Source organism: Telmatherina bonti, assembly GCF_933228915.1.
Source record: "Telmatherina bonti genome assembly, chromosome: 11".
Taxonomy (NCBI): Eukaryota; Metazoa; Chordata; class Actinopteri; order Atheriniformes; family Telmatherinidae; genus Telmatherina; species Telmatherina bonti.
Window position 1 is genome coordinate 27,014,629 of NC_136629.1, and position 136,819 is coordinate 27,151,447.

The window sequence follows — 136,819 nt, forward strand, 5'->3', positions numbered from 1 at the left end:
TACAAAGCAATATTTATTTATTTTTATCTACTTATTTCTGCCATTGCACTTGTCACTTTGTTACTGATGGTAAAACTGTGGCACTTTATGGATGGATCCGCTCATGATGTTGTATACTGCACATTGACTGAATGTGTGTAGATAATGTTCTTTCCTTTGCTGCAGCCATAGACTGTATGGCTGCAACCCATGTCTGTAAATGGAATTGCCCCTTAGAGATAAATAAAGTTTTCTGAATTTGAATATATTTTAATTACTGCAGCATTAACCGTTAATTTTATACTTTTTCTAAAAAAAAACCAAACAAAAACAAACAAAAAAAACAACTACAAATATAGCTTTTGTTTTGTCTCGGAAAATCTATTAGTTCATGATAATAATTTAGCCAAACTTAAATTTCATTTAACATTTTGACAAGAAAAGGCCTCAATAATGCAGAGTACTTTTTTTTTTTTAAATTTATTTATACAAACTCCTGGAAGCAGCTCCCAGTTGGTATTCTGGTAACAGACACGTCATTAGAAAAAGGCTTAAAACGTTAATTTTTGCTTATAGTTAAAGTTAGCTTTATCCCATTAATTCTGAAAAAAAGAGTCAAAATGCTCCTCTATTTCAAGAAAAAAAAAAAAAAAAAAAGTGAAAACAGATTATTTTCCACGACAGCTTGTTTATTTGTGCCGGAACATCCAATAAAGAGACGTAAAAGGCTAGTAAGCCAACAACAAATATTAGCTTACATTTAAAATGTGACCTTTTAATTCTATCTCTTTTCTTTAGCTTGCATCTACAAAGTGAACTGATTTAAATTAATACTACATTTTAAAACACTTCAATTGGACATTAACCTTTCAGCATAAGAAACCTAACCCCTTCTTGTTATATATATTTACATTTAAAATAATTTTGTCTGTAGTCAAGGTTATTTAAGCTAGCTAGGTAGCATTTATATAAAAAAGGCAAGCTAAAAAGCTAAAACGGATGTTTTCAAATAAAAATAGCAATTTCCTATTTAATTATTCTTTTTTTTAAGTTTTCATTTTCAATTTTATTTTCTTTCTTGTCTGTTCTTTTCTTTTTTAGTTTTATGTATTCATTTAACAAAACAAAACAAAACAGCTAACGTAGTTACCTCTGGAGGGGGCTGTTCCTCTGGCGGCAGCTTTCAAACTCTGACGAAGAGCTGCCTGCGTTTTATTCGCCTGTCCGTTGGCTTAAAGAAGAAAAACAACAACAAAACAAAACAAAACAGAATTTCCACCCAACAGCATTTGTCTTTATAACGATAATAATGATCTAGTTGCAGTGACGGCTTTATGATCAATTGATCAAATGATCAAACTACAAATTAAATGGGGGCAAACATGTAACTTGAACAACGCAGTACATTAGGTGATCACTTGGGGGGCGCTGTTGTACAAGAAAAAGATCTGACTTCTGGCTGATTTATATGGCTTCGCTCTAAAGTAAAGCAAAATTAGTCAACAGATATAGGGCAATTATAAATTGAAACACGGGGTGTGGTTTGCAGGTAATTTATGCCCTAAATCCCCCGCCTCCCGCCTCCCCAATGCTCATTGCGTGTTTTGTGTGACCTCACCAATAAGACTGCCCTCCAGTATTCCTCTCCTCCTCACATCTCAGTTTCCTCAGAGGCTCCCTCTCCCTGCGGACTATGATGTGATTCTCTGAATAAATCTGGATTTTCTTTTCCTTCTAATATGTTGCGGGTCATTGTTCAGTCCGCCAGTGGGATCCCCAAAAAGAAACTGGGAAATCCAGATCCAATAGCAGCTATTGTCTTTAGAGGTGAGGAATCTCATTGGTATTGTTTTTCTCTTGAATTATTATCCCTCAGTAAACTGTTCTTAAAGCCTATTTTTCTCTCTTAGATTTGTTGATGTATGCTTTTTCCTTTTGCTATTAAACTGTCAGCATTGTTTTAAATAAATTTGAGGTTTGAAAAGGACTTAATTTTTTGGTAATGATTCACAAAACTACTACATCCTTATAAGGTCAGAGTAACCCAGCGTTCCCACAGAACTTTAAAAAAAAAAATAAAAAAATAGTTAGGCTTTTTGTTGTTGTTATTTTTAAAGCACAAGTTTAATAATACCATCAACAAATGTATTTTATGCTTACAGGTGAAAAGAAGAAAACCAAAGCAGTTGACAATGAGTTGAATCCCGTTTGGAATGAAGTAAGAAACGATGCTGAATTAAATGTATGAAATGATGAATCCGCTGATTAAATGAGCTCGTCTGGATTGCAGGTCCTTGAATTTGATCTGAAAGGCTCTCCTTTGGATGCATCTTCATTCATTGACGTGGTTGTAAAAGACTATGAAACAATTGGAAAAGATAAGTATGTGTATGAAATATTGTTATATTTGCCAATGCCATATTGCAATTGTGTAACTAAGTAGTGTTGAGTAATTTGTTAAAAAATGATAGAAACACAGTTAAACGATACATTTTGTGAAATTATTTCATACCTGACCCATGTCCTAGTACAACTAGTATTAGTTAGTATTGTGTCCCAGTGTTACCATAGTATATATACAAAAGCTACAATAGCATAGCTATACAAAAGTGATAATTTCATCCTAATGTTATCTTTGTGGAGGAAAAAAAAAAAGCATAAAGTAAACAAAAACCCAAAGTATAGCGGGTGGAGAAAAATCTCATCTACCTTTAATCTCCTTAGATGAGAGATTATAATCTGTGAAAGTGCTTGTTTCACTTCCAGCTGCACTAATAGTATCCAAATCCCAACTTCTATTCATGCAGATTGTGTAGATGAAAATAATTATCACAGTCGTTTCTCAATGACAGCACTTGCATGTTGAAACTGATCTCTTCAGCATAAACTGTTACCAAGTTAAGACTTGCTGCGTAAGAAGAGAAGTGCTTTGTTTCTATCATAAAAAGTGCTGCAGCTGTTTCAGGAATTTTGCCTTAAATGGAAATACAAGCCACTCTATTATAACACTCCCCTTCTCAAATCCAGACATCGATATACAATATTAGTTATTGCTCTGCTTAATTTCCTGCTTTACTGAATTTGATCCTGAAGTGGAGGTCAGAGGATTGACCAAGTAATAACATTTCCACTGAGTCACAATACAGTTTTTTCAGCGTGGTATAAGGAGGTGGGGGTGAAAGAGGAGGAGGGTTTGACTCAGTCCCACATGCACTTGAAAGATTTTCCATAATCACTTAGCTACGCATGAGAGAGGTGAATAATAGAACTGCGCTGGTTTGTTATTGGCCTATGTGTATTACTGCACTTCAGCCAGTAATGAAATTCATACGGAGTGCGATTCTGGAAACAGGTTTGGAAGTTTAGGCAAACCCTGATTGCCAACTCTGATCCAAATCTAAAAACCAGGAAAATCAGGAAAAGGAATGTGGCTCAGAGTTAAAAAAAAAAAAAAGGGGTATTTAAAGGCTCAATCAATCAAGCAGTGCTGACTGGAAAATTCTTAGAGAAAACTATTTTTAGTTGTTTTATTCTACAAACATGAGTTGAAAATTTACACGTTTGCAGTGAAAAAGTACTATTAAGGCAAGAAAACAATCCTGCTGAAGTCAACTGTGGTAGGACTGAGCCAGTTCTCGTGTTGCTTATTTGAGATGGCCTTTTCTCCTTCCTCATAAACCAGTCACAGAGCTTGTGGTACATGCCTGTGGTTCGTTTATTGTTAAGGTTTTTCAGGGTTTTTTTCCTTTCCCAAGCAGCTGGCACAGCAAACCATACTGTGTCATGCACTCAGAAATCCTGCTACTTTTGCCAAAACTGGGAATTGACTATTGGTGTCAGGATGTGATGTTTCTTGTTCTCTTTAGTTGTAGTTTCCTGTTTTATGTTGTGGTTTTCCCTGTTTTGTTCCCTCATGCCTGGTTTCCTGTTTTGCTTTCGCATTCACAGATTTTACCTGGATCCAATGAGCTGATGCATTTCACCTGAGTCTCATTTTTGTTTGTGTGTGTGTGTATATATATATATATATATATATATATATATATATATATATATGTTTGTGTATATATACATGTGTATATATGTATGTGTATATACACATATATATATAGAGACCATATATATATATATATATATATATATATATATATATATATATATATATATATATATATATATGGTCTCTGTTCCATTTGCTGGATCATTGCGTAAGTTCAGTTAGCCTCCTGTGCCCTCTGCCTTTCAGTTCCTAGATTAAAACCTCTTCTGCGTCTCTGGCTCCCGTCTCCTGCATTTGGCTCCACACCTCTACCACCACCATTTATGACAGTTGGTACATGAAATCACTGGTATGACTTTAGAAAAAGCCCATTATGGTGCAATACTTTATGATTATTAACCAAGGTTTCAAAACTTCTGCTTTCTAAACAATTCAATTCAATTCAACTTTATTTATATAGCGTCAAATCACGGCAATGCCATCTCAAGACGCTTTACAAACAGAGGGGAAAACATAATGAAGGCCAATTCATAACAGCCTATATAAGGAAACCAACAGATTGAGTTGAGTCCAACTCAATCTCCCATCCTGAGCAAGCACACTGGCAACAGTGGGAAGGAAAAAACTCCCTTTTAACAGGAAGGAAACCTCCGGCAGAACCCGGCTCAGGACAGGCAGCCATCTGCCTCTGCTGTGTGGGGGGAAGAGGACAGAAAGACAACAGACAACAGGAACTGCTACTCCCGGCCAGGGAGACCTGCTGAGACAGGAGACATACATGTTAATGATGCAACACTGTTATGGGGGGGGGTAAAAGAAAGAGATAAAGAGAAAAAGAAAGAAGCTCAGTGTATCAGGAAATGTCCCTCAGCAGTCTAAACCTATAGCAGCATAACTAAGGGATGCTAACCATCCCTAGCTATAGGACTTATCAAAAAGATAAGTCTTCAGCCTAGTCTTAAAGGTGGGGAGGGTGTCTGCTTCCCTAACACTAACTGGGAGCTTAAACAAACTGACAGTTACTGTTTATAAGAGTATTGAATTTAGGAAGTGTATTCATCACCGTACCGAAAGAGCTGTAGGTGGTTGACAGCCTTTTCTAATCCTTCTTCCAGTTTCCTCGTATGGCAAATGTTGATCATTAATTGTGGAGATCAGCTGGAGACACCATTTCTCTCATAATATTTAGCGATATTTGCCAAATAAAAATGTCATGTGATTGCTTTTCAGGCTTATTGGTACTGCCAAAATCTCATTGAAAGACTTGGCCAGTGGTCAGGTGAAGTCCCTTCCATTCAAGAATGTGCCTTTGCTCAATGAAAAGCAGCAACCTGTTGGGGTAAACACATTAAGTTAACAGCCTGATCCTTCACAAACTCTGTGCATTTATAAACTACCAGCCAAAAGTTAGGACACACTTTCCCATTGGATTTGATGGAAATGTGTCTAAACTTTTGACTGGTTCTGTATATATAATACTTTTACAATACCTTTTGTACTTTTTAAATCTGGATAAGGAATTAAATGTTTTGTTGAGCCTTTGTTTGGTATTAGACATGTAGAATATAAGTAGTAACTTAATTATTATGTATTTAAATATACACATATTTTGCATTATTTTGCAGGCAACCATTAATTTGCTCATTGGGTATGAGACACCTGCCAGCACCACAGCAAACCTTAATGATCAGTCTGGTGGTGATTTGACTCAAGTGGTTCCTGGTAAGAACACTATAGCAAACCATAAGAAAATGCCCTCTCCATTCTAGTAGTCAGCAAACTGCTTCCTGTCCTCCTCTGGTGCTCTCCAGGTCAAAAGGAGGGCAATCAAAAGATGAATAGTTGTGTCTAATATTTTATTCCTCATTAAAAAATTAGACAGATTATTGCTCTTTACTGTTAAGATATCACCACAACGCAGGTTCTTTCTGGTCAACTATAGGAGGCAGTGAGGAAGGTGATGAGGGGGATGAAAACATGGAGGAAGGAGGTCTGGCTGGAAGTCCAGGAGGCCCCACTTTGCCAAACCAACCTCGGAAACCAAGCCAAAAACCATTCTGTCTCAGCCGAAAGAGGCACAGAGCTCTGGCCAATAAGCCTCAAGATTTCCAGGTATTGTTTCAAGTTCTGATTACTCTTCCTGAAACACCACAAGCACTAATTAAGGAGGGAACTGTGACTGTTTATACCATGAGTGATAACAGGCTTTGTCAGCACCCAAGGCTGTGCCACGGAGTAGTGAATCATAATATTTATACATCGTGTCAGTCAGATATTTGCAACAACTCAGTTATTCTGGCCCGCGTCAAGTAAACATTTTCATTCACTTGGTTAGGAAGCAGATTGTTAAAGCCAGTCTGTAGAGATATATTTTCCTCATTTATTTTTCTTCATCCTCCATTTGTGTGAATATTTTCATGAAAATGTGTGTGTCTGTGTGTGTACACATATACTGACTGGTCAAATGTCTCATTAATGCTTGTAATGCCCAGATCCGTATTCGGGTTATTGAAGGTCGACAACTGCCTGGCAACAACATCAAGCCAGTGGTGAAAGTGCATGTTTGCGGACAAACCCACAGAACTAGGATTAGGAGAGGGAACAACCCATTCTTTGATGAGGTAATGAGTTTATCAAGATTAACATGCTCATCATGTGTGAAATCTATCACTTTTTCCATTTTTTCCCTTTCTCTATGCTTTTGTCTTTTTTTTTTTTTTTTTTTTTTACCCCCATACTATTCCTACAATCTCCTGAAGGAAGTATTTCTCTCTCTATCAGCAGAGGTGATATTTCAGCTTGGCAGTTGCCTTCTTTGGAAGTCAAAGCCAGTATTTTCATCTCTCTCTTGCACTTAACTCCTCTCATAAGCATTTCTCTTTCTCAACTTTTTCTAAAAAGTAAGAATCTCAGCTTAAAAGTGCCTAAGACATCGAACTTAATGTACATTTGTTGACCATGGATAAATTAGTCACTTTGTCTTTTTTTTGTCACTCAGATGTTTTACTACAATGTTAACATGCTCCCTTCAGAGCTGTTTGATGAAAGCATTAGCCTTCGAGTGAGTATCGATCACTTTGCATTATAATGCCAACAGTGTTCTTTTTTCTGTCACTTAGTCTTGTCTCTTCTTTCGAAGGTTTTTGACTCCTTCTCCCTCAGATCAGACAGTCTGATTGGAGAGTTTAAGGTATGTCCATTTGAGCAAACCTGTTAAATATGTGTAATTTATTTGTTTAGTTAATGTAATTGTACCTTTTATTATTATCATCATTAGTTGACATGTTTGAATTTATGTTTTGATACCTAGCTGGATGTTGGCTACATCTACGATGAACCTGGTCAGTTTTTCAAAGTGTAATGTAGTTTGTCATAATCTAAGTTGTCTTAATGTAGAATGTATTTATATTTTGTTTTCAACAATTTTTTATCCTTTCTCCAGGTCATGCCATAGTGAGGAAGTGGCTCCTCCTGAGTGAACTTGATAACTCCAACATGGGGGCCAGGGGATACCTTAAAGTCAGCATAATCATTGTTGGCACTGGAGATGAGCCACCGGTACGAGTACTTTCTTCCTTTCTAATTTAGGTCTGGAGAGCGAATTCTGCTAAATAAAAAGCTACAGAGCATCAAATTATAACTGGATTTCATATAAACAGAACTTTGTTGTCATTGAGCACAACAGAAATAAGTTTTATTCCTTCCAATCAGGTCATGCATACAAGAAAAGATTGTTATTCAAAAGAGCAGGATGAAGTCATTTGATTCAGTTTGAAGGACATAATGTGGGAACAGCTTAGACATAAGAAGTATGTCTTTCACAGTAAAGCCATGACACAGAAATGACACGGCTAAGCAAAGCTCAAGAATCAAGGGCAGAGTACAAACAAAGCAAACATTCTCATTGCAAGTCCAATCTTGTAGGTCCAACTCCTCTTGGTCCATATATCTGCCTCTTGGGATTGCTCTGATGTCCACTTTCCTCCAAGAATCAAGGAGTAAATGAGTACAAGTATGGTCATTTGGTTTTGTATGGTTTTAAAAGGGTCCATGGATGGGTAGATAACTACTTCATCCTCAAAATAAATGAAGTTTAGGCATCTCACCTCAGTAAATTCAGGAATTAGCGCCAAGGGGATGAATTGTTTCTGGGCCTCAGAGCATTTTTGAAACATTCCTTTTGAAAAAGTCTCATTTTACTTTTGGGGCAGACTGAGAAAAGAGAGTTACGTGAAGAATTGGATAACATTGAGAGTAATCTTTTGGTGCCAGCTGGTGTCACAATGCGATGGGCCACTCTGAGTCTTAAAGTGTATCGTGCAGAGGACATGCCTCAAAGTAAGTGATGAATACCTTCATAGATTCCTGCACATGTTACAGTAATATGCAGTCGAATTCATTCAAACGCAACCTCGTGTTTAAAAGGAACTCTGTGTTGCAGTGGATGATGCCTTTGTTCAGACTGTAAAGCAAATTTTTGGAGGCGAGGGAGATAAAAAGAACTTGGTTGATCCATATCTGGAAGTCAGCTTTGCTGGAAAGAAGGTATTGTATGTTTGATAAAAAGATGAAAAGAAATGTTTTATCTTCTCTTTTAATACCGTTCATTTCAATCATTCCATCTGTTATTTTTAGCTATGCACCAGGATAATAGAGAAAAATGCAAATCCAGAGTGGAATCAAGTCCTCAACCTCCAAGTCAAAGTAAGAAAAATGCATATAATAAAATAACACATTAACTTTAATTAAAAAGACCACAGCGCAAATTATCTCTGCCTTTATAGTTTCCATCCATGTGCGAACACATCAAGTTGACCATGTATGACTGGTAAGCTCTGATACTCACTCAAAGGCATCCTCCCATATGCCAATATCACAGACTGTATTTGACAGGCCTGTTTTCATTTGGCAGGGACCGTCTAACCAAGGATGATGCCATAGGAACTACATATTTGAACCTAAGCAAAATGTCTTATTCTGGTGGGGAGATTGAAGGTAATAATGAAATTGTCCATTTATTCTTATGAACTGCTTTAAAACTATAATTTGCAATGTAGTGTTTAATATATGACTGTTTATTTAATTTGAAACAGACACACAAGCTGATTCTCCCAACACAGTCGCTGAATGTACGTATAAAATGGTCATTTCTGTATTTTTCACATTTTGCAATAAATATATGACTGTTAAAAAGTATAACTTTTTAAACTTGTCTGATTACATTGTAATGTCAGGACAGATTGAATTGTCGATATTAGCACAGAAGCAGATTGTAAATGGTAAATGGACTTGTACTTCTATAGCGCTTTTCTAGGCATGCAGACCACTCAGAGCGCTTTACACTACTTGTCACATTCACCCTTTCATACACACACTCATACCCTGATAGGCACATTGGGGGGCAGCTTGGGGTTCAGTGTCTTGCCCTAGGACACTTCGGCCAGTTAGGGGAAGCCTGGAATCGATCCCCCAACTTTTCCAGTTGAAGGACAACTGCTCTTCCTCCTGACCTAATAGGACATATACCATTGTCTTGTGGTTTAAAGTCTAGCAACATTATATCACCATAACAACTTCAGGCTTTCTGTTTTGTTTCCCTAAATGTAAATAGAAAATTACTTCATGGCCCTGAAACTTTTATGCCAACAGAAAAAAATAGGAGAAGTTCATATGGTTTGCCCTTTTGGCCAATATAGGTATTTTTTTCTTAACTTTTTGTTATGAGACTCAGATGACAGAGTGGATATTTGAACTCATGACTATTTAAAACCCCATCTTTTTTATTCATCTTTACCTTTTATTTCATAAGCAAGGTGGGTCATAAACAGAATAACTGTGTGTTGCAGTAAGCACTGCTCCATCAGAGGTTGGTTTTCTCCCAGCTTTCGGGCCTTGCTATGTCAATCTGTATGGAAGTCCAAGAGAGTTCACTGGCCTGCCGGACCCATTTGATGAACTCAACAGTGGAAATGTATGTCTGACTGAGTTCATTTCTGAGTGTTGAACACTGCATAAACATAAAAACTTTATCTTGTTTTTTTTTTTTTATTAATATTTTATGTAAATGAGGTCTTCTGCAATATATCCTGTCCTAGGGAGAAGGAGTTGCCTACAGGGGGAGGGTTCTTGTGGAACTGTCCACTCAGTTGGATGGGAAAGCTGATAAAAATGTGGAGGACATCTCCAGTGATGACATCCTGGTAGCACAGGTAAAAACTAAATGATGTCAGCCTGTAATTACTCCAACTTTCTAGAGAGTTTCTAGATAATGATGATATAATGATATTCTCTTTACAATTTTTTGTGTTATGCATTTGGATTTAAATGAACTTTCCTACAACAAACAACTTATTTCACAAGATTAAAAAAAGCATCATAAAGAAAAAACTAAACATTTTAATAAAGAGTTTTAACAAGTGAAACAACATTCTTGCTTTAACTTCTAACACTCCCACATCTTTTTTAATTTGGTTCAGAGATTCCAGCGGAGGAGGAGGTACTCTCTGTGCGCTGTTTTCCACAGCGCATGCATGCTCCAAGAGCCAGGTGAACCAGTCCAGTTTGAGGTCAGCATTGGTAATTATGGTAATAAGCTGGATTCTACCTGCAAACCCCTGGCGTCCACAACCCAGTACAGCTTTGCTGTGTTTGATGGTACGAAACAACCAGAAAACCTCTCTAACGGCGTAGAAAACACTGCTGTCCCAGTATGACAAAACACACAATATCTAGTATAAGTACTATAATTAGTACCAATCTCCACAGGTAATCACTACTATTACCTACCCTGGGCTGACACCAAGCCTGTGGTGATCCTCACGTCATACTGGGAGGACATCGGACACCGCCTGGACGCTGTCAATGTTCTCCTATTCATTGCCGACCGATTGGTGAGACACTTTTCCATAAGTCACTGTGGCACATCAACACAATGTGCATCTAAATGTTGTGTTGCTGCTTAGGTTGGACTCCTTTTTTATTTTTACTTGGGATTCATTTCTAGGAGTCCCACCTTACTTCTTTAAAGACAGCCATCTTGGCCAAGGTGCCTGAGACACATCTGGCAGAGATCTGGCTCAAACTCATCAACCACATGATTGAGGACCTGGACAGGTAACATAAGACCAGTCCAATCCTGCACTAGAACTGTGGGCCTGTGGAGCGATGCTGAAGTGTGTCTTATCAGCAGTTATTAACTGCACGTTTGTGCTGTCAGTTCTGACACATTTACGGGGTGGCTGTTTTGGTTTAATTCTGTTGCTTTAGTTTACAGCTTCCCGCTCCGGAAGGTCAGCCAAATATTACAGCTCTGGATCTTCAGATAAAAAGTCTACGTGACGCTGCTGCGGCCAGTATCAAACAAGTGGCCATTCGCCTGAAACAAGAGGCCACGGATGTCAAGTCTACTGTCGGTGACGTTGAAGAGTGGTTGGAACGAATAAAACAGCTTGCAGAAGAGGTTCATGATGCTATTACACCAAATTAATTAGAATTTCATTTAAAAAAAAGACACGATTAAGCCTCTATCATGTATTTTAAATGTCTCCATCAGCCCCAGAACAGTATGCCAGATGTGATTATTTGGATGTTGAGAGGAGAGAAGAGGGTGGCTTATGCTCGTGTTCCAGCCAACCAGATCATGTTCTCCACCTTTAGTGAACAGGCCTGTGGGAAATACTGCGGAAAAACCCAGACCATCTTCATGCAGGTACAGAACAATCAGCCTACAATAACGGGATTCCTCTAATACAATACATGCACCTTTAAAAATATACAAATTTACACACCAATCTGTCATATATTCTTATATTTCATTTCAAATATTTCTTGCTTTGTCAGTACCCTATGGACAAAAACAAAGGTGTGAAGATCCCCGTTCAGCTGCGGGTCAACATGTGGCTTGGTCTATCTGCTCATGAGAAGAAGTTTAACAGCTTCTCAGAGGGAAACTTCAGTGTGTATGCTGAAATGGTACAGCTGTGACTCAAAACACTGAAAAAAATTATATACACCTTTTTGACTGTAAAGATAGCCCGCATAACCACACACTTGTTTTTGCACTGCAGTATGAGAACCAGGCTCAGGTGTTTGGGAAGTGGGGAACAACCGGTCTGGTTGGTCGCCACAAGTTTTCTGATGTGACTGGAAAGGTGAAACTGAAGCAAGAGCGCTTTCTGCCTCCACGTGGATGGGAATGGGAGGGAGACTGGTTTGTTGACCCCGAGCGATGGTAAGTTTAAAAACTTTTTTTTTAATCAACCACAACTGAATGCAATCACACAGACTTTTTCAGATTCTGTGTTTACACAGTGTCAAGTGCAGGCATCCTGTTATTGCTCTACAGCTGGATACAACGTTGAATTCTGTTCATACTAAGCATCTGTTTAGGGGTAATACTCAACAAGCTGTTTTTCCCGGGAAAGTACATGAAGAAGCCATAAACGCTGTGCTTAATTTATTCCAGTGAAAGATAATAAGCAATAAACCTGAAAATGTCACAGAAGTGTTGATATGTATTACTTTATTGTTTATTATATTTCAGTAGCAAGTTCTAAATATAAATTAGGCAAAATGTCACTGATGTCAGTTTCAAAACTAGAAGCACTTTGACTTTTGTCAAGGCATTGGAATTTTTTTTCCCAGTGATTGTGGGCATTTGTTTTAAAATAAGAAGCAAAATTATCCTTATTGCCACTAAAAAATTATTTTAAAAAATCCCTGAATCTATGTGGTGATTTGGATACCCTAGAAAATCTAATCATGTGTTTCTTATTCCATTTTTCATTTTTCATAAAAATGTAATAAAAATCTGGTGATTACATTTTGAATTATGTTGCTAACAGACAGACAGGCAGACATTATCAACGCCACTGACTTGGCAAAGGTAACAAAAAGAGTACCAATGCATCCTGAATATACAATCTATGATCCTACCACGCAACTTTATTGAACATAGCTATCCATTTGAGATGAGGTTACATTGCAGCGTCTCTCACACACACTCTCCAAAATCTCTCCAGACTTCTCTACTTTTGTTGCACCTGTAACCTTTTAATTTTTGTAAAAGAAAAAAAGGTGTAATTGTAGATAAACAGCAATTTGTTATTGTTGGTACAACTAGTGAGGTTTTATTCTATATGTGAACATAAACAGCTAATGGTACAAAGCTCAGCACAAAACCTTAGAATGACCACAATTACAGGATATGGATAGGAATTCATGCACCAGCCAGTTTGGAATTTGTGCACCAGCCAGTTTTTTGGTTTAAGGAAGTCTCCTTCCCTCCCTTTGTCTCCCTCTGAAGTGCATAAATTCTCCCATCACGGCTCATGTAAATAATCTTTGTGATACATTTCTTCCTGAGCTGCCACAATCTGTTTATCGTAGCTTTGCATAGCTTGTGTCTGAGTCACAGAGTTGCTCATTAACTTACTGTTGCATTATTCAGTCTGTTGACAGAAGCAGATGCAGGCCACACCGAGTTCACTGATGAAGTTTTTCAGATTGAAACACGGTTTCCTGGTGGGGAGTGGAAGTCTGCAGCAGAGCCCTTCACAGACGTAGTAAGATTAAGTCGTCTCAATCACACTGAAAATCCCACATATATGTCTTTTTGGAAGACTAGTGAAACACTAGATTGATAAGAGGACGAAGCCTTCTCATATCATTGGCATCCTCTGGTCTTCATTGCATACAACTGGTGAATCAGTTTGTGGTTGTCTTTTGTCTATTTTGTGACCTTTAGGAAGGTGACCAGATTTGTTTATGCTATGATATATAGCTTTCCTTAAGAGTTCTTCTAGGGTTTATGACTTCAGACTGAGTGCTCAACCTGAGCAACAGCCCCACATATTCATCAGACTGCTCTTCCTAATATACCTTTATAAATAATAGAGATTAGTCATTGATCAATAGCACCTCTTCCCATAATTTTTAAGCATTTTTAAAAAAAAAAATCTGTCAGCTTGCTGATTCATTATTTCTCATAGCAATATGATCATTCTCAATGATGAACTTTTAGATTTTCAGTTTAAAAGATGCAGAACCCACTTACCACTTGTTTTCTAACTCACCTATGAGCACCAATGTGTGTTGTGTAGAATGGAGAAAAAGCTCCAAGTCCAGGAGAGTTTGAATGTCCTCCTGGATGGACCTGGGAGGATGACTGGAGCTTTGACAGCAACAGAGCTGTAGACGAGAGGGGTAATGTGAACATACAAATAAAATTCTCTCCCTCATAGGAAATTCCTCTTTTTTCTTGATCTATCCTAACTTTAGTCTAACTATGTCTGTTTGTCTTTTCACAATAGGTTGGGAATATGGTGTCATAATCCCCCCTGATGATAAACCCAAATCATGGGTCGCAGCAGAGAAGATGTACCATGTCCACCGCAGGAAGAGACTCATAAGACCAAGGAGAAGGATATCTGACAAAGTGACTGCCGTTGAGGTGAGAAAGAGATTCATAAGAAAGAAAACATGAGCACAAGTTTTCTCTTTAGTTCTTATTATTTTTTTTTCTTTTTTAGAGAAGAGAACCAGGGGAAGGATGGGAATACGCTTCCCTGATTGGCTGGAAGTTTCACAGAAAGGAGCGCTCCTCCGACACATTCCGCCGCCGTCGCTGGAGACGGAAGATGGTCCCATCGGACTGCATTGGGTCCTCTGCCATCTTCAGACTGGAGGGAGCTTTAGTGGGTGTTGCTAAACTGTTCTAACTGATATTGCTAAATATGTGCCAAACAAAGGAATCGTCATAGCAACATGAGCTTCTTTATGCCTTCTGACTCACATCCTCTCTTTATTTTCTGATATGTGCCTGTTCCTGTCAGTGGTTGAGAAATTACCCAGGAAGTTTATTTCAGCTTCAAAGTTTGCTCAGATTTCTCAAAAAAATGTGCATTTTAGTTCTTTGGCTTGTGATTTTCCAACAGGGAGTTGATGTTGATGAGAAGGCCAGTAAAACGGATGCAGCCAAACTATTTGGTGCCAACACACCCACTGTTTCCTGCCACTTTAACCGTAAGTCGCTGGGTCAGATAAAATTCATTCCTGGATACTGATACAAATGAAAGGCTCTTTAAACACTTCCTGATTAAGCATAAGGAAAGATAACATGGATATCATCAAGTCTGTAAATACCCGTGCGTGTGCATGCTATTTTAGATTCAGTTTTCCATGTTGATGAAAAATCTTCTCCCTTCAGGTTCTTGTATGTACCACCTGAGAGTGTACATTTATCAAGCGAGAAATCTCTGTGCAATGGACAAAGACAGCTTCTCAGGTAAAACAATCTCACCACAAGCTGGCTAAATCCAAGGAGCATGAAGTGAATTAACTGAAGCGATTTGTGATGCATGATTGAACCGAACTAAATGAGGCACTGATGCCCTGGTTTCCTGCAGATCCCTATGTCCACGTGTCATTTCTGCACATGAGTAAAACCACAGAAGTCATGAGAACCACACTGAACCCCACATGGGACCAGACTCTCATTTTTGAGGATATTGAAATCTATGGAGAGTCTCAGACTATTGCCTGCAACCCACCTGATGTTGTCTTAGAGCTGTATGACAGTGATCAAGTGGTATGTTATGCATTTATTCAACCAATTTTCTGATAGAAGTACATGATAATGCAAAAACTGAATGAAAGGAAAATATGGTAATCAGAAGCCATGGCGGATCGATGGTCATCAAGTCTGTGGCATCATTCTCTTATTTAGGGTAAAGATGAACCCATGGGTCGCTGCACATGTCCTCCTGTGGTAAAGCTAAACCCCAGAGTGGCTGTCAGTACAAAACTGCTGTGGTACCCAGTCACCAAAAAGGGTCGCAGTGCCGGGGAGGTGCTGATGGCTGCTGAGCTCCTACTAAAAGATAAGGTACAAATAAAGTAATCACTAAAATGTGATGCAATATAATGGATTTTAACTTTATGAAGCTGAATAGTGTTGGTTACTTTTGGTCTACAGATTAATGATGGTGATATGCCTCTGGTGCCTCCTCGACGAGGGGAGAAACTATACATGGTTCCTCAGGGAATCAGGCCGGTAGTGCAACTAACTGCGATTGAGGTACGCTATGAGGTCATTCAGCTCATCTGCCAGCCCTTCAAACTTTCTTTTCTCTTAACATGCTGAAACATGACCAACCCAACCCAAGACCAAAATATGCTTGTGTTTCTTACCCATAACAACTTTGTTAACTCTTTGCTTCACTCATGGTTACCAGGCTGGCCTCTTAACCTGCCCATGGTAGTGTTCTTCAGATATATTAATTATCTGATCTAACTTCAGATCTTGACTTGGGGCTTGAGGAACATGAAGACTTTCCAGTTGGCCACAGTGACCTCCCCAAGTCTGATAGTGGAATGTGGTGGTGAGATTGTTCAAACTGCTGTGATCAAAAACTTCAAAAAGAATCCAAACTTCCCTGGATCTGTGCTGCTCCTCAAAGTGGTATGAACCTCAAACTGTTTTATAAATTTGTTATTAATGATGATAAAAAATAAATGGCAGGGAAAGAGAGGTCTCAGTGGTGGAAAAATCTCAAATGAAGGTGGGCCAGGACTAAATATACATATTTACACCTGAAAGATGAAATTTTTTTTGCACATCAAACTGATTTTTCAATGATAATTTTCTCCGATTTTTCTTTCTTAATTTCTTTGTTGCATAATTGTCCCGCATCTGTCTACCTAGCTTCTTCCAAAAGAGGAAATGTACACTCCTCCCATCGTGCTGAAGGTAATCGACCACAGACCTTTTGGCAGAAAACCTGTGGTGGGCCAGTGCACCATCGACTGTCTGGAGAAGTTTCGCTGTGACCCGTTTCGTGTTAACAGTGACGTTTGCATGTCTGCCAGAGGTATCCACAGCACCTGCGTTGTCACTCAAAGGTTTATACATTCTCAACTATATACAGTCAAGATTTACTGTCATTCTCCATTAATTTAACAGTTGCAATGATAGCTTCTGCCCAGGAAGATGTTGTCATAGACATTGATGACAGAACCATCATAAAGACTGAGGTGATAAGAAAAAATAATTTCAAGAGTGCTTTTATTTATTTTCAAGTTTTAAAAAAATTGCTAATGAGTCTTTGTTTGCCCTCCACTTTGCAGCTTGAAGCAGAAAAGGTGAGAATTTTTCCTTTCACAGTCTACTAATATGCATCATCCCTTGGATGACTAACTTCACCATCATGTTGTGTAGGAGGAGGAGGCAGTAGACTGGTGGAGTAAGTTCTATGCGTCTATTGGAGACCAAGAAAAATGTGGGCCTTACCTAAAAAAGGGATACGATACCTTACAGGTGACATGATGCACAGACCGCAGGACAATGAGAGCTGAATTTATCAGTCTTTATTTGTGTTTTACAAACTAAATTATATAATTTCTCTGCTTTTAGGTTTACAACTCTGAACTGGAGGAGGTCCAAGAATTTCACGGTCTAACTGATTTCTGCAGCACTTTTAAGCTTCAGCGAGGAAAGACAGAAGATGAGGAGGACGATCCCTCAGTGGTGGGAGAGTTTAAGGTGAATAAGTGTGACTGTAACTCATTCAGACATTCGGCTGTTGAAACAGCAGCTGCCGCTGTGGATGCCTGACTACTTTCCTAGCCTCAGTTTGCCCTCTGGTGGAGAAGGATTTCACTTGAATTTAATGAACAGTTTACCAAATACAAGAGGTACAGAGTTTAGCTCTTGGAATATGGGTTCAAAGAGTACTCTATATTGACTGTAGCTTGTTTCACCATTGTCATCAATAATTACAATATTTGAGATTATGATGATCAGTTAGTAAATTGTATTTAGTTTTATTTGTGACAAATTAATCACATAATTGGTTAATTAATAAACAATTTGAAAATATTACAAAATAATTAATATTTCAATTACTTATTAACAAATGTCCAGAATAATGAATAAAATCTTGTACAGTAATGTGTTTCATATCGATATTAGAATATTAAAAATTTGATATACAGAATACATATATCCTACACATAAGAAATAATAATAAGAAAAAAAAAACATTGTAGCATCTTATTTATCAACTTTAGTAACAATTTAAATCTCCATTGTTATCCACATTTTGATAAGCCTATGCAATATTATCTATTCAGAGTTGCATCAATTTTTTCCTGATATTTTGTGTTGTTGATGGAAGAGTTTGACAGTTTTCTTAGTTACATCCCAGAGATTTCCATAGCTGGTTTTAAGAAGATGACCTCTTTAAACATTTTTTTTTGGTTGTTTAGGGCTCATTCAAGATTTATCCACTCTCTGATGACCCAGAGGTGCCAGCTCCACCTCGCCAGTTCAGAGAACTTCCTGAGAGTGGACCACAGGAGTGCCTGGTCAGAATACATGTGGTGCGGTGCATTGACCTGCAGCCTAAAGATACTAATGGAATGGTATGTTTCATATAAAGCTGCAAGTAGTCAGTCTCACTGGTTTGCTGATAATAAACTCCCTTCCAAATGTGACTTACAAGAGGCCAGTTTTGAAATGAAAATTCTTTCACTTAATTGCTCTTCCTGATCATTTCAGTGTGATCCATACATTAAGGTTGCACTTGGGAGGAAGACATTGGATGATCGAGATAACTACAGACCAAACACCCTAAATCCAGAGTTTGGAAGGTGACAAATGGATTTTTATTTGTTCTTTTTATATATATATATATATATATATATATATATATATATATATATATATATATATATATATATATATATATATATATAAAAATCTATAAGAATATGAAGCATCAGAGATATTTCATGATGTCTCCTTGGTTAATTCCCAGGATGTTTGAGCTGTCCTGCTTTCTGCCTCAAGACAAGGATCTGAAGATTGCTGTGTATGACTATGACTTACTGAGCAGAGATGAAAAAGTGGGTGAGACAGTCATCGATTTGGAGAACAGACTCCTGTCTCGTTTCAGGTCAAGCTGTGGCCTCCCCCAGACTTACTCTGTGTAAGTATGTGTGCATGCACGCTACGAGTCAAAAGTTTGGACACACTTTCCTGTTTAATCAAATTGAAAAATTGTGTCCAGACTTTGATGTATAGCCTCCATTGGTTCCATTTTCTTGCAGGTCAGGGATAAATCAGTGGAGAGATCAGCTGAAGCCTTCTCAGATCCTCCAGAATGTGGCCAAAGTGCAGGGTGACCCTCCTCCACACATAGAGGGAGATGGCTGCTCACTGACTTTCTCAGGAAAACTATATAACCTACAAGATTTTGGTACTACTATATATTTGATTCTCATTCATCTCATGTTTCCTGATTTAGATTTTGTCTTGCTACTGCTGGATATGATCTCAGTTGATTTTTCACTTCAGTAGAATATTAACCCCTTTTCCTGTGACAATTGAGATCTGCTGTGTTTTACAGAGGCAAACACTTTGATCCACCCACATTTAGGCCCAGCCAGAGAAAGGCTGGCCCTGCATGTACTCAGGCACCAGGGCTTGGTACCAGAACATGTGGAAACCAGAACGCTCTACAGCTCCCACCAACCAAATCTGTCTCAGGTTAAACAAAATAAAGAAAAACACTGATTCTACTTTTATTTAAAGGTAAAATATCAGTAACATGTGAATAACGTTGTTTATAAACATTATCCTTTTCCACAAATGCAGGGGCGAATTCAGATGTGGGTAGACATTTTCCCCAAGAGGCATGGTTTGCCTGGGCCCCCGTGTGATATCACTCCACGCAAAGCCAAGAAGTAAGAAACTAGTCACAAATTAATGTTCTAAAAGCCTTCTGAAATGTATCGGGTGAAAAAAGTTAATGATACCTTTGCTACAGGTATTTCTTGCGGGCCATCATTTGGAACACAACCGATGTCATTCTGGATGAGACAAGCATCACTGGAGAAAACATGAGTGACATCTATGTTAAAGGGTACATGACAGAAACTTGCCTTATTATTTAACAATGACTTCTGTACTTGCTAATAAAACAAACCTTTTGCATAATTGGAATTTTAAGTTGGATGCCAGGAATGGAGGAGGACAAGCAGAAGACTGATGTCCACTATAGGTCCCTGGATGGAGATGGAAATTTCAACTGGAGGTTCATCTTTGGGTTTGAATACCTGCCTGCTGAACAGTTGTGTGTTGTCTCAAGGAAAGTGAGTGAGGTCAAGGATCAGGAACAAAACATTAACTGATGGCTGTTGAAGCAAGAGTTTTTGTTGTTGTTTTTGTTGTTTTTCTTTGTGATGATGTGCTCTGGGGTAATAATCATGATTTCTATCATCTTGCAGGAGCATTTTTGGAATCTAGACAAAACGGAATTCAGGATTCCTCCTAAACTGATAATCCAGATATGGGACAATGACAAATTCTCACTGGATGACTACTTAGGTAAAGTGGTGTTCAGTGTGGTCTAACATACGCCATAGTCAGGCGATGAGAAAGCCTTAAAAGACAGGATATGGTAATGCATTCAAAAATATTTATCTTCTAGTAATATTTCTGTTATAGGATCTGTTGAACTGGATCTACTCAATCTGGTCCCCCCTGCCAAGACCCCAGAAAAGTGCAGCTTGAAAATGCTGCCAGGGATGATGGGATCTGTTTCCTCGAAGAAACCACTGGCCAACTCACTGTTCTCCCAGAAGTCTGTGCGAGGCTGGTGGCCATGTGCAATTGAACAGGATGGAAAACAAGCCCTGGGTGTATGTTTGTGGATGTCCTGAAAGCATAGTTCTCATTATATCTTTTTCCTTAAATACTATTACAAATGTTTTTGTTGCTTTACAGGGGAAAGTAGAGATGACACTAGAAATAGTGGAAGAGAAGGAGATGGAGGAAAGACCTGCTGGTAAAGGCAGAGATGAGCCCAACATGAATCCTAAACTGGACTCACCCAAGTAAGAATATTACTTTAAAAAAATTAAACAAAAGCAAAAAAATAAGAATTTTTTTTATGACTTTTAATGATGCATTCATTGCTGATTGTGTTCAACAGCCGACCTGACACATCATTCTTCTGGTTTACAAATCCTTGCAAGACTATGAAATTCATAGTGTGGCGCAGATTCAGGTGGATTTTTATTGGAGTGATTCTTCTTCTACTGGTGTTCCTGTTTTTGGGGATCTTGTTCTACTCCTTACCTGTAAGACTTCTTATTATTTTTATTTGATCTAAAATGTCTATAAGAAAGTTTAGTTCATCAAAACTGTGAGCATAGCAAATGAAATTTAAAACGGTTTTAAGTTTAATTTGCTGTTGTTGTCAAAGCAATTAGCTTATAAAGATATTTCAACTCAGCAACTAAGAAATCTTTTCTTTCTATCAACAGAATTACATCTCAATGAAGATTGTAAAGCCTTTCTCCTAAGATGGGGGCAGAGAAACTCTTCCTTCCTGCAGCAGTATCTAGTCTTGCACACAGTTGTCTCTCAAAAATATGCCAAACTTTGGTTTCTTATTTTACTGCCAGAACTACTTCTACTGTTTGCCTTGAACACATTTAAATGATTTCTTTTATGATCAAGTAAAAATTATGTAATGAATACATTTGTATACATTTTTTTTTATGAACAATCTGATTTTTGTTGTGAATTTAATGACAATGTTATGTTCTGTTAAAACTATACTTAGACTTTCTTTGCACTGAATTAAAAACATTGAGTAAAATTTACCATTCTATTTTAGTTGCACGAGCACAAGGTACATTAACAAAAGTTTTGTACATCAGCATGAACTTATTTTTATGTATATTTTATTTTCTGTAACAGTTTCTATAAATTTGTAACTGAATAACTGAAATTTAATTGAATAATGCATAAGAAATAAAGGGAGAAAAATCACTGTGTTTCTTAATATAAACTTGAAACATCTTGTAATGATCATCTATTTTCTGTTTACCCATTTTAATCCAAGCATCTACACATTACACGTATCAGATCTTGGTCTTTTAGGAAATTGGACTGAAAACATTTTTAAAAAAATCTGCTTTAAATGTTATGTCAATAGTTTGGACACACTTTGCCATTCGATTTAATGAGAAAGTGTGTCCAAACGTTTGACTGGTAGAGTAGTGAAGAGTTACAAAATCCTCCGCCTAAACCGTGAGCTATAATGAACTAAACTAGTTCGGGGGTTTTAAATAAAAAAATAAACCCCGAAGTACTTCACGACGGTAAATTGCTTTTTGACTAGGTTGCTAGGATACCAAACTAAGAGCCCGCCCATTTCCGGAAGAAAACAGGATTTGATTGGTCTCAGTTCCTCCGCTGACAAGGTGCCGCAATAAAGAAGTGAAAGTCCACTAGTAATCATAACGACAACATTTTGGGTGGTACGGTTTGTGTATATAGAAAAATAAAAATAGCTTTGTAACGCATTGCCGTCTGACACATGACTGAAAAAGGGACATGCTTGTAAGTGAAAACGTCTTTCGTTGTTTAATCGTGGCTGCATCGCTAGCTTGATCAGGGTGTATTCCGTTCGCGCTGCACACATTGCAAATAAAAGCTAACATTTACATTTTGAAGCCAGTAAAATCTTAGCCCACTTATATGAAAAGTGCTCTGTGAGATTCATTGACGTCTAGGCACTGAAACAGCCAACTCCTTCATATATACACACAGTACTACAAATACTTAATGAGCTACTTGTACCTTGAAGATAATATTAAAACAATACATATCAGGCTGCTTATTTAGCTAGCTCGTTGTAGCTTGGTCAAACCTATTGCACGCAGCTCTTTTCGATTAAACTGAAACTGATTTGTACAGGAAAGAAACTACTTATTCTCTACACTGCATTAACCTACATAATGTGGAAAACGTGTCTCTTCGTCTTAAACATTTTTTTATTTTTAAAATGGTGGTTGGGTGAACTTCATGACAGTATTTGGTATGCTATATTAAAACTAAACTTAGAAGAAGTGTTTCGCCGTGTTTGTTGGCTTAAGTTTCACAGATCGTCCTTTGAAAAACAGTGTTGATACTCTCTTGTTTTGTGTATGAAATTCCTCTGCCAACTCCTCAGTGTATTATTGTATATTTTTTAAACAGTTGCATTGGATGAATCATTTATGACCTACCAGAGATGGATGAAGTGATGGACTCTCAGACAAGGTAATGTGCAAATTAATTGAGTTCCAATTTTGGACCAAAGGTAGACACACGATTGAGCCTTGTATATTTTTTCTTAATGACATTCTTATTATGGATGCCGTCTTAATCAGTCAAATATGCTCATATGAGATAATAGGAATAAATTTGTTTTGGCTATTCTGCTAACAGAATAGCTGAATTGTTATCATTAAAGAGATGTTATCTCTTATGTTTATTCTTTTACTTTTATTATTATTGTCGATTAAAATGATGTGTGTGAATGATGATGTGTCTATTTGTTTTACTTGTTTTAACATATGTAAAGCCCTTTGAGCTGCTTCTTGTATGAAAGGTGCGATACAAATAAACTTTGATTTGATTTGATCTGCTCTCTTTTGTGTTGCAGTTTCACTGTTGAGGTCAGTCCTGAAGATGCAAAGAACATTGTTCAACAAATGGAAAAGGAAAATGATCTCTTTAGTGCACCACAAATGTCCGACCATGCAAGAGACTGTGTACTGACAGAGAACACACACGATGGTCCAGCCTCTCAAAATTCACCAGACTGTGGGTCTCCAGGTGAAGTGGAAAAGTCTGTTCTTGTAGGTGGCAGAAGTAACTTGCCTCAAACACAAGGCTCTAATGGGCAAAAGAGGCCCAGCTCGCCTGGTCACCATCCAGTTAAAACAACCTATGTCACTGCACATAACACCAATTCAAAACTTACACTTTGTCTTAGTAATAGTCCCAGGAAGGTTGCAAGTACACCAAGTGATGTGGAGATGCTGAGCCCTGACAGTCCAGTCTGTAAAACCATGGCGACGAACAACTTTGCTGAGAAGGATGATGAAAGTGCTTGTGCAGAAGATGGTGGTTTTGCAAAAGCCCAGTTAATGGAGTCTCAGGAGCTTGTCAAAGACTCTGAGTCTGGAAGTTCAGCCAAAGAAAAAGTCCCACCAGTTGCCCTAGTCACTGAAAATCCCGACATAGTGGAGTGCAGTGGATCATCTAACATGGGCCCCAACTTAATTGAAAGTCAGTCGGATGCAGTTTTGCAGAGGTACTTGTAAACATTTTACCTCTCTTTTATACATTTTTCTGAGAGTGATATTGCTTTTGTGTATTTGCTCTATAATACTTGCAATGTTCTTTAACTGCTGTGCATTTGTTCCGTTCAGTGTTTCACTGGCATTGCATAACACTGAAAGAAGATGGCTAGGGGTATCCGTGGAAGAACTCAACAGATTACCCCAGTGTGCGCCCCCTCTGTCTCACCTAAAAGCAACGCCCAATCACACTGTCACTGTCAGGGTGAGTCAGCGACCACTTTTTGTTTTGTGGAGCTTTGTATGTGGTTAAAAATAGACTCCCGTTTTAACAAAAATGTGCATGCAAATGTGCACTGGATATACAGTTGGCATTTTAATTGGACACCAGGAGATGTAAAAAGCTCTTTAGATAGAGATAGCGTGAATGAGATAAAGGGAGATGGGAGTGTGTCAAGTGAAGCCATCCTCTGTGATCCCCTGAGGGCCTCTTGTCACTAAAGGTCTTATCAGACTGTCCTCCATTACTAGTTCCACAGGAACATTGTCAGTGTTGCTGTGTGGCTACAACAAGCGCTTACCACCAACTTGTCTCTGCCACCCAGACTAGTCTCTCTTCATCACTAAATCACAAGAATGATTTTAAAAGTGCAATTAATACTGTATTTTAGTAAAATAATATTTAAAAGGAGGATTTTATCTGTTTGGTTGTCTTACCATACTATACAATTTCTAAGGCACTTTAAAAGGAACTTAACAGCTGACCAAAGTATTGTACAATAACAGTCAGAAAAAAGCCTAAAAATAGCACAAATGCAGAACAAGTATTAAAATGCAAATACAGATAATATAGAACAACAAAAGACATATAAATTACTACAGAGAAGCTAAGAAATGTAAAATAACACAATTACATATAAAGTGCAAAAGATTAAGACAAGGATGACAGCTTACACTTGTCTGAAAGCCAAGGAGGAGTCTTTCTAACCTGTGCTCTATTATTCCTTGGCTTAGGAGATGAAAATCAAAGGGCTCTGTCTCTCGATTTATGAAATATTTTTGGGGCAGCTCATCTAAGAGCATGTGACAGCACATAAGGATGAAGTCATTCAGATAAAAAAAAAGGGGGGGGCAAGACCATTAAGAGATTAATGAAGGGACGTTAAAACAGGAGTTATTTGCTCTCGTTTGCTTTGACCAGCTAAAAGTTGCGCAGCAGAATTTTGTACCAGCTGTATGCACAAAATGGAAGCATAGTTAATTCAAATAAAGCAGAGTTACAATAATCCAGACATGAGGTACTACAAGCTTGGATTACCATATTTAGGTAGCATGTACACAAAAGGGCCTTGCTTTTTTAGTCACATCAGCTGAAAGAAACAAAACGTAAACACAGTGTTGATTTAGGAGTTGAGTTTTAGGCTGGGGTCAATTTTCACATCTAAATTCTTGATGCTGGATTTTAATATTCACTTTCCTTGTCCTAAACCAGTAAATTGAGGCGTATGCAACAATCTGTTTGACACTGTAACATGCATTTCTTGAGTGAGTTGCACACACATATACATGTATGCCGAACTACAAAACATTTCAGAAGAATTTAGAGATATAGACAAATTTTTTGAATTGGATAATAGGGTAATAAAAAATTTGTTTGATCTCCACTACTGTAAAAACAACAAATTTTTTCTTTTGCCTTTGTAATTTTCTGTTGCAGACGGATCTCCTCAGAGAAGAAGAAATCCCTGTCCCATACCCGACCAAGTTCAAAGATGCATGGGATGATGTGTCAGTGAAGATGCCTTGCTCTGAGAAGAACCTGTTTCCTATGGAGGCAGAGGTATACTAACAGTAGGCTTGCATTTCAGCCACACCACATGTCATACAAAAGCATGCCATTACACTTTACTAATGTAAACCTTGGCAAACCATAATAATAAAATGCTTGCTGTTTTTCTAATGTTATGAAGGATGGAGGTGGCGTCCAAAGTCGATGGGACCTGATCCAGTCTGCCTTACAAAGAGGGTTCAAAAGTAGCCTGGATGTGAGGGTAAAATGGCTTTGCTTGTCTAAACCTATTAAAATAACTTTCCTATTTATCTTTCCAGACAAAGGGTTTTTTTTTTATGTTCAACCGGAAATCTCCCTCTTTTTATGTTCTTTTGAGTTTTGTATTTCGCCAGGGCTACGTATTCAGTTTTGTGTTCAAAGAGAGAAACCAGACATTGAAATCTGAATTTTTCATCCAGTTTAACATTTTCACATAGACACAACTATGGGGCTAAAACACTGGCAGCTCACTGATACTGAAGAGAAAATTTGGCTTTGAAAAAATTTAAACTTGGACTTAAAACAAAGTTATCGCCTTAGAATCACGAGTAGCGAAGAGAAGCTGACATTAAACAAAGTTGCAATAAAGCATGATACTTAGAGAATAACTCAGTTTAAAATCAAACATGTTCATACTGAGATTAATTATGTGTTTGCATTGTTTATGTATGGTGATGAAAACCCCACCCCCTCCCCCACCCCCTGCCCTTGATATTCTTCATTCAATAACATAGAGTGGGTTTGAGGGGCCAGGTTACAACACCACCGTCATCCAGACAATTGCTGCAGCCACTTACACTTACACCCCAAGTATGTCTCTTTTTTGCAGTATAACTAGACTAAGTTCAACCAGGTTTAGTTTTAATAGTTTAATACAGTAAATTGGTTTTGCAGAGATGTGCTGGAGAAAGCTAAATTTAGCCACTGCGTTTTAGCATTCTAACCTATAATTAAATCTCTGGTTTTGAGATTAATTTTGGTCCCTATTGAGTTAAAGGCCAGAGCTATTGCTGCTGTACATGGGGAAAAAAATTCTGCTGTAATGCGGTGTGAGGTTAAATATTTATGAGCTGGGCAATTCACAAGCACATACCACTGATATGCTTACAGATCCGGTCACACACTGGCTGAACTCAGTTTTCTACAGCACGCTTATGCCAAACCAACATATTGTTTAAAACTGAACATACTTATTAACTTGGTCCAGTTACACAGCAAAATGGAGATATACCAGCAGCACCTGAACTGGAAGTATGCAGAGTCCCAGTGGATGTGTTGTTATAACTCTTGAGACCATAAGTCGTAGAGAGAGGGGCAAAACGAAGAGGAGCTTACCTAAGCCTTGTTCCTCAAACAAGCCCGTCCATGCCAGAACAGTGACACAGAGTTGAAACTAAGAATCACAACACTGAAAGAAAACTGTCTCCATAAAAAAAAAACAAAAAACCTGTGGACAAAATAATTTTGCTTTTTTAAATTAAATGCATTTTCTTAATATCTGTATTTTATTTTTTAGTTGAACATTTATTGGAAGCAGTACATTTTTTCAGTACCTGTGATTCAATACCAAAGGTTTTGTTTTAAGTTTGTTTTATTTTTTTTCAAAGCTTAGTTTTTTTTCCAACATTAATATGAGCTTTTTAGCTGTTATCCCCATGCAAAACTTATTCCATAAACAGCCACGTGGTGGCAGGGTTTACAACATTTAATTTTTAGGTGATGTAGAAAACTCTAATCTGTAAATGTCTGGCTAATATTTTTTTTACATTAAATTTTGTTTTCATTCAACACAGATTCCATATTATTTAGCTTTTAAACTCCACACTTTACTTTTCAGGATGCAATACTGAGGTATAACACTGCCCATGCAAAGAAATGGGACTTCACTGCCCTGAATCTTCTTTGTACAGAGGTAAGATACTCAGAAATTGATTGTTACCTGATTTGTGTGGATATATGTTGATAAAGCAGGAGCATTAAAGTTATGTCTTTGAATACTATTGCTAATATTATAGTACTGGTATTTTGTGCTCAACACTGACTTATTACAAAGAATTCACCATGTGCCATGCTTTAGATAGAAAACATCCTTACATAAAATTGCAAACATTTTATTTATTTGTATGAGTCAAGAGATTTGAGATAGTACTTGCATTAATAAAAACCTCACAATTTTTTTTAATTTTAGGGATTTCTGAATAAAGATAGAAGATAAAACTGATTAATACTATAATTCCCTGCTTTTCTTCATTTGGAGGCAAGCTCACTGCTGTGCATCATCCCCTCATGGTACCTGAGAGTCTCACAGGAGCACTATACAGTTAGGACAGATGAGCACAGAGCATAACAGAAACAGCTGTTGCAGGTGAACCAGGGGAATGTCTCACATTATTTCTGTCTCTTTCCGTCTTCCTTTTAGCACTTCTTATCCTGTGTTCAGACAGTCAGGGACCTTAATTGCATCCCTGTTGTTAGATAAATTTCTTCCCATGCGGGACAATTGTTCACCATCAGGAAATTTTACTTTCTCAACTGTTTGCAGAATTTAGGATTTCTAAGTAACACTTAAACTCTTTTCAATAAATTCTTTCTGGTTAAGTATGTCCTTTCTAGTGATTTAAACAAAATGATTAATTGTAATGTTGCCTTACAAATAAATGAATATGATACCTGTGATAGAGGATATTGGAGCCTAATGTTCATCCCCCCTCATCAGGTAGATTACTCAGCTAGATTCAGACCATTAAAATATTTTTTGTCCTTTTCTGCAGAATAATTTCTCAGAGTAAGGCAGGGAGCTCTGTAGATCAATAGCAGTTGAAGGTTTTTATAGCTTCATCCAATTTAATTAAAAGCTTCCATTAAATCTGCAAGGATGGAGAGTAAAGCCAGGAAGACAGTAGCTCTTCCAGGTTTACATTTTGTTAATAACTCGCAATTTTTGGCCACCAGTCTGAGCAAATGGGTCTGCTCCTGTTTCTTTCTTTTATTTGTTTGGGGTTTTTTTTCTTTCCTTTTTTTTTTTTGGTAACTTTTTATTTGTAAACATTTTCATTTATGAAAAACAAAACACTAAAGAGGTCAGGGGGTATCTAATACAATAATTGGCACGTACAAAAAAAATGTTCACATAAGATTAACCCTTTTTTTTTTGTTTTAGGTACTGTCATAGTTCAGACATTTTCTCCAGCGTCTTGTTCCTAGGTCTTGTTGAAGGTGCAAAGTATAAGTCATGAGTTCCATAACTTTAATGTTTTCAACGATGGAAATAAAGAGTCTCATTGTGGGAGGCTGTTTCTTTAGCCAGCATTTTGTGATAGCCTTCTTTGCTGATGTAGACAGGATTTTGAGGAGATACATATCATCTGTAGTCAGCTCATCTGGACTACATCCAAGATATAGTAGTGTGAAAGAGCAGCTGACGTTATAACCTAGCACTTTGGAGATTACATTTGTCACCTCTGCCCAGAAGGGTTGAATAACTGGACATAACCAAAATATATGCCCGTGGTCCGCTGCTGTTTCGCCACATTCCCTCCAACAGTGTGCAGAGCCCATACTAAACTTAGATTTTTGTTTAGGTGTAATAAAAAAGCGAATAAGTGTTTTCCAACAAAAAATCCTCCACGTGTTGGAGTTGGTGGATGAAAACGGAATCTCCCAAGCCCCCGTCCACATGTCCTCTGTAATTGCAGTATGCATTTCTTTTTCCCATTTTTGCTTTATGTAAGTTGTTGAATCTGTTGTGTTTTTTTGTTTTTTTTCTTTCCTGATGAGGCGTTTTATATAGCAGAATGCTGTCAATATGTGAACCAATGGCAATTAAGATGTATCCATGTAGAAAGTACACCACAGATATAGACTATCTCTCTAAATTTAATCTTGGTTGTTAAATCTAACAAATAACTCTCGGAATCTCTGTATTTTATATTTATTTCTCTGAAATCTGCTTCAGATTTTGCAGATAACTTATATAGGATGTGATGAATTACAGTATCTTGTTTGAGGATTTCTGATTTAACTGTATGTTGTTTCCTTTTTGTGCTTTCACAACAACCCATTATGTCCATTGAACTTTGGTAACTTGCAGCTTTATGAGCCACCTCTATAAGTAAGTTCTCAAGCACTGGTAAACACTGTGGTAAAACATGGGAGCAGTTGTAAACAAACGGCTTTCACCATGTTTCAGCACCATGAAAAAAGGAGGCAAGTTTTTCTGTCTGAGTTAGCTTTTGCATTAGATCTGGTTATATTGCTGAATGCTATTTGTGTTGTTTAGTGACAAACACATGTTACACTGTTAAATGGGCGTTTGCCATTTTGAACCACCAGTCTGTTATTATTTTTACAACTAAATGCCTGCATATGCGATGTCAAATGAACATTGGTAAATTATAGTATCTAATCCTTTCATGTGAACATGAGGCTTATAGTACTTATTTGTAAAATGTAACTATATTCAATCGATACTGATTATTCCCAGCGTGTACAGGCCTTGCACATCTGCAGGATAAATGAGCATTATGAGCAACATCTGAGCAGAAATGATTAACAGCTGTCATTCTGCAGCAGACAAAGTCATTTATCTTTTGTGGTGAGCTTAATGTAGTGAACATTCTCATGATCTGCCATTTCAACTGGTCTGTGACAAAGATGTTGATGAATATTAACTGAGGTTAATACAATCTTAGATTTTAAACTTGTTTCCTTGTAAATGACTCCATAAGCAGGATATAGATATATTAGAATTCTAAAGCCCAGACAGGCATGTTCACCACTCCATCCACGACCACACAAGATGTAGAAGATGTTTGATTGCTGGATTTCCAGAGGAAGTCCTAGTTCTGCTGAGTGAGCCTTTAATGTTTGTGTAACTCAGCCATACAGTCAGAGAACTGCATAGAGGGAGGAGACAGCAACTGGAAGTAATCAATATGCTCTTAACTGGTGGTTGTATGTTCCTTGCAGAGAGGCTACAGGCCAAAAGTGATCTAAAGTATAGAAATGACATAACTAAAAGGTCTTTGTAGGATAATGTGGTGTGGAACCAAAATTTTGCTTTTAATGTTGAGAAATAAAGCTGACTAAGGTGGATTTTTTTTTTTTCATATCAGAATACTTATATGAAAAAACAAAACAAAACATTGTTTTAGTTGAGTGTGAATTGTAAATTCTGTACTCCAGTTAAGACCATGTAATTGAATCTTGAGTGACATTTTGCTGCCCAAGGGTAATTGTGAGGAAGGTACATTGCCTCTGTGCAAATGTCGAGTGGAGAAAAAAAAAAAGACTCAAACAAATTGGAGCTTGGCCTTAAATGGTCTTAGTGTCTCTCCAGCGAATGAAACTGTCACTGTGTCACTTTCTGATGAATGTCTGAGGGCTGAGTGGGATGGCAGTCCAAGAATAAGTAGAGCTGCTGCTCCACAAGCACATGCATATTCAGCAGTAGTAAAACACACATTCTAATGCTCTCACTTCCTGATGTCTCTCTTGCCATGATATGAAAATGGTAATAAAACATAAGTTTGACAGGAAATACTTTGTGGGGAAAAAAAGCTTGGATGACCTCTATATTAAACTCTGAAAGGAAGAATTTGGAGTTAGAGGTGCCAGAAAATTAAACCTACTTTTATCCAGACTAAATGGAATATGAATTAATAATAGACCATTTTCCTGTCCAATGCGAGATATAAATTGTCCTGATGGGCTTCTGTTTGTCATATTTATTGATGTGAAATGTTTAGTTTGAGTTTGCAGTGTAACTGTGTGTGACCAGCTGCTGTAGCGGTGAAAAAACAGGGGCATCATCTCTATGCCCTCATCCCTGCTGCATCACCAGCTACCATCTATTAGTCCCTCAGGAGCACTTTATGATGTCTGCCAGCTCATTACTTCTGACAGCATTTAGTCCGACCTGCTCTGCAGCCGTATAAATGCCCCTGACCAAATCAGCTGAGGAAGACTCCCCGTTGAAAATCAAACCAACCTGCCACTCTCCCCACAATTGGTTATTTGCATTTGCTCCAGAAGGTCCATTTAATCAGCACAAGCTACCCTGCTTACCTTGATAGAATAAGCCAAGTGATTCATGACAGTGACATTCGAAGCCAATACACTCATAAATGATTGCGTTGTAAATCTGGGTGTATGATGGAATAACTGGATGTTTATTTTAGAGGGGAATTGCAGATGGATGCTGAGGTAAGCTACAGCCTGAAGTATGGCTACCTCGGTCATGGCGGGCGCCTTTCCAGATTGATGGTGGTTTCCCCCTGAAATGGGTTCTGTGAAGTGAGCTATTTGGCAGCATCCCTTTTTCTTTCTTTTGTCTTTTTATTTTTTTTTTTATATGAGGAATCGCGTTATTGCAACAATATAGTTTTTCTAACGTCACAATAACATGTGATTGGTTGTGTGGGAGGTCATTGTGTAGATATTGGTTACTAGTATTCGGTTATGCCACAAATCCTTAATCAAACTGTTATTAGATCATTTAATCCTTTTCATTAAATAGCAGGCACTTGCTCAGATCTGTTATCTAGAATTATGCATAATTCAGGTTATAAAGGAATTTACATGACATGTTTTTAACATACTATTGCAAATACTAAAGATTTGATGTCAGATATTGTGCAGACAAAGTAAGTCCAGTGTGTTTCATTTTCTCTTTAAACTAAATAAAGGGACGCCTTTTTACACATTGGTTAGTAATATCAGTAGTGTTGGAACTCAATTACAATTTGTTACTTTGACAGTAGGCTGTCAGCGTCTCATAGATAAGCCATTAATGAAAAACCTTAGCTTTTGTGTTTTCCCTCTTTTTTTTCAGTATCTTGAGCATTGTGAGGTACAACACCTCTTTGAGCAAATACTGCCTGAGATGGTCAACTTGGCGCTCAGCGCTCCTCGCCACTGCACAATGGTATGTTTTCATAGTTTTTTCTAGCACTGCTTATTTTCTTTTTTGTGAGTTTGCTAAAACCTTTTAACTTAAAGGGGCTCTAGTCTGCTGTTTTCAATCTTCTGAGCTTTCTACAGTGTTATAGTGTTTAATACTCATCAGACTACTGCACTACTTGTTTTTTTATTTTTTTATTTTATCACCTAAACGCACCTGTTTGAGCTTTCAAGCACTCTCTATGTTCAGTTTCCATGGCGATCGAAATTATTGGTTTAGAGTTTTTTTTCTCTATATGAAATTTTATTGATGTCCTGGGAAAGGGACTCAGTGATTGGTCATCTTCTCTAGGTTGTGCACGTTCACAAGAAGAAAGCCACACTCACACGTCACTGCTCACTATAACTACTCCTAGAAGTCGACCAATCAGAAGCAGCCTGCAGGCTAGGGTGGAGCTTCATCGTTTGCTTGTTTCTGACTGATCTGAGAGGATCAACAGAAAATGAAGGGGTTTGAGGAAAATGCTTGATTATTTCTTGCCTTTCTGTACTTGCATTTTAAAATAAATTAGACTTACATGTGCAGAATAGAGCCACTTTAACCATGAGTACTGCTGCTGTCACTGAGCTCCTCTGTCCCAAAAAAAGAAAAAGTTTAAGTTTGTTATTGACTCTTTTTGTCTGAAATGTCTCTTAGAGGCATCTTTAATCTGCTCCTTCATTCCAAGAGCATCAGTTTGTAAAAAATAAAATCAAGTATAAGTAATATGGAAGGTGCAACCACTTTAACTAAAGGTCTAGAAGACAACTCACACCTGAAAGGAAATGATTTGGATGTCCAGACCTACCACAAGGATTGATGCCTGCTAGAGACTGGAAGCTACTGAAACACAGGGCCACGCGTTTTGCCACCCTGCAAGCTTGGGCTAAAAAAGTTTTAAGAGTTAAGGTAAAATTATTATAAGTAGGAATGCAAGATATATTTTCGGCCAATATCCAATATTTTACAACTGATTTGGCTGCTGCACCGTTATTGTGCAGATAATATTTTGTATATCCAATTTAACACACACACACACAAACATCTGACCTGGGAATGTACACAGAAATATTGTAAAGTATATGGCATTGGTGGAGAGGCTAGGCAGTAGATTAGATGGTAGATGCTGCTCTGGATCAACTCATTAGGCACAACTGGAAGATAATGAGGGCCCTCTATCCATATCAAGAACTGCTTCATTAGAAATGAGGACTGAGGGAGGTGAGGTCCATGTCATATCCTGACATCCATTTCACGTGTTATGCTTGTGCAGCCAAGGAAACTCCACTTACTTTTTAAATTTGGTGCTTTAAGCCTGGACAGGATGGGAATGTTAAAATCCCACACCCAGCATTTCTCATCTGGAGCAGTCGATTTTGGAGAACCAGGTTTGACATGAGTCCCATTATACTCCAAAGAAGACTCTCTGTTACTCACATTAAATGGAGCTGGTCCATGTTACAGATATTCTAAATGTCATCTCCATTTGTCATTGTTTTCATCCTCTGTCATCAGTTATGGCAGCACAACAATTACAAGATTTGTATTTTTGTAATCACATTATCCATCCCAGTGTTTTCAGATAAATTTAATTAACTGAATTTAACTCCCACACTGGGAAGGGCAGGAAAACCTCTTTGCTAGCTTATAGAAAAATGAAAAGGAACTGGTTTAGAATATCATCCAGGGTCAAGTTGAACGAAATGACAAATCTGGGACATAGTTCACCTTCGAAAAGTGTTGCATGTATGCATTTTTTTTTTTTTTTTTTTTGTGTATTAAGTGTGAAGGCTAATGTTTATGTGTGTGTCATTAGAGTTTGTATTGATCTGCCAACTGGGCAGCCTTGAGAGGCTCTTTAGCCCTAATCAGTGAAGATGGATGGGCCCCGCATGTCTGCCTAAGTGAACCTGAAGGAGAGCAAGAAAAACTGGGACCTTAATTACTACCTCCCATTTACCTAATGGAACCCTCCTTGCTAAATTGCTAAACTAATTTCTACCCTCATCAGCTTTCCACCCTGCATTGTTAGCATCTATCTCTGTTTTTGTCTGAAACATTCTCTTTTCTTTTCCTCCTCTGATGCCTTACGTTTATCTTCTATATTTTTGTTCTGATTATAATTTTTGTTTTGTTCTAGCCGATTCCTTTACTCAAGTCACGGACAAACCACTCCCTGACTTTGTCTCAGGAGCAAATAGCCTGTCTTTTGGCCAACGCCTTCTTCTGCACATTCCCACGACGTAACTCTCGCAAGTCAGAGTACTGCAATTATCCTGAGATCAACTTCTACAGGTAAATGCACACTAGCCTGGGAGGAACACAGGAAGCCACCAAATGCATAATTTTGCACGGGGTAATTGTGGGTCCTTTTTTTTTTTTCTTTTCTTTTCTTTTTGCATTTTATTCAAAAGATGAAATCATTGTTAAATCTTTATAAGCCGTCACTTAAAATGGAAGATGGAGATCTTGTTTCCCAGTTTAAGCTGTCTGCTCTGGTTTTGTTTGTTGTGTCCACAGACATGACATCATAGACACTGAAAAATTATAAGTACTTTTAGCAATCAGTATTATTGTCTTCTTCAGTGTGGTAGATTTTTATGAATGAATTTATGTTTTGGACAGGCCGTCTTCACTGATCCTGCCATTTAAAGTAAACTGTTTTCCATCAGGGGGCACTACTGCCTTGGAAACCCTTAATAGAGAAATCCCTGTGTTTTACTCAGCTTGATCCTTTGTTTTTATAGGCCACAAAGTTTGTTTAGAATATAGATTTTTATTTCAGCCTGGATGCAGTGATTGATAACACAATGAACAGATTGACTTTGGCTAATAAGAGTGATAGTATTTCATTAGTTTTTGTCAAAGTTATGATTTTATAGCGTGTGCTGTAAGTGCTTCGGTCACAAGACAGACTTGGGGATGGGAGTGTGGGCAGAGAATGTTTCTCCATGTTTCTGTAATACCCTCTACAAGGTGTGGGAGGGAGATCAAAGTAGGAGGGTTAAATTGGTGTTCTCTGTTTCTACCTACCTGAAGTCAGTGGCCTGTTGCGAAAGCCTGGGATGACTAATTGAAACAAATTGTTCTGATGTTGTGTTTTCAAGTACACACTTCTTTGCTGGTGTCTGGTTTTTCATGATCGTGAGGGATCCCTTTATTTTGAAAAGAGGGATTGATGCACATGTATAGTCAGATGTGGATGGTAGGGGAAGCTGTGTGTTGCAGGTGAATCTACCGGGGAGTGTCGTTTGGTAATCATCTTTACCTTGTCCTTGGAGTCTTTTAGCAAGTTTCAGAATTTTTAGGCTTTTTCTTAAAAATGTGTATTGACCTCATTCATCTGGAAATATAGTTTTAGATCACTGAAAAAAGACCTTTGCAAAATCTCATTGGTTAAATAATGATCCATATTACCGTGTTCACATGTTTAGTTTTCAGATTGTCTTTTAATAATCTTTATGTACATGCAAACAGAAGCTATATTATCACAAATTTATTAGGTTTTGTATCTTTTGTTTATTTTCTGCTTACTGTATTCATGAAATGTTGCTCCAACAATACTAAAGATTTGCAAAATAGTCCTATAATTCGAAAATTCTGAAGCTTCGTTTTGACCTCAAAGTTGGAAATATTTAACTTTTTTTTGCCAAGATAGGCTGAATATTGAAATTTTGTTAATTGGTGAAGTTGGTAACAGACTTTACTATCTTCATTACTGTATTTTTTCTGCATTTCCAGTAAAAGTCGTATTATAACTCATGCATTGTCCAGACATCACGTCAATTCAATTTTTCTCCATTCCTTGGCATGCTGCCTCCTCATTACCGACAGTAAAGTGCAGTGTAATACCTATTGTTGTTTGCTGTACTTGACTTGTTGGTTGAGCTGTACTTGACAATGAAAATACACTTATTTTGTAACATGATAATAATCATACATTTTATTTCTTGTCGTCTTTCTAAACCCAAGGTCGCCAAACAAAAGAGAAAAACAAATAACAAACATTAAAAACGTTCAGTGAAGACAAACAAAACAGATAGTAAGAAGGGTTAGAGCGAGTTGTCCAGTTTAAACAGATGAGTTTTAAGTTGCGATTTAAATAATGAGAGACTGTCAACGTTCATAAATATATTTCTTTAGTAATTAATTTTTATTACATTTGTCATCTGCAAAGGCCATTGCTGTTGTTTCCCACTATACGCTAGCATTTTCTGTCTCTTGGCGGTGAGCATAGTATTTTTTTTTCACAAATATCTAAGTGAGTGTTTATGCTATTTTTTCCACACTCTTCCCTTGAATTAAAATTTTTGGAAAATTGGCATCAACAGCATGCCATCTGAATGAGTGCTGTAATAGTGTAAGCATTGATTCAGTTAGTATCAGCATTTCTGCCAAAAGCAAAATCCAGGAAAGAGCAAGAGGGGTGGAGGGGGAAGCTGTGGTATTTCTGAGAAGATGAAATAAGACAAGACAACCACTGCAGTCTAAAATGGGCCCTGGATCGTTACCGGTCCTCCTCCTTTCTCTGTGTAATTGAGGGAGTGTCCGTCACTTTGCTTATCGGCTACAGTAGTGCTCTGTCTTGGGCAAGCAGAGCAGCAAGCAATCTGGTGATTGCTGTTTTGGCAGAACTGTCAAGGTTTGTCCTCTGTTAAGTGATGGATGAATTCAGGGGGCAGCAAAGAAAGCTGCATGCTTACTACTTCAGCTTGTGTTTTCTGCTGTTTGAGTAGAAAACGATCACGATCTTGTTTAACAGTTTGGTCAACAGGAAAAGCTCAGTACTGCGAAATGAATTATTTTCTTCTTAATTTTATGAGTCATTAAGAGATGCTCAGTTTCCTTTGTAAGAAGAGGTTTTTATTGGCAGGTATCATAATAGGTATCAGTCTCAGAAAAATATAAACTTTATGTTGTAAATGAGGCTAGAATTAATAAGAACCAACTACATGATATGACTTTTATTAAAGGAAAATTAAGACTGATTTTGTGTTTTTCGCATCCTTCATCGTTAAAATTAAAGTTATACTATGATGCATCCAGAGATTTTTGTAACAAATGATGTCTAATTCCTTTCTGTTAAAAACATGAGTAGAATTAATTGCTGTTGTTTTGCGACAAGGAATAAATGTTAACTTTCATCCTTATCCACTTGTGTTTGACTAAGACTATCATGAGCTTGTTGTCCTCCAGCATCCTTCGTATTAAACTGGCACCACGAGGGTAAAAGATGTGTTGGGTTGGGGGAGTTTACAGAACACTGGTAAAGCCCTTTGTAAGGAATTTAAAATCAGGGAAAAAAAGTGCACTTGTCATGTAGGAAATATAATTAATAGATTAACATCTTTTTCAATCACAAAAGAGCTTTCAGTGCACTAAATCTTTCATTTCAGTGGGTTCCTCAAGTTTCGCTTTGTTACTGAAAGCCATGGCAGAAAACATGAATGCTCGACTGTAATTAGTCATTAGCTGAGGTCCCTTTTAATGAAAGGAGGGCAGCAGCATGGGGTTGACTTAAGCTGTCCATCCAGCACTCTCTCCTTCTTCTTCTACCCTAGTTTTAACAGCAACTTTAAGGAACTGAGACAGAGCCTCGGGCAACGCCATTGTAAAGACTGTAGGTAGATGGAAGACACATCATGCCAGTTAGAAAGCTTGACCTCACTCATCTTGCTGTTGCATGGTTGTTCAGTGAGTTATAGATGAAAACCAAGTGAAACATTGATGTCACTATTTACCCTGAAAAACTGTGGGTTTTTATTAAATGTCATATATTTATTCTGAATTACATGTTTTCTTTTAAAGAGGTTGCAGAAACTGGGCTATGCAGTATAGTAGGATCAAATATAGCCTATTTGTAAATTTAATTTGCAAAATGCTTTTGTTTCAGGTTGTTTGAAGGTTCTTCTCCAAGGAAAATTGAGAAATTAAAAACACTTCTATGTTACTTCAGGAGAGTCACTCAAACCAGTAAGCCCTGACAGTTTCCCAGATTATGTTTTCTAGCCTTTTTCCTTAAATGCTCTCTGTGCTGTCATTTGATTAAAGTTTCTGTTTTATTTTTTTAAGAACCCAAGGGTCTTGTTACATTCACAAGACAAACACTTACTTCTCCACCAGACTGGGAAAGGTAATGATCAGCTCTTTATTTCTCTTAGTGGACTCTCAGTGTATTAAGAAATAAAACAGTAGCAGCATTGAACTACTGAAGAGCTCCTTATGAATTATAATTAAAAATTCAATAAAAAAATTTAGGAAAGAGCAGAGGCTGAAGTTATTTTTTTTTAGTCCATAGGAAAAGTGATTAATCCCAGCAATGACTCAAAGTAACCTATATATTTATTTATTTTTTAATAACATCTAAACTTCTTTCAATTCTCACTTCAAGACCATGTTTTGAAATATTTATAGGTTTTTAGGTAAATGAATGGGTTAGCCTTATGACATTTTTATGCAAATGTATTCTTTACATCACTTTATATGGTAAAACTACTGACTTCAGATCAGACTTGAAAGCAGTTCTGTTCAGTTCATTACAGATATGTTTAAAGACCCTGCATATGAAGTTTTTTTTTAATGTGCCATGTCATTCTTTGCACTCTGATTGCCATATCTTATTTACATCTTATGTCAAGATCCCAGACACAGTTGACACGCCTACATATTACCTGTCAGGGGAAGATTGAGGACGATGGTTATGGCATGTTGCAGGTAAGAATTCCTTTATGGTTTTTGAACCAATTACAAAGTAAGAATTTTGCTTAATAAATGTCCCTTGGGCACTAGTTTATCTGTTATTAAAATGTTTTTATTCAGTCTTAGTTTAACTGTCTTCATGTATATGACACTTCTGGGGATAAAAAACAAATCCTTTTGAGTTAAGAAAAAAATCACTAAAATATCAGCAAAAAGTTAAAAGTTTGTGGAAATAGTCATTAGACAAATATGACTAAATTCAGTTGAGATGGGTAAAGCTGATATTGAATGGATAAGTCAGACAAAAACCACGTGACCTATGAACGAATACAGAGCTTTTATCAGAACTCCTTTAGGAGTAGATAATAGTCTTGTTCTAAAAAACACAGTTACGGCTGTCTTCTGTGTCTCTTTCAGCAGGATTTTTTTTATTGAAGTTTTTTGGGGTTGTTTTCTATTATTTGGAAAATCACATTATCTTATTGAGCCCTCATCTTCTGCAGTCGTAGTTGGAAATTCATGTCACCAGCTGCTTACCTCAACAAACCAATTCTTATTAACTAACAAAATGTTTACTTGGCAGTTTGTTTTGTTTTTTTTTCAAATCTGGCTTAAATGTATTAAGCAGAAAACCGTGATGCACTGAATAATCATTTCATTTGAATTCTAACGCCACAAGCTTGAGCCCCTCTTTTCTATAAATAAATAAAAAAAATAAAAAAAATAAAAAAAACAAACAAAAGACAATTGCCTTCCAGCATTAAAATTTTAAGTGCACTGGTAAAGTTCCCTGGATTCCCTGGATTAAATGACTTGCATTTGTGACTTGTATTTATTTTCTCTAGCTGTGATTGTACTTTCCTATAGGCTATAATACAGGTGCAGCTCACTTTTTCTTTACAGAAACTCATTTACAAAGTGAAACATATCTAATAGAAGCTCAGAAGAAGAAATGAGATTGATACAGTTCATCCATGTGGAAGACAACTGGTAGCTGAATTTAGGAACTGCTGAGAGGGCTGACATCTGTGGTCCAGCAAAAAATAATAAACTAGTCTAATTATCCCTGGCAGTTGTGCTCATGAAAATCTGTTGTCCGACAGCCTGCAGGTTACTGTGTAACACGTCTCGTTATGTTGCTGTCGTTACATGCTTGTCCCCTGGGAGGTAGTGGTAGTTACAAGAGCAGTTTTGAATACATTGTAACCTGCAGAATGTCAAAAGTAAACATGCTACTTTTTAGAAATGGGAAAGGATGTAATCACTATGTTATGGTGGTCTTACATGTAAAAAACAAAACAAAAACAAAACTCAATTAAAAATGCTGCTTTTGGTTAAAAACAACAAAACATGCGCATCTGTTTGTGCCTGTTTTACACTTGTTGCTTTGCTTACAGCTAACAAACGCTTAAAGGTTAAAAACCTCTCTATCACTGTTCCTTTTTCCTTTCAGAAGCAGATTTTAGAAGCAGATAGTTTAGATTGTATGTACATATCCGCTTAAGTAATTGGTTATATATCTATGAGGTTTCATCCACTCCATCCTCTCAACCTCATCTGTGTTGCTGGGTGACTGGTGGGGTCTCTCCCCCCGCTTTCCAACTTCAGTTGACAGCTTATGTATACACATGAGTAGCTCAGAGTGGCAAGGGTGGAGGAGAGGACCCTTGGGTGGGTGATGAGAGAGAAGAGGGTATATGAAGAAAAAGATGACAAGGGTGAGCTATTTTGCTCTGGTGACCCAGTGGGCTAAGGGGACCTACAGGGGGATTGACGGCTAACTCAGCAGGCCGGACACTGGGAGTGTGTTTAGCTCCGAAAGGGCAGAATGGGCTGTCATCCTGTCAGGAGGTGAGATTGAAGTGTGTAGGATAAGGCTGGGGCTGAGGTGAGAAAGGTGTGGAATTGGGTGACTGCTTAGAAAACATGCACACAACCACATTGGAACCCACTCACTGTCATAGATTGACGTAGCTGTGGGCCACTGAGCAGAGCCTTCACCCCTGACAGGATGTTAAAGTATCAGCATTGTGATAGGATAGGCTGTTCTTTTATCCATGCCACAAAAACAAGGACCGGACTTACAGGACATGAAGGTCTGGTATAACACCCAATGTTACCTGAAACTGCGGTCTCAGAAGTGTAAACAACAGGCTATAATTTTGATAGTGTTTGATTGGATTTTTTAAAATTAATTTATTAATGCTACTGTAATGAGTAACTTCAAGACTGTGATTAACAAGAGAGTATAGCTATACTTGGGTCTATTGTACAGTATTTTTTAAAAGTGAAATGTAGAGCCGATTTTGTTTGTTTACCATTGTATCTTTGAGTTTAAACAAATTCAAACATTTTTAAAAGACCTAAGTTTTCAGATAAAGTTATTGTATTTGTTAGTAGATAATAAATTGGACAAGTTATGCCCGTTGTATGTTACTACAGAAAGAGTACAGGCATCACCAGTCATATATCATGTGCAAAAGAATTTGTGTCAATCTGTCGGCATGGGATTTTATAAGTCATGTAAAAGTACATGTCATTTCAGTGAAATATTGATAATTCTGATGTTTTTAGAAAAAATAACAGGCTCATAAGACTTTATTTGGGCTGATTATTAAACTGTTAGAATGCAGTATGGAAAGGTTAAAAAATTAGTGTGTTAGTGGCAAAAGAGGAAAAGTTAAGATCAGGAAAGATTGGTGCCATGTTGTGGACATGAAATTCCATTTCAAATTTCATGGGTTTGTCTCAAGTTTAGTTAAAATAAAAGGAGTGCTGCAGAATGACATTCTGATGCTCATAGTTCTACCTCTGTCTGATAATAATCCTAGCATTTCTGTTTAGGATTTGATAAATTATCTATTACAATACTAATTTGTTGAATAAAGTTACATCACATGGAATGCTGATCACGTACACGTTAAATTATTATTGAATTTCTTGGTGTTTGAACTGTGTTAGGATTTCATGTATTTACTGTAATTTCCTGATTTGGCCATTTGCAAGCAAGAAGAAATGCAATGATTGTTTGAGTATTAAAGATCCACAGTGGATAACAAATGATGAGGCACTTTTAGGTTTTTTTTTTTTTTTTTTTAAGGCAAGGCAGGTTTATTTGTATAACACCTTTCATGTACCAGAAAATTCAAAGTTCTTTACATAAAATGTTAAAACTTTATTTCAGATTGACATGATTACTTAAATCCATTCTCCTAACTGAAACAAGTTAGATGTGTTTGTGTATTGTAGAGAAAAGGGTGTTTAAAGCCAACTTCTGTGGAAATATACTCGGGGCTTGAAGAAGAAATCCTGAGGTGAAAAAAAGAAGACATTCTGTTTGCGTGCTCATTGCCATTATTTCTGACTATGACTTTAAGTTTAAAGTTTAGACTCTAATTGATTTGTTTGTGTTGATTTGAATTAAATGGCCTTACATTTTGTGAATCAAACCAAGTATAAGTAAGTGAAAAATTGAAAGCTGTGAGGGTGTGGACATAAGAAAGCCTTCTTTTTTTTCTTCTCCTTTTTTTTCCCCACCAGGTGGACTTTGCAAACCGCTTTGTTGGTGGTGGAGTTACAGGACATGGATTGGTCCAGGAAGAGATCAGGTTTATCATCAACCCTGAACTCATTGTCTCTCGCCTATTTACGGAAGCTTTGGAACACAACGAATGCCTCATCATCACAGGTGTGTAGTCTCACCGTCTTTCTTCATTGCGAGAAGATCTGTGGCTAAGATGATGTAAACCATAACAGCTACACCTCAGGAGCAAGCAGGGCTTGGGTCTTAAGACCCATTTATGCTCTATGCTGGAGAGGCAGGTTAATTTATTTCCTGTATCGGTTTACCATATAATACGGTCCATTTTAAGCAGTTTAGCTCTCCATCACTTCACTTTACAGTTTTAAAATGGAGCGATACCACAGGAAAATGTGGGAATTGAGTTGTATACTGTAGCTGAAATGCAACCAGTGAAAGGAACAAACCAGAGAAGAAGCAGTGGAACAGGAAGAAGACAGTGCAAAAAACCATTTCTGACAGCTTCAAGCATCTTTATAAAGATGTTATATAAAAAAAAAAAAACAAGAACAACCCAACTTTATAGTGGCACATTACTGCTGTCAACATGGGAAATGTGGAAATGAACTCTGATCTCAGCACTGCCACTAGCGGATGAACTGACGTAACAACTTAAACGATGTATGGAAGTATGAGGGCAGCGATGTATGATAACATTTATAACAGATGTCCTCATTTAGGTACATGAGGAAGTATAAGTGGGACTTTAGCATGTGCTGCTTGAAAATTTGCTTCTTTCTCTTTTTTTTTTTTTTTCCTGATATGCATGTCACTCTTCTGTAATTTGCCTCATCTGCAATGAGTTGTAACGAAAAAAATGCTTTTCCACCTAGTAATTTGTGCATCTTATCTTTCCTCCTGTGTGATAGATCTAAGCAGACCTTCCACCACACCAATAATAAATATATAAATAATAAATAAATAAATTTTGTATTTCTGAAACAAATATCTGCACAAGTTTTAGTATACAAATTAGTTTGCCATTTACAGAGAGGGTTTTCTTTTGTTTTATTGACAGCCTTGAATGTGTTTTACTTAATTTTACATTTCGGTGTATATAGACGTATTTGCATTTTGTATGTATATAAAGGCACATATGTGTAACTTTTAATTTTGCAAGGCAGTGTAAACTGTGTATACTTATTGTGTAAAAGTTGAATTGTTGAAAATTAGCCTTGGCTAAAATGCAGTATGTGCCATCATTCATGTAGCATACTTGTCCCTAACAAATAAAAATAAAATAAAATAAACAAAATACATTTTCACAGCTTATTATGCTGGATCTGGCTGATTGGGAGAAAACATGGCTCAAATAAGACAGCTATCAGTGGAAACAATGGCATATATCAAAAAACTTATTTAGGATGGTAACCCGGCAGAATGTTGCAAAATATTACTTTTATTCCTTGTCTACTCTATCTAAAAATATATTTGAGCTAATCCAACATAATTAGAAGTTGGTAAAAATATACAGGCTGGCAAAAAAAGTCAAAACATAAGGACAAAAAATGCAAAGCAAGTACAAAAGAAAAACATGAAAACAAATTGGCACAAACAGTGTCAATCTCTGGGACTGAAGAGTAAGAAATCGGCTGATGGAAATGGACTTTACACACAGAAAAGCTAAATGTAAGCATCATACACAGCTAAACAAACAGAAAAAATGGACTGTGGAGAACTACATCTGCCAAGTCTGAGGTCATGTATTTGGTGGCATTGGTTTGGCCGTCTGTTAGCAAAATAATTCAAAAGTTGATGTTGATGAAATTTTAGGAAATCTCAGAAGTAGTTTTGGGAACAAGTGATTTTATTTAGGATGTTATCCGGATCACCACCTGAATCCAGGAATTTTGAAAGGATTCTTCGTGATTGGGAGACAGGGATAGGGGTTGTATACATAGACCTTGAAGTTATCTAAGCCTAAAATCAGACTGCATTGCTAGTGACAAAATACCATTCATACTATGGTATTTAAAGGATTAAACAGAATGTGATCTGACAGAGCTTACAAAACAATGATCACATCTTTCAGATATTTATTGGTCTTGGGCATTTAGGTTCACTTTAACTTTGGAGGACTTCTGCTACACATATCTTGAGTCTCATATGTCATTCTAGTTTTACCTCCAACTCAGTCAGGCTACACATGTGAGTTATTTTCTCTTGTTCATTGTTCCTTGGCTCAATTATAATTTTTTTTCTGCCATGTACTTCCCTCTAGTCTAAGGGTAGATTCATTGCTTTGATTCATTTGAGTGTTTAGTCAATCTTTCTTTTACCCAAAACAGAATTTCTCTGTTTTTCAAACTCCAGCTTGCCCCAGTGTAATGCCTTCTTATCTCCTTCATACTGTACAGGCCACCAATTTCCCTACATCACAGTTCACCCATCACTGGTTACTATAATGAACACATATGGGAAAAGACCAGGCAGGCATAGGCATTCGGTAGCCTCTATGTATTTATTAACAACAATCATAAAATAAATTAATTGGGCATAATGTAATTAAATAATCATCTTCATTTATCTTTTATTTTTGTTTTTTCCCTTTTTTTACCATGAACACGTGCTTCATCTAAACTTTTAAATACTACTTTATTTAATGAATTAGGGCCATTGCACACCTACTCTGAATATTTAATGGGGACGTTCATATAAGTGACAAAATTTCATTTAGTAATTTTGCAAGTTTTATTTTTTTCTAACTGGGGTAGATTTTTTTTGTTAATTTTCACATCTGACAGATAAACAGTCAACCAATCAGAGAAGGCGTGTTGACAGCATTACCAGAGCCGGTCTCGAGATATGCACAATCTCATCTTACTGTCTTATTTTTTTCTGCATCTTCAAGCTATGAGGGGGCCACAAATTGGCCCTCTGACATCCTAAAAGGACGTCCCAAGGCAGCCATGATTCAGCTTCAGCTTATGGACTAAACAGCAGAACTCCCTAAATTCCCATCTCTTGTGGAATAGGATGTATACAGCTCTTTTTTTGTGTCAACGACAGCACAATATTGTCACTTAATATTAAATCTTCATAATAAATTTTTCAGTTTTGCTTTGTACGTGGTATGCAGACAAAAATTTTGATATTTCACCTCCAAATGATTCACAATTTTTAATTTTTTTTTCCATCACTGTTTGTGTATAAAGTTCTTTAGACAGTTGTTTCATGTTCACATCGTATTTGCTTTATTTATCTAGTTGGCAAAACACATTTTTTACAACCCCCGATCCTATTTAGTTGAATGAATCTCAATGAGATAAGATTTATAATTTGACAAAAAAAACACTTTTATCCTATTTGATAAACATTGACAAAAATTTTTTTTTTTTTTAAACATGGATATTGTTAAACTAAACCTTAATTAGAGTGTTTTTTATCTAGTGAAACCTTGTTTGAACATCCAACAAAAGACTAATTGTAAAAAAAAAAAAAGGATTTTTTTGTGACACACTTTCATTGTGCTTGTTGCTTACAGGCCGAGCGTGAACACCTGGGTACAGAAAAGTAACTAAGATGCTCTGGTTCTTTCCTTGGGGATATAACACACATGTTGTAAAAATCGACCTCCGTCTCAGCGTAGTCTTTATATGTGGCGCCATGTTGTCTTCTCTAAAACTCTATGAAGTGACCTTCATTGGTTAATCACCGTCCTCCTCTTTCCTCCCGTCATTCGCCTCCTCCTCTTCTCCACTTAACATTATTACATTTGGACAGAAAATAATTTATAGCCCAACTAAGGTCACTGTTGCACTAATGGAATGGGGCTGTTGCGCCACAGATTCATTAAACCTTCCGAATATTCGTTGCACGTATGCAGTGTTTCCTCTCAAAGTCTTGTCGTGGTTTTTAGACTCTTTATTAGTCTCTTTTGTTCTCTTGATTTCCAGCCAAGTTTGTCATCTATCTTTATCTTGAGATGTCTCCTGATAAGTCTTCATGTGCATTTAAAGCTTAAACTTAGCATTACTAGTAAGATAAAGCGCAAATATAAATGTAAATGGGGGTTTTAGATTGGAACGTAGAGATCCCCGATGTAATCTAGTGATGGAAGCCTGAATGGCAGGATGCCGTCATGGAAATTTGCCAGGCTAAATTGGTTTAAGGTGAAGGAGGAGGAGGTCAGCTCCATAGATGGATTAAGTGATACGCGTACCCCGTTCTTTGACGTTAGGAGTCGCTAGTGTTATATAAAGTACTTTGTGACTTCCTGGAATTGCAATGGTACGAACAGTAATTGGTCCTTTTATTAATCCAGCAAAGGCTTTATTTTAATTTTTGAAAACAAAATAATAAATTTTTGGGAACAAAATAAGAGAAGTTGTAGCATTTAGTACATTCAAAAATATCTAATGAAATGAGCCCATCGTGCTTTTACTTTTTTGGTGTATATACAGTATATACAGTTCACTTCAGCTTTATTTATATGGTGCAAATTAAGAAATGAATCATCTCCAGGTGCTTCTACAGACCTAATCAGTGGAAGGCTATTCATTGTAAGATTGAGTAAAACTGTCTTTATTTACTTCATCTTTACATTTACAATTCATTACTTTTATCTGTCCTGTATTTTTGGTTTGTCATATTCACACAGTAATGCTATTACAGCTAGGCTACTTATTGTATAACCCAGGGGTCCTCAAGTCCAATCCTCGAGAGCTACCATCCTGCAGGTTTTATTATTTCCCTTCTGGAACACACCTGACCCTAATCAATGGCTCATTAACAGGCAGTTGCAGAAGATGATAACATGTTGTTGGGAAGCCTTTTCCTTTGAGTCAAGCGCTGTACCAGGAACACTAAAATCTGGAGGATGGTAGCTCTCAAGGACCAGAGTTGGAGACCCCTGGGATAACCTCTTAGACTTGCCCCCACCTTCTCAAAGCGACCTGCAGGAAACTCTGTGTGTTTAGGAATGCTGTCTTTTAAGAATCATTAAGTAAGGGGCTGTTCAAAGTACCAGTGAAGGATAATAATTTCCTTTAACTTCTAACTATGCAAAGCTGATCTGGTCGAGTAGCAAGAAAAGAACATCCATTCATTCATTCAATCATTCATTATCCAAACCGCTTAATCCAATGAAGGGTTGCGTGGAAGCTGCAGCCTATCCCAGCACTCTTTAGGCGAAAGGCAGGTACACCCTGGACAGCTCGCCAGTCCATGGCAAGGCCACAAAAAGACAAACAAGAAAAGAACAAATGGCTTGAAATTAGAACAGTTAATGACCTTTGGGATTACATGGTAAAACACTGAGAAACTTGCTTAATGTGAAAAATATCAACAAATACATTATTATAATGTGACCAATTACTTTGTATTATTGGTGTGCAGTCTCAAGATATGTCTTCAGTATCATTTAATCTTAGAAAAGTGTTAACAGGTCTTATGATTTGCAGCTTGATTTTTCTGGTGCAATACCAGTATAGAGGATTCATGCTGTACATTTAACCAGTATTTTTTTTAAAGAAAGAAACAGCAATACTTTCATTTCTACCTACCCTTTATCCCCCACCTTGCTTGGTGGCATATTTTAATCCATCAGTGTATAATGTGCTGCTCAAACCTATGTTTAATTCTTTCTCTCTGTCTAAACACTTGCCACAAACGTACAATATATTTAAGCCTCATCATTTCTTGAGCAGAGCTACATTTGGTGGCGTTTCCATGACCATGACCCTGATCTCATGCTACTAGATGTTTTTAAATAAAGCTAGTCTTTTGTCTGTTAACACTGGCGTATTTCGTATTTCATAAATATTTTTCTAATATTACTAAGGTTTTGTCATTTTGTTCAGACTATGTCTTCTCAGTGTGACTGAAAGCTTTTAATTTTAAACCACAAAGAAGATTAGTTATTAAATCAGTGGGGTTTATTTATGACAATCCAATACAGGCTGATACTCAGTATTCACATGGGGAGCATGGAAAGCACTAAATCTGATTTAGGAAATAAGGCATGCAACAGATTTAGGCCTGCTGTGTGCTCCAACTGCTGAGCGCTGAATAACTTAATTTTCTCCTCGGCTGTGCCTCTCTTGTCTTACAGGAGCAGAACAGTACAGCAAATATGCTGGCTATGCTGAGAGTTACAAATGGGAGGGCAGCTACAAAGATGAGACACCCAGGTACAGTTTTTAATTTTTAAGGATTATTTAAAACTGGTGTTTAAAAAAAAAAAAAAAAAAAAAAAAAGGATTAAATCATCTGTATTACTTTTTTTTAAATCCAGGGATGACTGGCAGAGACGGTGTACAGAAATCGTTGCCATTGATGCTCTTAAGTACAGGCACTTTCTGGAGCAGTTTCTTCCTGAGAAAATTACCAGAGAACTCAACAAGGTGAGAGGAAAAACAAGCGTATTGCATAAGGAAGTATAATTCTCAGTTAAATGCTTGGTTAAAGGAGGCTCAAATACTTAGAAGTACTGTGTAGTTTTCAGAAGTTATTAAGTTAATAGTTATTCTTGACATGAGAAATATTTCACTGCTTTGATGGAATTTGTTGGTCGGGACCTGGTCACCATTGCCAAAGACGTGTTACACAGCCGCACTGAGCCAATAAGATGAAGACAGCAGTTTACACAGCAGTAATTGTTTTAGATTTTTTTTGCAACTGAGTGCTTAAGAAACCCTCAATTGAAGTGATTATCATTTAGCTTTAGACCTCACTGTTGTGCTTTTGCTCACAATTGTGCTGAAATAAAACATAAAATTGTAAACTTTTCTTCCTTTTACTCCCTTTACTGCATTCATCTCAGGCATATTGCGGATTCCATCGGAATAATGCTAAAACCAAGCACCTCTCTGCAGTGGCAACGGGCAACTGGGGCTGTGGCGCTTTTGGAGGAGACACGCGGCTCAAAGGTAGCATTGGCCGATTACAAAGCACTTGTATGTCAGATAAGCTGTTCAGGGCCGGAGTCTGTGGCGTTTATTATTAAGAGCCATTTTTCCCACCTGTCCAACAGTTTGGAGCTGCAATACTGTTTAACTCTTAAAAATAACTTAACTGTAAACAAAACTGCTAGCATTTTAATGCTTCGTATGTGTCCTGGTGACAGAGTGCAAAATCTGAACACTTTCAGAGTTCCTAAATCGACACAACAGCGCTGTCTTCGCAATGCAGTCTACATCCCGCGATCCACAAATCATCAAGTGTGCTGTCGCTGAATCAGTTTTCTCTGCTGCAATGTTTGTTGTCATTTTAACGGTCCTCTTATGGAAAGGATTTGTGGAGAAACGCATATTTCTGAAAAACTTCATCATGGTATTTTCAGTTAGAGAATAGATGCTCCAATATTTTAATTAATAACTCTTTCATGTTTTTCTCCATTAGCAGTCTCACTACTGTATCTTCTTAGCTGGCACAACAGATGTTGAATATGAAGATTTGATCACCTTATTATTCTTTGCATTGTTCAGCTTTCCACAGCAATTCTAAAATGTTTTTTTTTCTCATTTTCAGCTCAGTACTTTTTCAGCAAATGTGTTTGTCAACATTACTATAGTCTGTACCTTTCTAAAGGCTCATAGAGCCCCCCCCCCCCCCCCCCCCCCCCCCAAAAAAAAAAACCAACTAGTTGAAAGTAAAAAAAATGACTGAACTCTTAAGAAGCAGGTAAATATCTGTAGCTTGGACTGGATCAGCTGTTCATCTGCATTGTTTGTCTGAGTCATAAAGGCTTCTTCTGCTAACTGAAGGAGTCCCACAGTTACTGTAATGCAGAGAGAATGTGTGGCGTCTCCAATCCTTTTAGTTAATTAGTAGCTCCCCCAGGGTGTCACTCTCTCGTTCCTTGCCATCCCTTATTGATCAGCTAGCACACATTTATGTTTTCCATTAAAACAGTGATTGATTACAGGAGTGAGACACTATAAATCCTGTCTGATGTATTTCTCTGTGGGCTTACACAACATCACTCTTCATAAGTAGGGACCGCTCACTGTCTCCTTGCGTACAACAGACTACATATTTTGGCCTGTTGTTTCAAGAGTCATTGAAGGCTTTAACATTATTCACATGTTTGGGGTAAAAAGTATGATTTCCTAAAAAAAACAAAACAAATGAAAAACATTCCCTGACACATATGATTTGTGTATGTTTCAGAAAGATCACTGTTTAAATGTTTGTGCAATGTTCACAAGTTTTTGTGAAGTTAGATTTAAAACCAAAGCTCTTCATTTCCTCTGCAGTATGCTATGAATAGACCCACTGGAATCCCTGAAGATATTAGCTTCTGAAATTTGCATAGCTTGTATTTTTAATGTGTCTTACATTAAAGTCTGACATGAGGTAAGGTAGTGATACAAAACTGTTGTATTCTTGTTGAGATTATAGACATACTGGCAATAATTTGTTTTCTGTGTTCATTAATCAGGAATCTATAACCATTCTCTTAAATATTTAAAAGGCTTAAGACCTCATTTGCAAAGGCTCAAAAACGGAGTATTATGGATGAGGCTGTTATAATAATGGTCTATTATTTACAGTCAAGATGCAAAGTATTCCTGTCACTCATGCTTTTCTGCTAGAGGCCATGCCTTATTTGGTTTGGTGACCAATTAGTTAGTTTGCTTTGCATTTTAGTGGTCAGTTACACCTACGATGTTAAATTGTTGGCTAATTTCCCATAAGCACATTCCATTTTGTTTTTCAGCATTGATTCAGTTAATGGCAGCAGCAGAAGCTGGCAGAGACGTGGCATACTTCACATTTGGAGATGTTCAGCTTATGAGAGATGTACACGAAATGCACTTTTTCATCTCTGAAAGACGCGTCACCGTTGGTAAGATGCTAAGCAGTTATTTGTAATATTTTGAATGCAAGAGTTCAACTTTTGACATGGTTAATGGTTTTTTTTTTTTTTTTTTTTTTTTTTTTTTGAGGGGGTGGGTTGGGGTTGGTTTCATTATTATTTAATCTTTTGAGCTTCACTGATTATAAATAAATAATTCAGAATATCTTAAGAGATAAAGGTAAATTAATTAATTTTGTGTAATTGTTACTGTTGAGAAGTCCAAAACTTAAACCTTAAACTGGTTTTATCTATAGTAATATTGGGTTGCAGGGTCTTTAACCACCTTTAACCTCTTCAAAGTGGTGGTAGTCTGTCCATTGCTGTATTGTATGCCTTTTCTAGATAAGGAATAACAAATGCCTCGACAGATAATTGTTTCACTGCCAGTTTTGATATTTTACTTTTTGCTTCTCGTCTTTGTTGTTAAAAATGTACATTGGATTGTTGTCTTGCTAAAATGCCCGGGACCATCACCTGAAACCCAGATTTCTGACACAGTGTAACACATTTGCTCTGTTTAGCTTATTTCACAGTTCTACTAATAACTTGAATTATGCCACTACTTAGAGCCAATGAAGCAGCTCCACAGGATGATGAAACATCTGCTGTTTTATCGTAGTAAGAATGTAAAAAGGAAAAAAAAAAAAACACAAAAAACTTTTGTAACATCATGCCAAAAAGACAGGTTTATGTGTACCAACTCTGTGCAGTAGATACTCTCTCTACATAAGGAATGGAAATGGTTATATTATATAGCCTCTGAAAGGACAGAAATGTAGCTATTACTGCACAAAGTTTGTCCTTGTTGGCATCACTACACGGTCAGCATGTATATAAATAACAGAGCGCAAGTTATTCCACCTTATGGACCATCACTTGCTCCTCAGTCCATCCATTCAGCCCGAGCTGCAGAGTGGATTACTGCCTGAACTGACCCAAGCCTCGCTTCTCCCCTCCCCCTCTTTTCATTTTTCTTCTGCTGACATTTATTGAAGCCTTTCAGAGAATTTCCCCTCTAGCCATCCATTTCCTAAAGTGGAGCTAAAGAAGGGGGAAAAAAAAAGCAAGAAAAAGCTCGAGGCATGTGTGTGTGTATGTGATTTATAAATGAGTTCAAACAGTCATTTCATTTTTCTTTCTTTTTTTTTTTCTGCTACGGTTTCTGTCTCTCTTTTATTCTTAGACTCTTAACCTGTTTGTACTTTTTGTCTTTTTCTCTCCAATGCTTTTCCCGTCCTTCATATATCTTCTTCCCTTGACCCCTGCACTACTGTCTCCTCCTACTGACATCCCTCTTTTTTCATCCCAGGGCAGCTGTACAGCCTTCTGAACCACTACTTCAACGAGGTCTGCAAGAACTGCCAAACAACCCGACCCGACGTCAGTCTTTACAGTTTCATCCACAAAAAAGTTTCTTCTGCTTCAACCCCCAAAACCTCAGATCCTGCTAACAATTCTGCGATGCCACCTCAGAAATCAGACCCTCATTAAAAAAGGAGGACTGTGATTTAACCCACTCTCCGTTCCACTGTTTCTATAGAGGGAACTCCAGGTTCACAAACTTCAGTGTGCTCTCAGTCTTACAATCACTTTTCTCAAACACACACACTCCCTTTATGTTTGTGATGCCCAACACACAAACTACCTAAACACAGTTTTGCCTTTATCTCTGGTGGTAACATAGGAGCCTCGTAGTACGAGACTTATAGCAATAGTAAATCCTGGTTGCTGTTAGAGGCCTTTCTTTAGTCTAAATGTGATGTAGAACTCTTTCTTTTTTTTTCTTTTAGACACTAATTACAAATATTGCCAAATATTCATTATATGCATGTTTATGAACATTTTTCACTATTGATAATCCAAGACACGACATGATCTTCTGATTGCCTTGTCTTTCACTGCGTTTGGTTGTTTTCTGTGTGTTATCTTCTGTTTACATCACCTGGGCTGTAGTGAGCTCCCTGAATGCAGAGAGATGAGATGCCATACTGTAGTCTATGCATGGGTAACATTTATTTATCAAGTATTCTGCAAATATATGCTGCTCTTTTATATCCTTTATGATGTTATGGTTCAACATACAGGTTGTCCTCAAGGGGTATTTTAATGAGTCAAAACATTAATCAACTCTGAGAATTGTCTCAGATGGAAAACACAGGAAATCCAGTCACTGTCATTTTAGATTATTAATTATATTCTGAATAACCTCATCATTTTGAATTATCAGTGCTAAGCACAGTATTGATACTGTCTATATAGACGGATTGGGGAGCAGATCAAGAATTGCACGGGAATCATTATTTTTGTTAAGGTTTTTACTCTATTTACTTCAAGGATGTAGCTGTTTTATTATTTACTGTGTCTTCTGACTGTGTGAGTGTTACATCCCCTACTCTGCTAGGGGAAATGGGCAGCAACAATAAAGACTAAATCAAATGGTTTGAAGAAAAGGTTTATTATCTAAACCAAACAACATCACATACAAAGCAACTCTCCAGGTCAGAAGTAGTTCACGCTACAAAACACCAACACACCTTCCATAAAAACTAAGTCCACTACAAGGACTATTTTACATGCAGCTTCAAAAAACAAACCAAGTGGCAAGCTGTTCTACACAACCACAGTTTCCCTGAATGTTTATCAGCAGCCTGGTTGTAAAGTGGAGCTCCAGCTGGATGAAGATGAGTGGGCCAATCACAGACGAGGCATTCCAATCCAACAAGTCACAGGCAGGTGATGGCGCAGCTAGGTGTGTGCTGAGGTGCCAGTGAGCCAAATAGAACAAAGTTCTGAAGCCGTAACAATGAGTTTTATTGAATGTTGGATTCTAGACTAGAATAAATACTAAATGTATTTCATAGTACTATACTTTATGGTTTTTGTTTGTAATGTTTTTATAATTTCCTAATTAAAGCATATCCTGTATTAAAAACTATCTGATCAGATTGATGAAGTTTACCAACTAAACCTAAATGATCTGTAAATTCCAGGTCAAATAAAATGTGGACTAGATGTTTTTATGTTGTATATTCTCCTAGTTCATTGCAACACTGAAATGACCTGGAAAAGAAATGTTAAATATTAATTTAATGTGTAATTTTTCTAATCAGTGTAGATGAGTTAAAAAAAAAAAAAAAAAAAAAAAAAGATTTTTTTCTGTTCTCTATTGCATTTGGCAATAAGATCATTTCTGTTTAACATGTTTGGGACGGTGTCTCTCTGCTGCTAATTTATCACGTCTTTTTTTATTTTTTTATTTTATGAAATCATGAATTATTTAATTACCTTGAAATGTGATTGATTTTTTGCGATTACACGTACACCTAGGGCTTTTAGAAAAATTTAATTCTGGCTTCAAACATGCTTTATTAGATGAATTAGGGCTTCTAAATAACCTTGTGACGTGGACTTCCATAAATGGCACGTAGGCTTGACAGGAGTAAGTGGATTACACATTATCTGCGGCTCCTGCTCTCTGTGCTGAGCTCTGCCTACCAGACAAGCTATGGACTGCACAAAGTCAAATGTGTTTTAGTAGACCCTTCCAACTGAGCCCTGCTTACCTGGAAGTAAAGTTTTAGGTTAACCAGCTAAACTGAAGATTTAGTTGGACACTGTTCATTCAATAAATGTTCCAGGCATATCTCACAAATGAAAAACCATGGTCTGCCAGCATGTAAGGTCCATTGAAACATTCGTTTAACGTCTTCATATATCTTTATTATCAATCAAAACAAGAAATAAAAATCAGAAATGGGCAAATACTGCCCCCATATAGTTGTTTCACAAAATACGATGAATTTGTCAAACAGCTTGTTAAGATTTATCCTACACAGTGAAACCATTCAACACCATGCCTTCTGCTACAGTACCCAGCAGCACCTTTCTTTTTGTGGTACAACACTATTAATAAAACGCCATTAAACAGCTGATATTCGCTCAATCTCTGTCAGGCGGCAAAGTCACCATAACAAAGTGGCATTTCAGTTCATAATTGCATGACCCCTGTATTCCCCAGGTCAGCTGGATAGCAGTGGCTAACACGAAACTTGTGCAAATGCAAATAAAAGCCTCCAGGGCACATTGAGTCTTATTCTTTCTTGTATTAGTCAGAAAATATGCTTGTTGCTTCACTACATGAAAAAAAAAAAAAAAAAAAAGATATAATATATATTGAAGCTGTGATTAGTGATACTCTGATATTCAGAGCTACACTGTTCTGTGACTTGTGCCAACTCAGGTCCCCCCCCCCCCCCCCCTCTCTGTGATGCTTGTTTTGATTGATAATTCTGCTCCTTGTGTCTGCAAGTATGAATAATGAAAATCTAGATGATGATGAGGAGAGTAGGGTTAGAAAGGGGGAAGGAAAGAGGGAGGAGGGAAGGCCAATTATCTTATTGTTCAACCCACTCAAGGTAGAGGCCCATCAATCTGAAATCACTTGCTCAAATGACTCATGTTCAGCCTCTATAAAAGTTTAATTGGCTTATATAATTAACACTGAAGGCAAAGACATGTGATGTGTCTTCAGTGGAAAACGACCCGTCTGCTCAGAAGTGTGTGTACGGGCACACAAATAGGAACATAAATGTTATTGGGTGATATAAAAAGAAATGGGAAACAGAAGGATGGGGTGTCTCATTTATTCACATCTGGATTAACATGAGGGTGTTTCAATCCAACTCAGTTCATTCATTAAAAAACAACTTTCGGGTTCAGTTAAAGCTTTTTGGCTGTGACCCTGTTATCAATGCCGGATTATCCAATGGGCACAGGCCCAGGGGCCCACCTGGGCCCCACATGTGCCCACGTAAGGAAAACACCAGCAGTTTGGATGTAAAGCAAAATGTACATAAAAGCCAGATAGTTACATCACAGTATCCAGTGTGTTGCTAGTGGTACCACTGGCTAAGAGATGTTAGAAATGTTTTTTTCACAGTGTATCATTCACAACTTTCACAATGTTGCGGTGGGGAAAGGGGCCCTGGGACACTCTGTGCCCAGGGGCCTGTGCACTTTTAATCCGGCCCTGCCTGGTGCCATCTGCACTGTGGGGTGGATGCAGCGAGTTTCTCCCTGCACAAAGGAAGCCACCACCTGACTCGCAGGGGGGCGTGTCAAACCACGTCTCCAGATGAGTCTGTGTTCACCTCCCTTGTCACCTGTCCCGTTTGCACCTCTCGGCCATGACAGCTAAGCCGAAGAGCGATTCAGTCTAAGGTAAATGTACTTTTCAGAAATAAAGCCTTAGCTACCTCATGAAGCACCGCTCTTCGGCCATTGTAGCGGCACTTCTGCAATGTCAGAGACGAAGGGAGATTATGGGGATTTATGTTGACGTTGTGGGATTAGAGGTCCAGAGGAAAAGCGATGTAGGATGAAAAAAAAAAAAAAAGCAAGCTGTTTTGGCACTGATGTCGGCGCAGTAATCTGAGGGAGCCTGTAAACATCGTGCAGGAAAAGGTGAGGAAAGTTGCAGCAGAGGTTAGGGTTATAAAACTGTAACTGTGGCACTGTCACAGGATTACGCGCAAAATGAGCGCACAGACTACGCCGAAAGAGACGCATATTGGTGGGAAGCTGCGAGGTTAAATATAGTCGGCTATTATCAGCGCAAACACGGTCTGAAATATATCAATGCGGTCATTTTTACGTCATAAATGTCGGGTGAGCGCACAGTTCAACCAGTTTAGTTTGTCTCCATCTTAGTGAGGACATTTCAAAAACAAAAACTGAGGAAAAATGTGTGATGTCAGGATGTATGTGTGTTGATTTTCTTTCCAATCTCTTTCGCTGTGTTATTTCCAGCCATGAGCCAGTTTCGGGTGATAGCGGGTGTTCTCAGGGGTGGGTGTGTTGGTCGGAGTCAGTTGCAGCGTGGCTATGGTGGGGGCCTCTGCAGGCACAGGGCTGATTCTACGAGGGGCTGCTCCTCCAAGGCGAAGCCCCTTCTCCCAGCTGTGGCCAGTAACTCCAACTATATTGACGAGATGTACTTGGCCTGGCTGGAGGACCATAAAAACGTCCATGAGGTAACTGTGCAAAAGAACATAAAGCATTTCTTCAATAAAAAGCAGCAAAACGCACTGCTGATGATTTTGTGATTAAGTTACATTTACCTCCAAGTGTTGGCTTAAAAATATAGTTTAGTATCTCTGACTAGAGGGGATTTCATGAATTATGATATGTATATTAAAAAAAAAAAAGTTATTAATAGTTAAGTTGCCTGGAGGAAAATATGCTTTAACTGCAGTGTCCCGGATTCCTGTCCAGCAGTTCTTTATCTTATCTAAGACTCAGGAAGCAGCAGGGACACATCTTTATATGTTTCATCCTTCCTCTGGGTTCTAGTCCTGGGATGGATATTTCCGAAACGTCCAGGTGTCCAGTCCATCTGTTGAGGCAGGCAAAAGACGGCCTTCCGCTCTGCTGCAGGGCCGTGTGTTGTCCCACACACCGGACCTGACCCAGAAAGTGGTGGAGGACCACCTGGCTGTGCACTCTCTCATTAGAGCCTACCAGGTATCCCACCTTCACCTATCTCACCTGTGAAGAACACACACATATACACACAGGTTAGGTATTTAATTTACTTATATGTATTAATGAAAAGACACATTCAAACCTTTAAGCTGTGTTTGTCAGCAGAATTAAAATACCCCCCTTTCTGGAGCCACATGTAACTATTTGTATCTGCATTTATCCCCTAAAATCCACTTGCCAAAACCGATGCAGCTGGCACGAAAGCTGTTTATAATGTGTGTCCTTGTATAAAAAGGAATATACAATTTGTTTGTCACTGCAAGAGGTTATGCAAATTGCAAGATTAGCTCTACCCACTTACCCTGACTGCTTTCTGAAAATGGAAATATCAAAGAGACTACTTAAACAAAGCAGGTGGTAACATTTCCCCTCGACCCTAAATTAATTCACAGAACTATCTGAGGGATTTATTAAATTCCGTCTTTTGGCAACGGCATCTTTTTTTTTCTTTTATTCCCAGCCTGTCGCAGTCCTGGATGAAATATGTGTGTGTGCATCGACATGAAAGCTCACATAAGACTGTCTGTTTTTATGAAGGTTGACCTGTTAAAACAACACGCAGCTCATTTTTTATGTTGATGCGCAGCTTCCTGATTGAATCCAAACAGCTTCTTTTCTTCTCCTCTTTCATATGTGTGTTTTGCATATAGATTCGTGGTCACCATGTTGCCCAGTTAGACCCATTGGGAATCCTTGAAGCTGATCTGGACTCCTTTGTTCCCTCTGACTTGATCACCACAATTGATAAACTGGGTGAGATTTCTCCTTTTAGTTGTCTGATGCACATCTTACATCACAGCTGACAAACATTTTACATGTGAAAAGAGAACAGCTTTTTTCGTGTTGCTGGCGTCATCAATAGAGTCACAATCAGAAGAGCTTTACTAATAAATTCACGCCTTCAACCTCTCTTTTAGGGTCTCAGTCCGGAGGATTACTAGTCGTGGTGGGCGGATTATTTCAAACGCCTTAATATTATATAATTTATTTTAATTTGCTCATGACTTGTTCTTTATTTAAGTGTTTTTTTTTCCTGTTACTGCACACACAAATATACATGTTATACACGCATCTTTGAGTTGCATAACACTCCAGACTTACCAGTGGAAGTGGTATTTCATTGCAAAGCATCCCATCAAATTCCCCACCAAGTGCATCTACGGGTTGGTCAGCCTAATGCTGTCATTAATCTCAGGCCCAGCTCTTGTCATTCTCCATTTCATTTAGCAGGCTGAGGGTTGGAGGATGCGAGATGGCCACAGAAAGCGATCGAAGTCTACAGTAATAGCGAGCGGAGTGGAGAGAGGGAGGCATTGTTCCTGTTGGCTGCTGTTATCAGTGATCAGTGTGTGTCAGGACATAGCATTGCATTATGTATTGTCACTAGGGTTATAGCTTCCTAATGAAAGCTAATGACAGCCTCAGCGGTTCCTTATTTGGTCAACTGATGGTACATGAGGTCTATTCTTGGCCTTATTTGTCTTCTCCCTGTTCTTAATATGATTTGCACCTGTCTCCTCTGATGTAGTCCATGATCTTGAGCATCACCAGCTCTCTCAGGTGGGTTTTTGCTGGAGCACAAACCAACCTGCATGTGAATTTACTTTGAAACAGGCTTTATTTTCTTTACTCAGGATTTATTTAATCATTGCTTAGTGTCATCAAACACATTAACTCAAATTAAGCTTCTGAATTTTAGAAGTGAATTTATTGCAGCCAATGCTGTTTGGAGGCGTTTTCGAGCTGCTAATGATTCGTTATCCCAATGTTAATTAATCTTTCACCTATTATAATTTGATAAATCAGTTAATCATTTAGTCAGTCCACTTTGAACACTTGTCAGAAGTTAAACAAGGCTAAAGGGGATATCGTAAGATTACTAGTTTTGCTGGGCTAACAGTCCAAAACTCAAACATATATCAGTCAAACCCTATCAAACCCACGGATGGGAAAAGTTAATAACATCGATTATCTGATCACGATGCTTGGCTTTCATATTAACCCTCACCATCAATCTCGACATCTGTTCCCTCACCATGGTTACAGTGCTCATGGTCGAGGCAACTTCGTAATCCTCTCATCATCTCAAAATGTATTCAAGAGTGACTTAAAGAACATTACAAAGAACCCAGGTGAGTGACCTGGTCAACAAACTTTCGGGGTGTAAATCTTATCAAGTGTTCACAGAATGAGCTGGAACACTCCTGATCATCAGAGGTCCTCACCCTGCAACAAGCAAGAGCCAAAGAATCTGTTGAATTTTTTGGGCTTACTAATGACCTGAAGTTTTTTCTGGATTTAGTTTAGATCATAAACTGATCCTGACTGAAGGGAGGTCTTCACGCCATGGTTGTCTCTGCTTAAAAACAAGACAAACAAATAACAAAACTAGTTTAATTGATCTTTAGTGAAAATGCTCAAATTTTCAAGGAACTATTGAATTATCTGCACACTGTAATGATACTGATTTCTTCCACGTCAATGACAAAAGACAAAGAAATTAAATAGCAAGTGATGCAACTAGCAATAAGAAGTGATTTTCAGTTATAGGATGAGTTGTCATGTTGCAGGTTTCTATGGGCTTGATGAGTCTGACTTGGATAGAAGCTTCCAGCTGCCCCCCACCACCTTCATCGGAGGACAAGACATTACTCTTCCGCTTAGAGAAATCATACGGCGACTAGAGGTAATCTGTTTGTGCTTGTTTCCATGCATGCATTGCACTCTGTAGAAACACATTTAATTGTCTCTTTTTCAGACATCATACTGCGGTCACATCGGGGTTGAGTTTATGTTCATAAACAACGTGGATCAGTGTCAGTGGATTCGTCAGAAGTTTGAGACCCCTGGGATCTTGCATTTCACTAATGATGAGAAGAGGACTCTGCTTGCCCGCCTGATCAGATCCACACGGTCAGCATGAGTAAACATCTGCTGATTTATACCTTGTTGAAAGTGTAATACGTCACTTTTAGTTATACCTCCCATCAGAGACTGGCTTAATGTAAATAAAACTCCTGCACACATGCTTTTAGAAATTAGCACACTCTTTACCCTGTGAGTTTTTTTTCATCCGTGATGAATGATCTGAATCATTGAAGGTTCCTGGAAGGGATTTGTTGCTATTCTGTGCTTTTATTTCTTACTGCATTGTCTTGTATAACTAAGCATATTCAATAACAACTGTTGGCAATGGAATAAATTAGCCAAATGTATATTCTCTCATCAATCACTGTATTGTTGAAATATATTTCATCGTGTTATTAAATGTTTTTTTTTTTTATTGTTATGTGTAGCAAAACTATCCGTGTATCTGTGGGCTGTTATTATTTCCAGATTTGAGGATTTCTTGGCCAGAAAGTGGTCATCAGAAAAACGTTTCGGTCTGGAGGGCTGTGAAGTTCTCATCCCTGCTCTTAAAACCATCATTGACACATCAAGCGCTGCTGGCATCGACAGTGTAATCATGGGGATGCCTCATAGGTAATATACACCAGATTTTTTTTTCCCTTACTCTCACTTATGTTTGTCAACTTCTTCCTTTTTTACCCTATCTGATGTAGACTTTGTGATCTTTATTTCCAGGGGTCGGCTTAATGTCTTGGCCAATGTAATCCGTAAGGACCTTGACCAGATCTTCTGTCAGTTTGACCCTAAATTAGAAGCTGCTGATGAGGTCAGATAAATTTGTGGGTTTTACCTACATCTACAAGCAGTCCTTTATTAAATCTGCATTTTAAAATGTGTAGGGTTCAGGTGATGTTAAATACCACCTTGGGATGTACCATGAGCGGATCAACCGTAAAACAGATAAGAACATCACTTTGTCGCTCATGGCGAATCCGTCCCACCTGGAGGCGGTGGATCCAGTGGTTCAGGGGAAGACCAAAGCCGAACAGTTCTACAGAGGAGATGCTCAGGGAAAGAAGGTAACCTTTAGTGTATTAGTTAACATGTTTGAAAACATCGTTGTTCCTTAAAAATGTCATGTACAGAGATTTCAGGAGCCCACTGTATTTGTTCCAATGCAGAGTACCCCCCCCCCCCCCCCCCCCCCCCCCCCCCCCCAAGCATCACTTTTAGGGTTGCAGGGTTACATAAGTTGGTAATGCAACACCTATGTTCCTATTTGTGTGCCCATGGACACACTTCTTGGGTCATTTTTCCTTTAACGATAAGTCACATGTTATCATAGGACAAGTCACCATCATAATGTCGAAGATCTCAGTTATATTTGCAATTATATGTGCTTTATTGTGTTGTAATGGATAACAAGCAGTCTGCAGGTGTGTGAGTAGTCCCCTCAGTGTAAGATGTTAAATGGACTTTGAAAAGTGCTTTTTTTAAAAAAATTTATTTATTTGAATTTGCACTTTAAAAGAAACAGTAGAACATTCATATAGGAGAAAAAGTAAGAGGAAAGGTTCAAATGATGGACAGTACGCGTAAAATATTATAAATTACAGTGCTGGGGATGTTGGAAACCCTATAAAGGCTTATTGAGAACCTCACCATAATCTAAATATAAGAATAAATTAAGTAATTAATTAAACCAGATAAAGGAAATACATACAATGAAGCATAAACCCCCCCAAAAATAAACAAGCGTTAAATGCAAAAATATTACAAATAAAATAAATATAACAGTAGAGCACAATTTAACATGATCCCACTGCAAATAGATGTTCTTTCAAATTCTTTTTGAAAACTAATGAAGAAGGTGATATGTCTAACAAAGTAATGTATTTATTCCATAAATGGACGTCTCTGAATTTAATGGAAAACAGACTGAAGAAGCTTAGATTGCCTGGTAATTCTGGAATGAATATTTGAATTATGTTGGAAGCACTGTTGGAATTGATAAGGAAGTGTGTGACCCAAATACTGGACTTTGTAGAGAAAAATACATGTTTCTACAATGTTTATATTATAAACTGTCAAGATGTTCAGCTTAGTAAATCGAACACCAGGCCTATCAGTATGGTTGGAACTAGTGGCTATTCTGATGAAACGTTTCTGAATTAAATAGAGTTTATATAGGTACGTGGGATAGGTGCTCGGCCTGACAATGTTGCAGTGCAGAAGGTATGGACATATAAGACTATAATATAATGTTAATAAGCCAGATCTATTAAGGTATTTGTAAATTTTTCTGATAATTCCCAGATTTTTGGACTTTTGTTTTAGATATAAAATCGATATGTTTTTTCCAAGAGCACTTTTCATCAACATATACCCCCAACAAGTGGAGTATACTCTGTATTTCTATTCCATCATTGAATAATTTAGCATATTCAAATTTAATCATCTTGACTACTCCAAGTGCTTAACACTACATGTTACGTTTACCTATTCACATGCATATAGCACTTCTACAGTTTTTTCTTTAATATACTAAGTGCCTTTTTTTTTTTTAGCACATTTAAACCCCAAATAGACACATCGGGAGGCAACATGAGGTTCATTGTTTTGCTCAAGGACACTTTGGCATGTAGTCAGGAGAATTTTGGAATCAAGCTGCAAACTTTCAGGTTGACAGACGACTGCTCTTCCTCCTGAGCCACAGCCGTCCCAGTAAGAAGTTTGTACTTACTGGTTACTCTCTATTAACTGACTGAGCAGCAGTGACAAGTTTGGAATGTGAAAGTCTTCTCCAAAACATGTAAGATTCTTCGACCCAGTGAGTGTGTCATGTCATTTTCAAGGTGATGTCCATCTTAATGCATGGTGATGCTGCTTTTGCTGGACAAGGGGTTGTATATGAGACCTTCCACCTGAGTGAGCTCCCGTCGTATACCACACATGGTACAATCCATGTGGTGGTTAACAACCAGGTACTACAGAGTTGTTATTCTTTTTCATATTTTTTTTAAATTTTACTGTGTAAAGTCCAAGCATACTATAACAGAAATGACGCTTTTGTTCTACCTATGAAGAGATATTTGAACACATTTTAGTTCAGTATGTGAATCAAAGCTCTCTGTGAAATATGTTTTTTATTGATGCTCCTCAGATTGGCTTTACTACAGATCCTCGAGTAGCCCGCTCATCTCCTTACCCGACCGATGTGGCTCGGGTTGTCAACGCACCCATCTTCCATGTGAATGCTGATGATCCTGAGGCTGTAATGTATGTTTGCCGGGTGGCTGCTGAGTGGAAGACCACCTTCAACAAGGATGTCGTCATTGACCTGGTCAGTCAGTTGCTGAAATATATGAACTAATTTACATCTGCATACTTTGGCGAAGACCTTCTCTTTGTAAGCTGTGCATTTTTACAGGTTTGTTACAGACGTTTTGGCCATAATGAAATGGATGAGCCCATGTTCACCCAGCCCCTGATGTATAAACAGATCCGCCGGCAGGAGCATGTACTGAAAAAGTATTCTGACAAGCTGATTGCAGAAAGAGCAGTGACACTGCAGGAATTTGAGGTTTGTAATCTAATACAGTTTTCTCTTGTTAAATATACGGTAAAGTGCATGCTGCTACTGTATACTGCTTTATGTGGCATATTGCTATCTGCAGGGTTACTTACATTAAATCATACTATGACATTACTCCAGCCTTCAAGCAAATATGTTGTGCCAGCACTGCTGTGTTTGAGTTTCAATTTGCAGCCTCACCTCAATCACTTAGCCTCACAGTCTCTCACTGAAAGTATATATTGTGTGGTGAGGCTGAAATATGCTTCAGATTTTGCAGCCGTTCAATGGAATTGCTGAGGTTTGTCATCCAAAACAGTAACTTTGACCATAACATCCATTTTGATTTTTTTTTTATCATGCCACATGGAAGAAAAATACTGCAGTGCCAGTCTCTGGCTTTTGATGGACATTATTTTCTATTGTAGCCTGCTGCTTGGATTCGTATAAAAACCCCATTTATTATGTAGCAAAGGCAGAACCATAACTGCTGCTGGAGACGTTTCTCCTCCTCTAATATGTATTTTTTATTCTTTTTCAGAATCTTTCACTGCTCTAACAATTTAAAAGTTACTTGTTATACTTTGGCATTCTTCATGGACTTTATTCTAAAATGTGTTTGCAGGAAGAAGTTGCCAAATATGACAAGATATGTGAAGAGGCATACACCAGCTCCAAGGATGAAAAGATCTCACACATTCGACACTGGCTTGACTCTCCTTGGCCAGGTTCATCGTCTCATTCCTATAAAAATAAGGAAACACAAGAACAAAATGTAATGCTGTCCAATGTGTTTTGTTGCCTTTCTACTTTTAATTGTCTGCCTTTTCTTTTACTCTCTCTTTAGATTTTTTCACAGCAGAGGGGGAGCCAAAAAGCATGAGCTGCCCACCAACAGGACTGGATGAAGAGGTTTTGCAGCACATTGGCCAGACGGCCAGCTCGGTTCCGCTGGAAGATTTTAAGATCCACCCTGGTGAGTTGTTGTGCCATAGAGCAGAGCACTGAGTCCGAGCCGTCAGTCATCCTATCAAGGCAGCACTCTTTGATGTTGTTATATCATGCAAGAAGTATCCACATTTGTTTAATTTTTGGACATTTTTCTATGCAACTGAATTAATCTTCAAAACCCTTCTGGTCAAGAAGCAAGGCTTTGGTCAGCTGGGCTGGCTCATAACAGCAGAACCTATGTCAACATAATGTGTTTTTAAAATACTTTCCCTTTCCTTGTTTGTGTCCTCCAGGTGTGTCTCGCATCCTACGTGGTCGAGCTGAGCTGGTAAAGAATCGGCAGATGGACTGGGCTCTGGGAGAGTACGTGGCCTTTGGCTCCCTTCTCAAAGAAGGCATACATGTCCGACTCAGTGGGCAAGATGTTGAAAGAGGAACCTTTAGGTGAGTCTTTGTGAATCGAAGAATGTTCTTTACATTAATGTTTGATTTCATTGTTTACTCGATGTTTATATGTGTTCTTATTTTTATTTTATTTTATTGATAAAGCTTTTATTTAAACAACAACAACAAAAAACAAAAAGATCTCCATCCCAACTCAAACATCCACCCATGAATCAGTGCTGAGAGATGATCAAATTATTCCTGCTTCTGTGTTGCACTTCACCATGCGATTCATCCACATAATCTTTCCAAGAAAGCCTGGTATATCAAGAATAGAAGGATACAAAGACTGAAAAACAGTGAAAGGAAATATAAAAAAACCAAAAACAAGACAAATCACTAGGTGGACAATTAGACTTGGTCCAAATATGGCAACAATGGATTCCAACAATATTTCCATTTACAGTGACATTTCCCATCATACATTCACAAAATTTCTTCAAAAGAATAACTGCCACTGCAATCCTTTCTAAAAACCTGTAGGTGTATTACATTTCCCGTGTGATTGGTTTCTTCAGTTGCAGCACACCAGCACTTCTATGGTTATATGTAAGAAGCCTAAAAGACCCCTCAGACCCCCTCACAAAGCCTATTTAGGTGTGCAGTGGAGATCAAGATGTAGTTTTGACTGAGTTTCTTACCATCTCTAAGGGAGCCATACAGCCTGCAGAGGAAACTCTGCAGCCACTTGTATTTGTGTTCTTGTTCTTTCACACACTCCCAACAGCTTGTGACGAAAAGCAGAAACACGAATAGACCAGTAAGTTTAGAGTTTTTCCCTTTAGACTCAACTTTTTCTTCACCACTACAGCATGATGCAGACCGCACGAGTTTGGGGTACAATATATAGACTTCTACACATATGGATGCTGTGTGTTGACTCGCTGACATCACAGTGATGTGTTCATCATACATTAGATTGATATTTCTTTAAACTTATATGGAACATTTTTGTTAGTTATGTGGCTCGGCCTGTTATCTCTCTGCTCTGTGAAGTGAATGATGACTGGAGATCATCTTGCAATGAGATCATACCAGCTGCAACACCTGCATCTGCTGTATTGTTATGTTGTTGACAAAAACTGAGAGACAGTCAGATGGAGATATAAACACCTGCCAAAGAAATCTGCAGCAGCAGGTTAACAGCATATTTTTAGCGTGACACACAGATTGACAGAGAGAGGTAATAACACAACTGTTTAAAACTAATAATATGTACTTTTTTTTTTATTAAAGTGAAGCAGATTTAATTGTTTTTAAGAGAATATTCTATTTAGATGTGACTGCGTAGCTTGTGTTTACATAAAACATTGGTACACTGGTGCATATTCAACATAATATAAGGTCTAATACTTCGCATGATGAGACATGGACATGTGGATCAGACCTGCTGTATACAGTCTGTTATATATGAATCTCTAATAAATAATTTCCCTAAAACACCTGCAACACCTGCCACTCAGCTCAATGGCAGATCTTGAGGTGATCGTGTCCAAAATGTCTTCATTTAAAATGAAATTGTTTGCAATTTCAGTGTCTGTATACAACCAGAACTGAGGGGCAACAACAGTCTCTTAAACATATTGAATTAAGTAACAAAGGGTGTGTGGAGAATGGCATTGTGAGTCTGACAGACAGAAGACATCAGCGCAGTCTCTAGGGAGCTGCAAAGCCCACATGGTGTTGTCATGGTATGGAGGGAACGAGTGACACATGAACAAAACCAGCCCCCCTTTTACTGTGCCTGTCTCATCTGTCCCCTATCATTTCTCTAGCAGCCCATCTTCACTGACAACAGCCAACCCCCCAGTTTACAGCGACATACATCACACTAACTAACCAGAGGCTACAGGGCTTTTCCTCTTGCCTTACATTTACTGTTGACATGTACCTCTCCACTTCAGCATTTCCTTTCTGCAGGGTGATTTACCCTGCAGAAAAAATGACAAGATCTCTGTATCACCTGTTGTTTTGTCAAATCCTCTTTGTTTACTTTCTTTTTCTTCACATTTCAGTTGCACTGTGCCCTTGCTACTTTATCAAATTGTGTTTTTTTTTCTTCCTTCTACCTATACTTCTTTCATCCCCCATCACTCTGCTTCCCTTCATAGCTCTCAGGAGCTGAGCATATTGGCATGTTACAGTTGAGTGGGCCTGCTTGTGTTTCTGTGATGTACGCAACTGCATGGACTAATGGATTCAGTCGTCGTATTTGGAAAGGGTGCATGTGCTGCACCGTCCACCCCTTTTCCAGACTAATGGGGCCCCCAGGCAGAGGAAGTGTGTGCGTGTGTGTTTTATTTCTATAATTTTTTTGTTTGCTATATAATCCTAAAGATAAATAAGAGGCAGGGACACGGTTTGGAGGGTAATTGTCTTCGAATCGTGTGCAAGTTTATTGCAGAAGCTAATTTGTGTGTTACCTCAAATAATGAGTTTATTTCATGGAAGTATTTCTTAGAGAGAAAGTGGGAAACCTGCATATTTTGACAAAGGATGAAACATTATGTGCTCTCATTACTCCACAATCATAGATTTTATTTTTCAAAAGGCTCATATTATGTCTTGATAGGTGAAATTAGTCAGTTTCAAGTTAATAAGTTTGGTTATTTCCTGCAGTTCTGTTGCCTGTTACATAATCTGCAGCAGTGTGTGTTTGAATATGTGCATGTGTGTAGATGTCATTGAAGTAATATGAAAGAGCTTTAAGTGATTGTCTGATCGGGTTGGTTTTGAAGCCTGATTCTGTCCTAGAAGCGAGCACTGGCAGAGCTTGTTACTGCTTGGCTCTTTGCTCCCATCAAGTCTTGTTGAACCTCAGACTGACTGAAGATCATGAAAGAGGAGAGTGCTCTTTTAGTAGTGCCTTTTTGGGTGGAAATGAAGTGCAGCGTGCAGATGCAGGACTGGTAAATAAGCCCTTCTTTTCATACTTAAGCTTTAGAAAACCTTTTGTTTCGAGCACCACTGATAATACAGCTTTAACTGCAGACAGTATTTTGTGGTTGTATCATTCTGCACTTAAACTGCATTTAAACCTTTATCAAACTTAATTAAAAATCCTTTATATGACTGGCAGTTTATTTTGTTCCCAAAATAGATATTCATTTATTCTGAAATCTACACATAATTTTCCTTTTAAAAATCAAACATAGCACAAATATAATACAAAAAAAAATTCTATTTCAACATGTATTTAGACATTTCACATGAAATGTTTTTGAAGCACCAGTATAGCATGCAGTGCTATACTGGTGCTATTACTTTCCTTTGCATGATCCTCCCACCCTGGCAAACTTGTCTTTTGAAGGTTTCTGTCCCTCTTAGTGGAAACACTCAAATTCCCCTACCTAAAATCGTCCCCAGAAATTAGTCATCTTGACAAAAAAATGGAGCAAAGCAAAAGTACCAAGAAGAACTTTGGCGAACTATTGCTGTAGAATATTTAAAGAAATGTGCATGAAAGCTTGTCTAGAAGCTTCCAAGACTTAATATTTAATTGGACGTGATCCCCAGATGATTTATTCCGATAACTTTGTTGGTAATGTTAGCATCCATTCATTTCATTCATTCATTTTCTGAACCGCTTAATCCAATTCAGGGTCGCTTGGAAGCTATCCCAGCTGGCTTTGGGCAACAGGCAGGGTACACCCTGGACAGCTCACCAGTCCATTGCAGGGCCACACAGAGATGAACAACCATTCACACTCACTCCTATGGGCAATTTAGAGTAACCAATTAACCTAACTTTGGATGGTGGGAGGAAGCTGGAGTACCCAGAGAGAACCCACACATACACAGGGAGAACATGCAAAGGCCACTGACCAAAACCCCTCCCCAGCCAAGGATTGAACCAGTGACCTTCTTGCTGTGAGGCCACAGTGCTAACCACTGTACCACTGTGCAGCCTATGTTAGCATCCTAACATGGTAAATAATGAAGAAAAACTGGAAAATCATATAACTCACTCATAACTGTGCTGTTCTAGAAAAATAGAACTTACAAAGGGAGCGACATGACCAAAATGTTGTTTCTTTACCTTATTCACGGTCTTCAGTTTTTTCTTCTGATAATTTGCAGTCACCGTCACCATGTTCTTCATGATCAAGAGGTAGACAAACGTATCTGTGTTCCCATGAATCACCTGTGGGCGAACCAGGCTCCTTACACTGTCTGCAACAGCTCTTTGTCAGAGTATGGAGTTCTAGGTAAGACTGAAGCTCCTGTGACTGAACACCGTGATGTTGTACAGTCTTTATTTTTGCTTTTCTGTACAATGATGTCTGCAATTTCAGGCTTTGAGCTTGGCTTTGCCATGGCCAATCCAAATGCTTTGATTCTGTGGGAGGCTCAATTTGGAGACTTTCACAACACAGCCCAGTGTATCATTGACCAGTTCATAAGCTCGGGCCAGGCCAAGTGGGTTCGCAACAATGGCATTGTCCTACTGCTGCCCCATGGAATGGAAGGAATGGTGAGAAATGAAAACCAGACCGGCTTTTCATCATTTAAATGTGTCATAGATTTTTAGAAATGAACTTGGAGACAGTTGGATGATACTTTTTTTTTTCTTTTCTCAGGGTCCAGAGCATTCATCAGCTCGGCCTGAGCGCTTCCTCCAAATGAGCAAAGATGATCCAGATCACTTTCCTGTATGTCTCAAATGGTTACCAAGATGTTTCTTTTCTGATTTATGTCTAATAAGTTCTAAGCCATAACAGAGCATAGTCCCTGGTGTACGACAATGAACACCCAGCAGCATCCTGGCATATTGACTTTATTGATGTCGTGACCACTTAAGTGATAGTTTCAATGATAATTGCCAATTTATGTCGAGCTGAAAAGCCTCTTCATTACAGTAAGTGATCAGCCCTAACTCATGTTCCCAAGGGTCAGTTGTTATGTGAGAACATTCGGGGAAGGAAACCGCTGTGGGTTTCCTTAGCAGAAGCTCACCACATCAGGCCATCAAATGGACCATTGATTAGACTATTAGTGGGTGAATGTTAGGGGATTACCATTCTCAGTCCTGTGTGTGTGCAAGAGATACAGTTCATTGATGCATCAACTGTATGTGTTAAATCATGAAAGAAAAAATCAGTTCTGCAGCTAGCACACTCTTAAGTAGCTGAAATGTCTGTTAACGTTTCTAAATCTTCCCCTTTCTTATTTTTGAAAGGACTTCATCGGGGATTTTGAAGTCCAGCAGCTTTACGACTCTAACTGGATTGTGGTCAACTGCTCCACGCCTGCTAACTATAGTCATGTGCTCAGACGACAGATTCAGCTGCCGTTCAGGAAACCGGTAAGGTAAAACATTGATTGATTGATTCAGCAAACTCCATGTCTGTGTTTGGCTTTGCTCCTGTCATGTAATAATTGTTTCATGTAAAAGTTGGCATTAATTACACATCAAAGCTTGATTGGGCTATATTTCAATAGGCAACCATACTCAAGTGGTATTTTCAAAGCCATATAACCATCTACTTTTGTTGTGCTTAAATATTAGTTTCCACTGATAATCTTGAAAGGCTCTAAAATGTGTAAAAACTCACATCAAGCCTTACAAACTGTGTTTTTATCATGATAGACACTGTGTTTTATAAGTTCAGGTGAAATACTATATAACAACCATGATTCAAAAAGTATCTGTATTCAGACTCGAGTTACACAATATGGTGTTTATGTTCCTAATTGGCACTTCAAACCTCTCAAGTATAACTAGTTTGAATAGAAAGTTTTCAAGTGTGACACATTTGGGGTTTTCTTCTTAGATGCACAGCTCTATTTCAGTCTTTCACAGTTCTTTTTCTAAATCCTTAACTGATCCCTTGTTGCACATAAATGCAATGCTTTGCCAAGCATGAGAAAATTACTCCTGAGCAAATTAGTGATTGTGCCAAGAGGGAATAATGTGTTTTTATTTATTTTTTTTTAGTCATTCTTTTTTTTTCTGTGAAAATCGCTGAAATTTTAGGCCTAGTTGACTGAACACAAAGGGTTTTATTTATTTAATTGTGGAAGAAATGTTTTGTTTTCTTGGTACTGATTGGGACTGCTATATGTTGCCAGCAAATTGGCATGAAAAGAGATAAAAGTATTATCTCTGGAGTTTTTTTATGCATGTGTAACATATATACGGATGACAGAATCAATCTGTTGTTTGTCACTGACAAAAAGTTTTCTTCCTTTTTCTTTTTTTTTTTTTTTTTTTTTTAATCATTGTCAAAAAGCTAGTTATTTTCACTCCAAAATCTCTGCTGAGGCACCCAGATGCAAGGTCAAGTTTTGATGACTTCAACAAAGGTGCAGTTTTACTTTATCTCCTGTTAACTGTGACATACCACTGCAATGAGAGAACTGACTTTTGTTAACGTTACTTTAAATGTCTGTAGGTACTAAATTCAAGAGGTTGATTCCTGATGAAGGCCTTGCAAGTCAAAGCCCTGGACAAGTGAAGAGGCTCATCTTCTGCACAGGAAAAGTTTACTATGAACTGGCTAAAGAGAGGAAACAGCTAAATTTGGAGAAAGATGTTGCCATCATCAGACTAGAACAGGTTTTTTTTTTTTTAATTATGTCTTCTGTTTAAACATGTAATTTATGTATTTTTCATGGGAGAAATGCTGTTTTATCTTTCCCGATATCATGCCTCCCCAATAGATCTCTCCATTCCCATTTGACCTGGTCAGAGAAGAAGCAGAGAAATACACCAACGCTGAGCTGGTCTGGTGTCAGGAGGAGCATAAGAACATGGGCTACTATGATTATGTGCGACCGCGGTTCCTCACAGTCGTGGCCAACAGAAAGTCCATTTGGTAAGTCTATATCTAGAGCCAGGGGAAGGATTTCAGCATTGCATACTGGTCACAAACGTTTATTGTTTGTCTTGAGGTATGTGGGACGGGATCCTGCAGCTGCACCTGCGACGGGAAACAAGTCCACTCACCTGAATGAGCTGAAGAGGTTCATGGATACGGCTTTCAACCTGAGCGCCTTCCAAGGAAGGGACATATAAGATATGGCTGAAGATGATTTTAAATTATCTCTTGTGCATCTCTTGGTGTAATAGAATAACAACAATCACACACATAACAAAACATATATATACATACATATATATATATATATATATATATATATATATATATATATATATATATATATATATATATATACACATATATATATATATATATATATATACACATATATATACATATATAAAATATAAACATGCACATGTGTTGATTTATATTTGGAATGCGAGTAGTGACACTTTTATAAGTGTATAAAAGGAATGAAAACTGCTGAAACTGAGCACATCAGTAGGTTTAGTACCTCTATTTTCTTGGGCTACCTTTGCCGTTACAGAGGAGTGTATTTATTGTCACACTTCACTTCACTAGCAGACATGAGCCAGCTGGCAAAGAGACTTTCAGCCACATTTTCTGCTTAGGACATACGGCTCAGCTTCCTCTGTGGAAGCTCAGGTACACAAACACATGCACACAAACGCATCACAGCCTTGGATGCTGTGAGAACCACGCTGATGCTCAGTTGTCACATTAAAATCCCCCAGGTATTAACAGAGTTGATTGTCGTTACCACTGTGTTTAGAGAGGCCCATAGGATTATATTTCCTGTTGAGCCATACTGTAGTTTTTCTTATAGCTGGGAGATTTAACCAGAAGTGCACGATCATAATAATATATGTTTAGTGACTTAAAGCTTTACATATGGCAGCTTATTACTGAAATAGCCACATCTCTGTAGGGAAACATCTGCACAGCTGTGATGTGCACCAGACCAGGAAATGATCAAAATATACAATAAAATATACATGACTTCAATAGTTTGCTTTTTTGTGGCAATTATTTTTTACTTCATTGTGAATCCAATGTCTGTGGTTTAATATAACACACATACAAGTCAAATATTGATGAGCTGATCTACTTAATAGAAAGTAATATGTACTATTTATTATTACAGTATGTGTAATAGCCTGCAAGAATACAGAGACATTTCTTTGCCATTAATAATCTATTTCAGTTTGGTTAATATTCAGAAGTGTACAAACAGGAGAATACTGAACAAGAACGGCCTGCAAAGAAAAAGCTTCTGTTAAAAAAGGAGGTTTGCTACTTATCTATAGTTTGTAAAAGATAAAATGGACGAGCCAGTTGACTGCTGGGGAAATATATTAACAAAATAAAATCTTAAGGTTTGTTTTGAAATTGTAAAGAAACCATTTGATGCCACATTATCGATGAAACATAGTGGAAGTTATAATAGTTCAGTCTCATCATCAGAAAAAAAATATAAGGACATGCTGTTTGTTCACTAAGTTGGATTTAAATGTTGAATTGTAGGTATTGCACCAAAAAATCCTTTTGCACAAATTTGCCTTCCTAAAGAAAAAACTGTTTTATTAAAGTTAATCTTCTGTAATGGGCAGTTTAAATCATGACGTTATCCAAAAAAACTTTATGGAAGCAAAGAGAGAAGTTATTCCTTAACCGCCGAGATAAAGATGTTCTGTACAAAATGGACCAAAATTCCTGTTTAGGACAGGTTTTATGTTGTCATTACAGAAGAGGGTGACACTGAAAACCAGTAAATGTATATAATTTCTTTATGACAGATTCTGGCTCAGGTTCTTTTACCTGTACGTTATTCTTCTCTATCTTTTACAGAGATAAAATCTGAACAAGTTTTATGATGATAAAAAGATAAATTGACTAAAAAAAAAAAAAGAGTCCACCATGAGGTTTCTTTTTATTTCTCCACCAAGCTTATGTTTTCAGCAGCTTCTGTTTGTTGGTCTCTTTGCAACATAACTTAAAAAGTTGTGGACGGATTTTGAATACATTTTCAGGAAATGTCAGAAATGGAATAAGAAAAACATGATGACATTTTTCAGCTGATGTGGATCACTGTCTGAATCCAGGGATTTTTAAAAAGATTCTTTACTATTGAGAGAAAAAGATAAATTTTCCTTTACAGAAAAATTAAGGCACAACTTCTAACTCACTAGACAATTTACAGAATAACCTGCCCCCCCCCCCCCCCCCCCCCCCCCCCCCCCCAAAAAGGGAAAAAAGATGACATTATGGTAGATGTTGAATACATTAAGCACTTAAAGGTTCAAATGACTATTTTGTTGGTTAGTCCATTGACTTTAAAGGCTGAAATCTCTTGTATTTCTAAGATCTTTTTGGTGCTGCTGACCGCTGACCTATGGATAGGGCACAATTAGAAGCTTATAGTCTGAGCCACTTATTAGTGTACAGCATTTAGCCAGGAGATAAAATCTTATCTTTATCAAATAGTGTTTAAGATTTAATCCAAAACATTACTATTAAAATAATCCATCCATCCATCCTTCCATCCATCCATCCATCCATTCTTACTTTATGGATCCAGGTCCAGTCATCTTTATACAACCTGAGCAGGCAATGATAATCTGATAATCTGACACCTTTGCAGGTGTAAGGGTTATTATTATTTATTGATTATTTATTGATGTAGGTGTATTGCTCTTAAGAATAAAACTCATCTGCTGAAGTTTTTTTATTTTTTATTTTTATTTTTATTTTTTTAAATAATTTGAACTTTTTATTCACATTGTACTGCTATTTTGGGAGCCTGAATACACAACCAGGTACCAAAATGAATAAATTAGCTTTACTTCAATATTTTGAAACAGATTTCTTTTTTTTAAATAGCTACTTAGTAGGCAATACCTTGTGTAGCCAATAAGTTTATGTCCATGTGCTGTGTGGCTTAGTGAGGTCAGTGAGCTATTTGATAGTTACATGAAGGGGTTGGGAACGCTCTCCACTGCACTTTTTTAAAATGAAGTAAATATACACAGACACACAAAACATTTCTCTGTAAACAACCATATAATCTTAAACCCTCATCTGATTTGTCTTTAAATCTCCAGTAATCTCTTATAACTACAATATTTTGACAATTATAAACACAATGATCACCTTTGGTTTACAAGAGACATGTAGTAATTGTTACACCCTGTTACATACATTTTACCATACAAAAATAAAGCGCTTAAATAATATATTTTGATCATGAATACAATTTTAATTAACATTCTTAAATAAAAAAGTATCCTTTTAAAATCTTACACACTTAAACATTAGTTTTTATGTACACAAGCACAGTGCGAGTCCCAGTATGTGGAATAGACCACAGAATAAGTAGATTGGTGAAGGATTTTTTTTAACAAAGTTTTTGTACTACTTCACATACTGTACAATTAATCGTTTCCAGACAACATAGAAGATTGTAGTTTTACAGTCTTTTAAAACTTATTTATTAGCAGCATGCATCTTAGACTGGCAGACTCATAACTAAACTTATCTCAAGCACTGCTTATCCTGCAGTGAGTACTTTCTTTTCTTTGGCTGGTGAGTCTCACTTTTGTGCAAAATAATAATAAAAAGCTTGTTAAATTCTTTTCAACTTACAGAAACCATATTGAGAGATTTTTAATTTGCAGTGGCCAGTTTTTGCAAGAATATCCTTAAATTTTCTCTGTAATAAACAAATCTCTAATTATTCTCCAAACTGATTAGATTATCACCATACATTTGACAGTACTTTATACATCGATGCACCCTGACATAACGTTTTGGATCACAGTTACAGTGAGTTTTGTGATTGACTCAGGAAGAATAAACTACTGCAGCACAAAACAGATATTGAAACACTACCATTAATATCACTGACAGCTTCCTATGATTTACTTCCATTCTGTTCTGAAGTCTGGGTTTGGGCTTCAGGGTTATTCTGGTCTGGACTCTTCACCAGAACCTGTGGCAGAGTTTGCTGACTCTTGCTTTGGTCAGATGGTCTCTGCTGAATTTTGTCCTGCTTGTTTGCTTCCATCTCTGTGTGCTTCTTTACGGTCTGACCCTTTCTTTGCATAGCTGGATCAGAGTTGTAGTTACATTTATTGCACAAATCCTTCATGTCCAGGAGTCCCTGCACCAAGCACTTTACGAATTCTGCAGAACATGTCTGTGGGCTTTCTCGGAAACTGGAAACAGAGAAGATGATGTGGTCTGACTGAGGGTTGTAGCACGCGCCATATCCATTTGGAACTACTGGTCCGTAGCAGCAGAACATCTCAACAGTAGTCGGGACCTGGGGAACAAATGTATTACAGCTCACCGATCTTGGGTTATGATGAGACTATTGAGGTAAGGATGACGCTAAACACTGTTCTCTATCAGTTACATAAACAAATATTTCACATTATATGTATGTATTTTTAGTGAATAATTATACAATCCAGCCCAATATCTTGACATTTCTATTGACAGTTTTTTTCTTATTTGCCAAAGCCAACATTCATCAAGCTGGCACATATTTGAATACACATATATTTTCAACATACTAAACTGACTAAAAGTCACCTGACTTGTTGAGAGGATGAACTGATTACTGATGAGATAGGCATCATCTTTAAAGATTTCTGGCTTCTCCATCTTCATTTCGAGCGCAATCTCACGCAGTCCGAGTAGATGATTGTCTATTGCCATTCCTGTAATTGCCTAAAAAAAAAAACAAAAAAAACACAAGGAAAGTTATAGTTTTCATTTGACAGGTGAACATTCTTATGGAAATCTGGAAGTAGAGAAGAGTTACCAGAACTGTATACTTTGTCTGTGCAGTAATGGCATTTCTTAACATCTCCATCTTCTCCATATCCTGCAGAGGTCACAGACTGACAGTCAATGCTGGCTAATTAAATCCCTTGATTTTCAGTTAACATAGCTTTGATGATGGTTTGACAGTAATACAAACTGGAGTGAAAAAGCCATTATTGAGCTTTATTCTGATTTGCATTTAATTTAACAGCATCCGAATTATAACAGCTTACACTTGTGCTAAGTTTTGCATCAGTCATTGCTCTGACAAAGGCCAGGGCTTCAGGTGTGGCTGAGCGGATGTTGTCTACTCTCCCTTGCTGGAAACGACGTATAGAAGCACTCTCATAGGTCGACACCGGTCGACCATGACATCTGCAGTAACACAGTTAAAGAAGGCCATGATGTCTGGGAAAGTGTGACATAAACATGAGAAGATTCATCACTTTGTCTCACCGGTAGAAGGCCAGCTGTAGAGCAACCTGGATGTAGGCATCTGGACTCATTTTCTGCTTCTTGATGAATTCCTTCCCGTATTCATAAAACTTGTGGACATTCATGTCAAGATTTCGCACCAGTCTGAAAAAGTATTGATACATTTAGCCATACATGCAAAGCAATTGCTTATTTCTAAAGACTATGGGACTTTGAGAAAGAACAGACCTCTGGAGTTTGTCAGCTGAGGAGGCGATGAGTTTGTGTATCTCTGGAGTACATTTCCAACGGAGTCTGCGAGGCGCTGGCAGCTCGCTCACACTTGCAGCCCTGACTAGCTTTGATGGGCTGCCAATCCTGGCATCACATGGGAACATAGCATACACTGTAACAGTCGTTTGAAGACATCAGATTTATGACATATCAACAAACGTCATACATCCTATTTTTTTTTCTTACATGTATTTCAGGAGGTACTCTGTGCACTGCACAAGAACGATTCCTTCAAACGGGGAGTGTTCACACACAACTCCACAGCAACCATTTGCTCCTACAACAAACTGACAAAGAAACACTGACTTGATGGACTTAATAATTTGTTTACCCCACTGTGAACAAATTATCCAGAAAAAGAAGCCATTTGAGACAAGCTATAAATAAACTTGAAAAGCATTTGGAGAGAGCAGACCGTCTATAGCAGCTCATTTCCACCACCTTTGTTGAAGTCCAACATTTATTTTATAAGTATACTGTATTAGATTCTTAGATACAATGGTAATAAATCCACATGTTTTGTGGTATTTATTGCATGTTTATGTTTTAAATTGATCTCTTGCACTGATGAAAATCCCAGAGATCCCATGTTTTTTCCCGTTCTGGATCGTAGTAGGTAGAATTTTCCTTGGCAGAGGTAATGAGTTAATGTGAATGCTCTATCAAAACAACTCTATCAAAGTAAATGGTAATGACATTTTGAAATCTACAGGCATGATGTCCACTGGAAATGTCACCTCTCCATTTGAATTTATTTAAATGTTAAACGGAAATAGCTTTGTTCAATTGCATCCAGCAGGCACAAATTTGTCAGTGATGTAATTTTCTTCTACGGACTTTCCTTTGTACGAAAGTAATCCTCTAAATCATCTATTATTAATCTAATTTCTTTCATCTTATAGTGGGAAAATCATTTCTTGTTTTTATTAATTACTAAATGACACAACAAAGTAAACCTCTGTCACACAGTGAGGAAAATATGGATGAGACAAACTGAGCTCACTGACCTGCATCGGCTTATCATACCAGCGGTTGCCTCCATTCTTGGTCACTCCTCCTCCGTGCAGCATCAAAGTAGCACGTGTGGTGTCACTAAGCTCAGCACCACTTGCATCATCCAGACAGAGCAGACACATACAACGCTCAATCATGTCTAGGGAGTCCCTGTTGGTTGACTCTGTTGGGAAAAAAAATCTGTCAGTTAGCATGGAAACACTGAGAACTACTTATCTTTTGTAGAAAGCAGAATTTCTTTACTAAATGAACCTTTCATTAGTATGCTGCGGGACTCAGCCCACTCTGTCCGTCCATCTGAAGTGAGAAGACCTATATGGGGTAGACTCTCATCCTCACTGTCGGCCATCTTGACTATCTTCTCCAGCTGAGTGAGCAGATCTCTTTCATTCAGCCGACGGAAGTTGATCACCACATCCAGAACAAAGAACTGAACAGAGGTTCAGATTGGACATCTTTTTTCAAAGTACTTGTCCCTTTTGATATTGCTAAAACAGTATAAATTGCTGATAACTTTCCTGACAAAATGGACACATGCTGCAGCTTGAGGGACTTTGAATGTCTAGTTTCTTATTCCATTTTTATAGCCTAGCATGAGGAAGATGTGTAATTTCTCTGCAGATTGACACACAGCTCGAACGTATCAAAGTCATCAAAAAATGTCTTTACCTATTAGTTGAATGAGTATGGAAATTACAGGGAATGGAGCATTAGTAATAACAAAAAGTTGGGATTATTTAGTTAATTTTCCATCTCCATGACAACATGCTTCGTCTGTCAGTGAAGACCCAGAAGAATAAGGGTATAAATCACAAACTTAACCAATGAGTAACTCATGATTAACTAATGCATTTATTAGTTCAGGATCTGTTATGAATTCCTGATGCTCATCTCATGCATTCATCAACATGTTGACAGATTAGATAAAAAAGTAGAATTTAGTTTCATGCCACTGAGTTTTTTTCTTTGAAATGGAAATTGAAAGAAATTCTACATGCTCAAAACTCAAAGTCATTCATGTTAGGATTTTTGTCTGAGTTACAGTTTCAAAAATAAGTAAAACAAAAATGTAGCTCTATCTTTCTTTCTTTCTTATAAGAACAGCTGTTTTTGGCGCTCTTTATTAGTTGTACTCATGAATTTGTCTGGGGAAATGCAAGGTTTGGTCTCTTGCCCAAAGACACTTTGACATGTGGATAGAAGAAGCTTGGAATTGAACCACTGACACTCGGCTGCCGCAGCTGGATCAATGTGAACTTCTTTGAGTTTGTTTTACATAAAAAAACATCGACCGCATGGAACTAAATTATATATATTGATCTAAAGTGGTAACTGATGAACGTAAAAGTTAACAGTAAACTAATATTCATCAGTTGACCATCTATTAAATGTGAGTCACATGAATCCATATTCAGATAATCATTAGTTCATGATGAGCAACAAGAATTCATAACAGATCCTGCAATAATTATTGCACTACATAATGAGGAGTTATGCATTAGTTAAGTATATGATTTTTACCATAATTGTGAAATGTTGCCAAAGTAGTTACTTGTATTGATCAAACTGTCATGTGATTTTTCTTTTTGTTTGTTTTGTTTTTAGTAGTATTCCAAGTCTAACCTGGTTTTTACAAGCCACAATTATGTGCTCAGGTTCTGGCATCACACTGCTCTCCTGAGCCACTAGTGTGTCCCTCTCAGGTCCCGGTAGTCTGTAAGATGTGAATAGACGGTAATACTGCTCCATGCAGAGTGGGGTCCCAGCCAACTGGCCCCTAGCATAGTCCACAGGTAGGGCACGGCTACACACAGACACACACACACACAGCTTTGTCAGTTATTTGAACATTTTCCAGGTGACAGTGATTTAAAAGTGACCTCTAAAATTGCATGTTAACTTACCCATCAAGAAGGGTCTTGTACTCCAAAACGCCTGAAATTAAGTGAGCAGCAAACCTAGAAAGAACACTTTATTATCTAAAACTTAAAACAAAAACACACAAACTGTAAGTCATTCATTCATTTAGTTGGTTCACTTCATTTCTGACTTGTTTGGCTGAACTTTACATTCTTTATACCCTGGTTGCCTGACCTGGATTTGCTGCCCTCCAGAGGTTCTCAGTAATGATCTGATTTTCACTGTTTGTAGCAAGAGAATGATAAATGTCCTTTAACTAATCAAAAATGGACTCAATCAAACTGTAATTTATTGATCTTCATACTGTAGTATCCAGAAATATGGGAACTTTGAATGAGAAAACCAGCATGCTTCCACCAGATAACAGTATTGCTGTCTTATTAGTGGATTTTCTGTCAATGACTAACTTGAACTCTAAAACACACTTATCTTACATAAATCCCTTATAATTAGTTTTGGTTGGTGATCGCATTGTTTAAATGAACTTTAAGTTAAGAGAGTAGTTGAACCAGATTAATATTTATCCACACTACTGCTGCTTGTGTTCTCACAAAGACCAGAAAAGGAACATATCACTGGCTTTCCGGGCAAAGAACTGATTTTTTTTCAAAATTTGCTACAATGTACAAGTCTGATCTGAGTCCAAAATATATATCTGATCTGCTAAAACCATAAAAACTAAAATCATCTGGGTCAAGTTTTCGCTCCATCATGAGAGGCTAAACGACAGAGAGAGCACAATTGTGGAGTTTATATGCTTCTAAAATCTGAAACAAACTATCAGAAAACCTGACGTCAGCTCTGCATTTGACTCATCTGTATGGGTGTACAGGGAGCAGTGAGCTGCATGTTCTGGTGACAGGGAAGCAGTTTGTTCATAGAACCACAGGGGTTTATCGTGTTGGCTTTTTGGGGCTTGTACCTGACTTCTTTAAACTTAAGCCCACCTCTGTAAACTGCTGTAAGGCTTTATATTTTACAAAACAACTGTTTGAGTTGTTCTGTATGTGAAATGTGCTATACAACTAAACCCGCTTTGCTAAATTAAATACATTTCTTTTAGTTGTAATAAGTTTCTGTAAGTTTATCAAAATTAATTTATTAAGTTACTAAAACTTGACAGTCAAACTTGTTCAAGAAATTTAGTACAGATTGTGCAAAGACCATAAAGCTACACATCTAGCAGGAATTTAATCTTTTACTTTTTACTAATTTAAGCAGTTTATTTAAGTTAGTTCAGCCGTTCTCTAATGTGTCTCCCTGTATTTCATACCTTAAAGAGTCAATGGGAGCCCTGAAGTTCTGCTGGGGAAACACCATTGCAGGACTGGAGTTGACGGGTAGAGCCAGTCTGTTATTTAGATACATGTCATTCAGCCAGTACTCATACACCTGCATAATCCAGAGATGAACACATTTATCATGATTTAGACATTGAAAATATCCAGATGTGAATACAACTCAATATTAATACCGAAAACTTGGTGTGCTTAACTTTAAGATGTATAAGTTGCTCAAATGAAATGCAGTAATATTTGTTTAGGTGGATAATGTTAATAAAAGTGGCCCTGGGATGGACTGGCGAGCTGTGCAGGGTGTACCCTGCCTTTCGCCCAAAGACTGCTGGGATAGGGTCCAGTTTCCCCATGACCCTTCATTGGATTAAGCGGTTAGGATAAGGAATGAATGAATGAATGAATGAATTTTAATGAAAGTTGGTTTGAAAGATGACTAAAAGTTCAGTTATGTTGTATGTGCACATGAACTTTCGATTTTTCCTTAAACGTCTCAAACCTGCCAGTTTGATGTGTAAATGCACATTTACATCCAGACCTTTGAAGAAAATAAACAGATTAGATCCTGTTTTATCAAGTTTTACTCACCCAGTTTGCTGTGCTTTCCCTTCTCTCCACAAGTTTGCTCTGTAGAAGCTCCCCGACTCCTCCAGGGCTTCCAAACTGTTTCACAATGTTTTGGGTCTTGTTGAATTGTTCTTCGGTGAGCAGGTGCTGCATGCACCTCAGGTACATGTCCAGTGTAACTTTAAGGTCGGGCAGCGGCAGCTTCGGCAGACCCTTCAGTGTGTGGGGAAACACTTTGACTTAGATCACAATTCTACATCTTTGATGCCTCAGGATGTAAAAATTGATGTACTATGTATGGTTACATAACACATCAGTAAGATTATTACATAAAGTAATTCAGCACAAAATGTCACTTTTTACTCTTCAATTGAGTTTAATGTCCCAATTCAGTAAAATCTCATAGTTTCCATTTAAGCTCTTCACTGGTTAGTTTGGTTTCTTAATCTTATTTATATACTTTCCATAATTGCAAAACCTGATTTTCCTTGTAGAGGATCCAAAGAATATAGAGTATAAAGAAGATATTTACAACTCCATCTCCCAAATCTGTGGAAGGCTCTTGGTCCAGAACTGGCATGGTTATGCAGCAGAAGAGTTGTCAAGCAGGTTGATTCTTGAGATAAACTGTGAAATTATTTGGAGTTTAGTCAATGCAATCAGTAGCAAGCTTTCAAATAAATTGCACTTGGCCATCACATGGTAATAAAGGCAACAAATTAGCTTGATAACTTAGTTACTGTAAAGAACTAATCAGGGATTAATTGTTCAATAATGATTACTTACCCTTTGCTTTCATCATAAAATGTTATTAAATGGCTATGATCAATTAATATTTACTTAATTTTCAATTAATAATTAAAATAAATGGCAAATGAATCGGGGAATAATTGCTAATTATTATCTTTACAAATAGGAGGACCAGTCAGAACCGAGTGTGATGGAGGAGAGTTGTTGCGGCCCGATGTTCCACAAGAAATCAAGTGGCATAAGAAGAAGATTATTTTTAAATGATGAAATCCTTACCTAATACTAATAAATAGGTAATGATTAATGAATTTTTTCTTAATAATTAGTTAGGATGAACAGGGACAGCTCAGTTACCGTATTTTTCATTAATCAAGGAGTATGTCCCTGATCATTTTTAACACTGGCCTATGTAGCAAGTAATGATGGCATACCAAAGAACAGATTAAAATATTGTGCATCAATGAATTACTTGGTTGTGATTGGTTCACACATGAGAGGCATCACATATCAGCAACCAGATAGAAACACACTAAAAAGTAGCATCATACATTTTTCTGACGCACATTTGGTATACAAGCACACACGGAGTGACTGATAAGAACTGGAATTAGGTGTGTGTCTTCACCTCAAAACGTTTGACACAAACCCACAAAAACACGCCCAGGACGATGTACACAGGTTTATTCAATTGTTTTACACGAAAAAACACAAATTGTTGAAGACCAATTCTCTGACAAAATCAGGAGGGTAACATGAGCGCAGTGTTCAGATCAGTAAAGCTCTTTTTTCCTTCCATGTATTGCATCTCTTGCAGGCGGTAAAAAATAGAGTTTATTCAGCCTGGTTTTAGATTAAACAATAACAAGCACACTTGATTACAATGGAAAACCTCTTCGAAGGTTCCTCATCCATTCCAAACCATGCAAATGCTCACAGATGGCGGCCCTTTTGGCCCATTTCTGGAATAAAAATCGCTTTAAATGGAAGTGACAAAAATGGTAAGCAAGTGAATCATTAATGCTGGATAAAGCATTATTACTGATATTTATGATTTTTTTCTTTAATTAAATCTAGCTGTCCTGAGAGCAGTATAAGGCAGAGAGGTTACTTTCTGTGGAATAACTGCAGATATCTGCGCCTGAGATGAAGTGCTGTTTAATTAGGACTCCCCAAAATATGACCTTCAGAGGAACCAAAAACAAGGTGACAGCGTTCGTCAATATCTGCAGTTTGGGTTGTTTGCTTTATTCTAAAGCACATTTTGGAAACTATATTTCTTAATCCAAATGGTTGAACAGCTAGCATCCACTTAGCTGTCATAAAACCAAGAAAACATAGTAACATTAGTCTGCTGGTATGAATATTGATCCAAAACCTAACAGAGTGCAGTCAGGAGAACAGTAGTGTTGTCGTGTTCATACCTGTCGTATAAAGACTTGAGACGATTGTTTTGAGTGGATTGAAAGACAAGAAATACTGGAAATGGCAAGGCAGAAACACGAAAATGTTGCTTGAATGGAAGTGAGAGGCTAAAGGCAAGAAGAAGGATGCAAATTGGTCACCGATGGCTTCAGGAGGAATCGCAAGGCGAGTCGTCGAAAGTCACTCTCGTCATCCTGCATGGTTTTCTTGATGCGGAGAAGCACAGTGGTGAGCCACTGTGCTTCCACTCACTCATCTTACAAAATCGGTGTAAGCTCATTCTGTTCTTCATATACATCTAGAAGTTTCTGTTTACAAATTGGAAATATTATATTACAAAAACATACTGCTGTGCAGAAGAAGGAAGAATTATTTATACAAAAAAAGGAAAGAAAAAGCATCACGACACTTTCATCAGCTTGCACTCTCTTGAGCCTGAAAAGGCCGGAAACATTTCTTCCTACTTCTGCACAGCAAGCGGGACGACAACAGGGTGAATATTAAAGCATCAGCTTGAGTTACAGCAGCTACAGAAGACACGAGTCATATTTCACCTTTGTGTTAAACATATCTACACAGAAGTGACAGAGTGCTGCTTTGAAGAAGTGGTCCTTGGCGCTGTACTTTGGAAGCGTGCTGTCCATTGCATAGGTTCCAACCTAAAACCAGACACTACAGGTTAGGTTTTCTTGACCATAACGAACCCTGATGTTAAATGTGGTGTGTGAAAAAAGCATCACCTCACCTGTTCATAGATCTTGATAGCTTTTTGGTACTGCTCCAGCTGAGCTGCAAGTGTCTTTCAGAAGGCACTTGTTTGCGGAACTAAAAAGGGAGAAAACAGACGTTTCTCAGCCGACATAATAAATTAAAGGGATACTGTGTAACTTTTGTGTAACTAAACATCAGCCTAATGTAAATAACAATGAATGATTTCTGGGATCAGTACACAGTGTTGATGTGTGCTGGCGCTCCAAGGAGGCTGCCCTCCTCAAAAACCAGACATTAATGGATCCGTCTCTTATTGGATCATGTGACCTGGAGCGCTTTGCATTACGATATAAACAGAGGGGTCTACGTTGTGCTACGTTTTCCTCCTCTTCCAACTAAAGTTTGTCATGGCTGAATGAAGTAAGAAGGTGAAAACATTGTCAGAGGGTCCAGAAAGAGACCCTCTGGAGATCACTCCAGAGGAAAGACACAAGTCGACTTCGGCAAAGACTTGGCTGGTTTGAGTCTCATGAAAGAACAATGTGGATGCAAAACGTATTCTCTGTTCGCCTCGGCAGTATCAGACCAGTAAGTTAGCTCTTTGCCTGTTGTGCAAATGTTGCAGTAAGCTAATCGGCTACAGACCAAAGCTAACCTGACTCCCTAAAACCTTTCGCACAGGTTCGGCTGGTTTGTGTGTAATAAATGCAGTACCTCTAATTCATGTAAATATCAAAAGAACAATTAGCAACTTATCTGGTTTAGTTTTATGGTTTTCATACACTGTTCAAAAGGAAACAGTACTGCTGTAATGTCTCATAAGTTAAGCGCTAATGCTGATGTTACTGACACAACCTACTGCCAAAGTTGCTGCCTCATTTGATGCCCAATACTTGTAGGTTTTTTTATACTTTATTTTTATTGGAGTCATTATTTATTTTCCAAAAGAAAAACTATACAAAAAGAACACAAGTAGACAAACTGTGGTTTAAGAGAGGTAAATAAATCCAATAAAAAGCACAGACAAATGTTACAGTTTAAAGGAGCTGTCACCGATTTGATAATGAAGCCACTCAAACCTGAAAAACCGTCATCTCTGATTCATCCACAACACCCAAATTCTACTTCTACAATAAACTAAAGAAAAAACATATTCTCTCCCAAAAGCAGAGGGAAAGAAAAGAAAGAAGGTACAATAATTCTTTCAAGTATTGCCCCTGTCTCTTAAATATATTTTCCATTTTTCCCAAAAGGTATTACCCTTTTCTTTTTGGATTCTCAAGTTAAAAGTCAAGCATTCCATATTATAAATATTATTGACTATGGCCATATACTGTTTTATAGTAGGTGGGTCTTTGCTAAGCCAGTGCTTAGTTATAGCTTTTTTGTTTGCTGTCATAAAGATTTTTAAAAAGTATTTATCAGCTGTGGACAACTTTTGATTTATGTTTTCTAGATAAAAGGATACACATGTAAATTTTATGTCAAAATAAAGAACATTTTAATCATCTGATGTACACCTTCCCAAAAAGAGTTAAGAACAAGGCATCCCCAAAAAGTGCGGTCTGCAGGGCAGTGCCCACAATCTTGCCTGCATATGGCTGGTTGACCAGTCTGTCTGAAGTTTAATTTAATTTAAGGGTTAAAACTTATAGTTTTGTGCAAAACTTATACTTCTAGTATGACAGTTACCTGGTGGATTCTTCATCTTTATAATAATCCGCTGCCTACTCATAATGAGCAATGGCCTGAAACAGAGATGACTTTCAGCTGAATACGATACGACAATCAAACAAAACATTGAAACAAAAACAAAACAAAGTTTTTATTTTTATATCTGACCTTGTTGATGTCAACCAGCTCGATCTCGTAAATCTCAGCAATGCTGATGTGGTGTTTGGCTGCAATGGTGAAATGTCCCCAAAAAGAATAAATAAAGAAAAATTAAAAAAAAAAAAAAAAAAAAAAAAAAAAAATCAAATCAAAACATAACGCTTCATGAAATCTATTAGAATACGTCAGAAACACAAAATAAAATAAACTCACTATATCCATGTATATCTCGATAGCTCGGTTTAGGCAGTTTATGGCCTCTGTTGAGATAAAGTGCGTATTGATGTCAACCAAATCAAAACAATTAATAATGATTATAATTACAAAAAAAATTGAAGAAAGGTTAATGAGAGTAAACTTGGAGAGCCAGCGTGTTCAAGGTGAGATTATTTTTTTTTTATCCCTAACACTGTTCACAAGGCATGCTTAAAAATACAAAAATTCCTTGCACACACTAGGTAACATATTTTCACCACCACAATTAGCCAGTTTCACTGGAAACTGAAGCCATTAACTGTTTGTCTGCCAATCTTACACTTCATGTAACGTTTGAGTTATCGTGTATTTTTCATGTTTGACGAGTAAATTAGAACTGAAGCAAAACATTTACACAGTAAAATTCAAGCCAAGCAAAGATTAAAATCTCTTTTCTGCAAAGGAACAAAATTCACGGCGGTACAGATGCAGATCTTTGTTTGGTGGAATTCAAATAATTGCTAGTTCCTGATTTCAGATTTCTATCTAACAGCACTGTGAAAGGAAACATTGCTGCAACTGACCCAGAATTAAAGTGATACTGGATCTTTCAGGCTGAGGATTTTTTTCTTAGACAGTTGAGGAAGTTTTCTGAACAGCATTTCCTTGATTAGGAAAGGTACCCTTTCCTCTCCAAACTGAGAGCATGATGACCGCAATTAACACTGAAACAGCAACTGTATGACAGAAAGAAGCACTGCATGGACAGTATGAATGATTGAGATGATCACCAGTCAAGAATTTATGGATGGAACTGTAACATAAAACAACTTTACAAAAAACTATATATTGTTTCTTTTTCTGATGAGAAATATAAGTACCAAGGAGACTGATATTGGGACTGTTTCCCACGTTAAAGCTGTGACTGTTTTTTTTTTGTTTTTTTTTTTTTGTTAATGAAAAAAAAGTCCCAACCTGGTACGTCCTGTTTATCTGAGTCTGTTGTCACTGCTCTAAACAATGAAAAAACTGCTTCTTGCATTTAGTGGGTTTAACAAATGTTCTTACAGTCCAATGAAGTTTAAGTAGCTCGTCTCCTCCCACAAATATTCTGTGAATGTCAACTAAAAATTAATCGTTTCAAAAGAAAGTACATGTGGAATCAGGCAGAGTTGGTCTAAGGGGTTTTTGTCAGATGGTGCCATGTTTTATAATCAGTGATGGTTGAGGTGTTTAATTAGAAACTACTTTTGTACATTATTTCTGACTCATTGTACTGTCTAAAGAGGGATACATGTACATAACAGGCTTTATTAGGAACGCAGTTGCTTAAAATATAGGAGACGGTATGAGAGATGCAAACAGATGATAACGGATTAAACAAGTTGTTTTAATTTGCCACTTAACGACACTGATGAGTTCAATTTGACTGTTTAAGAATCAGATCATTTTAATTGATCCAATTATCATAAAAAGAAAACTAGTAAGTGGTGGATTATAAGACTTTTAGGACTATAATGTCCTCAACTCTTAAGATTTCTAACTATTTATTATTAATTTTCATTGAGTCTAAAACATATCTCATCCAATAACTTGATTAACTGATAGAATAAACAAAAGGAAACAAAATTGCAGCCCTGAAACTAACTGAGCAAAAATCAAAGCGTGTTCAAATAGCAAAAATTATTTCGATTTATGGTTAGCAGGGTTTTTATTTGTTTCCTCTTCCTGTAACCATGAAAGACAATATTCTACATGTAACATGAGATGACACAGTAGACTCTAAAACAGGTACTATCAGCAGCTAAACACACCCTCTCGTGTTGAGAAAGAGTACCTTGTCTATCTGCTTTATTGAAGGCGTTTCCTGCATCTATGAGGTTAGTCTCTGGATCATGTTTGCTCTGCGCTTGCAGGTGAAGATGAGTGGCTTGGGAGAGAGCATTTCCGCCTGCTAGAAAGAAGAAGTTGCATGTTAAAGGCGTGAAAGCATTTCCAAACACAAATGTGTAAACTGAGGAAATCCCTGCAGTCTTACCACACCAATTTTTGACCATTGTACATGTTGGCTGCCCCTACACACATGTCACAGGCTTCTTACAACTTGGAGGAACTCCTGTATCAGAGCACACAGAAATAGTTCAACACCACCTGTTAGTGTTGACAAATATCACATTTTGCTACGGTATCTTTACATGGCCATGAAATTAAATATATATACAAAGTTTTTTATTTTACTATTAACCTATTGTCATGTTAATAGTAACACATGACTCTGTCATATTGGAAACGTTTAATTGAGGTATTCATTGGCTATTCTAGATAAATGATTCATGACATAACATTTATCTGAATCCCAATTATATGAACAGTTACATTTTTCCAAGTACTATGTCATTTGTACTTGTGGTCAGTTTTATTGGTTTCTGAAGGGTGACCATCTTAACCGATTCACAAATCTGTGCCGCTTTGCCAATAGAAGGCGCTCCAACGGTGACACAAGTACCAAGTACATATATATCTATATATATCTATCTCTCTCTCTCTCTCTATACATATATATATATGTATACTGTTTAGCTAGTACTGTCAAGCTTTGGGCCAACTATGTGGAAGGTGACTAGCTAGCTGATGGGAGAGAAAAACATCACGTAACAGCACTACAGTTAAAACTGCTTTGTTAATCTTCAAACTACATCTATTTTATACAGATGCAGAGTTATCTCTTGTACGGCAACTCCTGAATACGTCTGGAAACAGTGAAGTGGAATATTATGTTGTTATTTCTGGCAAGAAACGGGCAATAAGTTGCATTGCTGTAACTGCTGCATTGTCTGGACCAGATACAACAGAGCCCTGCTGTACTGGATGAAGAAAAGGTTGTAAACTAACAAGACATGTAGTTGTTGGACACTTGGTACTTGTGTCACTGTTGGAGTGCCTTCTATTGGCAAAGTCATTCACTGCATATATATATATATATATATATATATATATATATATATATATATATATATATATATATATATATATATATATATATATATATATATATATATATATATATATATATATATATATGCACTGTTCCGAAAAGTAAAGGGAACACTAAATAACATGTTGTAGATCTGAATGAATGAAATATTTTTTATTAAATACTTTGTTCTTTCCATAGCTGAATGTGCTGACAACAATTTCACACACAACTTATCAATGAAAATCAAACGTCTCAACCCATGGAGGTCTGGATTTGGAGTTATACTCAAAACTAAAGTGGAAAAACACACTACAGGCTGATCCAACTTTGATGTAATGTCCTTTAAACAAGTCAAAATGAGGCTAGGTAGTGTGTGGCCTCCGCGTGCCTGTATGACCTCCCTACAATGCCTGGTCATGCTCCTGATGAGGCGGCGGATGTTCTCCTGAGGGATCTCCTCCCAGACCTGGAGTAAATCATCCACCAACTCCTGGACCAGGGGTGTCATACTCAAATTCACAGAGGGCCAGAATTAAAAAGAGGAACAAAGTAGAGGGTCGAAAGTGACAAAAGTGATGGATATTATTTATGTTTTTATTTTACTTTGAGATACAGTACTGTCTTAAACATTTTCATATATTAGATAATAGCCTGTTTTGCTTGAAGATTGAACCCAGAAGAGGTTTTTAAAAAAGAAAAAAGAAAAAAAGAAATAGATATCAGGCATATATATCTGGAACTTTATATTCTTTTTATTTGTAACCTAAATCTGTCAATCACAAGCCATCAAGGCCAACACCTAAAAAAGAAAAAAAAAGATCTCTTTCAACTCTGAACAGACTATACTTTTCAGTAAATAAAATCACATTTATCCAGTTTAGTTTGCTTCCATTTACTCTGATGATGCACATGGGTCCAATCCAGAAACTTGGCATCGCTTTTTACATGCATGTGCATCAATTTGTGGAGTTAGGCTCTGAGCTGAGGAAATCCTCAGAACAGAATGAAGGTGTTCATCAGTGAGACGACTCCTGTGTTTTGTTCATCTTCATCAAAGAAAACAGTTGCTCACACAGATATGTGCTGCCGAACATAGAGAGCATTTGTGCAACTTGGGCACGGAGTTGGGGCAGCGTGTCGGGGGGATAAGGTGGAAATTGTGCAGCACCGACAGTCATACTTTGACTTGAGCGTGTCATTACATTGTAGCTCAGTAAGCTCCATTTGGAGGTTGGTTGGTACACTTTTCATGTCAACCGCAAACGGGTTGCTAAAAAGTTCAAATCTATATTTTTTGGCTTCAAAGTTGGCAAATTGTCGGATGAATTCAGCGCTAAGTAGATTGAGATTTTCAGCAAACGGATTGAGATTTTCAGCAAACGGATGATCCAGACCATCATTGTGCTTGCTTAAATTCTGGACAAGACACACACACACACACACACACACAAAAAGAATGTGAACTACTACACAGTCTGCACACTTTGACGTGCGCAGAGCCTGAATGTTGACACAGCCCTGATACTGATTTATAAAGGAAACAGGCAGAACATGCGCGCTGCTTCATAAATCTGGAAGTTTTTGCACTGCAATACTTGTTTTCCCTACATACACCACCTGTAGTTATTATTGATATGGTCTATTTTATAAATGAACTCCCAGATCCAGGACGTTAGTCAAACTGTACAGTTTTGCTCCAGTAGAGGCCTGTTACATATCATTGTTTTTCTTTTATGTAGAAAAACTAACTTTGTGGTCAATAAAACAACTAACACAGCAGCTTCTTTTCATATCACCATTTATCCAGCGGTTAAGTGCCAAAATAACATTTGTCCAGTTCAATTCAATTCAATTTGTTCTCACAGAACAGTATAGTAACACAACCAGGGACTCCCTTACAGCTAGCAGCTAACTGTGTGTAAATTTCTATGGTAAATTCCAACTTACCGGTAGCAACGTTGCTAACTCTTCTTCAGAGTTCAGACCGTTGTTTCCACGTAGCTGTCTCCAGCGTGTGAAGATGACACCAAAATCTTTCTAGTTTTGACACACATCTTGTCATAGTGTCTTGAAACTCCTTTTTTATTCTTTTTACCAGAAGCAGCAAGTTTCTCTGCAAGCTCAGCTCCTCCACAGAAAATCAGTTGAAATGCGATAGCGCAACCCCCCTTCGGCGGCATGAACGCCCCCCCTTCCCCTTGCCAGCTCCCGACGAAGGCAGGAATCGCTTCTGAGCTATAACCCAGAGCCGTTCTTCAATAAATTGGGTTATACTCACTCTACAGGTGGAAAAATGTACTAGAGGTTTTACGGCCCGTAAAACATTGAATAAGGGTCTTTGTGATTAATTAAAGTTGAAATTTAAAAACGCATCAAAAATGGACAGACTAAAACTTACATGTTTCAAAAAGTTTCTAATTCTGAATGAGGTCATTTTTTTTTAGTTAATTTATGTTTAAAATATTAAAAATCTTACATACTCTGCCTTTAAGAGGTGCCACACTGAGAAAATATGTCAAAGTTCCATGGTGGGATTTCAATGTAAAAGTTTTTGCTAGTTCAACCTAGTTTCCTTCTAATTATGTGGATTTTTTTTTTTACCTTGAACAATTAAAATGTAATTTAGTTAGAAATTAGGATATTTTATTTACATTTATAAAATTAACACACTTACATATGGTACATTATGTCACAAACTGGTTGACCAGTTCTCAGCTGTACAACTTTTTCTCCATCATTGATACACCACACAACTCTAGAGGCGCCTGAGCATTTCTCAGTCCTGGTCCTTGAAGGCTGCCATCTGGTTTTCCAATTGTCCCTGCAGGGAAACACCTAACTCAGACTCAGACAAGCTCAGCACATGTCTGCTAAATACACATTAATTTGAAAGAAGTGTGTTTTTTGCAGGGACTGCTGGAAAATCTGCAGCAGACCGGCATCAAGGACCAGAATTAAGGATCACTGTGTACAGCATGAAGAGAAATGGCGAGAATACAGCCCCCTGTGGTGCTCCTGTGCTGATTACTACCGTCTCAGACACACAAGCTTTTATACTGAAAAACTGTCGTCCATTTAACAAATCAGATAACTGCCTGAAAATGCTGCCTCTTTTTACACAGCAATAGGGCGAATAATGTTAAACCCACTGAAAGACTCCAAGAGCATAATTCAGACTGGCTGCTTTGTCCAGAAGAGAAAGCTGAAGCAGATAGATGATGGCATCCTCAACACCAAGCCCTGCCAAAACCACATGCAGGGAATTCTTCATTGTTAAACATGTAAAGAAGCAAACTTTTGAAGTACATAATCTAATCCTGAATTTTTTGCTTTATTGTTATCCTGTCATGAACCACACTTAACCTTGGGACTGATTTTCCAGAAATTATGTAGAACTGTTATAAACGTTTATATTAATGTTGACATAGTAAGTAGGTTTTTATCTACTCAAAATTTAACAAATGTATCTTATTTATCTGTTGGGGTGATGCACCAAAGGGGATCAGTAAAACAGGAATTGGTAAATAAGGATTCGGTACCTTTCAAGTAGTCAGTATTAATTTTCACTTTACTTTAGGGCACACAAAAAATATTACTAATGTGAAGTACAGGAAAACTACTGGTTGACCAGATTACAAAACAAATGCAAACGGAAATAGAAAAAGGAAGTTCCAGATTTGTTGCTGGTCTCCAGTTAGTTCATATGACGCATTCTCCAGGACAGAAATAAGCATCATTGATTCCCAGGTAAACCAATCATGACCACGTGATTCATTGATACACAGTGTGTTAATAAGAAACTCATCATTACTTAATACCCGGTCCTGTATTATGAATGATCAGGGGCATTATTGACAAGCAATAAGTAATTGAGCAGTCCCTGGTTCATTTATCACTCATTTAATATGTAAGCAATCATTAAAAAAACATTGATCAATCATTACCTATTGGATCTGATGAGTTCATAATTTTCAGTGATTGATTAGCCATTTCATAGAATCTCCAGAGGAATGTAAAGATGAGGTTGTCATTAATAAACATTCATGATTTGCTCTGTAGAAGCTATCTAATTAAGCTTATCTGTGTCCCTAACTGTAAAGTGTTACTAAAAATCCAAACACCTTTACAGGTTTTTTATAGATTTTTTCACCTGATAATAAAGACATTAAAAAATTGTGATGGTAAATGTTAATTAAAGCTAATTAAAACAAACCAGGGCAAAAATAAATAACCTTGTACTCACAACACAGCAAAGAAAATACGTCCCAGTTGATCTTCTGGTTCAAGCAAGAAGCTTGGCTTGGTCCATCTTTACTTTGGTCAGTTTCTTTGAGAACTTCTTCACATTTTTCCTTCTTCCATCTTTTATCATTTGGATCTTCCTTCAGTCCCCTGCGCACAGCATGAGCAAGACTCCCCTCGCTTCAAGAGAGATGCTGAGAGGGTACCTCAGCATCCTAGCAGCAGCAAGCTCCTCCCAGAAGTCCTGCTATTCGTCGAGAAGTTTATTTGGCATCTCAGTTGTACGGTCCACCTTATTTACACTCTGACGGAGCGCCACAGATACGCACACACTGTGCAAGACAACAGTGACGAAGGAGTTTGCACAGATACATTGTTTTGGTTATTAACTTTCAACACTATTCTAGAGCAATCTTGGCGCACATGGACTACTTCTGCGTCAGTTTTACTTGGCTCTGGGTGATTAATATTATTTTGGACACATAAATGCGTCTCCAAATTCTTAATTATTCACTCTACATTAATCATAGGGGAATTCATAAAATTGTTCATATATTTTGGCCCCAACTAAATTTTTATTTGAAGAATTAATATAAAATTTAAGAGACATGATAATCTTTTTTTTTTTTTTTTAAAGAATAATATTCATAAAAATGCATCCATTTGATCTTTAATATTCTATTTTATTTTTTAAGTTAATGTGTGTCCAGAGGCAGAATGCATTAGTCTACTGCCACCAGTTTAGGATCCACTGTATAATAAGGAAACTTTCCTTTTAAAAAAAATACACTTTGTGAGGAAATAATAAATAATCATGTACCAAAATAAAGAATTTAATTAAATACCAAAAGAAATTAAGACAATAAACGAGTTGACATTATACTGATTTAATTATTTACATGTAATTACATGTCTGTACAGTCACAGATCTTATTATATTCAGGCTTTGCATTCCAGAAGCATATTATGAAAATAAATAGAATAAACAATCAACAAGACGTATATTCCAATTAGATTAAACCTTTCTTAAACAGTCGTGTAACACACAATTTTGCATATTTAATTTACCAGCGAAATAAATAGATTACAATAAAATACTCTTACACTGCAATCGTTCTTTTTTTCCCTTTTGTTTAAAAAATGCATTTACACAATATTCCCTGAAGACGTCATGAGTCAGCATCTGATACAGAGACAAATAGGCTACTAATGACCATTTCTTTTATAATTCTCTCACAAAGCGCACAAGCCTGAAATCACTCGACTTGACAAAACCTTTAGGAATCGTCACGACAAGCAGAAAATAACTGACATTGCTACACAATCAAAATGGTGATATGCCGCTGATTGAATTGGACAGGATACACACACCTCTACATGGGCACTTAAAAAGTTTTACACTCATTTAAAGGTATTTTACGCGTACTCTCCTCCTGATGACTCCTCCGAGTACGACCGCTGAGCAAAAGTCTCAATGCCATTCTCGTCGATCGTTGTACATAAGCCCTTTCTCTTCTTCTCTCTTTGCTCCATCTTAATTGTATCGTACAGTCCCGTGGGGCCATCCTCCAGTAGCATGTTTCGCTCAGAGAAAGAAGGCTTCATTTGTGTCACGTTCTTCAGCAGAAGGAGCGCCGGTGCGTAAAGCATGTTGGCGAGCCCCATGCCCAAGTTAAGCTGAACGAAGCCAAGGTCGTGCACTATCTGTCCCGCGACTACAGGCCCCATGGCATAAGCCAAACAGTAAGAAATGTCTGCAATGGCATACACACTGCCATACACTGACACGTGGCGCACATCCACGAGGAAACCCAGAGTCGGGAGGAGCGCTGTGTCCACGAAGGCGATGCCAAAGCAGATGCCACAGAGCGGAATCATGAGCTGTCCAAAGTTTTTACAGGCTGGCACTGTGCATGAACTCGCACCTATGAACACCATACCTATTGCCCCGTAGAACCACTGCAGATGAGGGTATTTTGCGGCTAATTTCACAGTGAGATATACACCTAAGACGTGAGGAAAAAATGCGGGGAACCATGTCATGCCGATCTCCCACTCGTTGGAATGCATGTTTTCCTCCATCCACTTGGCGATAGTGGGCTCAAGGAAGGCAAGAGGGATGTTACAGATGGTAAGAGCTCCAGCTACCACAGCAATATATGGATCTATCATCAGTTTGTAAATAGGGGTGCCCACTGGCATGTTTTCTCTTTCTCTGTTGGAGAAGGGTTTCAGCACAGTCAGACACAACACACCATCAGCGAGACAAACGCAGGCTAGAATAAGAAAGGGCACCCGCTTTCCGGCGAACTCATAGAGGACCCCTCCAAAAGGGGGTGCCACGAGGCTCCCAAAGGAAATGAAAGCCAAAGCAATACCAAGTGCTTTGCTTCTCTCTGTCTCCTCCGTGAACTTGTCAGCAATCAGCGCGATCCCCGAAGTGTCCGCGAAAGCTGAGCCGAGGCCCTGTATGCTGCGCGCCAGGAATAGAGTCGCGTAGTTTTCAGCAAAAGCAAAAGTAAGGGTGGAGAGAAACATGATGTTGAGTCCGATGAAAAGTGGGATATCATATCCTACCCTGTCTATAAACGTGCCGCTCAGTGGGTTCACCAGGAGCTGCAGGATGGCCTTAGAGGCAAAAAGAACGCCTATTTGTAGGTCGAAGTTTCCCTTAGTTATGTGCGTGGTGCTGTTCGTGGAGTGGGAGTGCGGCGCGTCCGCATCCGCTGCTTTCTGCAGCTCTGCAAGATAGTCGGGTATAATTGGCACAATTACCATGTAAAGCATGTTGTCTAGTAGAAGTGCTATACATACTATTACTAGAATGACCCGTTTTTGCCGTTCTGGGTCTTGAATGACGTTGCCCAGTTGTTTAGTTCTTTCACCCATCTGGGACAATTTGGAGGCGGCAGATTGTGCCATATTGGTGGCTTGTCCCTCTGTGATTCCCTCCGACTCCATGATTTTCTTTGTTTCTTTCTAAAATTCTTGTCTTCTGAAAAAAAAAATCAACTCCCACAGACTACAGAGTTGCGTCTGCGTGGCACATATGTTCTGTCTGTACTTGTTGTCTTATGAGCAACGGGAGCCCTGATTAACTAGATAACTTTCCGCTGTTTTACCTCTTCTCTTTCCCCTGCGCTGTCCGTCATCGCACGCGCTTTTCCACTTTCGAGACTTGGACTCGTTTTATCCCCGTTCTCCCTTGTTGCCTCATTGTCTCATATCCCGTCACTGGGGTGACGTGCTGGTCCCAGACAGCGCAGTCACAGGTTGGGGATTCACCTTCAGCTCACAGTGCCACGGCTCCATCAGCGCGCGCTCACCGTTTGAGGTCCGTTTGCTGCGCCCTCGCGGCTCCCAGACGCACCCAGCTGTCTCCAGCCACCTGTAACGCTGTGAGCGAAGTCATCATTTCACATCAGCCCGTCTGGTTTTTGTCGGCCGTGAAAGGAATACACACTTCAGTTTGCTGACTCCCAAAGGTACCCCCCCCCCCCCCCCCCCCCCTCCCCCTCCCATCTTCAGCGATGGCTGTGACGCACAGCATCTTCTGCTCGCCAGCAGATTTTTATGCTAATTAAACACAAAATCCACGCTGCTGTCCAGTCAGTTGCATCAGAGTGGAGCAGAATGTGCCTTGTACAAGTTTATCTTATACTTTATAAGCCTTCTGAATTGTTATGGTAATATCTGTGAAGGTTTTTAATATAATGCAACACCCTTTTTTAAACCCAGCGTGGAATGAAACACTCTAGAAAACCATTAATAGCTGAAGTTATGCATCCTTTCAACGTTTTTAACTAAATGTGTTGTATATTGTTTCAGCACCAGTGGACAGTTCCGCAAAGAATGCAATTTAATTCTTAATTCTTTCCACGCTTTTAAAAGGTGGTTTTTTTTTTTTTTTTTTTTTTTTTTTTTAAAGTACGGGCTGGAAATGGAAAGTAACCAACATGCGTACATGACAGGAATGGTCTCTGAAAGACTGCGTATTTGATTCTGTAGTAAAAATAAAGGAGAACGTTTTTCCTCTCTCTTTTTTTTTTTGTAAAGAACCACATACACAAATGTTCAGAATTCATAAGAGAACTGACAGGTTGGTATTTTTTTAATTGATATATTCAAGCTGTGGAGCTTAAAGTTTTAGGTGCTTTTCTCTCAAACTTTATTTTTTGCAACTGGCCGAATTTCTACGCCTAGAGCAGGCCTACCATAAAATGACTTCGTTATCCTGAGTAAAAGCTGTCTTTTTTTAAAATTTTTTTTTTTTTTTTTTTTTACAAAGATCACATCGGTATTGCTTTGAGCAGACGGATGATGAGTGTGTCCATTACCCGCACAGAGTTGCGGGGCGATGCAGCCAGCTGTCAGGAGTCAGCTGGGGTTTAAAAGAAAGCTGGACACTGCCATCTAGCGGCCCTGAAACACCTCTGCAGTCATCTGTGTTTTGACTTTATGTTTGAATCTACAAATATGAAGGCAGACTAATAAAATACTGTTTTAAATGTTGAACATTTTCTTTAATCAGCTCTAACATTGGAGTCAGATATCTTATAGGCTATTGGATGTTTTAAGAAAAATGCATGTGTTAAAATCCCATTTTTTGAAACATTACACTGAAAACAGTTTCAGGTACTATTTCTGTCAAATATTGGCAGATTATTTTCTACAACTGGCCCTTTTTTAATTTTCTTTTTTTTTTTTTTTTTTTTAGAATATATTCAGTGTGAGATGAATTACTAATACCTGAAACATGAGGCAAGGCAGTGTTGACATCTAGTGGAGGACAAATGTATTAGTAAAAGACTTGCTGGAATCCAAACTAACTCCACTCTGTTTCCTGAACAGTTCATCCTACATCAGTCATAACATTATGAAGCCCTGCCCAATATTGAGTTTTTTCTTAATGTCACTCAAATAGCACAGTTGTGTCAATGTTTCAGAAAGAACATGTGAGGTTTTAATAACTTTATTTGTAAGAGGTTTTAATGATCAGCGTATATTTGAAAGTGATTTTCTGAAACAATAAGGAAAGGAAACATTGTTATGCCTAAGTATAATATCAATTTAAGGAAGTCTTTCCATTAGCATATACACTGTTAAAAAAAAATAAAGGGAACACTTAAACAACACAATGTAACTCCAAGTCAACCACACTTCTATGAAATCGAACTGTCCACTTAGGAAGCAACACTTATTGAAAATCAATTTCGCATGCTGTTGTGCAAATGGAATAGACAACAGGTGAAAATTATAGGCAATTGGCAAAACGCACCCAATAAAGGAGTGGTTCTGCAGGTGGTGACCTCAGACCACTTCTCAGTTCCGATGCTTTCTGACTGATGGTTTGGTCACTTTTGAATGCTGGCGGTGCTTTCACTCTAGTGGTAGCATGAGACTGAGTCTACAACCCACAAAAGTGGCTCAGGTAGTGCAGCTCATCCAGGATGGCACATCAATGCGAGCTGGGGCAAGAAGATTTGCTGTGTCTGTCAGCGTAGTGTCCAGAGCATGGAGGTGCTACCAGGAGACAGGCCAGTACATCAGGAGATGTGGAGGAGGCTGTGGGAGGGCAACAACCGAGCAGCAGGATCGCTACCTCCTTCTTTGTCCGAGAAGGAACAGGAGGACCACTGCCAGAGCCCTGCAAAATTAACTCCATCAGGCCACACATGTGCATGTGTCTGCTCAAACAGTCAGAAACAGACTCCATGAGGTTGGTGTGAGGGCCCGACGTCCACAGGTGGGGGTTGTGCTTACAGTCCAACACCTTGCAGGACGTTTGGCATTATCCAGAGAACACCGAGATTGGCAAATTCCCCTCTGGTGCCCTGTGCTCTTCACAGATGAAAGCAGATTCACACTGAGCACATGTGACAGACGTGAGTCTGGAGTCTGGAGACGCCGTGGAGAACATTCTGCTGCCTGCAACATCCTCCAGCATGACTGGTTTGGCAGTGGGTCAGTAATAGTGTGGGGTGGCATTTCTGTGGAGGGCCACACAGCCCTCCATGTGCTCGCCAGAGGTAGTCTGACTGTCATTAGGTACCGAGATGAGATCCTCAGACCCCTTGTGGGACCATATGCTGGTGCGGTTGGCCCTGGGTTCCTCCTAATGCAAGAAAATGCTAGACCTCATGTGGCTGGGGGGTGTAAGCAGTTCCTGCAACATGAAGGCATTGACGTTATGGACTGGCCCGCCCGTTCCCCAGACCTGAATCCAATTCAGCACATCTGGGACGTCATGTCTCGCTCCATCCACCAACGCCAAGTTGCTCCACGGACTGTCCAGGAGTTGGCGGATGCTTTCGTCCAGGTCTGGGAGGAGATCCCTCAAGAAAACATCCTTGTTGTAGGCGTTGTAGGGAGGTCATACAGACACGCGGAGGCCACACACACTACTGAGCCTCATTTTGATTTGTTTAAAGGACATTACGTCAAAGTTGGATCAGCTTGTAGTGTGTTTTTCCACTTTAATTCTGAGTATAACACCAAATCCAGACCTCCATGGGTTGATACATTTGATTTTCATTGATAATTTTTGTGTGATTTTGTTGTCAGCACATTTAACTATGGAAAGAACAAAGTATTTGATAAAAATATTTCATTCATTCAGATCTACAATGTGTTACTTTATTGTTCCCTTTATTTTTTGAGCAGTGTATTTTTGTTTTGAGTTTTCAGTGAAGGATTGTGTTAAGATTTTTTTTTTATGTTGTGCCTTTGTTCAACCAGCAGATGTCTCTACACGTCTTCACATGATAACGCCATAATTCAGAAAAAAACATCTCTTTTTCGTTGAGTATTTTGACTGTTTTTTTTATTACTTGTCACAGAAAAACAACAATCCATTCTTTTTACTGCTTGTAGTGTGTATGTTTTTAGAGATGACTGATTATTCAATCCAAGTCATTCACCTGATGATCCAAACAGTTGAGGAGCAACCTTCACCTGGAAATATTGAATCACAACTGTCTCATCAAAGCAAAACAATTTACAAAAAAACTGCAAAGAAAAACAAATACAGGAGAAAAGCTGTGTAATTTTACAATCAACTGAAAACCTCTGTAATATGAAATGTTAATAGTTTTATTTAAAAAAAAAAAAAAAACCATACTTGTATAATACTTTATTATCTTAGACCATTAATAATTTATACATTTTTCTAAAAAGAAAATGAAAATATATAATGACTAAATGAAACATAGTTAAGATGAAGTTATCATATCATATTAGGAGTGTGTGGCATTGTACATTATTGTCCCTTTTGCATTTTCTCCCATCTGGAGGAAAGTTTGGAACAACTACGAGTCATGAAGACATAAAAAGACCGAGTGCAGTTAAAATACATGGCTACAGGATGTTTCATCCTGAAAATACTAAAGGCATGTGCTAAACCTTACTAAATGTAATTCTGAAAAAACTATGAGAGGTATCTTATCTAGTTCTAATAAAAAGGAGGAGTTTGCAGAGAAAAATGTTTTTAATAGAACAGATGTGAACCCCGGATAGGAAGTCAAACCTTCTGTTAAAAGGTTTGAGGAGTAGTGTTGTTTTTAATATTCATCAGGTATGAAGTATACATGTACAGATACATGATAGTGTTGCGATTTAGTGTTGAATTCAGTGAAACAACAACCAAAAAAACGTTTCCAATACCTTTCAGTGAAATGAAGACTTGTTTTCCCCAGGACTTTATGTGACGTAGACATACAAAACCCAGCTAATAAGCCCTGGAGTCTAACCAAAAAGCAGCTCAAAATGTTTCTGCTTTATTTTTAGACCAAATATTACATCACATTAGAGTGAGAGCAGCTCTGATAAGCACATTTATTTTCCTCAGTTAACATACTGTGGCAGGAAAGCTTATGCAGTTATGAAGGCTGGAACTCTGCTTTGGCTTCTGGTTCACCCGAGAGGTCGATGCAGTGGTTAATCTCTCTCTCTCTTTCTCTCTTTTGCTCACACATACAAACAATCCTAACCACACTGCCCACTGACACTGGACAAAGTACAGACAGACAAAGCATAGAAAGGTATATAGTTTAATACACACTATGACTGGTTTATGGTGGAGCCAGCACTCTCCTTACTGGAGTGGCTGACAAATATTTTTTCTTTCTCTCTGCAATTTTTTCTCTGATCTGATTTGAAACTAGCTCAGGAGATTCAAGATAACCATGTAATCTTGAGCTTTTGCCAAAGTATTAATTTCTAGCATCCAGACAAAATCCAAAGCTTCTGCAGCCAAATGCACACAGCATAAGCATCAAATATAAGCAGAGGACCAAACGAATGTTAGAGTTTTTAATGGACTACAATCTGTAAATATAAAACCTCAGGGTATAGGGAGCAATGCACTGAAGTCGAGTGACCTTTCATGAGCAAATTACTTTCTCTTTAGATCATCACAATGCATTAGAGTGACTTTAAACCTAAACATGTGTCAGTGCTCACCAATCTAAAATGAGGACTTTCAATCAATAGATGTGTTTATGTAATTGTGTTGCATGAAACCTCAATGCTGCATGTGCACTGCATTTGAAAAGAAACATTGACTGAGAGCATAATCTATGTATCTGAGTGGATTAAAAGCAGCATCATCACCATGTGTGAAATCCATTCATTTAATCAAAGCATATCTGCTGCTAATGCTGACTAGGGACTTTCATAATTGATTAAAGAAAAAAATGCATGTTCACATCCCCCTCCACCAGCATAAACACAATACCACCTCTAGTTTCAGTGAGTCAGTAGAAAAGATGACCATAAAAATTTTTAGATGTATCTGAAAGCGTTTTTTAGTCACTGGAATTACCTGAATGTTGTTATTGTAAGAGAAGGAAAAGAATCATGCACTGCTCGAGCATGTTGTTTCTGACTTAATGACAGTCTAAATGTCAAACATGTGAAGCAAGAAACATTTTTTTTCCCAGTCTATACTGGTCCCAGCGTATGCTTCCATGGTTTAAAATGGTGATTTCTAAAGAGCAGTGATGCACAGACCCACTTTAATCCAGATTACACTCAAACACTAATCCAGTAAAAACACAGTTTTCTTTTGAAGCAGTATGCTTCTCTAATATGTAACATGTTAGGTGAGTATTGTTTTAATGCTGAATGTGAATTTAGGTATGATATGTATGTTTTTTTCATGCAAAACACACTGGATATAAAGTGGGATTTCTCAAACTCATTGAACTGATTGGAAGAGCAGCTGTGCTCAGCATTATCATTGATTGTCCTGCGGCTGCTCAGCAAGAGAGAGCACATTGCTGTGTGTCTGTGTGTGTCTGTGTGTGTGTGTGTGTTGTCTTATTGTGTCAGGGTTATATAATCGGCTTCACATCAGACAGTCAGGATCATTAAAAGAGAGTGTAGTTGACCTGAGGCAGCAAACTGACATTTCACCCTGTTTTTTTTTTTTTTTTTTTTGTGTGTGTGTGTGTGTGTGTGTGTGTTTGTGTATGCCTGGTTGACCTGGCCTGCAGGTCAGTCACAAGGTCTGAGAATCAAATTAAGATTTTACCAAAGAGGGTGATGGAAGAATAAACAGTCATTAAATTAATGGTGTAGTTTAGGATTCTGTCATGAATCATTTTGCTAAAAAGGGATCATTACAGAAGAAGAATAAAAAAATAATACAATTTTGGAAAACTGACTAATTTGGACTTTAGTTTGGATGTAATATCTTTTCCCTGCTGTAGTTCTTTGGGTCTTTGAATTTCATCTTGTAGCAGACATAAGTAACATGTCGGTTAACATGCAAATCACACACTTTCATTATACAGTACTAGGTCCCATTTCTCAAACAACACTAGGCGTGTTTTTATGTTGATGTCAGTATTTGCTTTTGTGTGCTCAACTACAGCCTTTCAGCTAACTTATAGCAACAATTTTCAGTTTGTCTCAAGTACATTGTTGTGTTTGTGTCATGGTAAACAAGTAGAAATCATACAATGGAGAAAAAAGCAAGGCACCAGTAGGGATAAGATAAGGGCTGTAGACTTCATGTTTAATTAATGCTGGCTGTTCTTAAATGGAAATTTTTACTGGTTTAAATGGATATTGGTCATTTTTTCCTTCTTTATTTCTTTTTGACTTGGTGTTGTGTAGTAATATTGACATACCTGCAATAGACAGCAGGTATGCTGCTTTCAGTTCTGTAACTCATGAAGTGATTTTAATGGAAAAGATGTTGAAATGTCAGTACACTGAAAAATACTTAAGCCAGCACATGGAAAAGACATGACGATTTTACCATATTTTGCACAGAGTATGCTCCCACACCTTTTCTGACCTAATGATGTTCACGGTTACCAGAGCTGATTAGTACATATTAGGAAATAAGAGGTTGGCGGATGCTGGTAAACTCTTGACTGTCATGCTAGAAATCTCTGTTTTAAATCCTGTTCAGGACAATCTTTTCCACAACCCTTTCACTTCTATACTTGTGCAAATATTGGCTTTTTTACATGGATCCAACCTTCTAATTGTTACAATTACGGGTTGATTAGAGTTACTTTTTAAAAAAAAAAATACATTGTTAGGGTTGCAATTACACATAGTCACAGACTGCACAGTTAAAGGTGGAGTATTTAAGATTTTCAATATTTAAAAAAAAATTAACTAATAAAATAACTACAATCATAATTAGATAGTTTTTTGAACATGTAGGTTCCAGTCTGTCCATATTTGATGCGTTATTAAATTACAAGTTTAATTAATGACAAATGACAAAAAGCACTTTTTTTTTTTACTGGTAGGCAAACATTTAAGAAGGGTCTCTGTCATTAATTAAACTTGTAATTTAATAACACATCAAATGTGGACAGACTGGAACCTACATGTTTTAAAAAACTATTTAATTATGATTGTAGTTATTTTTTTAGTTAATTTATTTAGAAAATATTGAAAATCTTACATACTCCACCTTTAAAGCGTCCCAGTCCTGTTTAAAACTCAGATGTCAAATTTTGTGCATATAAGCAATAAGCAACATGCATGCAGTTGATTGTAGTAACTCATTTATTTGATCAGCTGAGAAAACAGTGACAAAGTGAAAAACTCCGTGATCCAGTGTGAAATCCACCAGCATTTGCCTGAACTACCATAAAATCTTTGTGGTTTGAGAACTCCAAATCATCTGTCCCTGTTCTGAGTAGGTGCTACTAGTTAGCTCTGAATTCCTCTTGTGCTTCAAAAATAATAGCTTTCTCAATGTCCTTTAAGCCTCCATCTGAAGTTGTTGAACCATATCTAGCATATAGTTGCTTTGTTCACAACTTGTTGGCATGATTTTTTTTTCTTAATTGCGGACAAATTTAATGTAAATTCAGTTGTATTTTTGAAACAGAAACTGTTAAAGGTTGATTCACCTCAAATGCTTCACCAAGATCAGCCTCATCCATTCGTTTCATATTCTCACATAATCTAATTCAGAGTTACAGCAAAATAAATGAATTGCTGCAAATCAATGTCTTGTCAACAACTGTCATATTTTTCCTTCAGTCATTAAAATATCTGTTTTCTTCCTCTTTCTGCTTTTTTATTTGATCATTAGCAGCTGACACATATCTTAACATACCTTCAGCTCAGCAGCTGTGAGAGCAGTCACATAATAGATTCAGGTTCTGACATAATTCATTGATCCCTCTGGGAGAAGGTTTTGTTGTACAGCCATATTAGAGATACAAAAGTAATAATGTTTATATAAATATTCTACATATAAAATGACATGATGGAAATAAAAAAAAAGAAGATGGCAAATTATAATGCTGGATTAACACTACAAAAATTACATGTGCATAGTAACTAGTAGTAATTACTTCCAAATAAATTGCTCTGCAAATAATTATTGTACCCCAGCCCATTTTTTCTGTTTTAACGAAAAAAATAACAATATCATAAGATGCAGTCAACAGAAATCACATGATGTGGAGCTTTTTAATGATGAGGGCAGAGGTGGAGGGTGACTGCTTAGTGAAGTGCTCATTCATGTAACTTCTCTGTCTTTCTCGAACAGTCCTCACTCTTTTTGATTCCCTCTTTCTGCTGCACTTGCGCTCGTATTGCTCTGTAATCCTCTCAAAAAGCCCATATGAAAACTTCATTGGTTGACCAGAGATAATCCTCAGTGAACTCTAAGTACCTGAATATGTTTGATTGTAATAGATGGAAAGCGGATAAAAAAAAAGAAAAAAGGAAAGGCTGCCCGTGCCCTCCTGCCAGACATTTGGATTCAGAATATGACATAATCCAGCAGCCATTTGATGTAAAACATTAAACCAGCGAGATTTTAATGATTACTCTGTTGACATCATCTATTAGCCACTGATAATCCTTTTAAAAATATCTGATTGTGTTGTTGCAAAACAAGCACTTTTTAAAGTCTAATGATGTAATCTAGGAGAGCTATGAGTTTCTATTTAAACACATAAGATATTGTTTTCTACTAGATGATACGTGTTACAAGCTTTTTTATTTTTTGCTGAATCAGTGATGCTCTGCTAATTTGTTCCTGGACCAGTTTGCAGTAAAAACAGCCTGGCTGTAAAATCTTATTCCTCCTTACTGAATTTAGTTTTCAAATGATTTCTTGCACAATGTTCTTTGAATCCCTAAAGTTCAAGTTTCTTCTGATCATGGCCTGCAGGAAGTGGGGTCAAACAAACCCTTTCCCCTCCATCTGTCAACTCAATATGCCTGTCAGGGTGTGGGGCCTTCGGTGCACACGTCACCAAAGTTCTGGTGGAGTTTGTGCATTGATTACAAGATGTACAATCTGTACACTACACATACATGTAAGAAAATGGTTTCATGTATATTTTTGCATCATCTGAAAAGTTTAATCCATAGGGTTTTCATATGGATTACAATGAATTGACTGGAAAAAAAAATGAGAAAGTTGCTGATAACACAGGGCCTGGGTTTGCCCCAAATGACATGTGTCATTAGTAAATAATTATGCAATGGCTTGCTCTGCTGACAGACTGTTGTCAATTAATCTGCTTAGAAACTCCAACTGGAGGCAGGGGGTGTTTCAACATCTGGGTGTTATCTTAGCGCTCTGGGTGAACACACACATAATTGATATCACACTTACACATTTCTGCTGGCAAAGGATCTAAGTACACAATACAGTCCATAAATAAAGAAGTTAAAATAATGCATTCAAAGTATCGTCATCTACAGAAAGTGCCAGAACAGCTTATTGTGTAACGGCACTATTCTGATAGAGTTTATTGCTAGATTTTGTACTATAGTGTAGTTAAAACACACTCTTGGATACCAACATTGATCACATTTTGTTTTGATCATCTGAATTCTCAAAGTAGCTAAGAATATTTATAAAGCAGCACAAATCTGAAAAAAAATCACTTGAGTAATACCCAAAATTGGGCTGAATTACAACACTTGAGTATAAATAACCATATTTACGGCAGACTGTTGTCACAGTCAGTTATTCATGGTAGTTAATATTAGATTAGCATCACTTTCTGCACATAATTAAAAAGAAAACAAACAAACAAACAAACAAAAAAAAAAAAAACTCCCAATGACATAAAGTTTAAACATTTGAAGCACTTTATTAATTGCTCATAAAACTGCTGGCATTTGGAGGATCACTCTCTTTAAATTAAAAATATTCAACCAACACAAGATCAATTCTTACTGCATTCTACAGGGACCAATAACAACATAAAACCCACTTCATATATAATTACATCGGACAGATTGGAATCCTCGTTGCCTGCCTGCTGACCAACAGAAGCCCAGATATTTAACACTGAGTGAAGATTTCATGGGACTTAAAACAATTAACCCATTTACATGGGAGAGTCAGGGGGTGGATGGGTCTGCTTGTGCTGTTGAGGATTTGCATTGTGTGATGTAACACACGTGTCCAACTCAAAGCAGAAATAAGATCTGTTATAACACCAGCAGCTCTTGTAATGGTGTCGTTTGATTAAGATAAGAAGTAGAAAAAAAAACAGCCTTCCTCATGTCTTATACATGGTTAACATTCCTTCTCATACACCAAAAGAGTGAACTTCCTGGTTTCTGAAACCTACGGTAAGAATTGTGATTATATAATAACCAAATAATTATGGTGCATTGTTTAATATTGTATTTAGATAAATACATGTGAAAAGAAATGCAATTTCTAAACTAATGTTTGTGAGCAAAATCACACATGAAGAACCATAATGTTTGCATTGCTCCATGATATGCAAAACCTAAACAGGCTATTTAGATGGAATCTACATCACAGCCATCGAGGGAATATCAAAACACGAAGGAATGGCCATTATGTGTTATTTAATCTAGGAATATACCAGTTAATTAAATTAACAATAATTGATTGTGTTCTCTTATTTGGCTTCATAGTTACACCAACTCCTGTCTTTATGTTTTGAATGCTGAGCTGAGAAGCATGTCCTCTTAATCTACAACCACAGACTAATCTCTAACTTGAGGGTTTTGTACTGAAGAATGGTCCTCTTGTTTAGAGGATTATTGCAGTTTTTCACTGAATGCGAAGCACACTCAGAGAGCATCATGGGCCATCAGTGAGATGTGTGCGCTGTCATATCTCAGTGACAGTGACAAAAATCTATAAGCAATGCCTTATTTCTTGTTTTTTACGTCTAATGTCATACTTTAACATGTTTAGCTGAATAAAAATATTTCAGGGGACTTAGCCTTCAGTCAAAGGCAACTTCTCCGAAAAATAAACGCCGAAGTTCCAGTTAATGAAGGTATTTTTTCACTAACTGTGTGTAATGAAAATGAAATACAGACAGCTGCCTCATAGCATATACTGGGAAGTTGGCCAAAGGACCTTATTTTATTATCTTACCTTAACTGCTAAAAAAATTGTGAGTGATGTTTAAGATAAACTGTTAAATACTGATATTTTTATAGTATGCAGTCATTTTCTTTGGCGCTCCACTTGCATGTTTTGTTCGACTTTTGTAAGGCTTTTGCTTTGAAGCCTTTTGTAAGGGCAATGTGGAGGAAAGTTGTTTACAACAATAAATTCTAAGATTGAGCTAAAAATGAACGTCATTCCTTATTTAATAGAGTAAATTACATTAAAGCAGAAAGTAAAACAAATTGCGTGTTAGTTACAGACACAAGCACCACTAGCTGGTTTTACTGGATGAGAAAATGGGATGTTGTCGGTCGTCTATTTAGTCCAAATGTTCATCATTAAAATGACAGGTTATTTCCAAATACTGGTTTGTAGCATCCCAGTTCTTTTAAAACACAGCTTCAGAGACAATGGGGAACAAAATCCAGGACAGGACAATAATTATCACTGCTTGAGACAGACCACGTGCACAGACGCTCACAGACAGAAACATCAAGGACAGTGAGTGGTTGTGATGATTGCATGCTCCGTTTATTTGGACTTATTCTCAATTTGAGGCACATCAATCTTTTCCCCAGTGAGAAGCTGCCAAATGCCTCCTCTGTAGTTCTCATTTCCCAAAGCGTACAGGAGGGGATTGAAGGTAGGGGAGGTCTTAGCCAAGATTGGAGCAATCTGTGAGGACAGGCCCAAAAAGGATGTCAAACATTTTAAAAAATTGGATTGTTTACTTTTTATACAACTATACAGAAGTTTCATTTATCCTAACAACTTAAGTTTTTGCTGAATAATTACAGTATTGGTCAAGAAAAATAAAATAAAGGATAAGGGTTTGCATCTGTTGGAAAGCACCAAAGACGGACAATTCTTTGAATTCTACAAATCTAGACTATTAGTATTTAAGATTACATATAGTTCACTGCATATAGTTCATATATTAAATATGCAACAGACAGCTGCACAAAAAATAGATACACAGACAGTGATTGAGATAGTCGAAAGGGGATCTGTGGGAATGCATGCATAACTTGTTCTTACCATCCTGAGCTTAGGTGAAACAAGGTTAGCATTTTCCACCGCAGCATAGAAAGCCAAGATGCCATAGGGGCCCCAGCAGAACAGCAGAGTCTTCAGAGGAGTGTTTGGGTTGAACTGCAGAGGGGAAATGACAGAGCAAAGTCAGGGGAGGAAGAAAATGTGGGAAAACAAAGGATCAGAGGAAGAATGATTTGTTAGCTGTCAACCACGAGGAAAGGAGACTAAAATGCCTTTTGTCATGAGGTTTTCAGCTTGGAGTAAAATCACATGGCTGGAATAATGTCTGGGAGAACAAGAGTGTGTGTTTAGTTGTTAAGCCAGGACATAGAAAACAGTGAGAGAATGGTGTGGCGGCTTGTTGTAACCCAAATGCCAAAGTAAAGATCATTCTACAGAGTGACATTTCCCCAATTAAAGCTGAATTTTTGCTCTTTTTTTGTGTTTGTTTGTTTGTCACTAACTTAATGACTGTTATTCAAGAAATACTCACGGCAGCAATCATCCCTGCATTTTTACACCAAAGGTTTGTTACAGTCCTTCAATCCTAACTATCTGAAACATGCTCGACCACAGAATTCATGGAAGTTCAGAGAGTTCAAATCTGGCCATGCAGAAAGAGTTTGCACCGGCTATCCCACTGATGAAAATATTGAACCACAAATATAAGAGGAATAGGGGGAAGCTCATCACTTCATGGACAAGACACATGATTCTTTTCTCCTGATGTTTCAGTCATATGGAGAGAGTGTGTGTAAAGCTCTTTGATGGTTGCGTTGTTGCATTGTTCTGACGTCTCAGCTCTGTGCACTTTGTGTTTGTAATGAGAGTGTCTCCAGCCAACTCAGATGACTGTAAGTAATGGGCTTATGTAACATAACATGGGGCCACCTGATTCAATCACCAGCAGAACTGCAGCGCTAAACCTTATGTCTGCAGATAGATTGTTCTCGTCAACACACACCAGCTAGTGCGTGCCTGCATTCTTAACCGAAGCACTCGATCTTCTCACTGTGACAGTGACCTATATACGCTGCACTCTGCATGCTCCTTATTCGCCGCCTGCTCTGTTACTCTGAACAAGGGCACGTGAGGTAGTTGTACTTTTGCAGAATCCCTCTGATTTCCTCCAGTGGATAACTTCAAAGTAGGAAGAATCACTACCTTAACTGCATATTTGTGGGGATTTATGCACCAGGTGTCACTGTCACGTTACATAATAATGTCAGTTTCCTGTATGTCAAATACATAAATGCACCATGCATTTAGATCGATGCATGCCTTTTGCTGCTATGCTGATACTAAAGTCTCAGGAATTTTTTTTTAATGGAATTCTTTCTTATTTCTAATAATGCTACTGGAGTATCTATACTTTTTTAAAATTAAATTCCTTACCCTGGGGTTTCCAGTCTTCTTGAATTTTTGTGCAATGGACTGGTAAGAGGACATGACAACAAACACCTGAATGCCCATGTTGAAAATGCTCATCGGGATCAAGTAGGACACATAGTTCCTTTGGAGGGAGGGAAGCAGAGAGAGGGGTGTGAAACTAGATCTCAGTCAGGAACAAAAGATACAAAGAAAATCTATATTTATCTTGACTGCATAATGAGGATTGTGAGCATGTACTGTACCTGTCTCCTTTACTGTAGTCCAGTGTGCAGCATGTCCTGAGGGGCTCGTAGTCGTACTCGCCCCAGCCAACGAGGGGCATGGCCGCCCAGAAGGCAGTGAAGAGCCAGACAAACACAGCCAACGTGATGGCACTGCTCCACTGGAGTTTTGTCCCTGGCAAGAATACATTAAATTTTTTTATTTTTTTTTAACACACCCCCAACAAGCACGTTGTCTTATACATTACTGTAAAGGCCACACTATGGATCAGGCAACACTTTCAATCAAGAGTAAATTAATGTTAATCATGTCACTTCAAGCTGATGCATAGCTTTCAGATAAGCATTTTTTTTCCTTTTTTTTTTTTTTTTGCTACAGATGATGCTTGAAGAGGGCTGTAAGGGGGTGTTTCTTCTTTCCTAATATCAAACTAATAAAAAAAAGAGTCATTTTATGAGTATTCAGGCTTCTTAGATGTATCCTTCAGTTACTATGTAACAGCTGATTCCTTTTCATCATGGTGTTGCAAACAATGTGTGACAAATGTAAATGTTGACCAGCTGCCCTCTTCAGGTCATGTGTGACCATATATGCTCCATGGAGGGGGGGTGAGCATGGTTTAATCACTGTCAGTATTTCAAGGTTAGGCACTTACTGGTGCAGTACTGGTGATATCTGTCCCAAGCGATGGCTGCTATAAAGTGAATGCTGGCGAGAGCTGTCATGAACCCCTGAAAACCATGAGTCTGGCATCCGTCTGAGCCATAAGGCCAGTACCTGGAGGCAGAAGATGTGTGAATAAATCAGCTTCTTCTGGAACAGCAGGATGTACCAAACCATTTTATGTGCATGAGGGAACATTGGTAAAAAATGGTCATGTTTCAAAGCTAAGAATAACTGTTTGAGAAAATATGCTTGTTCTGACAGTGCGGAGACAGCTCCCCCACCTCACCCTTCAGTTTATATCATTATCTAGCTCCAGACAAAGAGTGAAAAACGACTGAAAAGCCAAGACCTTAATTTGCATTATGAAAGCTGTGATTACATCACTCACCTCAGAAAACTGGAAAAAGCTGCGACGGTGGCGTTCATGGAGATTCCGATATCAGCCATCGCTAAACTGAACACTAGGAAATTGCTGGGAGTCCTCAGCTCTCTCACTTTGACGAAAGCAACGATTGTCACTGCATTTAGAAAGAAGCCCAGCAGACCTTCGGCGGAACAAAAACAGCATATTATGCTCCGGTCGGCAGGACTGGGGATGAGTGCGCACAGCGGCGCTTCTTCAGGACACAAGCATTCAAAACAGTGCAAAAAAAAAAAAAAAAAAAAAACCCAACAAAACACGCTCTTTTACGGACCGCAGTTACCTCCTTGTTTACAAGCTCTGATCGGAGATGAATGTACTACTTTAACAGACAGAATATCAAATGCTTTTCTGGCACTTCATGACAGGATCAGTAACCGGGTGGTGACAAGTCCTGTCATAGGTTAATGCCGCACACGGCAGGCACAGCCCTCGTAGTATCTGGCTGAATTCCAAGGCAAAACACTCACCCTCCACCAGCAGACAAGATCCCAGTGTGAACACATCGAACTCGGAGAAGCCCTCCGGTAAAGGGTACGACGAGACCATCCTGACGCCGATTTGGCACCAACAAACACAAAATGTCACAGACTTTTCACTCCTCACAGTCCGTTCGTTTACGATGCGCCTCAATGTGACTGCACAGAGCCCGCTTTTAAAGGGGCATTTCACGTGAAAAGCGTGCAGTTTATTATGTAAAGCCCCCCCCCCCCCCCCCCCCCCCCTCTCTCTCTCTGACGCCCCAATCCGCGCAGGAATGTCTTAATGAACATAACCACACAAACCGTAACCCTTAATGCGCATTTGCCCGCCGCAACAATAAAGCCCCTCAGTTAGTTACACAACAAGCCTTTTGTGTTTTGGTGTCCTGACGAGAATGCAGTCGCTGCTGATGAGACTGCGCGGTGGATACAGCCCGCGTCGCTTTAAGGAAGCACAACAGGTGTCTGCAAGGATGCTGCCTCCTGTCAGTCACAGCAACACCTCCATCTAATAAGAAAACAAGGCCTCAAGCCATAACACCTAAAATCCTCTTTGCCACTCAGGATATAAATAGCGCCATTAGCATTTCAGAAGAATTTAGCCAAATGTGCATTGATTCAAGGTTGCTTTCTTAGGCTATGATAGTGTTTTTAATCTTTTTTGAGCCAAGGCACACTTATTTTTCACTGAAAAATCACAAGGCACACCACAAACCAAAATGTTTTTTTTTTTTGTTGTTTTTTTTTTTAAAGTCCATATTACCAATATTAAGTCCATCTTGTCAAAGCCTCTTGGATAGAAATCAGATAAACACAAGAAGAAGAAATTTTATTATCTTTCAGGGGGGCCTGTTTGGAAGAACACAGAGTTGCTTTTTAGACCAATTAGGTGAAAGTGGGTAGTTTCTCAGGGCACACCTGATAATTTCTCACGACACACTAGTGTGCCACTAGTGTGCCACGGCACAGTGGTTGAAAAACACTGGGCTCTAACCTTAAAAAGAAAATAAGAGGTTAGGATTATATTTTGGTTAAAAGGACAAACTACTCGTCCCAGATTTCAGCCTTGTGTGCTCAAAGTTTTTACTGCAAAATCTCTGCTTGTCCTAAAATGCACAAATCATGACCACACGCCAACTCACACTTGTGAATTATTGTAAATACTTTACATGGGACATGTTTTCTGTCTTTTTAAATCCCTTTGTCTCATTAGGCAGGATCCTTGGAAAGTGAACTTTGTTCAGCCTTTGTTCTACTGGTATCTTTTTGTGCAGAGTCAAACTTCTGAGTGACACATTGACCTTTAGAGATTAAAGCATCCGTGGATAACACAGATTGTGCTTTAGGACTTGAAGACCTTGAGACAGTCAACATCAATATAAGTCCCACTAAATCCTGCCATCATTCCCAGTCTTCAGTGGACTGGTCATATTTCAGCTGTAAAAAGCATTTGCAGCTTTTCATGTCATTGGTGTGATGTGGAAACAAGTATGACATTGTGTGTTTCTCAGGATTATATGATCAGAAAGGGCTCAATCACACGGCAGTGCAAACAACAGTGATCCCCTTTTTCTTTTTTTAAATTATAGGTCACTTGGGCGACTTTATGAAAAACAAAGAAGTGATTCAAGTTAGGTCCTTTTATATTAATGGCAGTCTGCTTCCATGGCAAGTGAAATATTAGTATGAATTCATATGAATCTGTGCAGCGTTAAATATCCTAAGTGGCACACATGAGACTGAGCATGATTGACTGGCAGCATGATAATAAGGGAACCTGTTATAATTAGGTCACATGTTACTGTTTATTTCATTCTCAAGCTCAGTGTTAGTTTTGTTTCATAAAACAAAATCAAAAAGCCTCCATCGCTTAAGGGGATAATCTCACTTTCTAACTATTCTCCTGACCCAAATCAAATAGTTTTCCAGACAAAAAGCAGGTTTGGTGCCTACGCCTGATCAAATAGGAACTGTGAATGAAGCCAAAAAAATCAATCAATAGTAGCCAAACCTGAGACACAGAGTAAAAAGTCTTACAGTTTATCCCACCACTACAGTTCTATGGTCCCAATCAAGCATCATAAGCTGCTCGGGCTGCTGCTGTTTCCTTTGACAGTGTGGTATAGCATGCGGTTCTGAAAACTTAAAACAACACTCTACTGATATCTGTATTTCTGTCTGTAGCACTCATCTCTGGAGTTTTCTCAGATAAAATAATTGTTTTCCTAAATTTGTTTTTGTGCTTTTCTTCATTAACTCTTTCTACTGAAGGTGTTTGTACAATAAGCAAACTCAAGTGTAAAATATGCGGCAGTAACTTGTGCTTTAGCCTGTGAGATTACAAAAGCATTAGAGTCCTACTTATTCTAAACTTACTTCATCACATTATGGGACTTTTTGCAGTTTTTGAATGACGCTACAGTCTGAATATAAGAAAGCCCTTCTTGGCTTCAGTAAATGAGATTAACTTTCATGTGTCATAGAATTTTTTAAGTTTCTCCTTAAAGAAACATTCTCAACATGTTTAGAGCCTCAGTGCAGACCTGCACAACTCTATATTATAGTGGCTGTGGGTAAAAGGGATTTTAGTAAGTGGTTCAAGATCCATGTAAACATATTAGATTTGTGTTGAGGTGTTGGGCTATCAATACCAGCACTGTCTCAATGCACGTAGGAGTCAAATTTAATGAAGAAATAGAACACTCTTTTACTGTTTTGCAAACGCTTTTGGTGTTTTGATGGGGTGAACAGCACAAATTCTCACACATGTGTTCAAGTAGGTGTAGAGCTTGGGTCAGGTGCAAATAATAATCAGTTATAATGAGTGGAAAAATCTTACACTGGTCTTTAGTTGCAGTGTGACTTGAAGGTAAATGAAACAAATATTAGATCTGACTGTAAGCGGTCAGAAAATTATTGTAAGATATGTAAGATAGATAGATAGATAGACAGATAGATAGATAGATAGATAGATAGATAGATAGATAGATAGATAGATAGATAGATAGATAGATAGATAGATAGATAGATAGATAGATAAATAGATAGATAGCTTTTATTGTCATAAATTAGTACAACAAAATTTAAAGCAACTCATTAAAATATACTCAGTGACGCACACTAAAAACACATAAAAAATAAATGAGGACAGAGGTCAAAAAGATGAAAGTCACGATGAGATGTGTTGTTTATGATGTTCCTGGCCCTGCCGAGGCAGCGTGAGGCATGGACAAGGCTGCCTCCATGCACAGGCTTACCTGGGCTGAAGTCCAGGGGCCCATGAAATTTAGGGGCCAATCATTTTTGGGGCTAAATTACCTAAAATGTCCAATTGTTATGTAACTTGTAAGTTCTCCTGTCAATCAACGCCTTATGCAAATTTGAAACTGCTGATTGATCCAAATGAACCTGCTGCCTCCATGCCAAATTGATCTGTTGTTATAATTATTATTTATTCATTTATTACTGTATTCATTCATTCAATACAACTAAATTAAAAAAAAAAACTCAGTGTAAAATGAGACATAATTTTCTGTACTGATACATTTGAAGGATAGGACAGAGCCTACAGATCTTCTCCGTACAGGGGCCCAACAGTAAGTAAAGGCAGCTCTGGGAATGGATGTCAGATAGAGAGAGCAGCAGGCAGCCGATGATCTTTTGTAGTCCCTTATTCCTGACAATCCTTTGTAGTTTCTCTTGGAAACCTTCCTGCATGTAATAAACTCTCCTATCTGCTGAAGACAGAGGTACTAACTCTGTACAGGCCCTGTGTTGGCTGCACAGCGGTGCGATGATTGGCCCTGTTGCCTCTCTGCAACAAGGTTCTTGCTGGCCTTTTGTGTGGAGTATGAATGGCATCATTTAGCTTTTTCTGTTTGCAAATTCAACAAAAATGTTGCACCTCAGATTAAGCATTTATGAGTGCTAAAACGGCCATTTTTAATATAATTTGGTTGTTGAAACAATGACATTTTTATTTAATGGGTTTTTGTTGTTTAATAAATTTCATTTTGAATTTGAATGCACAAGAAAGTAGTTTTTTTTTCTAAGCCTGCTAGTAAATTGTTCCAAGTGTGAGGACTGTTTATTTAACTACTTTTCAATCTTTGCTGAGAAAACATATTTACCCAAGATGAACGTCTTTCGGATGCGTAACTGTTATTTTCTGCTCTCAGTAAAAGTAATGTCAGAGTGAAAGTTGTGACAGATTTCACTCTGATGAGCTCATTCACCTGAAATATAAGTGCAACAAACAGCAGCTCCTGTGACTGTGTCTTATCACTGAACAAAACTTTCTCACTCCAAACGGATAAACTGCTTGATATCAATAAATGTAGACCTGTCTGCAAATATACGCCAATGCTGCTGTTCCAACTCAGCTTGCCAAATCCAAAAAGATTAGCTTTCTCTTTTACAGACTTAGTTATGCAAAACTTCCTGTTTGTATGGTTAAAACTGCATGTAGAGTCAGAGAGATTGTGTATTTGTTCACCCTTTGACCTGCTTTCCGGTTTGTGTAGCCTATATAATGAAGTCCTGAGGAAATCACAGTAAGGGGCAGATGTCAGGTAATACTTATAGCAATTACACTGCGAAACAAAATCCTTACAATAGGAGGTATTTCCCTCGTAGTATGGGAATGTGGCCAAAAACTTTACTTAGGTGAATTTAAAAGTTAATCTCTTTCTCAAATGATGTACTGTACTTTTATTTTCCCTCCATTTTTCACAATTCTTTCCTGTTCACCTGCATCTGTAAACCATGCATTGGTTGAATAGAATGAATGAAATCTGGTGGAAATATAATAAACTCTGGTGATTAAGTACAAAACTGCTAAGAATGTTTTAGATTTTATACTCAAGGCCTGGCTGATTTTCTCCCTGTTATTTTGCTGAAATTTTTAGTGGTGGAGTCAAATTCATTATTTTACTTGAAAAGGTAAAAATATTTAAAAGGATTTTGAGCTCTGAAAGTTTATATTTGCTAAAATGTATAATTTTGTATTTCTTAAGTTTCCATATGTCACTGTGAAGCTGCTAATCAGTCAGATTGAAGCCAGAGACTTAGAAGCAACATAGTTTTTTGACCTTGTGATTCTGTCTAACTGGTCTAAAGTTGTTAAAAACAAAGTACCTTTGCATTGAGAATATAATCTTTGTGTTAAGTTTAAATCAAGACTGAAAGCTTAGCTTTTGCTCTGAAGAGCTTTATGATGAAGAAATGTTTATAAAACATCTGGAATGTGTACAGGCCCTTTAGGCTGAGCCACAGACGATGATTTAGGGGCCACCTTGTGGTACACCAGTGCTGTTCTCTTACAGATTAAGAGTCACGGCAGGGCTGAAATGAACATGCAACATTTGAAAGAATGAACGAAAGAGAAAGAGAGGGAGAGGGATTGAGAGAGAGAAAGAAGGGGTGGGGGGGGGGGGGGGGGGGGGGGGGTGGCGGCAGGCAGGCAGGCAGGCATCACAGTGGATTATGACCATTTCGGAAGTGTTTTTCTGTGATAATAAATAGGCACGTCTCTGCTCAGCCTATCGGATTCCAGGATGCAATACGCATCTAAATGAAACGAACGCCAGTCCTTTCACTAATCCTTGTCTATCCTTTTTTATCTCGGGACTCATAGCAGTCTGATCATTATGGGACAGCGAAGCGGTGGGACAAAACCATGCGGATTCGTATCTTGTAAATGAGAAAAAACAAGTAAGCCTGTCAGACGTCAGCGGCCGCAGACTGGGCGCATGTAGGCGAGCTGCGTATGCGTAAAAGTGGGCCAAAATGTTCTTCGTCCTGCTCCTGGGGCTCTGCGTGGCCACAGGTGAACTTTTCTCTCGTGTAAGCTCATGCCCTTCACAGTGCAGCTGTTTTTACCACAACCTAAGTGATGGATCAAAGGCCAGGTAAGGAGAATGTCCCTAAAGAAATCATTTATATCGAAAGTTTATCACCTTTGTTTTGGTTCGTACGCACGGGAGCATCGTTTTACACGATCCGGTCTTCTCACACGGAGACAGATGTGTGTATAGAGGTGAGCACGTGTACAAACGATAATTCAGCAAGTGAATGTCGAGCCAAATTTATTTAATGTAGGATTATCTCTCAAAGGCACTTTCAGCCTTCCCATCTGCTTTTTATGTGTTTGGATGAGCTGGAAAATGTTAATATTATCCATTGCACGTGTGCTTGTGTTTAAAACCTAAATTTTGGTGTCTTATTGAGAACATTCCACCCTGATTTTGTTACAAACCATTTAAGCTTTATTGTAAAAGCTCTGATAAAACTTGCTCATTGTATTTGTGATGATTCCCAAGGTGAACTTCACGTGTCCCTCTTTCAGGAGCGTGATATGCAATGATCCCGAGATAACGCTTGTGCCTGTGGGGTTCCCAGTTGACACATCCAAGTTGCGGATTGAGAAGACGTCCATCCAGCTGATACCAAGCGAAGCCTTTAACTACCTCTCCAGCTTGGAATTCTTGTGGATGTCCTTTAACACTTTATCCGCCTTGAGCCCAGACAGTTTCCGGGGACTGTTCAACCTGGAAGAGCTTCGTCTGGACGGGAATGCTCTCACCGCCTTTCCCTGGGAGTCTCTCATGGATATGCCCAGTCTCAGACTTCTGGATTTGCACAACAACCAGCTAACCTCGCTGCCCGCGGAAGCCACCACTTACATAAAAAATCTAACCTACCTGGATCTGTCCAGCAACAGTTTGCTGACTCTGCCGACAGAGGTGTTGTCTACCTGGCTGGCTGCTAAACCCACACAAGGGCCAGAGAGCTCCAAGATGATACTTGGTAAAGGACAGTGCACATCATGTTAAGCCATCATTTATGACATCTCAGGCGCACTGACGTTGCAGTGCTGTTGCTGACTGATTTCATAGACAGTTTTTAGAGAAAATGTTAAGCAAGGTATCATCAGATGACCACTACTCTGATTAGTGTTTAGAAATTGATTGAAAAATGGTATGTGTGCAAACACAGTATAAGACGAAAGTGACATGTAGATGTCCCTATTTTAGCATTGATAGGCAGTGTGACTTCATAAAATAAATATTTTATAATAAAATAACAGACCTGCTTTAAAACATACAATTTTCTTTAGAAACACTAAAAAAAAAACAAACTATAAATCATATTGTTAAAAATGTCTAAATGAAGTTTAAAAGAAAAACATAACAAATTCAAATAACATAGTTTGTATTCAGGTCCTATGGGAAAAGTAAGTATTATTTGAAAAAAAAAAAAAAAACCCATTAAAATTAAAACTTTTCTGCAGGCTTTTGCATAACCTAGATATTTCTCTTTGTTAAAATAGAAAACATTACTATGCATGAAGCTGTACTTCAAAGCTGTTCAAAAAATATGAGAAACAGTAGTGTATGGCAAGTTTATTTGTATAGATAATTTAACAACATTGTCATACAAAGTGCTCTACGGTGACATTAAAACGTTAGAAAATGAGAAGAATAATTTAAAATTGAAAATAAAGGGTGAAAGCAGGAGTCAATAACATTTGATGAAAACACCTGTTTTATTGTTTTAACAGTCGTTTCACCCAAGAAGAAGAGGATGAACTTCTTCTACAATCATCTCCACCACCACCATCACCACCACCTTCACCATCATCATCATCATCATCATCATCATCATTGCCATAATCATGGCCATGATGTAGTTTATGAATTAAATATCAATCCTCTTACAGGATTAACATCATAACATCCACACCAGCCATCTGTAGGCTTGTCTTTCACTTTGCACACAGCTGGACACTTGACTTCCTTTTATCCTTACTTGTACCCTCATCCTCAGGTCTCCATGACAACCCCTGGGTGTGTGACTGTCGGCTCTATGACCTGGTCCAGTTCCAGAAGACTCCTACTTTTTCTGTGGCATTCATCGACACAAGGCTCCGTTGTTCAGCTCCGGAGAGCCTGTCAGGAGTCTTGTTCAGTGATGCAGAGCTCAGGCAGTGTCAGCTCCCACGCATCCACACAGCTGTGGCACGAGTTCGTAGTGCGGTTGGAAACAATGTTCTGCTCCGCTGCGGGACTATTGGAGTCCCTATACCAGACCTGACATGGCGCAGGGCAGATGGACGACCCCTAAACGGAACAGGTGAGCAAGCAGTTGTCACTGTGTGCTGTTCATAAGATAAGATGATTTTGTTCTCTCTGTTGTCTTGCCGTTAATTAAACAGAGAGCTACAACTAGAGTTAGTAAGTCTGTAAGTCTGACTGACAGTTGTGGCCGTCACAGAGAGTTATGCAACACTGATGATGATCAATGCAATAACGTGTAATCCTCTGCTTGGTTTCTATTTGCACATTTCTAAACAAGGATGTTTTTTGGATGCAAAATCATGTTCTGATGTTTTTTTTTTTTTTTCATATTTTTGCTTTCAATTATTGTGTAACAACTGTTTTCCTCTCTCTCTGCCATCACAGTGCAGCAGGAGACCTCTGAGGAGGGAATTACCTGGTCCATCCTCAGTGTTCCAGCTGTGTCCTTTCATGATTCAGGGAAATTCATCTGCAAAGCCTCTAACTATGCGGGGAATGCTGAGGCTGTCATTTCTCTGATCGTCTCTAACTCACCAAAACTAGAGGAGAACCAAACCATGAGTGAAAGGAAGGCCAAAATCAAGAAACCAAACCAAATGGGCAAAGCCGCTTACCAGGAAAAACTGGTAGCCAGATATGTAGTTGCAACCTCTGCCCCTTCACTCTCGCCCAGCATGGACCCTGGCCTCATACCTGGTTTAGGTTCTGACCCTGGACTAGCCAGTTACAGCACAAGTGACAGAGCTACCCAAGGATCTGTCACCTCCTCCAACCCAGATGCCCTACTGGATCTGGAGAAGACAAATCTAAGCAACCTGGCAGCGAACACCTCCTCCCTACAGCAGGACCCAGACAGAGTGGTCCGGTCGGTGAAGGTGGTGGGGGACACAGACAATACAATCTCTTTGAACTGGAGAGCCCCTAAAGCCAAGAACACAACAGCCTTTAGTGTGCTGTATGCAGTGTTTGGAGAGAGAGACATGAGAAAGATCAACGTTGGAGCAGGACAAAATCGTGTAACCATTGATGGGTTAGTGCCCAGGACCAAGTACATTGCCTGTGTATGCGTGAGGGGGCTGATCCCCAAGAAGGAACAGTGTGTAATATTTTCCACTGATGAAGCAGCTAGTGCTACTGGCACCCAGAAACTGATTAATGTGATTGTGATTACTGTGGCCTGCATCATTGCTGTCCCACTCACTGTCATTGTATGCTGTGGGGCGTTAAAGAGACGTATCCAAAAGTACTGGGGAAAGAAATCAAAGGACATCCAAGATTCATATGTGACCTTTGAAACACTGTCCCCCGGCACAAAGGCCAAAGGGCTCGAGGGTGAGTATCTTAACAGACAGAACCCAGAAGAGTCCAACAGGCTGCTGTCAGCCCGCTCCAGCCTGGACTCTGAGGCCACAGCGAAGATAGAGGGACAGCCTAACGAGTACTTCTGCTGACGTCATGCTCCAGCTCCGGCTCCGGCTCCGGCTCCACGTCATTTTCCTCGCGCTCACCCACATCCACGCTACATTCCAAATCCCAATGCTCATTCATATTCCCATCACCGTGCACATATCCACCACCACCCTCATCCATACCCCCATCACCACCCATACTCACATCCTACGCAACATCCTGACGTCAGTCCCCCTCCCACGCGCTCCCATTCGCCCACACAATGGGATTCCCCCCCACCTGTCCCTCCTCGCTGGATAATGCCACCAACTCCACCGCCGCAGAGAGCCAATTTCTATCAAAGGACATTTGCACGCTGCACTATAATGGAAATATCAGTTTAAAGAAATTGGTTAGTTCTAGAAAATGTCCTCCTTTCACGGGTAGAAACTCATTGGACTGTTGTACACACACCCATCCGTTATTAGTAAGACTTGCTTTGATGTGTAAAATAATGTTTTTATCACTAAGCCTGTAAGAAAAAAAAAAACACTGTCAAATCACAACAAACACTGTAAATTAATATCTAATCTCACTTGCATGACCCAGCGAAGAAACCTTTTCAACCCAATCTGACTTAAAGGGAACTCAGTGGTAGATACTCCATTGTTTATATCAAATATGTATGTGTATGACTTGTAAATATTTATTGGATGATGTACACTTACATATACAGTTAATTCTGTGCCTCTGTATATATCTGTCATATGTTCACAGAGAAGATATACACATAGGCATGGTTCAAGACTGGTGAATGGAGAGAAGCTGGAGCTGGAGAGAAGTACAGAAAGGACTGAACTATGACGCAATGTAAATAGGGTGGAAATGAGGCAAAATGAAATGTTAAATGATTTATATTCCCAGCAATGATAAACATATTGAAATTTATGTACCCATTTTATGCCACTTAGAGGCATCATCACCTGCATTTAATGTAGACTTGATCATTCTAACCACGTATTTGAGTATGTCTAAATAAACTTTTATATAAATTTATCTAGTACATCATGCTGTGTGTTCTTACAAATGTAACTCACCTCACCACATTAGCACAGTAGTTTGAGTCCATCCATCAGTATACCTATTTATTTCCCCTCACAGATTAATTTTCAAGTGATTTAATTTAATAAGAAACTGTTGTCTATTGTCTTTTAAGCTCTTTATATAGCTATACATACATACATACACACACACACACACACACACACACACACACACACACACACATATATATATATATATATATATATATATATTTATATATATATATATATATATATATATATATATATATATATATATATATATATGTATATATACATATATATATATATATATGTATATATACTTATATGTATATATATGTATATACATGTTTTTTTTTTCGTTTTTTTTTTCTTTACAAAAAATAAGTATTGTTTCTTATCCTGAGGATACAACAGAATTAACAGATGACTTTCAATTTGAAGTCCATAAATCATTGTTTTTTTCCCAACCATTTACTGAGTTATTTTTTCATATTAACACAGAAATTCAAATCAAAATGAAAATAACCAAGAGGAATGAACTAAATGTGAATGTGATAAAAAGGCAAGTCTGCTCTTAAAGCTGAACAGAGATTTCTGAAACTGAAAACCTCATTAGCCTGAATGGCTACAGTGTTACAGTAAATGCTGATCAAATATTTTAGATTAAAAACACCTGAGGCGCAGGGTCTATGGTAGATTTTTATCTTGTGTCACAGTAAAGTGTGAATCATGGGAGTCATTCCCAAGAATTAGATGTCGCTGTTCCTGCACAGAATGTCACAGGATTAAGCTTAATAGGCTTCTGTCGTCTGCCCAGCTGGACATGTCTTGAACACGAATCTCACCCCTTAAACTAAGGAATTTCCTCGGACTATGGACATAATTTGTTACCTGCTAGTTGTAATTGTGGTAAACACTCAGTCTTTAGCGAGTTATGCTCAATGTTTACCAGGGTGCAGCTGTTTAGATGACCGTCATGGAAGGTAAGACTTACGTTTTATGTTGTCCAAGCTTGAGCGGGGGATTGAGATTTTCAGCTTGTTTACCTGTGTTGATTGGGGGTATTAGTTTTAGTTTCATGTTTGCCAATCTAATTTTAAGATACTAACATACTCATCAAGGATACGACAGATGTGATGATATTTTGCAATATCTTACATACTTATGTCTTGAATCTTAGATCGCTTATTTGTATGGAGGAAAGCGCATTTGGAGCCATACCACAGAACCTTCCACATGATATGACCAAAATCCGTATAGAAAAGTCTCACTTCACTGAGATTCCCAAAGGAGCTTTCAAAAACACGCGATCTTTGGAGAACTTGTGGTTGAACTTCAACGATATCACAGTGATAAACTCGAAAGGTTTGGAGGGCTTGAGGAACTTGACGGAGCTCCGCCTGCAAGGAAACAAGCTGCGTTCAGTACCATGGACAGCGTTCGAGGACACACCGGCCCTCAAGATCCTGGACCTAAAGCACAATCAGCTGGACGTGCTGCCGGAACATGCCTTAAAGTTTTTGCCAGGTCTGACATACTTAGATTTATCCTTCAACCAGCTCACGGTAATATCGAAGGAGGTCTTTCAAAGCTGGCCTCTTTACCAAAATCTGCAGAGCACGCCGGAGCGGGAGGCGACTGCGTCCGGGCCGAACGTCGTTCTAGCGCTACACGACAACGCCTGGCTCTGCGACTGCCGCCTGAAGGGCTTCGTGGAGTTCATAATGTCATTAAGCCCCCCGATCATTCTGATGAACTCCTACTTGACCTGCTCAGGGCCGGACTTTAAGGCGGGAAAGTTCTTCCACGAGATAGAACTGCAGGCATGCATGAAGCCTGTTGTCAGCACCCCGTCAGCAAACATGAGCCTTCCTCAGGGCTCGAACCTGACCCTGCGCTGCATCGCCAAAGCGAGGCCAGACCCTGCCGTGTGGTGGACATATGGTCTGAAGATAATAAGAGGATTTCGTGGTAAGAGTGTGCTGTCCGTGGTGCGTCATGCAGCAGCTCTGACGATAAATTGTGATGAATTAAACACTTTGAAAAGTTTAATCACAGGCTTCTGTAAAGCCCAATCTAAACTAGGACAGTTAAATTGGGATATTAGCTGCACCACAGCATCCCTGGTTGCTAGGGCAGCTGGTCATCGTGCAGGACAGTTCACCTGGTTCCAGGTCACTATGTCATTAAGCAGGTGTCCTTTTGCTGGATCTCCAGCTACAGAGCATGTCCTAAAGAAAACAAACAAAATACCAACTGTAATACCATCATAAACTAATATGAATTTTTATTTGTGTTCCTCACAATTATTGCACCATGATCTTATTCTAAAAAGATGAGAAATTTAAAAAAATCCATATTAGAATTCTCTCTAGGAACTGGTCAACTAAATTCAAAGCAATCTTATTTATTCTTTTACTGCCCTATAACTAACATGAAGGTCTAAACTGATTGGACCTTTAAGAAGTTTTACTTTAATAAAACAGAAGTAAATGAAGACAGCATATTCATGTTTTAATATTGACCTTTTAATATTAATATTAAATCAGTTTTAAATAAAACATATTATCAGTAACAAGCAAATGGGCTTAACTATTATTCAGAAGAAAAAAAAAAGGTTATAATTTCAGATTCCTTTAGTGTTTATTAAGCTAATGGGAGACAAACTATTTCCTACCATTACTTGATTTTGTCATTGGAAGCAAAGTTTCAAAGATTGTAGTTCTGCTTTGTCACTTGTGACAATTTGTTGATAAATTTTATGTTTTAGTTTTCAGACAAAATTAATTCTACTTTCTGTGTCTGGTAACAAATATGTGACATTCACTGTTTATTTTTGTGATATTTGTGACACGAGAAAATCTGAAGAAAAGAAAAAAGATTAGCTAAAATTGCTATGCTGCTGCTATGGGTGTAAATGTACCAGATTTTGTGTTGTAACTTTTCGGTGTATGTTGTCAGGCTACTTTGTATTTTAAAAGTAATAATATTTTAATAATTTACACTAATACAATTATTATGAAATGCATCACTTCAGAGATGCTTAAAATGTAGACCTTAATTTCATCAGTTGTGCAGGAAGTACAGCCATTTAATTTATTTTGTTTCGTTTTTGCATAGCTCCTCCATTTTCACATTTTTAAAACCTATTTCATATTTGGCTGATGACTATCTTAATGGTCAATTATTATTATAATATGTAATAAATTAGAGTTACTTTCTGAGTAAGACTTGTGAAATAACACTGTTTGCCCTTGTTATCCTCCCAGAATCTCAGGAAAGAGTTGCTGAGGATACTATCAGATCCCTCCTGGTGATCCCCTCTCTCCAAGTATCTGATCGTGGTGTCTACACCTGCACTGCAGTCAACTTCATAGGAAACTCCTCAGTCAGTATCCTCCTAGAAGTCCACTCTTCTGACAGCTCCCAATCATCCCACCTCCCAGGCTTCCCAGCTGGATCTGGTCCTGCCAATGAAAATGTTTTCATTGACATCCGTATTGCCAAACAGACAGTACGTGGTATCTCTATTGAGTGGTTCGCTGCCCTAGACCATCCCTCCGAGTCATGGTTCACCATCCACTTTGGTCGAGCAGATGCGGAAAAAAAAGAAACAATCTACATTGGACCTGGGATTAACTCTTACTCCATTTCTGATTTGATGCCTGCTACCAAATATGAAATCTGTGTGACCCTAAAGAACCAGGCACCACATCCAGGCCAGTGCATCATGTTTGTGACAGGGAGCGACATTACTGAGATGGAGCAGAGGGAGAAGCTCATTCATATAGTGGTGATCGTTTTAGCCATGGTGTTAGCGGTTCCAATAGGTATGTATGCCTGTACCACTGACACGAGATGCACCCGTCTGGAAGTTATCATGGAATCCTGGAAGAACCGACAGAGAGAAAGCAATTCATCTGAGGGGGAGCGTGAGAGGCAGGGCAACTTTGACAGTCTGCAGGCCGCCAGCGATGAAGGCCTTGTCAATAAAGGTTCAAGTGAAGACAGGAAGGTGAGGAGGAGGTCAGATGACAGAATGCATAAGAACAAAGCCGATAACAGCAGAATCACAGCTGAACTGTACTGACTTGTGTAAAATGACCACAGGTAACACAACACTCACTTTGAAACAGAAACTGTCTCATTTAGAAACAAGTATTTCTGGAAAATGCAGTAGACTTAAAGCTGGGGTAGGTAATGTTGGGGAGAAAGCAAGATGTGAAGTAGCACCGTGTCTTGGCTCCTCCCCCTCTGGTTTTGCTCCTTGGATCCAAGGCTTTTATCTTACCTCCACCAAGGAGGATATGTTTCTACCGGCGTTTATCTGTTTGTGTTCAAGATAACTCAAAAAGTTATGGACGGATTCTAATGACATTTTCTGGGGTTGTTGGAAATGTGAAAAGGAAGAACTGATTTATTTTCTGTAGTGATTTCTGTTTTTAAAATTCATTGTGCTCGCCGAGCGCTTTTCTAGTTTGCAGCTTTTTTCACCAATTATTTATTTGTTCTCGGCTGTTTAGCGCGAGGAGGCAAATAAACCGAGCAAATCCTTCCTGCATTTTCTCAGCCATGAAGAAGCTTTTGAAATATAAGAAATTAACACTTCAATTCGGCCCGAACGTTTTGATTGGTCAGAGTTTTTACAGAATAACAATAAACTGAGGGGTCTAACTATATTTTTTATTGTTCATGATTACAAAATATACAGACTACCATCAGAACGAGCAACCACTTCACCCAGGGTAAAAATAAAATATTTCTGAGCAAGATTTCCTACCCCAGCTTTAAACAGCTACTTCATGATGCTTTTTTTCAATACTGCTATAGGCCTGTAGTTTAAAAGTTTGTGTATAATTTTGCATAAATGTCAGCTTAAACTTAATCCATTTTGTTTGTGCAACTGAAAAAGATAGAGAGAACAAAAATAGAGAAACAAGCATAATTTTTTTATTTATGGAGGCAATGATCACACTACATATTTGCTAGTTGCAAAAGCATGATCATTGCAAAACATATCTTTAGTCATCTTTAACCATTACGAGTAGAATGATCTATGTGCTTCTTTTTTCTCCTAAACTCAAAAATCAGAGATTTTAGTTTAAAAATCCTTAGATTTCTGACATTAAAAGTTGAAAGAACCTCATAAGTCCAAACTTCAACATCCATCATGTGCGTTCTGCACAGAAAAAAGCTGACCAACTATTCTCAATCAAAATAAGATACACTATTTCTCTTAGTCTTGCTCCTCCAGCCTGGTTCTTTCTATCTACTTCATTATCCTCTTGGTTACATGTCTTCAGATAAAAAAAAACCTTGAAAATATTGACAAACTTTCAAACAACATGATTTCAGAATTCACAGAAGTAACAGCATTACTTGCCTTGGTTTTAATCTAATGTCTTCCTCTGTTCTAGGGCGGGGAGGTTGTTGAAAAGATGTGAATGATGACCGTTATGTCAAGGATTTGCACCTGTGTAAAAATGTTCAGACGTTTGTTTCTGTCTTGTTGCTGTTTTAGTGTTGATTATTTCTCATTTTGAACGGGTTCTTCATATGAGCCTTTGCTGTTGGTTGGAATAAAAGAAAGTTTTGTTTCTGTTTTGTTGTTTTTTTTTTTTTTAGAAATAGGTTTTTACTTATTCATCCACTGAAATTATGTTTTAATTTTTGAGCAATTTTTGTGTACCCATTGTTTTTACTGTTACCAACAGATAATGTACAAGATATTACATGTTGAAAACATACAGCAACATACTCTACAATGATTAAAATAGATTAAAGATTAAACTAATACAGTTTGTATGTACACTTATTAGTAAACTGGAAGTGTATCAGCTGCCAGACAGATTCTCCAGAATACACAATACATATTGTATTTTTTAATTAAATCCTGCATTCATGTGTGTTTTGTACTTTGTGTGTTTATACTATGTGTTTGCCCTTGTGGAAATTCCCTTGTAGCTATATTATAGTGTTCTGTGTTTATTCTGTATTCACAAGCTAATGCAGCCAAAAGTTTGAACAAAATTCCTTGATGAATTTTGCATTTCATGTGTGTGTTTGATCTATTTATTTGTTCCAAAACTATGTGTCACAAAATGTGTGACAGTGGAAAGACAATGACAGACATTAAAACATTTAACTTTATTTTAATAAAACCTTTCCATAAATCAATTATCATTTAAATTTACAGGTGACTGAAAAAGTTAAATAAATTAAATAAAAGGTTGAACAAAACAACATTAACACAACTAAGCAGATCAGGCAGATTAAACAATCGAATGACTAAATGACAAATAACAATAAAGGAAATAAATTGTTTGAAAATGTACAGAATTAAAGCTAAAATTGTAAATAAGAGGCAGAGTGAATAAATGGGTTATTATGTTTATGTTTTAAATATCAGTATTGCCATTTTTCACTTTTTCTTGATGGCGGCACCGCTGTCATGGAACCGAATGTTTTGATGTGTGGAAATAGTCTCAACCATGTTGTCCATTCCTCTGAAGAGTGAACTCATCACCACATATTTAACCCCTATGTTACAGTAGTTTTCCAGTGTTATAAACTGTTAGTGTTACAAGGCAGTAGTTTGGGTCAAGTAGGCCATGAATAAAACCAACAGACTGTAGAAGCCTCACATCAATGTCACCAACTAACCAAAAATTTAAGGACAGGATTTTGTGAAGCTCATGTGTTTGAGGGGCTGAATTGTCTGGAAGCATTTGATAAAGCTCTGTATGTAAACTGTGGATTTCATTGTGATTTATGTATCTTCTCTGTTTCAGTGTGCATGTGCATCACTATTGTCTGTCTCCCTCTCCTCCAAACAAAACACAACAACTAAGCATCACATATGATGGCCTGACTACACAAGGCAGATGGCACGCTGGATATGCTACAGCCAGTGGCATTGTTCACTTGACATAATACCCAAACACAAGCATCCTCTCCAATATCTCTGTGCTCTCTTGTCATCACTTTATTATCAGATCAGACAAAACCCCTCCTCCATCTCCATTTGTTGTCTCCTGTGACGCAAAGAGATCAGTTCAGCTCTGCTTGTATTAATTTAAAATGAGGTTTTCAAACAACTGGTTGAGATTGTCAGCCATTATTTTCTAGAGCACAAATGCATGTGCTTTCTTGCTTCTTCATTAGTGTTTACATGATTTGTGGGTGGAAGATAAATGCTGCTTTTTGTTATAATCCTTGACTGGTGTTTATAACAAAAGAACATGTCACTTAAAGCAATACTCTGTTACGTCAACACAAATGACGAAGAATACACCTTATTTTCTCTCCTGATAATACTATAGTGTTGCTAAAAAACAGTGCTGTTATCACGGTATATCAGTGCATGACAGATTTGGATGATGTTTGCGGCTAAATTGAAAGATCAGCAGGTAAACATTTCATATAATGTATTATTTCTTTTTCAGAGTTAAAGACACATCATATTTTTTTTTAACATTTCTATGTCTTCAAGCATATGTCAGGGTTTTGAACCATGCATGCTGCTTTTCATTCCAAAGCATCACCGCTGTTTGCAACTTTCAACTCTGTAATCCTCTATCAAATAGCTCAGTAATCCTAGCTGCCTCTTACATGGCATAATGCATGATCTTTTGGGCCACTCCTCATATTCGTCTCATTTTACTCCAGAGCATTAACAACCAGCAACATTGAAAATAATAAAAAAAAATATAATAAAAATAAATAAATAAAAAAAATGACCTACATTTTTTCTCAATGTTGTTTGTGGGTTTGAAACTGTACTACCCTACAAGAACATCTAGTCACACAATTTTCAAAGAAAATATGTATGTATAAAAATGTTTATTTCGTTTATACTGTAAAAATGAAGCACATTCAGCCTAGCAGTTTTATAACCATGTGAAAACCATCCATATCTTTGTACATCTTATTAGTTCAACTAGTTCAGGCCAGCTGGAACTTTGGTTTTTAGCCAAGATGCAATATTGCATGGAGATGAGAAAGTTGGACTTTGGATTAGATGGGGTAATCTGTAAATTGCATGTTTTATGTAACTTTTAAATAGTAAGGATGTTTGGCTGATGTCTAAACAAATACCTGCTGTGTGTTTTGATATTTATTATTCAGCAAAACATTGCATATAAATTACAATGAAAGCGGGGTTGGATTTGGATAATATCTCACACTTACTGAAAATCAGTAAGTGTGGTGTGGTTTCAGCTGAAACAGAAGCATATTTCTGTTATTCCACTTTACTATTTTTAGTACATGGACAAACTAGGTATTAAAATTGCTGAATTATTAAAGAATTTTAACACTAATTTGTGTATTAAAGGTATGGGATTCAATTTAGTTAAAAACCTGTTTAACTTTCCATCCTATGGTCTGCTTCCATGGTAGGGCAGTGGAAAACATTTGCTCCAAAAGAGAATTATTTTCTTCAGATGATGACAGTACAGCAGTATCTCTCTCTCTCACTTTCTGTGTTTGTGTATTTGTGTAATTATGCCAACATTGTCATGATTTGGGCCAGGAATACGTGAGTCCTTGACAGTCATCGCTTCATGTGACAATGAATTCGGCATGGTTCCTATGGCAATCTGAATATGTAAATTGTAAACTCTATAAGGAAAATTAGTTTAAAAGGTAGCTCTGCAAAAGGCTAGCGACCTTTCCATAGGGTGTACACTTCATCTCTGCAAAGTGCTGGGATAGGCTGCAGCTTCCCTGCAACCCAGAATAATCAGTATATAAAATTAAAGAGTACATCAACAGATGAGCTTTAAAAGTAAACAGTGATGTTAATAATGTGATCCATTGTCCAGCTAATCTAAAATTTACACAAATTCTGTGGCCCAAGTTGCTGAACTTTAAGCTATTGAATCATTTTCAACATTGAATATTTAACATGAGAACCTGAAAAAAAAAAAACATATTAGTCACTGTTCCTTTCAATTGTTGGAGAAAAAAAACCAAGACATAAGAATGAATTCCACCCTAATCCTAACTCACGAACCAAGAAAAGTTTTAGCAATTATGTCACCATCACACATGACTGTCAAAGTTAATGAAGAACAGACACAAAGTCGATGTGGATTTGTTCGTGTGATTCTGTGAGTGTTAGCTTCTTTATAGTCTTTTTTAGGACAGGCTTTGTAAAATCAGATTCACCACGAACTCCTGGACCATGACTGAAATTAATTTAAAGATACACTTTTTCTATGCAACTGAAAGTGAACAATGTATAACATGTAGTAGTGACAGTTTTCATTACATTCCATTAATATACTATAAGGATCTTTTTCTTTATTTTCATTTACCTTTGCTTTGCCTTTCTTTGCTCCTGTTGTTCATGGATGTGCCTCTTGCCCATCAGCCTTGGTCTGCTCTCCATTTACAGCCAGTTTGTGTCTGAGCTTTTGGATATTTATCCATTTGTGTGCTTTTAGTTCAGACCATCTGTAATTTGGTGAGAATGACATACTAGTCTTCAGCCACTTTACACTGCCATCTCCACATTGACAAACAATCTCAAGCTCAGTAGGAAAACCCACCGTGAACTCACACTCAGTCTTTCAAATTTTATCCTTGGACTACTGTACCTCACCTACTCCACACTCATACCCATCCCTGAGCTAAATCCTCACCTCAGCTGGTCAAAACCTCTTGTTTGTTGTCAATAATACATTCCAAGTTTATAGATGCTACAGTGGATAGTAATAGTCAATCAATATTTAAAAATAAACACTAGTAGTAAAATGGGAAAACTGAATTGATGTACAATTCTTTGCTTTTCTATATGTGATTCAATGTGTAGGCTAAGCTGAAGCAGGATGTCTGTAGAAAAGCCATGTGTGATTCACAGAGGCTCCTGCTGTAAAAGTGATGAACTGGAATGTGTTTAATTGGGCCTTTTATTATTGGAAGACTCATCATACTCAAATGTTTACATCAGACAGTGGACAGTGTGTGCTCAACTGATTTCTCTCAATGAACATCTTGGATATTACTTCTTTTCTCAGAGAAATTGAAAAAAACTCTCTATCGGAAAGTGGATGACATTCCACTAAGTCTTTCATTCAGAGAAAAATCATTTTGGTCTTTGTTTTTTCTTGCCACATGTCCACTTCATGTACTACTGTAAACATTAAGCTATGTTATGTCCTGCTGAGCCTTTAAATTGTTATAGTGTTATCTGAAATACTAATTTTACCTTAGAGCCTGACAGTTCTTCCACAGGTGTCAACACTGCTAACGTACTAATTGAAGATAATACTCTATGATAAGATTTAACACCATTTAATGAAATTGGCCAACAACTAGTGCTGATATTGCAAAAAGGTGAATTCACTTTTTTTAATTAGCAAGGAACGGCTAATTTGCATGATATTAAATACTTAACAAAACCTTTTGGTGCTGCCATTGAACATTGCATTGATTTTATAATGTGCGCTTGTTGTGGTGTCAAAGCTTAAACAAATCATGTCAGTATTTTACAACTTTGGTACATGGACTAACATGACACTACACGAGATTGTATGATTTTTTTTTGGAGTTCACACTGTGATTATGAATAAAATGAAAATGAACAGTGATTATTTCTACAACTACTGGTATTATTTTTGAAAAAAAAGCAAGGGAAAGTAAAAATGGCGAGACCATTTAGAGAAAAAGCTTTATCTGCTTATGTTTGCCGTAAGCTAAATATCAAAGATGATTAGATTCAGCTTTTTACCTGCTTGCATAGGTAACAATTAGTATATCCTGTTTACTGGGAGAAGGGACTGGGTTCTCAAACTATCCACATGCATTTAGCACTTAATCAAAAAACATCCACGATGAAGAGAGCTCTGAGTGGACTTAAATTAAAAAAGTAATTTTTTATTTGTTTCTTTCAGTTGATGTTGCCAGTCTGGTTTGGACCTGTCAGCCCTATTTTCCTGTTTAAAACCTTTGTTTTAAACAAAAGCTAAACAAAACAGAACAAATTACACTGATTAATCAATCAAAATATTTGCCACCTATACAGCATGGTTACTGTGGCAACATTTCTGTAATCTGTCAGGGATTACATAACATGATTGTGGCTTACCTGAACACTGACTGAAGCAGCTTCTGCTCCATCTCCAGAAAGGGGCAGTAGAGTGTATTTGGTCTATTTAAGGGGATAATCTTTAACAAAGGCAACAAGCTTTCTCTCTCTTTTTGATTTCCTTTTAAAGCAGCTCTTTAATGTCATCCTGGATAGCCAGTATCTTCATATACTGACATAAAGTCAATTTTTCTTGTCAGTTCCTTTTTTTTTTACTTTACTGCTATTAACTTTGGAATTGGGACTACATGGGACTGATTGCTTTGATTAATAAAGTGTAATATATCTTTCAACACTGCTGAAATGACACATTTTTATTAGCAGTAAAATTCATAGATGTTATAACAGCATATTTATTTAGACAAAAACACATTCACTTAAATAGATGATCTGCTTTGTGGTATTTACATAACATTTACCTTTTCACATGC

At 37.9% G+C, this 136,819-nt stretch overlaps 8 protein-coding genes and 1 pseudogene across 9 annotated transcripts; 5 read left to right on the plus strand and 4 right to left on the minus strand.

Annotated features, from left to right (window-relative positions):
* Positions 1-1,718: 1,718 nt before the first annotated feature.
* On the plus strand, positions 1,719-21,664 carry myofl (myoferlin like; the record flags this gene model as incomplete). The annotated part of the gene is made up of 53 exons (XM_079248474.1): positions 1,719-1,806; positions 2,142-2,197; positions 2,270-2,361; positions 5,210-5,318; positions 5,605-5,701; positions 5,922-6,091; positions 6,472-6,600; positions 6,978-7,040; positions 7,119-7,169; positions 7,290-7,320; positions 7,422-7,537; positions 8,191-8,317; positions 8,421-8,524; positions 8,615-8,683; positions 8,764-8,807; positions 8,892-8,974; positions 9,826-9,950; positions 10,075-10,188; positions 10,456-10,633; positions 10,745-10,869; positions 10,983-11,092; positions 11,246-11,438; positions 11,532-11,687; positions 11,819-11,950; positions 12,046-12,209; positions 13,428-13,542; positions 14,080-14,182; positions 14,290-14,429; positions 14,509-14,673; positions 14,914-15,001; positions 15,186-15,263; positions 15,385-15,566; positions 15,705-15,863; positions 15,954-16,055; positions 16,278-16,439; positions 16,683-16,848; positions 16,941-17,011; positions 17,105-17,119; positions 17,196-17,294; positions 17,391-17,519; positions 18,245-18,400; positions 18,537-18,628; positions 18,796-18,966; positions 19,088-19,236; positions 19,387-19,526; positions 19,635-19,723; positions 19,807-19,902; positions 19,990-20,131; positions 20,267-20,366; positions 20,487-20,680; positions 20,766-20,875; positions 20,974-21,121; positions 21,308-21,664. 53 exons carry the CDS (start codon positions 1,719-1,721, stop codon positions 21,344-21,346), a joined length of 6,126 nt encoding a protein of 2,041 aa, XP_079104600.1. The 3' UTR covers positions 21,347-21,664.
* Positions 21,665-22,261: 597 nt separating this feature from the next.
* On the plus strand, positions 22,262-54,380 carry parga (poly (ADP-ribose) glycohydrolase a). Its single transcript, XM_079248691.1, has 18 exons — positions 22,262-22,391; positions 23,031-23,093; positions 23,479-24,132; positions 24,251-24,383; positions 25,836-25,958; positions 26,089-26,169; positions 27,787-27,861; positions 32,782-32,874; positions 35,030-35,184; positions 38,783-38,862; positions 38,962-39,022; positions 39,528-39,603; positions 43,129-43,276; positions 49,221-49,299; positions 49,404-49,512; positions 49,932-50,037; positions 51,831-51,959; positions 53,281-54,380. Exons 2-18 carry the CDS (start codon positions 23,065-23,067, stop codon positions 53,460-53,462), a joined length of 2,313 nt encoding a protein of 770 aa, XP_079104817.1. The 5' UTR covers positions 22,262-22,391; positions 23,031-23,064; the 3' UTR covers positions 53,463-54,380.
* A 3,401-nt stretch (positions 54,381-57,781) lies between these two features.
* On the plus strand, positions 57,782-73,351 carry ogdhl (oxoglutarate dehydrogenase L; the record flags this gene model as incomplete). Its single annotated transcript, XM_079248799.1, has 22 exons — positions 57,782-58,003; positions 58,323-58,493; positions 59,165-59,267; positions 61,085-61,200; positions 61,273-61,427; positions 61,851-61,997; positions 62,100-62,190; positions 62,264-62,443; positions 64,220-64,348; positions 64,528-64,707; positions 64,795-64,947; positions 65,564-65,666; positions 65,786-65,914; positions 66,183-66,333; positions 70,414-70,541; positions 70,629-70,807; positions 70,914-70,985; positions 71,513-71,638; positions 72,567-72,639; positions 72,729-72,892; positions 72,997-73,151; positions 73,228-73,351. The coding sequence occupies 22 exons, from the start codon at positions 57,782-57,784 to the stop codon at positions 73,349-73,351; spliced, it is 3,051 nt and encodes a 1,016-aa protein (XP_079104925.1).
* Positions 73,352-77,091: 3,740 nt separating this feature from the next.
* On the minus strand, positions 77,092-84,092 carry chata (choline O-acetyltransferase a; the record flags this gene model as incomplete). Its single annotated transcript, XM_079248800.1, has 14 exons — positions 77,092-77,502; positions 77,775-77,912; positions 78,007-78,069; positions 78,242-78,383; positions 78,465-78,587; positions 78,672-78,800; positions 78,903-79,003; positions 79,724-79,893; positions 79,983-80,160; positions 81,354-81,534; positions 81,635-81,688; positions 82,924-83,042; positions 83,534-83,725; positions 84,045-84,092. 14 exons carry the CDS (start codon positions 84,090-84,092, stop codon positions 77,092-77,094), a joined length of 2,049 nt encoding a protein of 682 aa, XP_079104926.1.
* A 2,119-nt stretch (positions 84,093-86,211) lies between these two features.
* Positions 86,212-90,864, minus strand: LOC306762357 (alpha-soluble NSF attachment protein-like; annotated as a pseudogene). Its single transcript has 8 exons — positions 90,828-90,864; positions 90,462-90,519; positions 90,261-90,377; positions 88,442-88,488; positions 88,238-88,315; positions 88,088-88,143; positions 86,430-86,509; positions 86,212-86,343 (listed from the first exon to the last, which is right to left on the minus strand). The product of its transcript is annotated as an alpha-soluble NSF attachment protein-like (transcript).
* A 6,194-nt stretch (positions 90,865-97,058) lies between these two features.
* On the minus strand, positions 97,059-98,603 carry slc18a3a (solute carrier family 18 member 3a; the record flags this gene model as incomplete). The annotated part of the gene is made up of 1 exon (XM_079248455.1): positions 97,059-98,603. The coding sequence occupies one exon, from the start codon at positions 98,601-98,603 to the stop codon at positions 97,059-97,061; it is 1,545 nt and encodes a 514-aa protein (XP_079104581.1).
* Positions 98,604-110,979: 12,376 nt separating this feature from the next.
* Positions 110,980-114,857, minus strand: rgra (retinal G protein coupled receptor a). Its single transcript, XM_079248424.1, has 7 exons — positions 114,730-114,857; positions 114,227-114,383; positions 113,828-113,949; positions 113,193-113,346; positions 112,954-113,071; positions 111,562-111,675; positions 110,980-111,198 (listed from the first exon to the last, which is right to left on the minus strand). Exons 1-7 carry the CDS (start codon positions 114,806-114,808, stop codon positions 111,055-111,057), a joined length of 888 nt encoding a protein of 295 aa, XP_079104550.1. The 5' UTR covers positions 114,809-114,857; the 3' UTR covers positions 110,980-111,054.
* Positions 114,858-120,528: 5,671 nt separating this feature from the next.
* On the plus strand, positions 120,529-125,187 carry lrit1a (leucine-rich repeat, immunoglobulin-like and transmembrane domains 1a; the record flags this gene model as incomplete). Its single annotated transcript, XM_079248503.1, has 4 exons — positions 120,529-120,650; positions 121,088-121,548; positions 122,569-122,874; positions 123,204-125,187. 4 exons carry the CDS (start codon positions 120,529-120,531, stop codon positions 124,268-124,270), a joined length of 1,956 nt encoding a protein of 651 aa, XP_079104629.1. The 3' UTR covers positions 124,271-125,187.
* Positions 125,188-126,169: 982 nt separating this feature from the next.
* Positions 126,170-129,386, plus strand: lrit2 (leucine-rich repeat, immunoglobulin-like and transmembrane domains 2; the record flags this gene model as incomplete). Its single annotated transcript, XM_079249006.1, has 3 exons — positions 126,170-126,279; positions 126,477-127,267; positions 128,566-129,386. The coding sequence occupies 3 exons, from the start codon at positions 126,170-126,172 to the stop codon at positions 129,384-129,386; spliced, it is 1,722 nt and encodes a 573-aa protein (XP_079105132.1).
* Between the last annotated feature and the right edge of the window lie 7,433 nt (positions 129,387-136,819).

Bases quoted from the DNA above. Each gene is read 5' to 3' on its own strand.
- parga (XM_079248691.1), top strand. From the start codon at position 23,065: ATGGATGAAGTGATGGACTCTCAGACAAG. The intron at 26,170-27,786 runs GTAAAATGGCTT...TTTACTTTTCAG, and splicing joins AAAGTAGCCTGGATGTGAGG to GATGCAATACTGAGGTATAA. The intron at 43,277-49,220 runs GTGTGTAGTCTC...CTTGTCTTACAG, and splicing joins CGAATGCCTCATCATCACAG to GAGCAGAACAGTACAGCAAA.
- rgra (XM_079248424.1), bottom strand. From the start codon at position 114,808: ATGGTCTCGTCGTACCCTTTACCGGAGGGCTTCTCCGAGTTCGATGTG. The intron at 113,950-114,226 runs GTGAGTGATGTA...TTCTGCCTCCAG, and splicing joins GCTTTTTCCAGTTTTCTGAG to GTACTGGCCTTATGGCTCAG. The intron at 111,199-111,561 runs GTAAGAACAAGT...CTGTCCTCACAG, and splicing joins TTTCACCTAAGCTCAGGATG to ATTGCTCCAATCTTGGCTAA.